Below are 124,170 nucleotides of genomic sequence, written 5' to 3' on the forward strand. Positions count from 1 at the left end.
CTGACTAATGCATCATTTTGTAGAGGTGGGTCAAAATGACTAATTTTGCCTTTGATTTTGGAGCAAAGCTACAGGTGGTTAAAAAAAAAAACTTCCACAGGTGGCAGCCACATTATTTTATTTTTACACAGATATTGGTAAGTCTATAACTAAAATCAGTTGACTTCAGCAATCCTTGTTGCATTATATACCAATGGGGTGAGTCCTAAAAAATGGAAAAAGCACTTTTTTGTGTTTTTCTGAAGTTGGAGTGCATATAACTCCAAAACTATTATATTTATTCTTAATATTCTTTTAGATTCTGGTTCGGAACAAACTTTCCATTTTGTATCTTCACATTTAAGGCCTTAAATGGTTCAATCGCAGAGGTATGGGGCTCTAAATATGGCTCCATCCGTAAATTGTTAATTCTTACCCATTTTCAATAGCCGAAAAACAATTTGGTTGAGGCAACGATGTGTTGAGATCACATAACCTGTAGAATCTTACTCTCTGCATCTCAATAATGCTTTGTAATTGGATGCTTTCCCTTGCAGAATAAATGAATCATCTCTGACTGTATAGCAAATTTCTGGCATAAGAGAATGAGAACTGTCAGCGATCGCACTAAGTGCACCTTTAAAATTAAGACAAAATAATAATTTTGAAATAATTTAAAACCCTTAGCTTGACACAAAGCACAAGTTATAAATTAAATGTAAAGCTCTGCCAGCCCGAACTTAACAGGCTTGGTTGTGTAGCAGAACTCTAATTTGGTCATCAAAGGAAAAGCTTTCTTGCGCTGAGAATTCATGATAACTAGGGTCTTCCTTATTAGTTTTAGACGGTTCTTATTTTCCTTTGTGTAAATCTTGTTTACCACAGCAATAAGAATTTCATCAGCACACCTATGTGCCTTGTGTATTAGTAACATATTGGCTTTTCAGAAGAGGTTTCCATGGCATGGTTTTAAGGACTAAGAAATGTCCAATCAGTTCAGAATGAATACAACCGTGAACACAGGCCAAAAGCGCCACAAAGATGAATAGGAAAGATATAGTTGGCTAGTTAAACGTGGAAACCAAGAGTATCTTGCAAATATACCTTGGAAAATTATTTGTATGTGGCCTGAACAAAAACTACAGTCAGTCATTCAAATTCCAGATCAAAGGGATACATTCATGCCAAATCTGTCATTGTACCCAATATGTAGGCACTAATCAAGATGCATCAATGCAACAAAGCATTGAAATATCTACTTTCAGTTCTCCTCACAAGGACTAAAGTGATGTAAAAAAGAGTGATTGAATGTGAATGAACGAAAGACAATAAAAGAATATGCCACAAGAGACGCCAAATATCTGAAATGCACTTTGATGTATACATCTATTTTTAAATATATACATACTATTTCTCTCTCCTTGGCTGCACTATAATATTCCTGACCAAACAGCAAACAGCAGGTGTTGGACTCTCTAGAGGTCTTCAGCTTCTGAAAAGGCAGCTCTGTCCATTCTTCCCTGTGTCTTTCGGCTTGTTGGTAAAGGTGGAATCTGTTAGTCAAGAATCACTGTACATCCCGACCTACACACCTTCCATTCATATCTAGCCATTGGAAAATGACATATGTTTAAGCATGAAGCTTTAGTGGAAATTGATGCAGGTAAACTCAAAATGAAATGACATTCGCATCTCCTTTTACTTGCTGTAATGGCACAGCATAATCAATGTGAAAAAATTGTCCTTGAATGAACTCACTGTGAATACAGCAACCGAAGGTTTAAAGTTCTGCTGCTGAAATTGGTCTGTGCTTATCGATATTCGAATAACTGGAAGCTGGTCAGGTTGTTGATTGTTCGGGTATATGTGAGCAAGTTTCCTGGTGTAACGTCCGCAGAGTGGCACCAAAAGCGAGTTGTTTTAGTTGTAAATGATTTCACACAGTTGACAGGAACACATATTTTATTAACCATACACCCTTACCCAAACCCTAAACCTAACTGTCATTGAAGAAATAATGTTATCATGCAACTTCTAAAACACACTATCATGGATTATGTAAGCTCGATTCGTTCCAGGTTTACATGAACCAGTCTTTAAAGCAGTTCATGCTACACACTATCAGCAGTGGCACAGGAAATGGTAAACTCACCTGAAATGATGCAAAGGTGTCTGATGGAGGATGGCGGAACTCAGCAGAATGGGGTCGATTTCAGGGTACTGAAGCATTCGGTAGTAACATATCAATTTCCCTTGTGATCAACAGGGGACAACAGTGAAGGACAAATCCCATCCCGAAATACACTTAAGTGGTCTTTGTTCAATCAGTTTGAGGATTCAATTAAGGAATGTTAACTGGCAGGTAAATGAAATACTACCAAAGAATAATTACAGAGATTTATTTTTAATAAATGGAATTGTACAAAAAGACAGGATTACAAAACTATAGTATGTATAAGTTTGTAATGTTTGTTAGCATTCTAGCCAATACTGTAGGACAAAACAATACTGCTAACAAAATAAATGGTTACAATATAAATGCAAGGCAGTGAAAGGATCTTCCCCCAGGGATTTGGTAATAGAAAGCTCCTGACTGGATGACATATAGAAGAGAAAAGAGGGACACCCACCTAATGAGAAGCTATGGACAAGGAGCTGCTAAAAGCCATTGAGAACTGATGTGTTGTTGTAGTCATGGATAAAGATGACACACATTAGCTTAAAGATATTGCTAGCGAAATGTATTATGTTTCTAGAACTGCCTGTTTTTATTCAGAACTTAAACTGGATGACATTTTGCTTGAATTCATTAAAGAACTAGAAAAATCAACATGTCATAATCAATCCAGTTTTTATTGTCAGTCATTGGGTATTTTCCAACAATTAAATACACCAGTGAAAAATGCACTTAATATTAAAAGAGGTATTTAAAGTCATCATTAAAGTAAGGACTATAATAAGGAAAATGGACTAGACCACAAACTTGGGATGGTGAGCATAATCGCTTGAGAAGTCCCTTTTTTGGAAAGATAAATTGTTTGCACCCCAGAGACTTCGCTCTCAAAGCTAGCCACACACAGTATGCAGCCTTTGTTCCACTGAAAGCATTTGTCTTCTACGCAGTGGAAAAAAGAGGGGTTAAAATCCAATTCAATCGATATTACTGGAGACGCACAGATACAAACAGAGGCTAAGGACCCCTCCCTTCTCCTGCTGAAAGTTAAAATAGAATAACATTTTGAAATGCCTTTGAAGTTTCAATACCAAACTCCGAGCAAGTCAATTCTCAGTGTATTGTTACAGAAATCCAGACAGTTTGATGGATCCACTGAAAAAAACCCGCTTCTAATCGCACCTAAATATTCACATTGAGATGTTGAATGAGTGTTGTTTACCTGTATATGATCATGCAGTCCTGAACCTTTAATACATGCTATTTTATATATTATTTCAATAGAGTTAGCATGGGCTTGTTGTAGGAATGTTCTATACTTTTGAAACTGTATTTTAACATTTATGGCCTGGTGCCATTTCCTGCAATTGAAATTGCCTTACTGTAACCAAAGTGGTGTTTAATAAGCCATACCATAGTAAAAACATTTCCCACCATTGAAGCCAAAACCACAGTTCACCTTCCATTCCCAACAACCTCAATTCCCTTACCCTCCCACCCCTCCCGTTCCAGGTTAACCCTGTGCATCCCAGCTAATGAGAAGTTTCCATGACCTGCTGAGTGCCCGGGTTGGGCTGGAGCTTACCCCTGGCGTGGGACCTGGGGAGCGGGACGGTAGAGCACCGGTGTCAGCTGCCGCTTCGATGCACATACATCATGCCGGTCATTAGCGGAGGATCAGGCTGGACCTTTGGTCAGCACGCCACTGGCGGCAGGGAGAAGATGGCCATAAAAAAAATCCCAGGCTCTGTCACACATTGTCACTTAAAGCGAGAATTTATCAGGGCCTCTGTCTGTGCGTGATGAATAATGAATGAGGTTCTGGAGCTTTGCCTTGACGCTCGGGTGCTAATGGGGCTGGAAAGCTGTGGAAGGTCCATCCTTTGTGCCGTGAGGTTGCACTGTCGGACTGGCCTCTATTGGTGGGTGAGCCGGGCAATAATATCAGACAGTAACAGTGAGGTTTGTCCACTCTTCCTCTCTTGACGTGTATGCCCGAAGTTCCATCCATTCAAAGCCTTGAGTAGTCCATTCCGTAACACAAAAGGGTAAGAAAATGTAAAACTAGGGCTATTTTACACCCTATTTAAGCAGCTTAAGAGCCCTCTTTTTTTTCTTTCCAAAGTGTCAGAATATACAAGTACTGCGTGTTGGCATTCCCTTGCGTTATAGGGCACGAGGCTGGAAGAATTTTTTTTATTTTTACATAAAGCTGCAAAGTGTGGCCTTAGGGAAGGTAAAACTCGCCCTTGACTATAAATATGGAAGCTGTTTTGCCTTTAAGATTTGGATTTTGTGAAGAGAAGTTTATCCCTCATGGGCCCTTTAGCATGGACACATAAAGAACAGGGTACTGCATCAGTTGTGAATATTCCCTCTTGAAAGCAAGCTACAAGTGTAGTTATAGGGCAATGTAGTTTGTTCATAGTCAAAGAGCAACGTTTTATTTTGCCAGTTAATTCTCACAATTCAAAGCAGACTCAAAGGAATATGAACATTTCTGACAGCTCGAAAACTTCATATTACCAAAGAGGCAGATAAAGAAATGTAGACACTTCATAATCTAGAATAGATATCTCAACACCTCACTTTGCATGTAAACCAGAGTCAAGGGGAAAAAAATGTTCCAAAATTGTACATCACGATAGTGTATTGATATTCTAAGAATCAACATTTTTAGTAGCATTTATCACATTAATATTTTGGGAAAGTAAAAGATTTACCACGAGTTTGGGAGAAGAGCCCCATTAGGTCAAACAAACACTTCTTATTTCCATTCATCCAAAATTCAGACTCGGAACAAGCCAAGAAAAAAAAGGCACTTTCACCATCAAGGTGAATGGTTACCAACAAGACCCGCTTTCCATCATCAGGCTGAACGGTTCTGAGCACGATACGGAATGGTTACAGTAGCATTTCCACTGAAACACGATTCGGCATGGAATTCTTGGCACGATTAGCTAACCGCACTCAACCGTGCTGGTAGAATTTAGTATGTGGCTAATTGTTTAGTGTATCTTCATGGTTTTATTATGATGGTTAAACTAGTATTTTAGACTACATATATTTTTCTGCATGCTTTTTTCATCGGGGAAATAACTTGCTAATTTAAACAAAAAAAAACATTAATATATTCTCATATACTATTTTCATAAAATACAATATTTTGCCAATAAATATCCTTTTTAGTTAGTCTGGGTACTTTAACCTTTTTCACTGTTTTCTGGGGAAGCCCAACTCACGGCCCAACAACTCCCTGCATCCATCTGCCTGGTGTACAAGGACTTGAAGAAAGCCATACCGCAACAGATTGGCCAAAGCCCAGAACAACATCGGCAAAACTTCTACTTGTGGACGCTTGGTGAGCACGGCCATCCATTCAAATTCGCCAAACAGTTCCGTGACACCTGCTGAAGGTGGCTGCTGGTTGTGAAACGTGACACAGAGGGAGTGCTCGATCTGGTGGTAATGGAGAAGTTCATCGCCCGGCTACTGAAAGGAATGGCGTAGTGGGTCCGGATGAGACGGTCCTCCAGCTGGCTGAGGACCATATGGTGGCATATTTGGGGGCCGGCGAGCCTTCTTCTTTTCTCTCCTCTCCTATCGAGACACCCCGGTCACTTGCGGAGACCACCTCTCACTATCATAGTCCCACGATGGGGGTAGAGACATTGGTCCAGGTCCCCGACATGCCACAGGCCATCGAGCAGGAGTGTACCGGATACCTGTGAGTATTAAGGGGGTTACATAACAAGCCTTGGTGGATTCAGATTGCAATCAAACCTCCATTCACCAAAGCTTGGTTCAATCCAAGGCTTTGGATACAAGCCGGTGGGTGAAGGTAAGGTGTCTACGGGGATATTCAAAATTACCCTGTAGATAAGGTCATTATTCAATTTCGTGTGTGGTGTGCGATTCGCTGACTGGGGAGGCAGAGCCAGGGCCATCGATGTCAGCTCCACATCAGGCTGACGTAAGGGATGGGGAGGATTCCCTGCTGGGGATTTTCCTCTGGAGCAGATGCGAAAATAGACCCTAAGGCATGCCTTTGATCAAATGAAAGTGATTGATGTTCTAATGTCTCCAGCCAGACGTTGCACTCACATATCCGTATTTTCATTATTAAGGATTGGTTGTATCGAGTGACGCAGAATGCTCAAACAAAGGAGGATACATTTTTAGAAGAGTCTAATTGTTAGAAGAGTCTTTGGAATATGATATTACATATGGCTCATTATAATCCGATGACAGGTCACTTAGGGCAGGGAAAAACACAAGACCGTATGATGGACCGTTTCTACTGGCCGGGCATTTGCGGGGATGTTCGCAAGTGGTGTGCGGCATGCCGTGAATATCAGTTGGTGAATCCAGTGGCCACCCCAAAAGCGCTATTAAACCCCCTTCCATTGATCGAGTTCCCCTTAAGAAAGAATTGGCATGGACCTCGTCGGCCCATTAGAGTGGATGGCATACGGGCATTGCTTTGTGTTGGTTCTGGTGGACTACACAATGCAATATCCGGAAGCAGCTCTCAGCATGTAGTGTTAAGGAGGCACTTTTCAGAATAATCTACCGAGTGGGTATTCCAAAAGAAATCCTCATCGATTAGGGCACGGTGTTTATGTCATGTACACTACGTAAACTGCACAAATTACTGGGGATTAAATCTATTCGCGTTTTCCACCCCCAAACGGATGGCATAGTCAAACAATTTAATCAATTTAACCTTGTATTACTCAACACATCGAGCTATAAATTACTCGCCAAGTGGCAAGTGCCCTTTGAGGTCACACTGCGAGTTGGGGAAATGGATTATTAGGTTAAACGAGCGGATAGAGGCGGAGCACGACAGAGTAACCACAACAATCTCCTAAAACCGTGGAGAGAGGCGTCCCTGTGACGTAGGCGACAGTGGTCCTGGAGAGGGAGGAGCTCGGAACGGAGGTGAACTTCAAACCCATCTTACTAAAAAGGGGGCACCAGATCCGGTCCAGTGGACAGAACTGTGTCAGCAGGTTTTCACGCAAGCTTCTGCACTCTGCGGCGGGCCATTATATGCACTCTCCTTACTTCTCTCTTCCTTTTATTTCACAGACAGATGTATCAGAAAGGGGGTTGGGAGCGGTATTGTCCCAGATGGTGGAGGGGGAGGAGCGTCCCCATGCTGTACATTAGTCGCAAGCTCTCGCGCAGAGTGACGAAGTACAGCACCATCGAGAAGGAGTGTTTGGCCATCAAGTGGGGACATGCTTTCACCCTCTGTTCGGACCACGCTCCCCTCAGGTGGCTCCATTGCATGAAGGATACCAATGTGCGAATCACGCGTCGGTATCTAGCCTTCCAGCCTTTTAAGTTCGAGGTGGTCCACAGGCCAGGGGAGCAGATGGCTGTTGCGGATGGCCCCCGGCCTGAGTCGGGCAATAGAGGCATGTAGTGATGGGGGCGTGGCCGAGCAACGTTTGCAGAGAGCGAGGCTGGGAGAACGGTAAGGATTGACACCTGTGGGAAATAATCTCTAAAAGTTTTGTGTTTCCAGTGAGAGTGGAAAGGTGTAAAAAGAGCAATCCAGACACGCCGGAGGGAGAGAGACGCATGCAGCAGTGATTGAGTGCACATTTAATGTTATGCTGAAAAGCAGGTCTTTGTGTGTGCAATAAAGGTTTATGTTGGGCATTTTACCCAGACCTTGCTTTCTCTTTCATAAGAAAGCTAGAGACATATCACATTTATATACTTATTTTGTTTATATACAAATACTTTGTATTTGTTGGAAAGTTTGTTGATATGTTTCACTGGACCAACAAAAGACAATTCAGAGTTCAATTTAAAAACTTTTGATAATATACCCAACCACGAACCTATACGCCCCCGATGACAAAAAAAAAGTGTTTATATTAAGTCTTAGATTCTCTGAGTGAAATAGTGAGTATTTGATTTTTTTCAGAGAAAGATTTTTGGTGAGAAAAAAATAAAGAAACAATAAACAAGCGAGACATTCTGAGCTTCATACAGCACTTTCTTCCTGCCAAGACTTTGAAAACTTTCAGCTAATTACAAGCAAAGCCGCACACCAGAGAACTCACATCCGTTGCTGTCTTAGGATGACAAAAGGCTCAGAGGGGGCAAGAAACAAACAAGCCCCAGATAAGAAAAAGGCTTTCCAGCAAGCTGCATGGGTGACAGCAACATCTAATCAACTGGGGTGTTTTTTTTTCCCAGCAATGGCTTTAGCAGCGCATCCAAGGCTTAGTTTCTCTGATCAGCGAGCGAAGGGGCTCTCCCACTGTGCTGATCTCCCATCCTCTGAACTACGGGTCAGTCCTTGGTGAGAAGCCTCACTCCTTCATCGACTTCATGTTGGTGCATCACAAATTAATTACCATGCAGAGATTCATGCCGGGGGTAACGACACCCCAGGACTGCCTGGAGGGGCCACGCTCTATGCAGCTTCCATCGGGAACTGTTGCGTGGTGAAATGGGAGTGCAGGATGGAAACGCGAGCACATCGAGCAACTCCGTGCCTCAGGGTCAGAGAGGAGGCGACGTGGCATCTCCGCAGAGCAATCATAAACAAGAAGAGGATGTTAGATCTCTTCATCCTATTCACCTGCTTTATTATGCAGATTTTTGCGCAAACTGTAAACTAATCAGGGCAACTTTTTCCCCTTCACGCGTTCTCACAGGGGAAATTGTCAGAAAGGTTAGGCGCTGAGAGTCGATTCTCGTGCTTCGCCTCCAAACTGTGCACTCTGGATCTTTCTGAACAAACACACAGGAAAAGTCCTGAGCTCTGTTGTGGTGAATTCATGCAGCATACTTAATTGGAACAGGGGGCTGATGGACCATTGTGAGAAATATTCACATTTAGTGTGCTCACTGGGACCAAAGTTGTAAATAGTTAATTATGACTCTGTATGCAAATGTTGGCATTTAAATGAATTCAAGGAATAATTTCCATGTTCCATGTATTTGCATAAATGCATATTACATGCATTTCACAATGAACACCTCAAAATGTCATAAAGAGTGATACAAATTATTGTTGAATTTCAATGTGTTCGACTAGTTTTGATGCACCTCATCCAGTAGTGGACCTTTAAGCTTGTCTCAAAACAGAAAACAGATTTGATGTTTGTGTTTACATACACCACTCTCTTTTTCATAGAAAACTCATAAGAACATAATTAAAATATAATTCTTTGACAATAAAATAATAATTCAGTGGGCAGATTGTATAATACACTCAGAATCTTTCCTATTCATATCAAATATGACTTCAATCCTTCAATTACCACTCATTGTTTTACACCTTTATTTTGGGGTATTTAAAGGAATTGTTCATATAAAATAATAATTCAGTCATAACTTAATCACAGTTGGTGAAAGCTGAATTATCTGTGAAGGATGTCTTCTGGACATTCGTCTAATAAAATGCAGTGGTTATGCAGTGTACATTTCCACTGACTGTCAATTTCTTTTTGTTGATCGATTTTAGATTTTTTTGGTAGTTTATTTAGAGCACTTCATTTGTTAAAACACTGCTGTGAAACTTAAAAGGAAAAGATCACACAAAAAATGAAAATTCTGTCATTACTCACACTCAGGGGCAGCACATCCTACAGGCGATACAGGTGGCCACCAAGGGCCCCAACCTGCCTGAGAGGGCATCGCGAATATGGGCAAAGTGAATGAACAAGTCATTAGATTAAGAGACATTGAAGAATTTTATTTAGAAGTCTTTGCATTTCAATGGTTTCTAGAACACACGCATGCAAGACATCACGCACCACGCGTGGACCTGATCATTTAACATACAAACCACAATGACGGTGAAAAATAAAAACATCATATTACATATAAAATGAGCTCTGAATAATCACAAAAAAACACATAACAAAGTTACAACAAATACAATAACAGCTGTGTATCTAAAATTGGCAAGAAGTAAAGCAAAGCAGTACACACCAATCTGCATAATTTATTCATAACGCAAAGCATTGCTGGGAACTGGAGCAGGGCTTCTTTTCACAGTTTTAATAGACAGGAAGGAATTCAGACACTGCTGATATAAAGATGCAAAAAACTCACATAGAGTGAAAATATGAGCAATTCATCTGGAAAAATGTCTGCTTTCTAAGAGTTAAGTGTTTATTCTTTACATTTGTTAACAAATAAATATTTAGAGGTGTTGTGTTTATAGGCCCAATTAAATTTTTTTTATTTTATTTATACATAATTTTACATTGCTGTAGTTACCTTATTTTCCCTGATGTTTTAACTTTTACTTACTTTTGCACACATTCTGGCCAATTGTTTTTTTTTTAATTGATTTTCTTGCTCTTAATAAACATTTACACATAGTTATGTGGGTAGTTGAAATGGAATTTCAGGCATTGTCAGCAGTGTCCTATCCAATTAAATCTATCTAAAATCAGCATTTACTTATTTTGTGTTACTTTAATGTGTAACACTTATGGTTGCATTTGTTAAAATTAACAATGAACCATACTTACCATAGTATTATGAATATACCAGAGTGGTGGTGGCGGCGTAGTGGGCTAAAGCACATAAATGTTAATCAGAAGGTTGCTGGTTCGATCCCCACAGCCACCACCATTGTGTCCTTGAGCAAGACACTTAACTCCAGGTTGCTCCGGGGGGATTGTCCCTGTAATAAGTGCACTGTAAGTCGCTTTGGAGAAACGCATCTGCCAAATGCATAAATGTAAATGTACTTAATAATCTTGGTTAATGTTAATTTCTACATATACTAGTAAAATTTTAACATACATTTTTTTATAAGTTAATATTAATTAATACAATATGAACTAACAATAAACAATTGTATTTTTAGAAATTGACATTAGCCAAGATAAATAAATGCTGGAAATTTGAATTAAACATTGTTAATTATATCTAATGCAAACCTTGTAAAATGTTACCCAGTAACTATCATACTTGCTGTTTCCATGACCTGATATTAATTGAGACCAGGGTTGGACTGGTAATCTGGCATACCGGGCATTTTTCCGGTTTGCCGACACACTTTGGGGCCGATCAGGGGTGGACTGGCCATCGGGAGAACCGAGCAGGCCGGTCGCAAAACGGGCCGAATGGGCCATGATAAGCTGAAATGAGCCGGCGCGTTATGCAGAACGGACCACAAAATGGCGCCGCGATATGCAGAAAAGGACAGCGAACAATTCATTTTAAGCTGCCTTAATTTCTCTTTTTGGAGTTTGGAAGTGATGGACTCCATTGGCATGCATTGAATTGACAAAAACACCTCATATCTCCATCTAAATATCTTAGATTGTGTTTGCAGAAGAAAGTCATAGGAGTTTGAAATTGCATAAAGGTAAGTTTTCAATTATTAAGTTTTACAGCAGTAACAGAAGACAGCCAGAGTAAGTTAACAAGTGAAGTGTTTAAAAAAATACATAAATCTAAAATCGATCGATACAAATGAAAAGGCAGACAGTGAAAATGTGCATTGCATGGTCATGGCATTTCATCAGACAACCAGAAGAGATATTTCAACAAACTCTTCAGTAATCACCAACTGCACTGAAGAACCGACATATTGTTATCCTTATTCCTGGTAGGCTGATCTTAACACAAAGCCTGAGCTCTGGCTGACAAGAACAGGTAAATGGAACGGCATGGAGAGGAGGCGAGGAGGAAGGGAGGGTGGTTAGGATGACTGTGTTAATTGGACTTTACAGTAACAGTGTGACAGGTGTTGTTTAGGGGGAAAAACTCTGTAAACATGCCGAGCCGTTTGTCAGGAAAAAGGCAGCTCTATTCGTCTGCACACCCCTTTCCCTTGCTGTTTTCCCTCTCACACTCCTCAAAATGAATGCTGTCTGCTTGTTTATCAGCTGATAGGAGAAATGAGAGAGAACTTCAGGCCAGCAAACACACACTTTTTTGGCTCTGGCACATGGAGATGTGGTTTAGTGTCATCTTTACGCACTCCCTCTGATATTCACGTCAAGAATGGTCCGACATAATGGCCCCCACCCTTAAGCCAAGTTGCTGTTAGGCTTGCCAAACTTGTCATTTAGAACACAAAACAAGGTGTTTTCACAGATGCAGCAGGTCATGCCACTTTGGTGTTTTTGTTCCTGTCAGAGCGAACTACTTTTAAAACACAGGATGTCTTTTCTTGCGTTAAAGGCTGTCGACAAATAGAGTCAACAACAGCTCGCTCCCAGCATTCTCCAAAAGGATTTGTCCAAAACAGATGTTTCACCTCTAAAAATATATAATTATATCTTCTGTTGCAGTTGCTTTTGTTGGAGTAAAAAAAGTGATAAAAAAAAAAAAAAAAAGTATTTTGTTTTCAGAAATGTCAATACAAACTTCAGCTAAATCTCTAGCTGCGTTGGTGTCAACTCCAAACAGCTTCGAACATAGGTGGAGTGTGTGTAAGGCTGGGGGAGGCTAAGGCTTACCCTGGCCATGGGCATGATGTGTAGTAATGGTGTAACGGCTCAAATTTCTCACGGTCCGGTTTATAATCATGATTCTAGGGTCATGGTTTCGGTCCGGTTGTTATGTTCAGGAAAAATATATTACTGCCAAATCCAAAGTAAATATATCATTATTGGTAAATATAAATCACCATGGCTTAACTTCAGTAGCCATTGTTTAAACATAGATTAAATTTGTAGTAAAAGCATAGTAACCACAAAATTAACTAAGTTACTGTCATGGTTAAAATACTATACTAGTAAGTTTACTATATGGAAGTTACAGTATTACTATTGTAAAACAATGGTTAATTCAATCAAAACCATGATTTCTGCTAAGAAAACAATAGTGACGTCAGTCGTTGTTATTACAGTCATGTTTCTACAATATTACTACAGTTAAATCATGGTTAATTTTTGTAAGGGTCATTAACTATAAAAATGACTTTCTCTAATTACTAACTCAACATATTTACTTAATACATGCATTATTACGCAACATGCATCAACACAAAGTATTGTGTTCAGAATCTGTACATCACTATAGAAGAAATAAACTTGCTATTAAAATGAATACGAGAATGGAGGTCATAACGTGACTCGGGTATTTTAATCATACACGGAAATCCCACATCTACATCAACAGAGTAAGGACAACATAACTTTGGCTATGACATTCCAGGCGCTTTTTGTTCTTATTTCATGTCTGTCCAAACTAGCACTGAGTGCCTGTTTAAAGACGGAAGGGATTGTGTCTGTGCAGATTCGGGCTCATCTGCGGCTCTGCGCGCACCGCACACTATATATCCTCGGGTGACGTCAGTGTAAATAGCTAATAAATATTGATGTATTACCAGTATATGGCACCCGTGTAGAGCAATGTCTGCAAACAGTGCCTGTTTTGTAAATGTTTTTTAACTATCGCTGTTTTAATTGAATGCGTAAAGAAAAAGTTCCCAGACAGGAGACTTAATTGATACTGGGGCTTCTCTCTTGTGGCTTGTTTTCTCCACTTACCATTTTGTCAAATAATGCCTCCTACACACTACACGACTTACAAAGACGTCAGATTGTGGTACGGTTCATATTACACAACTGTCTGTCTTATCATGGAGTCGTAGGGTTTTCAAATTACACGAGGAATCAGCGACATGGGTGAACACATTACAAAACATTTACAAAACACATAACACTATAGACGAATCCCTGCCTGGGCTCCAAATTAAGTTTCACAACAGTGTACACGCGAGAAGTGATACGAGAATTACACAAGATCACGCGTGAGTAGGCGTTCTCGTGCTTGTCCGGGCGGGGTTTCGAAAATGGCGGACCACAAGAAGCATGCGATACACTTTGTGTGCTGATTTACAGCGAAACGTTAAGAGGTAAATAAGAAATGTTGCAATAAATGCAGGTACCTGCCTGCTGGTGTTGTTTAGTTTTTTCTATTTAAATTGTTGAAAAAAATTACATGAATGCAAAGTTATTCAGATAAAAACTCTGTCTAGTTTATTCTCATTGAAACTATTTCATCAGGACTCCTCCCACTGAAACTTCCCGTGCCCCATTTCTTGCTCTCTCATTGGCTGTAAGTCAACGCTGCAGTTGGAATCGCAGACAGGTCCAGATATTTAACATGCAAGAGATATATCGCTGACATTGGCGATGCGTCAGCACTTCTCACAGATCACAACTTTGACAATTCATACATTGCATTCGTCGCTCTAGGGAGCGAGATCTGATCTGCCTATGATTTCAGGCTTTTGTTGGCTATCTCCACAAAACTGTCGGCGAGTAAAAATCGGGCCTAAAATCGTGTAGTCTAAACTCGACATAACGGGTACAGAACTGTGCTGTCATCAGCTGATTTAACAGTTAATAGGACAGATTCTCTCTGTAGAAGTTGACTCAAGTGAAACACAGGCAGAGTGTGTCCATCTTCAGAGCCATACAGGTGCATTAGCTGAGGTTACAACTGCGCGTGTCTATTTGCCACTTTATTTTCCTCACCAAACTGTATGATCCTGATGAGTTATTAAACATCTTTTCATCAAAAAAGATGAGAGATTAACCACCATTTTGAGTATGGTTCTGTCTGTGTAAATAAAAATAAACAATATATTGTTGTGGAGTTTTTTGTATGAAGTGTGTACATTGTACAGGTTGTACCTGCAATTTGTTTGCATAAATGTTTATAAATATGTTCATTATTATTATTATTATCATTAATTATCTCAGGGGGTGGGGGGCTGTCTTTCTTCTCATAATGACCGGAGAACAGTGGTACAGCCTTCGCTGGCAGCCAGTACAGAGGAAAGTGTGGGAATGAGCAGGCAGACGCAGGATTTCACTTCGGCGTGTAGCGAGACAGCGGGTTTATGCAGGAATTTCTGTGGTCGAACGCTAGCCGTGTAAATCAAGGCCCCAAAACAGAGAGCATTTCATTCTGTGAAGTTGGGGAGCAAAGAGGACGCCTGCATCTGGTAGCATTTTTGATTTACTAGGGACCTGCACAACATTATAGCACTGGAAAACGGTGGGAGCCCAAGTCCAAAGGGCTCTAATGCGTAGGCGAACATGCGTCTAAAGGATTTGGTCGTAGCGGCTGGCATCCAGGAGTGCTGTGCCATTCCAGAGGATATGAGACCACGAGCAAATGTACAGGCATAGATTACTTTTTCTGTATGAACCAGCATGAAAAAAATTTACTTTCAAAACAGTCCTTTAAAGAGAGCAAAACTCCATATAATGACTTGGCAGTTAGAGTAATAACAGATCAGATGAAAATCTCACATTATCACATATGACATGTTTATGACATGAAAATGCTAAAACAATAAAATTGACTATTTATACTGCTTTTTTTAAATCATGTTTGTTACTAACAAGCACATCTGGTGATGTCTGAATATATTCAAATACATTCTATTCAAATATTCTATGTTCTTGAATCAAAATCAGCAGAGAGGCTGAAAAGCTGACGTGCAAAATGAAAAAACTTTACCTTTAACAAGGATTTCAGCAGCTTGATAAAGGAAGCAGACAAATGTGATTATCTTACATTGACATTTATGAATAGATAGTATTTTTCACTAAATTAATTGAATATTCAGGGTTCAATAAAAGTTAAGCTCAACCGAATAATGCCATTTGTGGCATAATGTTGATAATCACAAAAAAATAATTAGACTCGTCCCTCCTTTTCTTTACAAAATGCAAAATCTGGGTAATAGTGGGGCACTCACAATTGAAGAATGGGGCCAATTTTTGAAAGTTAAAAAAAAAATCAACGTTTTTAAAAGTATTGCCGCAAGACAAAGGATATGCATGTAAACGAGATTTAATATAATAAAATCACTTTCTAAACTCTTGAGGTGGTAGAGTGGTTTGGCCACTAATCACAGGGTTGGTGGTTCAATTCCCGGCCAACATGACTCCACATGCCGAAGTGTCAGTGGCAAGACATTGAACCCCAATTTTCTCCCAATGGCAGGCTAGCCCCTTGCATGGCAGCTCTGCCATCATTGGTGTGAGTGTGTGTATTGGACACAGTGTAAAGCGCTTTGGTAACCACTGAGGTTAAAAAAGGTGCTATATAAGTGCAGACCATTTACCATTTTTACCATTTTCTGTGCAAAGTTATTCCCAATTTTACAACTTCATTGCCATGACGATGTAATGTCAACAAACATTACATCATCATGTGAAAATGTATCAAATGTAGGCAGACTCTAAAGCCATTCTGAGCACTAATAGAAGCTTGTGCTATTGGGATTTAAAGAGTTTCTCTATGAAACTGCAAAGCTGAATACAAAAATCCAAATAAAATCTTCTACAAAATGTATGTGTGATAAAATCAGGTCTTGCATTGTGGTCTTAATTAGTATAAGAAACAAATTCATATTAGAATGCAGCATTATTTTCAATACACACAGCTTACAAGGTGAACTGTGACTATTCTCTTTTAATTATTTTTTCCCAACGCAGAATGATTTTAATTACTTGCTTTACACTCCAGATTGGAGTCCAAAAGAAAATAATGGCAAACATTCTCTCTTTTCATGCTTACTCAAGCAGGTCTATTTCCTTTTTTTCCCCCATTCGCAGCTTAATGGAGGGAGGCAACAGGATGGGATGTGACATTTTAGTTGGAAAGACTTCAGAATTCAAAGCAGCTGTGGGTAAAACCACCTGTAAAGACGCTCTCAGGATCAGATTTCTTTTGAAACCTCAACCTAGCATTTGTTCCCAATAGTTAGTTTGCGAAAACCCACAAAAGGTTTTAGAGATGCTTCCTTGACTGGCCAAAGTGGGCTAAATATACCAGGAGATGCTATTCAAATCTTTATAGGCCCTTCTCAGAGGGAAGGCTTTTTTAATGCTGTCAAGGTTCACCACAGAAAACCATGTATTTCCCCATGTTTCCTCTGGGAAAAAATTAAATAGTACAGTACATGGACTGCCATGTGCGCACACGCACACGAGTGCATAGTATGCCAGAAAATGTCAGTTCATAGATTACTGGCATGTAAATAAATGGAGGTAATGAAACCAACAAAGAGTGAAATGAAAGTAAAAACAGCAGCATTAACAATACATAAGGTAGAGTTTACTCGCTGTAGCTCTTGTTCCTTAGAAACAACAGTTCTGAGATATTGCCAGGTATAGCATTTTGGAGAAACTTTTCAGATTAAAAAAAAGCAACTGTTTGAATGGTGGATGCTTGGAGATCATCCCTTGATAATTCTTTCCTCCTAACAAACTAATTGGTTTAAAGCTGCCAAGCATGCGCCACAAGCTATTTCAAACCTGCATGATATTGATATTTCATGTTTCTAAGCACAAATTATTTCAATAAAGAAAAATCCTTGAGCTGCGCTATTTTCCTCCATGCATGTCCACTGGGGGTGCAAACAGGGAAAAAAATGGATTATGCTTACTTATTTTTGCCCCTTCTACTCACATGTATCAAAACTTGGAGGAAGTGTGGCTCAAAGAATGCCACTGTTTGCTGACCACACATTCAGTCAATAAAGCAACAGATTCCGGCGACTTAAAGGACTGGGAACATGGCACAACTTGCCTCAAGAGCCAGACCTAAAGAGAAATGGCACGTTTCCTTTGCCGAAATACAGAGAAAGAAAATCTATGAAAATGCTGCCAGCAGCTGAATGTGCTGCCAGTGCAGGAGGGACATGTTACAAGTGCCTGTCCCTCTGGCAACAGACAAATATAGAGAGCTGAACCAAGCACCTGGATCTTCAAGAAAGGGAATATATTTGGCCTTGGAGGAAAAGGTAAAAAAAATAAATAAAACTGACTCAGTTCAGCTTCTGTACTGACATATCTTAGTGCCTGTGCAGTCTGCCGACAAAGTGTAAAATGGATCAGCGGGTAACAACTTGAATTTATTGTTCAGTATCAGTTCTACTCTACTTTAGAGCTGTTTTTTGCAGGTGGCTAGCAAAAATCGAAATTTCTTGAGAATGAATGATGCAACTGTTGAATGTTATAACTAGATAGAGTGATGTATCCATCCATATTTGGCCATTTTGAGATTATTGGAGTATAACTGTGTATTGTATTTTATATATAATTCACAGTTAAGTAATAGCTGTGATCTAACATTGTAAATGAAAAAGTTCTGAAGAGATCCATTCAGGTCTATTACAGTCAGTGCAGTTAGATTGTACTGCCACTAGATGGATACCTGCATCTGCTTTACAATATCAAATGGTCAAATTATATTTCTAAATGCACAGACAACTTTAAAAAAAAGCGGGGAAAAAAGCAGATTGAAACTCTAAACTAAAACCCATTTTGAGAACCAATATCGACGCAGGGTAGATACAGCAGAAACTGCAGAACAAGCCCAATATCAATTGTGATGTTTACTCAAGTTTGTTTTCGTTAATCTGGCAGTTTCAAGGGAGCAATTTCCAGAGAAAAAAATTGAACTGCTCTCCTCAAGGAATTCATTATAATACAAGAAAAAAGTTCCCTTGCCGATCTCGGTCCTAGAGGGAATAAGTCGGACGAAGACCCTGGGGCCCAAGCGTGCCAAACTGCAACATGTCAGCTAATAAAGCAAGAGGTGAAGATGAGGCAGTCAATAAAAGAACACAAATAAACATTAACTAATAGGAGTGGGCGGAGCTTTAACAAATTTATTGGCATATGCAATTAGAAAGACTCCACAAGCATCGGCCAGCTTCAGACATTCTTAAAAATAAAACTACTAATTTACTTTCTAACTTAAGTAAAAGTTAAAAATATTTTGTATTCTCAAAAATACTTACATTCTTACAAATTTATACTCTTTTACTCTAAGAACACCCAGATCCAAAACAGCAAAATGTGTACAGTTTTATACATACACACACACACACATATATATATATATATATACACAAAGAGAGAGAGAGAGAGAGAGAGAGAGAGAGAGAGAGAGAGAGCGAGAGAGAGAGAGGGGAATTAATTTTACGCAAATTTTGCCAAGTATTATATATAGTGCTAAGACGCATATAGAGTCAACTCAATTAAAAATATAAACCAAATGATCACAACACCAGATTAAAATATGTTTAAATCTTATTTCATTTTATTATTTTTATTTCATAATTTCATTTAGCATATAAAGAATTAATGTGCATCTTGAATGTTAAACATGTAAATGTTCAAATAAACCATCATCATAAAAAAAAATTAAAAAAAGGACAAATAAATAAAAGTTGCCTTTCCTTCCTCTCCCAAATAATTTGGGTAAAAGACAGCATCTGATTCATGTGCTTCAGCCTCCTCATCAGTGTTTTCCGAACTTAAGGCTTTACGTGGATCCAAATCTAGATGGGGAGGCACGTGCAGGACGATCTTCATCGCAATTCTTAAGCCTCACTTGCGTTTTCAAGATTAATACATACTATAATCTATGAGACAACAGGCTTAATCTGTAATGTTAAAATAAGACAAAAAGAAAAAACGTTATGTACTGATTATTGCAGAAATACAGTAAAAAGAAAAAGTAAACACTACAAATGCTCTCGACTAAAGTAAAAAAACAAAAACAAATACCATTTTATACTTGGTACTATCACAGCAAATTAGGTATTATATTGTATGCAAAGGGTTCTGCACAATAGCTGCAGTCTATTTAGTATAACTTCATATGCTTGTGTAAATTATATTAGACCGAGTATGCAAATGATCACAAGGCACACTCTGCAAAGCAGTACAAGAGCACGCAGATTACAGTCTGGAAGAGGTCAAAAGGTTTTTGAACATGAGCATAGCAGAACTGTACAAGGCCAAACCAACTTAATGACTAAATCACTAAAAATCCATTTAAATGCAAAAACACAAACTCATTTGTAAACGCACCTCGTTTAGAATAGACCTATTAAATATACTGATAAAGTTATTGCAATGTTAAATGTAAACTAACCCGGACGATGTAACTGTTGCCAATCGCTTACATTTTTAATAAAACAAACAGGCCACTTGAAACACTTCACAAACAGGTTTGCTGTTATTGGGTAGGGCTTGATATCGATAAATATTTATCGATTTGATTCAATTCTGTTGCACGAGCTCTCAAAATCGATTACGATTCCCACGCCATTTAATTCCATTCTGATCTGTTTGGGTATTTTCTGTTATAATGTCCATTTTGCTTACATATGAAACGAGTTCTTTAGGGAACCTTAAATAAAATTATTTAAAACAAATTTACAACAGTGCCCATACTATGCAGTTCAAATTGCCATTTATTTAAAACATATAATAATCAACACAACCAAAACTGAAGTAAACTTTAAATTCAAAATAAAAGGTACATCTTGGGATTTTAATGATAAATCAATATGTATACCAACCCTATTTAGTTTTTTTGCATTGCTCATTGATGTAAATGTGACTTATTTCATGAAATCAAACTATCTGGTTTACAGGAAGAAAGGCATGATTTAGCACTAATATTTATTTTACCTTTCTGTTACAAATTTGCTCTTCAAAGACAAATTCAGAACAAGGCACTCAAGAATCTTAAGGCACATAGGGATATGCGAATATGTATAAGTTACTGCATTACATGCAAGGCCGTTGCATTAATCATTTACTACAGTTCAAGTAGCAACCACAGAGGTGCGGATGTGCTGAAATGGAAAGATTTTTACTTTTAAATCAGACTTCATCCTGAATGCTTTATATGATACCCACTGAATATCACTTTATTAGTCATGATCAACCATACTATCATTTCTTTACAATGCATTTAATGCATTTTGCATAGTGCATTTTAATGCATTAGTGCAATGGCGAGGGTAAAGAAGGTCTGTATTTTGCCTTGAGTATTTCAAGGATTTTTTAAAGAGACACTCCCAGGAAGCATTGCAATAAATGTGTTCAGATATGGGAGGGACAGTAAGAAAATGAAAGGAAAAACAACAACAACAACAACAACAGCATTTATAATAATAAAAATAAAACACTCCTTGAGCATTTGGATGCACGATCTATATTCTGAATACTTTGAGTGAAAGCAGATTTTCTAAGGCATCACATTGGAATGCAATGAACTCTAAAGTCTGCTGAGGTTTAGAGATGGACTAGTTATTTAGCCCATGGAAACTGCAACAAATAACGCTATGATCTCATGCTCTTTTATAGAATGACAAACCTCTGAAATTTCAAATGCTGAAACTTGCTTTTTAAGGGTAATTTTAGTTCTCTTTCTATAGAGTTTTTTTTTTTTTTTTTTTTCTTCAGTCTTCTCATGAAGTTTTGCTATGAAAAAGTTCTAGGAAGGGGTGTTATGGGTTTGTGAAAAAACATATCTGATTTGCATTTTGTGTTAATGTGGTGACAGGAAAAAAACAGAGGTATACTTCCTGCAATCATCGCATTGTACCAACATCGAAAAGAGCTAAATCAAGTCAAACCAGTCTACAACCCTGCTGAGTCCCCCCTTCTTTATAAGAGTGCTATATTCAAAAAAACATTTCTCGCCTTGGTGACCTCATGCATTTGATTTATTTCTGTAGTTGACATACTGTAGTTCTTTTAATGAACTAAAGGCCTTGTATGCTGTCTTGCGCTGTGTTTACGGTATGTCAAATTCTTTTTATACTGAAAAATGCCTCTCACATGTTGATTGCCAAGTTGCAATTTGATGGAGCAAAACAAACATATTAAATGACATTTGTGGAAATGGCTCACAAAAACATGGGCCAGACAAAGGCCTTCAAAAGTAGGAGCAAAAGGAAGTGGACGGCAGACTCAGTTTGCTGACATCGTCAGGGTGTGCATGTGTTTGGCGACGTTGTACACGTAGGTGATGTCAGGCCTTTTCTCAGGGTCGGGGTTGATGCACATATCTACCAGTTTTCGCAGCTTTGGAAAAAAAGATAAAAGATATATTATCACGATTTCCAGTTTTAAGCAAATATTTAATATGAAAATGTACATTCTGCCATAATTCTCAGATGTTTTAAACATCTTTTCTTTATAATGGCAGTAGATTTTGTCTCTCTTTAAAACTTAAAAAAGGACCTACAGAATCATTAAAACAGTCCATAAAAGTAGTTGTTTTAGTGCTAAACAAAGCAAGTTCTCGCCAATGTTCCCTCTAAGCTGCACACAAGTGCAGTCACGCATTTCTAATTTTGCTCCTGAGCAGACCGAAAAAATATAAGTGCAGATGCAGACTAAAAAGTGGGTGGGAAAACCTAGAGATTTCTTGAATCAAAGCTAAATACATTCAATATATAAATACAAATGTCCATTGATTTGTATTATTATTAGTTTGTTGTTATGTTTTTTGCTATGGAGAAGCAGCTGTCATAAATAATGCAAACAAGGTGGAAATATAACTTGTTCGCAATAATTAATGAATGGACACATTACGGCATTTCTCGCGAGGCGCAAGCGGACGCTTTTGGTAAATGTGGTAATACGGCTGCGTGCATGAATGGTCAAACGCATTTTATGGTCATCCTGCTAGGGATTAAGTAATGTCGGTTGAGTCTTATGTGAATTCAAACAGGTGCAACAAAAATCAGGTAGTTAAGAGCTTATTAATCAAACAACATATTACAATGGGGAAAAAATCATACTTTTGAAAACGTATTTCTTCATTTTTTAATGCTATGTTCTTAACTAACTTTACATTTAATATTATGAACGTTTATTTAAAGAAGAAAAACTTAATTGAGAAACACATCAAGGCAACATGCTCTTGCTATTTAATAAAAAATAGACATTTTATTTATTTTAAACATTATCATTATTATTATATTTCTGCTCAGGTGTCCAAAAGGTCCACCCAACTAAAACAGGTTTTGCTCAACAAGATAAAATATTCGAGGGAACTGTGAACAAGCTTCTCTCATAGTGCTCATAAATGTGCAAAGGACAAGGTCAAGATTTTCACTGTAAAATGACTTCAATACTGTGTTAATGTTTGTTCAGAACACTTGGAATATGATGCAGGAGCCACATAGACTACTTTTATGATACTTTTGGGTCCTTTTTAAGCTTTAGAGTGAGGCCCCATCTACTGCAATTGTTTTGAAAAGACGGAACACAATATTCATTAATACATCTTTTGTGTTTCGCAAAAGAAAGCAAGTCAAACAGGATAGAATTTTCAATTATGTCTGAACTATTTCTTGAACAGTTAATTGACAAGAAGCCCTCTGGCCAAGCGAATGTTTGTTAATTCTCCGCAACAAACATGTGACACACACAAACACACACACAAAAAAGTACACACAAACACACAGTCCCCCGTTAGTCACACTGAAGCAGAGCAGAGCAAGGATGGAATTGAGCGAAGTGATGCCTCACTGAGAAATAAACTCAGCCCAGACAACCAGCAGCATCATTAAAAGTGGGGGGAAAGGGAAAAAGAGTAAGGAAGGAAGATGCCCCCGTGTCGGATTGCCATGGCAACCGCCTCTCTCTTGCAGGGGCCTGGCTGCTGTTGCATGGCACGGCATCTCCTAATCAGCCCGGCATGTGAAATGCAAATACAGACAGTTTGAGAATTAGTGGAGAAGAAATGGGGGTGGTGGTGATGGGAGGGCGAGTAAGGATGCAGATATGTAAAATATTCATGCTTTTTCGTGAGAGAAATGTGGGGGGTTATATGGTCGCAGTTATTTCTTTTTTTTAAAGGGGGTGCTGCCTGTCAGATGAGATGTAAGGAGACGGTAAATGACACACCAAAGATGAACGGCTGACACTTTTTTGCCTTTCGCCTTCAGGAGCATTGTTTACATGTAGACAGGAAGGGAGGCAGGCCTGCTAGCGGCAGTGGAAAGCTGAAGGTACTGGGGAATGGAGGATGAGTTGTGCTGGGGTTGTATATAACAATAATGGCAGTTGGGTTGGACGTATCAGATGTGTTGGATTACATCAAGCGTCCTCCTATAGTTGACATCAGCGAGTGATGGCACGTTACAAGGAAAGACAAGTATGCCTTTCTGAAAAAACAAGTTCTCACCAGCGTCACTTTCCACGCTGGAAATTCACGTGCTGTTTATTGCTAGTTTGGTTCAGGTCTGGCTATTGGACCAGTATAGCCATATCACTAAAAGGATAGAATGCGATTTCAGCTAATATTTTGGGTTTTTCTTATCGACTTGGCTTAGAAGAATTGGAATATGGTGCACAAGTCAAATTGACTACTTAAATGGTATTTTAATGGTGCTTTTTTCCTTTTTGAAGATTGACAGTCACTGTCAACTCTCGCTGGAACACATTCAAAACATCACCTTCTGTGCTTCACAGAAGAAGAAAAAATCATACTGGTTTGTAACAAATTGAAATGTTTTTTTCAATAAACAGAATTTCATTTTTTGGCAAACAATTCCTTGAAGGGCAAATATAGAAATGATGCGCTTTCCTGATTTAGAGACTTTTGTTTGTAAGTGTTAGAAGAAGAATTAAATACCCAAGACGATGAAGAGCAAGAAAGCTTTTGGAAATCTTTTGAGCTTGAAACGTACCTCTTCAGAGTAATGGTCAGACGGAAGTGGGGGGTAGTCACACTGCTCAATCTTTTTACACAGAGAGTAGAGGTTCATTTTGTCCCCATAGAACGGACTCTGCAAGGCGGCCATCTATGTGTGAAAGAGAAATGTGAGTCACTTTTAGAGAGCAGAGTATTTGACTGACATCTTATAAGCTTTTAAAATGGGATTCAAGTTCATGTGGGATGGTTTGGCATGGTTCTTATATTGACTGTTTGGAAATTCAATGAATTGTCTCTCAGGCGTGAAAACGATTGTTTAGTCATGACTCCACGTAAAACCCAATTCTTTAGACACTTCAAGTTAAAGATGTGTACACAAGCAAACTGTATGTGAATTTCAGAGAGACTTGCAGAGACTTGCATGCAGTTATGCTTTATTTCTAATACACTTCTAAGAGATCCCTCCTACCACAAACTATACGGCATAAACACCCCGTCCACATCGGACGTGAGCAGCACGTCGTGTTGCTTCAAAAACATTGGAACCCATTATAATCAATGATGCCATCTACACTGGAAGTGTTCATTGCACTAGCTGGCACTACTACTGACAACAACACAAATAAACGTTTAGAACATTCATGTCAGCGCGTACAGAGTAGACAGCCTTAAGCCATTGTGTTGCGTCAACGGACACACCCAGTGTAGACAGGGTGTAAGCTTATTGAGAAATCTTCATGTGAGCATCTTTACATTGGCAATAAATCCATGTCTGCAACTGCAATAAATAGTATAAAGAAAAATAAATAAGGGTGTGAATGCTGCTATGCGTTAAGTGGAAGTGACACATTACCATTGTGGAGTGGACGATAACATTTTCCTCACTCTCTCCAACCCATTCTAGCCTAGTTATTAACCAGATTTAACTGAGACTGCTATTAGTTGCAGTTCCATAGCAACCTAATAAGAAATAAGATATTCATTCTGTTAGGTTCATAATTGCCAGGAAATAAATGATATCTTCAACAGAATGAGTCGTGGAGTCTTAACAAGATTTATAGGTAAGGTACCAAGAAACACAGAACCACTCAAGAAACAAGAGTATCTGACCCAAGCTTCTTTAATAATTGGTTACTTGATTGATTGGTTAGATGACTTATGAAGCTGTCCTGAAAACTCAGGGGTGGTATTAGTGTGCTGGAGAAATGTAACATTTTAGCCCTTAACAGAAACCTTTCCGGTTTAGACTTGTGCTTCTGTGTGCACATTTAGAGGTAGAGCAGTTCTTTCATTCTTATTCAACTACTCACATTTCCCTCTTTATTTAAAGACATGTTTCTGAAGAGCACACTAAATGTTCATTTGGAAGCGGCTGACTGTCTGTGGCTCAGACTATAGTGTCCCGTATCCCAGACAGCATCACACAGCTACCATCTGTTTGGGTAAGACAGGAAGCTAAGAGTCAAGTCTATATATATCTCTGTCACTATCACAGTATCATTCACAAAGTTCTACGGATCCTGTTTCTTTACATGTGCATTTAGTAAATGTTTTGCCAGTTTTATTATGCTTTTAGTACTTCCAACTCCATCGAACGTAGGGCACATATTTTGTCTTTTCAAAAGTAAAAATATCTAAATATCAAAACAAAACAAAAAAAGTCACTTGAGCACCAAAAGGAACAGTTTCAATATCATGTCAATTTGTTTCTTATTTTAAGGATGCTTTGCAGTTTTGTCACATTTCACAGCAATAATATCAGAGTATGAAATTTAAAATGACGTTTCAAGTCAATAATTTAGCTATTCAAAATCTAGAAATTACTTTTCTTTCAGAACTTGAAAAACTGTTTTTCCCCCATATTCTCCAAACAGATCCAGAAAGAATTTAAATGAGCAAACTGTGCCATAAGCCTCCATAAAAGACAATGGTAAACTGTAATGTGGTCAAACATTCACAGTTTTGTGTGAACTCCAACCAAAGGTGGCGGATGAACATGCAAGCATCTTTAACAGAACAAGCATTAAAAAAAGATGTGCTAAGTGTCAGCATCTTGGGGCAAAATGAAAAAATAAAAAACTTGGAAGCATCCATTTATTCAACACATCTGAACTGTGTTCGCCAGCTCATGGCCAATTAGCTTGCAGCCTGATGCATTAGCATGCAAGCGTTAAGTAACGGCAACAAAACGGATTGGATGAAACAGCAAGTGGAAGGTAAACTATGCATGTCCCAAAACAGCACAAGAACAAAAATAAGTAGCAACAATGAAGCTTTAGAAAGGACAATTACATATAAGGATTTCAGAAGATACTTTTGCCAAAAATGGCAAGACATTGCCAAAGCAGAAAAAGATGAACAACAAAGTCAACATCACAGTTTGGGGCATTAATCGTGGTTGTGCGGAAGAGATGGATTCCTGAAAACAAATGGACGCAGCACATCCTGGTTGCCTAAAACTGCAGCTCTGCCTGAGCATTCTCATTCAGTTGGAAGGTGATGCCTTGATGTTGTTATGAGATAATTATGCTGCAAAAGCAGAGTGGCAAAAACGGCCCCAAGAAAATTCACTGACTGTTGGTGAGGACACTTAAAAAAAAAAAAAAACTCTTTCCAGATGCCAACCAAGCGAAGCTACACATTGCTCTCACACTCACACACAACCACTACACCACAGACACACATGGCAAGAACTCAATTAAATTGACATAGAAGTACAGAGAGCAATGGAAAAATGAGTGAAATGGGCGTTGTGGCGGGTGCTGATAGAGCGAGGCGGAATGGCGGTCTGGGCTGTCAGAGGAGGAGCGGAGGAGAATAGTGCAGAGTGGCAAAACTCGTGGAGCAAAGCGGAGCTGCTATCGGTTTCTTCGCCTCTGCGTGGAACGGTAATGGGAGGGTTTGGGGGCTATGGATGAGAGTAATGCTCTAAACACGTCAGTTCTGGAACAGCAAAACTGCCCGCACTGGGATGTTTCTCTAGCTTGCACCATTTTTACAGCAACCAATACGTCATCTATTAACAAGCTTTAAGGCTGACACATAATATGCAAGTATGTGATTGCAGGCGCTTCGTGCGTTGTTGCGCTTCCCTAGTGTGTGAGACCACAATTCATACACAACACAAGTATTTGCTGCATTCTCGATGTTGCCGCAAGGGGCACTAGAGTGGACATATATGGTGTGTTTCTCTTTTAAGTCAACTACTGTCATGGCGGAGCAACAGTTTGAAGAAAATTTTACTGAGCAAGTTAATATATACATAGCAACTTACCTGAATAATAACATCCAGTTTATTGGCACAGACTTTTGAAGGTATCACCCCTTTTAGATTTTATTCTCTCAGTAACGCAAGAACACAAATTAAGCATGTTCAACAGGACAACACATTGGTAATTATTGACCAAGCGCTTGTTTCTATGTATGCGTATTTGTGTAATGTATGCTTTAGGCCTTAAGAGTGGTACTGTGCAAAACTCACCGCCATGATGCTAGGATGTTTGCTATGCGGTAGCTACGGGGCTCTGGGTGTTCTGTTTGGTTGCCAGGTCGTTACTTACAGGCCCATAACAAAAAGGCTTGGGTCCCTCCTTTAAGCCTATAGGAATTTTGCCCATTTTATAGTCTACCAGGTGAAAAGCGTAAAGGGTTAGTTCACCCAAGGCCTGTCGCGATTATTAAATAACCATCTGATCACAGTTATTCTAATCATGTTAATATGAGAACTGTGATTATTGGGCATTTTAATTCCAATCACATTTTAATGCCCAAAAAGGGGAAATTAAAGCTATATAGGGGCGGCTGTGGCTCAGACAATTAACCGTGAAAGCCCAAAAACAGACAATCAATTGTCATAATCACAATGATTTGTTTGACAATTAATCGTCAGCCAAATTTCATAACCGTGACAGCCCTAGTTCACCCATAAAATGAAAATTCTCTTATTCTTTACTCACCCTCATGCCATCCTTCAAAATCATTTGAAGGAAAACGTTAAGTCGTTGCTCTCGCAATTACATCACACGCACATTCTTCTCCCCACGATTTATTGTTAAAAGTACTTAAATATTGATATTTTTGGCACCAATAGCGATCATTTCTCTTTATAAGACATTAATTACACCGCTGGAGTCATGTGGATGATGTTTATGCTGACTGTTAAGCACAAGGCTTAATACTTAGGGTTAAGGGCTTGTTTAAATACCTAAACCCAAGTATGAGCAATAGCATTAGTGATGCTTGCCTTAGCAAACACCACAAATAAGGTTTTAGGTGTTAAACATGGAGAAAGAGTGTGGAAAAACACACTGTGGAAAAACTCTTCTTCAAAAAACAGAGCACCACGATGAGACATTTATGTTTTTCATGCATACACTTGAGATGATATACCTATAGTGTAGTTTCATGGGAACATCTGTCTCTGCAGCATGCCGCTGCTCTTGCAAAGACTTCCTCAGGATAATTGCGACGTGCAGTACCATGGAACACCATTTAGTGAAATGTAAATGTAGCCATGGCTTTGACTGTTTATGTGCAGTGTGTGTACCTGTGGAAGAAAGGGGTAGGTGGGGGGTCTGTCGGGTATATATATATATATATATGTGTATGTGTGGTCACAGTGGGGGGGTCAGGGGCGGGTAGCAGCTGTAGCCAGCAAAGGGTTAAACAAGGACCACCATATTTTCATGCATCTTCTGCTTCTGACAGATGAAAAATGTCAACTGTCCTGTTTTTATTTTGGAGTTTTTGCACTATTCATCTGGTTCATTAGTGCCTGGGTGCTCTTGGCCCTGACAGCTGCTTGCCCCGTGCTCCCGGACCCTGAATTTTTCAGGCTAATTTGATTCGGGGCGCACAGGCGATGGGAAAGATGATTGACTTGCTCCCTGACCCCCGGAGCCCAGCAGTTCTCCTCATTGGTATTCCAGAGGAGTCCAGCCCCGCACCACGCTGGCCTGCTGTCTGTCTGCGGCTGCTGGTGCAATGGTGGCAAAAGACACACACGTTTACTCACTCACATGCACACACACACACACACACACACACACACACACACACACACACACACACACACACACACACACACACACACACACACATACACCAGAGCTCAGAGGAACATACATAAACAGAATCTCAACCAGCAACACATAGTGTGCTAACACACATTCATACCCAATGGACAAAAAGGAGCCACACCTGCTCAGAATCACACACACATACATACATAGACACTCAAAACAAATCAGAATCACTCACGCATACACAACAACGGGCACACAAAACCACTAAGAAAGAGACATAAACCCGTGTGGTCATAAACCCGTATGGTCAAGACAAAAACAGACTCATTCTTTCAAATACCTACCTGAACACAAGACCCTCACAACCCCCAGTGACGGGCTGCTCTTGCTTGCTACAATACAAATGCAGACAGGAATGTTTAGCCAATGTCCTGATAGTGTGTGGTCACGTTGAATGTACTTAATGGTTGTTCTTATGTTACTCTAGTTGTAACAAACCTCAATACTCAAGGGGCGACAGAATTACCTTCAAATCTCTGCAACATTTTATTTGAATGGAGTGGAGACCAAAAAATGCGTAAAAATGTTTTTACGACTTTTTTAAATGAAAGATTCTCATTATCTGATGCACCGCCATGACAGTAATTGACCTGAAAGAGAAACCAGACCACAGACCACTTGCTATAGCAACTCTTGTGACAATGCTGAGAACACAAAACGTTCTGCCATTGCGTAATTAATTGTGCCCTGAAACATTTTGTGATGCAACAACACATGAAATTGAGCTTGGTTAGACAGAAGCATTTGCAATCACATACTTACATTTTTGTTTCTTTAGGGGGTCACATACCAGACATGTCAGGAGGATGGCACACAACATCCTAAAATTCGAATCCATTGAATTTTGTGAATTCAAGCATACCACTGCAGTTGTTTAGCGTACAGCGACAGCTACAAATTCGGGGGCTGCTCAAAAATTCTTCCTTGCCACATGGTTTTTAATTAAATTCCATTAAATTTGACCTAAAGGGACATACACAAATTATTTTAGGATAGGCTAGAGCAGCGGTCACCAAATAGCCGGTCATGGTCCTGGTCTGGATCCGGACCCTGACTTTGTTTCATCTGGACAGCGAGACATAATGACATAACGGTTGCCCCACCTTATCGTTTGTACAGTTTGTGTACAAGTGAGGAGTGCATCAAAACAACGGAACGTCAAATGCATCAAAGCACTCAGGAGCGTAGATAGCACTGATCTTTCGCAATTGTATTCTGTCACCAAACGCGCATCATACCCGCTACTCAGCTATAGTCATGAGGTGCCATATAAAGCCTGATTAACTGTATGAAGAGTTGCAAGCGCACTTATTTTAACAAGAGCAGCAATATAGATAGATAATTTCATGGATGGCAAAGAAAGACAACCAAAACTTTGAAATTACTAGTTAGCCTAGTGAAGTTCTTTGCTAATGAAGTTCCCTGCTTATGAAGAAAACCAGGGAATTAAATTAGCACCCACCACCCAACATACACAGCTGCTTCACACGCATTGGTGGGTGATTTTTGCTCATCTACACACCACTGTGGCAGACAACCTGTAAGACGGCTCGGAGTGACAAATGACAATAAATGCCTTCATTATATTTTGAAGAATAGATGAAAGAAAAGCTGTCTATGCGGGTGTGTGATTTGTCGTGTGTTCAGAGGTTTATTGGTTTTAGAGGTTTATTTATCTCATGGAACACACATATATAAAGAGTTCTCACTATTTCATCTCTGTCAGTCATCTTGGAACAATTTGCAAGAATAGTGTGGTCTATGAGAACGCTGCAAATGATCTCAGACCGTCTCAGGATGCAACGACATTGGGGCTACAGGTGAATTGACAAATGTGTCATAATTCAATACAGCCTCAGAAATAGTTCTTCAACAAGCAGTTTCTTGTCTGTGCTTGTCTACTTTTTAGCCTCCATTTGAATGTTGATAATTTATCATTATGATAATAATAATGGTGTATATATATATAGTTGAAGTCACAAGTTTACATAAAACACAGCCAAATATATTTAAATGGTTTTTCACAATTCCTGACATTTAATCGTAGAAAACGTTCCCAGTCTTAAGTTAGTTAGGATCACTACTTTAATTTTAAGAATGTGAAATGTCAGAATAATAGTAGAGAGAATTATTAATTTCAGCTTTTATATATGTTTAATATGTTAGTATTTGTGAGCATTGCCTTTATATTGTCTAACTTGGGTCAAATGTTTTGGGTAGCCTTCCACAAGCTTCTCACAATAAGTTGCTGGAATTTTGGCCCATTCCTCCAGACCATTGTCCATTTGGAAGACCCAATTGCAATTGAGCTTTAACTTCATGACTGATGTCTTGACTTTGCTTCAATATATCCACATAATTTTCCTTCCTCATGATGCCATCAATTTTGTAAAGTGCACCAGTCCCTCCTGCAGCAAATCACCCCCACAACATGTTGCTGCCACCCACATGATTCACAGATGGGATGGTGTTCTTCGGCTTGCAAGCCTCACCCTTTTTCATCCAAACATAACGATGGTCATTATGGCCAAACAGTTCAATTTTTGTTTCATTCGACCATGCCTCTCATAATTTACACGCGCATTTGTGCAGGGAGATTGAAGCATGCTTTCATGTGAACCACTGCAGCCCGCACCAGCATGCTCCAGAGATTGCCAGAACTCTGGCGAAGTGCAGGGTGAAACTTGCGTAATTCAGACGCGCCTCACTCGATATTGCGGCGGCCAGTGGAAAACAAAACTTATGTGACCCATTTAAATTCTATAGAGAACATTTTATTATAAAACGTTATTTAGAGAAAGTCAAACCACTCTAACCGCTAGACAGCACACACATTACAAACACCACTGTGGAAAAGAGGAGACATACATCATCAGTTTTTAAAATACACATCATCATCATCCTAACTTAAATACTGTATATATATATTTTTTAATGCAGTAACACTAACTTGTAACTTGTATAAATACATTAGGGCGAATCTATTAGACTTTATTTTAGGAATGCATGATATATCGGCGGCCAACATATTATCGGCCAATAATTGGAAAAAATATATCGGGCAGTCTCAAGCGCATCTGTGTTTTAGTTATCTGCTGTAAGTAACAATGGCATTTCCCATATTCTGTTTGTTTCATGAAACGCGACAAAAACAAGTATGTATGTTATATTCTTCACTTATTACTTCATAAAACAAAACCAGAATGTGGGAAATAGCACATCGTTACATACATCATAACATTGTGATTAAAACAAGTCCCAGCACAAATTAAACTGGCACATTTAATAAGTTATAGAGTGGAACAGTCTCAGATGAGCACAGCAGCAAGCATCTGTGACTGAGAGACGCACATTCATAACATACACAAACCACCGCTGCACTCGCAGTCCTCCTTGTATACAGAGATTAGGGTTTGTTTTGTTGTTTAATATTTGTTACATGCAGTTTATCGCCTCGTTTTTGTTTAATGCATTAGTATAGCTGTTAGATGTTCGGGCACCATAATTTATGCAAGTGCACTTTTTTCTTTATTTGTTTATTTATGGTTCATGTTACTGTCAAACTGTAAAAAGCAATCTAAATTCCAAGCTTTTAAATTACAACTATTTTAAAATGAGAAGCTTTTAATGAATTAGCAAACAGTTCAAGGTTGAAGGATGAAAATTAAAACCTGTATTTTTATTAGGCTTCAACTGTGAAAGTATACAGTAGTTAAAGGTTTCTAAATGTGTTTAGGCTTTTAGCTTTTTCATAACAAACACTACAGTTTATTGTTTAGAAAAGACTATCAACATTACCCTAACCACAGTAATGTGAAGCCACACATGGTCTTATCTAAAGACCTTGTCATTACAAATGGCAATGGTAGAACAATGGTAAACTTTGAAGGGGTTGAAACTTCCATAAACTATGGAAAAACTATTGACAATTTTTCCTCCTGTTCTAACTGGCATTTGCCTTTGTATATTTTATAGGTTACTTAAACCATTAGGCATGCTGAAATATAATTCTTGTTTAAATAAAATGTCCAAACAAATGCATGCAGTTACAGTCTCCAGTTACATTTATCACTTTTTGTGAGTTGGGGGACTTTGGCTAGTGATAATGCTGAGTGGCTAGTGACATTGCAAAACTACTAGTCACAGTGGCCGGTGAGCCAAAAAGTTCATTTCAAACCCAGGTTGTTATGTAAACTGCTTGTTTGTTGTTACTAGATTTTGTTACTAGACACTTTTTAATTTAAGTACATTTTTCAGCAAGTTTGTCTTTTTGTGGTTTGACAGCTTCAATAAAGCCTGGGCCAATGGTTCTGAAGCTTTAATAAGTCATACTTAAAACAAACATACAAAATAAGTCATACTTAAAATCTAACTTGATATAAATGCTAAAAATAAATTATCAAAAAAAAAAAAAAAAAAAACGATTTTCAACTGTTTTCATTGAAGAACATCAATTTCTTGAAATTTCAGAAAACGATCCTCCATTTTAATTTTTTTTAATCCAATGGCACTTCCAGTTTCAGTTAGAAACCTATAATTAGAACATTTGAAAAAGGCAACTTTGTCGTTATCGCAGCAGATGTGCGAGAAGAAATATCTTTGTGTGCATGTGGGCTTTGAATATTGCCTTGCACAGTGGGGGGCCTTGGGAGTCAAAAATGTTGTGAACCACTGGCCTAGGCTACATTTAAAGAAATTGCATAATAAATTATGCCATTTCTAATATTTCAGTTTGTGTAGTTTTATTTTCGTACACCAACCTGCAAACTCATCAATGTCACATCGACCACGTTTACATTAATGTCACATCGACCACGTTTACGAAAATTGTTTATTTCAGGGTTTTAGCAGAAAGCGGCGTACTGAAACGTCATGTAAACAAGAACGCTGATTTCCTTACACTGTTTAAGGGATTACGAGAAAGTGTTTTAACACACCTAGGTTTCTCTCGAAGAATGTGGCTTAATGTGCTCATATAAACACATAAGTGGTGTTCTGATGGGTGTTTAAAAAGTGCACATGCGTGGAACAGTCCGGGATAACAAACGTAATAGGATGGAGCCCACCAACAAGTCAACACAGCAGAAAGAACTGAACATTTCTGGGAGTTCAGTGGGGAAAATTTCATACACTATAAACTAAATAAATTTATAAACATGAATGTAAAATATCGACTGTACCTAAAAGTCCACATATGCACTCATACACTGGGGGAATCTGGGAGTTTTATGTAAAACCCCCAATACTGCATCGCAATTCAGCTGCAGGTCACGATGTTAAGTTAAGGAAACAAACACAGCAACAACTCTGGAATATCTGGAAAAAAAGCGAAACAACAGAGTAAAATAGTGAAGCCTTCCTCGGATGCCGTGTGTTATTTACACAATTGTCACTGGAGAATTATGTTGCTGTGGAGAAAGCTGTTACTGACTGAGCCACATGTATATGGGAGTAAAGAGTACGCTGCTTATACAGTGCATGTAAACGGGAACACTGCTTTCTAGCAATAACCTGCTTTCTGGAGTCAATGTAACAATAGTCATTGTTAATTCTCGAAGAAGTGCAAAACCTTTCTGTGTATCTTGCCTGTACGGTGATTGCATTAATTGTTTTGGACTGCCACCTCTTTGCACCACACTGAAACGTCCCATGTGTGATACCTGTGCTTTTGTCTTACCTGTGACGCAACGTTGCACTTCTCGTCCTGTTTAAGGTCTCTACCAAAAGTGGAGGGCTTGCGATTACGTTAATTAATATTGATCTTTCTCTCGTCTCTTTGTCGAACTCTTTGCATGCCAATTAAATTCATAATGAAGGTCTTCCGTAGCTCCATTCTCAGGAGACAGGATAGAGGACGTAGCATATGAAAAGAAGACAGTCGTATTCAAGTGAGAAAACATCATTATTTCATCTCGCTCATCCTTTCTCAACCTTCTTTAATGATATATTAATCAAATGGAGGCACTGGCAAGAAGAGGGAACACAATTAAATATGAATCCATATTCTGCGACTTGAAAAGTCCCTGTCTGATGTCACAAAACAGGCACCGACTTGTACGAACATCTAACGCGCACACAGTTATGTTTAAACTCCCTGGGTTTTCCACTTGAAAAAATGGCCTCTGCTTTTCTTAGTAGTGCTAACACCCCATATTCCGAGAAGAAAAGTTTCAGACACGTGTTATGTTTGTAAATTTGCTGAATGAGTGTGCAGCGGTTCACAGTTTTATGCATCATTAGCAAACATGGGTGAGATAGCTCATCAGAATATTAAGAGTTCTTTGGAGACGGTAGTGTTCTCGTACGTCATTCTCCCAAAGCATCTTTAAAGAACATGAGTATTCCGCAGCCATACACGGCTGGTCCAAATTAATTCACTAAGCTGTCAAATTAAAATCTGAGATCCGTGGTGAGAAGACACTAAGGTATACTGTGTAATCTATATTTGAATAGGATGCAAGGAGGGTTTAATTAGCTCAAACGTCTTGACGGATGTTTACTATTCAGGTGTGGGTTAACGCTTCCAAAAACTAAGCAAAAACTTGTTAAATATATATATATATATATATATATATATATATATATATATATATATATATATATATATATATATATATATATATATGAAGTGCAACACCACATCCTGAAGACCACAGCCTAAGCATGATTTTTTTTAATGACAGAATATCATTAGCAACACATATAAAAAATGCAACACTCTTGCATTGCACTTGCACGTAATGCATGCTAATCTGTTGACATTACTGTGCTTTTATCCGTCACATAGCCAACTCGGTACTCATCTCCGGCATGGCCTGTGTTGTTGGCTATACTTGAAACACATGGTCGTAAACAGAGATTGTGACTTCACAGTTGAGCCCGGCTTTTAATTGTAAAATCTGGAGCAAGAGCATGGCCTCATGTTTTTGTGATGAAGGCAGATGCAACAGTCTCAGCCTCATATTTATGCCAACATAAATCCAAAACACCTTCAAGAACGCTATTAAGAAGAGGTTTATGGGGACTTCAAAAGGCTGAACCAGACCGTGAATGCAGAGATCCACCAATATGAACTCGGTCTGTCTTTAAAAGAGTGCAGACAGCGCAGGGTGGAAATGGCAAGGACACGGAGAACGCATCTGGGTAGCCAGAGAGCACCCTTTCATTTTCAGCATCATAAAACCAAACACCAAAACCAATTCCATGAGTGCTCCAAGAATGTGTTAGGGGATCATAGGCTAATAGAGCCACAGGAAATAGTATCTAAGTGACTGACTCTTGAGAGTCAATGCTGGTATGATAACCACAAAGTTGTAATTGTATCAATGGCCAATATAATGCCAAAATATATGTGAAATGGTTATTGCAATTTAAGTATAGCAATTGAGATGCCCAAACACAGTGCGATGAAATATATAATGCATATAAAAAGCAGTGAAATGCATTAAACATGCAAAAGGAGCTTCAGTTAAGGTTCACATCGACCATAAGAATGGGGAAAAATGTGATCGCAGAGATTTCAACTGTGGCATGATTGACAGATGGGCTGGTTTGAGTATTTCTGTAACTGCTGATCTCTTGGGTTTTTCACGCACAACAGTCTATAGAGTTTACCATCATTTCCAGAAATAAAGTCGCACCTGAATATAAATCGCACTTGGTCAAAATCACATTGTTGGGAGAAAAAAACACAGATAAGTCGCATCTGTACATAAGTTGCACTGACAGAGGTTGCATTAGGCAGGCACTAGGAGCCGGAAGCAGCCGCCTGACCTTCATTCAGCCGTTCAGCAGTCTGTCAGACGTGCTCCGTTGAGATTCTCATAGGATTGACGCACCGTATCACAGTGTTTTCAGGCTTACTTTAATGGAGAGAATCTGCTTAAATAAATCATCTATAACAGTTTTTTTTTTTTCATATAATGTTTGTGTTTCATGGAAAATACGTGACCAATAAGCCACATCTGTTGTAACTATGCTGTGCACAAATAAACATAATTTTGGCTGTGACTAAAACAATATGCCTGTTGTATTCTATTCATTAATTAACATTAGCAGCTGTCTATATGTGAACATTTCTTATATTTGAAACCCTGTTTGCCATGCATTAATTATCCTTTTCAGTGTCTTAATTGTTTTACTATGAGTGTGAGGAAACGTCATTTTGTGTGCATGTGAGGAGTTGTATTTGAGAGTGCAATATTGTCATGATGGGACAGAATAAACCATTTGTAAAGGCAAAATACTCTGAACAGGGAACTTTAAAACAGGACTACTGTCTCAGTGACTGATGTTTCATCTTTTTGTGTGTAAGCTTATGTTTTATTGTGCAGCGTGTTTGACTGGCCGGCATCTGACATTAGTTAATAAACTATGTATAAAAGTTGCTTCCGACTATAAGTCGCAGGACCTTTCAGAAGATGTATTCAGAATGATGCAAACATCTCAAAAGTTCAGCAATAAAAATGTTTACTGTGTTAAAAAATGTACAAAATCAATACAGTGTTTTTTTTTACTTCCTGAAACTTTACCTTAAATTTCCCATCCCTAGGAATTATATATAAAATAATAACATCTGTGGCTTTATACAAGGTTGTATACAAGATTAGAACATTTTGTATTCAACAGGAGTAGAAAGGAACGTTTACAATCCTTTTTGAAGATGGTGCCAATGTCAACTTCTCACCTATTCAGGAGGTTAATAAAGAATAGAAGTTTGAAGGATACTTTTTAGTGAATGCCTGCAAAAACTTGCAGAAGTTTCACAGTAGTTAACCAAGTCTGTTGTCTGCTGAATTTCCAAAATCGTACCCAAACATTCACCCAAACAGACCCTGTCACCCTCAATTCTACCATCCATCACAAAACCACACATTTCCTCTATGTTTCATGGAGCTGTCAATAATTAGATGAAGCATGGAGTACAGTCCAGATCTATTGACAGATGCACCGTGGAGAGCACATGTCCCGTCTGCCTTGAAGGCCATTGGGGAGCCAACCCTAACTCTGGCCTTGTCCCACACCCCTCCTCTACATCTCAGGTCGGGCAGCCATATCAGCTGACCAAATGAGCTCCAACCAAGACTGTCGGCATCAAACGGAATAGCAGATGCACATGGACGAATATAATGCACAGGTATTGATGATTTTCAATCGAGGCCTTGTGACCTCAACAGCTCCAACAACCCCCACCCTCCTTGCCTTAACCCCCACAACAGATCGACTAAAAGATTCATGCTCTCAGAATAAAGGAATTACATGCACACATATAGGCCTTTCACAGAAAATAGATCAATGAAGATCAATGAAAGATGGCACAAGTGAGCAAATTACCAATTCAGAAGTTCAGCAATGCAATAGAGCATTGCAGCCAGCTCTTGATTTACAGTATCTAACAAGACAATGTTTACACATACACACATACAATGAAATAAATTATGAAACTGTGAACGCATACAATCTTTGGATGTACACACACTCACTGACACATCTTTATATCTCGAATATTTGGCTTCAAATATTTTAAAAAATAACTTATTCGAACTAAACTAAAATTAGTCATTACAGTTTTGTAAAAAAACGTGATAACTAAAAAAAACAACACTGTTTAGAAAAAAAAACAACTTTAGGTGATTAATTGCTAGTAAAATTCTTTGTAAATGTTAACTTTACTTGTATATAGGGCTGTCAAAACGATGGCATTAACATATGCGATTAAACATGTTTAATGCCATGTTTTATGTTTGTTAATGGATTCATTCTGCTAACTTCAACTCCAAAACCCCACCATCCAAAAAGTTGTTTTTTTTGTTGTTGTTTACAGTCACGGTGACTTTCCCACAAGACCTATTTCAATGATTTCTGTTGAGTAGTGGGGACAATTTATGTGTGCCATTCCAAAAATAATCACTTAAAGAGGACGTGTTCTTGTGTTCAAATGAAACAAGACGCAGGTGTTTCAAGACACATTTTTAAAAGATGAAACTGTTTTTTTAACTTAATACTACGTATTTGAAACGCAGCTATCATGGTGCAAGATGCTGAAAAAAACTGTACAAAAACAAACTATTTACAACAACAATTAAAAAATAGGGCAGTTGGACACAACACTGTTTGAATAGACCCTTAAGAGCACTGTTGCAAAAGTTGTATACACGCACATATATTCCCACTATGAGTCTCATCCACAGCAAGTGGCAAACCTAATTATTGCACATTATTGTGTTTTCTTTCCTTAAAAACTAACTAGGGCTGTCGATCGAGTAAATATAATAGATAATTAAATCATTACAATAAATTGAATTATTGTGATAATTAAAATACATTACATTTTTGTGGCAGACAAGAAAAGCATTCATTCATCTTGGCATTACATTGGATAAACATCTCAACTTCAATCAGCACACTATGTATTTACAAGTGCTGTCAACAGAGACTTACTGTCTGTTCAGACTAGCGTCGTCGTCTTTATCGAAGTATTATTGAGTCAGTTCTTATGTATGGTGCCATTTGTTTCTTTCATACGCTAACAGTTACAAATAAAATCAAACTCTAAAAGATAACTAATTTAGCAAGAGAAACTATTGGTATTCCTACCCCTAATTTATCGGACTATGTTATTTTATATACGCTCCGGAAGGCACATAAAATTTTAAATGATCCAGACCATCCACTTTATCAGTATTTCATCCTCCTTCCTTCTGGCCGCAGGTATAGACTACCCGTGTGTAGAAAGGCCAGTTATGGTAGGAGTTTTGTTTCTATGGCTATACGAGCTTTAAACACATAGATAATCAGCCATTGTGACGTCATCTTATGCACTGGCATTTGTTGTATGATCTTGTGTTGTTTTCTTTTTTTTATGTTTAATATGTACGGTGTTGTTGTGTTTATGTTTTCTACACACCCACGGTGGAAACAAATTTCCTCTTTGAGGACAATAAATTATCTATCTATCTAATTAGGCAATGCAAAAAGCAGCTTAAGAAGGCAATTAATTGTTTATTTCCATATTATTGAATATAAGACTATCATTGGCCCGCAGTTCACAGCAATCCATTTTGCAATTGAACTCTCAATCTGTCCGAGGTAGGATTAAAAGGCTTTATTAGGCTTTTCTAAGGATGCGTCTATAACCCTATTTGGATGGGATTCGTTTTCTAAACGATGCTTGAATTACAAATATTGGACTAATTGGACATATGTGATGTCATGTACTGATTTGGATGAGACTTAGATCTCTGTGTATATAACAGAGGTGGGAGTGTCTGTTTTATAGATGTGGGCATTAAACACATTGGATTCATTTAGGTGAAAAATAGGTGTTTAAATTTAAAATAACACCACTTTTAAAATACATGTTAATACTGTATAAACGGAATCCTGGGTTACCGGTTTCATGTTTCACACTGTCCATACTTTACCCTGGATTAATAATGAATCATGGGTATTCATGTTCCGATGTTTCATACTGTACATTCGTAACCCCGGGTTATCGTTCTTATTTGAATATATGTGGGGTCGATAACAATGATTGGACGAATACATTCACACAATGATTGTGTGAATGTTTCAGGGGTGGTACAAAGTGCATGAATATTTAATAAGGTAAGTACTAAGGCTTTATTTGACTGGTTGTCTGTTGCTAAACAACTTTCTGAAACATTCTAACACCGCATCATTTCACACTGTATACCTTTGGCACCGCAACACTGGGTTAACCCGAAGCAGGTTTTAATAACCCCGGGTAAGAAGCGGTTCTAACCCCCTTTCAAAATTACAAGTGTGAAACATTGCTTTACCCGGCAACGGTAACCAAGGTTTAAGCGCAGTGTGAAGTTTTTCAGTAACAGCAGCTATTAAACATTAAAAAAATCATAACATAAAACATTAAGAAAGTAACATAATGCAAAATAATTACATTTTTGACTATCTTTACTGTGTTATTAATAGATAGCATTATTCTAATAGATACCATATTATTAGAATGGTATGTTAAATTAATACTGATTTGATACAGTCAAAGCTTGAATGAAAAGCAGACCTGTCATTGAAATGTATTGGGCTTACAGCTACTAAAGTTATCCAGCCGATGATAGTGAGTGCTTTTCTTGATTTCTTGATTAATTTTAACAATATAACAGACAGCAGCAGGTTTATTTAGGGGTGGTCACACTAGGATTTGAATATGCACATTGTTTTCACACAATGCAATGGACCAGGGTATGATGCATAGCATAAGTAAATAAGACATTAAAAATAACAAATAATATTATATTAGAACATTTTAAAATATACTGTCTACTCACTTTCCTGCAACAATAAAACATGCAGCTTTAAAAAAAAAAGTATTCTTTATTTTGAGCCAAGAGGTCAGGGTGTGAAGTTTCAACTTTCTATCAGTCATGCAATCTCTTGTTGTTCATCAAGCTTGAACTTTGGTACATAGCATAGTATGGATTTTTTTCACATGAGCTTGCATTTCTGGTCTCCCATGTTCAGATGCGTTTGAATGTGATTGAATGGAGTGAGAAGTGTAGAGTGACTTCCCGTTAAGGACGATGTGTCAAGGTGAAACTAGTTTGGCGTTACGCTCCGTTCAGCTATGTTTGAACGTAAGAACACATCCTCATCTTGTACTGTGTGCTATCAGTAAAGTGTGTTTTGTTGTCTGTACAGCTGTAGTTGTGCTTACTGACCACTGCTGACTGAGACTCGTAAAAACATGAAAATGATCGATCCTTATTATGGTCCGGGGACATGATTACTTGTTTACATTTTTGGAGTGCATTATTTGTCATATAATTAATGGCACTGAATTAAGACATTAAATCTACAGCCCTATATATATATTAAGCGGTGGCCTTGTGGTCAATGCAAATGCTCCGACACATTGTGCTCAGGTGACACCTGGGTTCGTGTCCGGCCATGGTCATGTTCCCAGTTCCTTCTTTCTCACCCCATGATTTTCTGTCTCTCTACTACTATCTATATAGATAAAAAAAAAATGGCAAAAAAAACAATTGACAGACAAAATATAATAATAATAACTAAAGCACATCATAGCGAAGGGAAAGAAACAGCTTGCCTTGCAAGCATTATTGTAGCATCACACCAACCTGCCGGCGGCTTCGCCTATCATCAGATCTGTCAATCAAACAGATGTCAATTCATCACCTCCCAGGTCACATGACCCACTGGAAGCAAGACAAGATGAAAGTCTTTGTGTACCACAGGGCGACAGCAGCGATCTGTTCAGGGCCGAGCCCAGAGCTGGCTTCAACAGAAGCTTAAGAGATCACAAATGTTCCACGTTTGCCTTCTCCCCGCACTTGGCTGACCCATGGCCACTACCAAGACGGGCAGACTGATCACACTGATGGGCCTGGTGCATTATGGGAGACTAATTAGTGCCAAGAAACACTGCCTCCAAGCAGCAGTGAACTCACATGGTTGTTTTTCAGCCCCAGGCACTTTGGGAGGTGTAGCTTCTGGTAAGCTTCCCCCCAAAAAGAGGCAAAGATGAGGTGGGAAAAAAAAAACACTCAGGGGAATTCATGGGATTGAATGGGTACCGAATTAACAATGTGTATATTTCCACACTGTGAGTGTGAATCTGTGCCTGCTTGTGTGTGTGTGTGTGTGTTTATACAGCAGTTTTTCAGTAGCAAGCACGTCCCGCGGGATCGAGCATTGTGTCGTTTACGGATTGCTACTATCCATTTCAGGTGGCCCCAGTCACCTGGTTAAGAGGAAATAGAGGCCAAAAAGCATGCAGACATACACAAAATGCCCAATTTTGAACCAGGCACAACAGTTTCGCAAGCTCTCTGTTATGTAACAACTCAAACTACCTGAAGGTTAAGGTATTTATGTGTAACACAGTACAAAACTAAAGCCAGTGTATACTGCAATCTTACACCATGTCATAAACAGATGCAATGCGATAAGATTCCAGCAACAAGCAATTTGTCTGTCCACTCTGAATTGCAACAATACTGGTGATGCAGCATAATCACAGCCGATCAGAATATATTTGATTAGAACCCTAAGCCTAACCATGTTTACTGTACTGTTATGAGTGTGAGTGATGCTGCAAACATTTTTAAAGCAAGTGATCGACAAAATGTCCTGTCACTCATCACTTGCTATGGTCAGTTATGATAAAAACTGATTAACATCGAAGACATAACTTTTATCGAGTCATGTCTGGTTAGGACATAGTGCTTCTGGTTAAAACATGTTTCAAAGCAGACAAAAAAAACTCTGCAGCCCTCCTTGCAACTTCATCTTCAATTTGAAATGCGGGCCAAAGCGAAAAATTCTGCCCTGGGTCTAATGGATCTTAGTCCATTGTGTCATCGAGAAGTGTATGCTATAAAGGCTAATCAAAGCAGCCAGTAACATTTCAGAGCAAGAACAGAACATGTTATCTAAACCACATGTAAATGTCATTCAAATTTCCCCATCAGCTTCAGAACGTACTCCAGGTTTCCTATGCTGGTACAGTTTACCTCAGAGTACAAAACCATACAGTAATTTTTACAACAGACAGCATGGTGAGAGTCACGGTGTAGTATTGCGTCTCACAAAAAGAGACGAACAGTGCTGGCAGAAGCTTGGGAAGAGAAAGAGGGTGGGGAATGTATAAACCGAGGGAGGGGATAGGGAATGCTGGGATGGGTATCTATACCTTACCTCATAGAGCAGGCAGCCTAGCGACCAGATGTCAGATTTGAAGTTATATCCGTTTTCGTGTATTCTCTCGGGAGACATGTAATATGGGGTGCCCACTGGAACAGAAAAAAAGAGATAGAGACAGATTGAGAGAGAGGGAGAGGGAGAGGGAGAGGGGGAGAGAGGAAGAGAGAGAGAGAGAGAGAGTTAGTCGGTGTCTGTTTTGGAGTGCATGGAGCTCATCCATGGATGCTTAATTGACAATGCTTTCAGACTGAAGAGTTTTAGATGAGTAAAGTGAGGTTAGTTACGACAAAGAGAGAAAACAACTCAACAATGCATGTGTGCAGTGTGGGGTGAGGGTTAAAATATATTTTAATGGTTCAAATATTGACAGTAAAGAGTGCAATCGAATATCAAACCATTGACAGTAGCAAAATTTCTACAACTGAAAATTTTAAGTGTTCACTTCTGAATCATATGGAACTTAAGGATTCTGGTTCTGATTCCGCTTAACAGTTCTGATTAAAAAAATTATATTAATCAGAATCATTAAGTGGAATCGGAATGGGAAGCAGAATTGTTAAAAAGTTAAATTTTTTACAAATCCCATGCCTTATTAGTAAAGAGTTTGGAAATTAAAATTTCTTAAAGATTCCATTAGTAATTTAAGTACATCTGATTTGATAACTTGTGAGAGTAATTTTAGTTTTTTAGACTGATTCAATAAAAAGAACCAGCTCATAAGGTTCTCCGTTCCCACCCTATTGCTGATAATGTCACAATTTAAACACAACTGATGTTAAAATATTTCAGGAGGTAATCCTCAAAAAGCTTGTTTGATTGCAGTTTCAGAATACAACGTAACCACTTTTGAGCATATTACTGCAAGAAATATAAGTTTTACTACAAATCGGTATCCTGGAACAATGGCACAACATGTAGGCTATTTGAGATGCATGATCTTGCATTAACACTAGTTGGTTACAATAGTTGGGAATTTTAGAAATATATATATAATTTGTAATTTGGGAGCAGTGATAGTTTTTGACATTCTGAATTGTGAGTTGTACAACAGCTTTTACAAATGGAGCTGAGTGCTGTGAATGATCATGAATGCATGTAAGTGGGTGGTTTGGAGAGTTGAGGAGAGTTTCAGGACTGTCTGTGAATGTGAGTATTGGGGAATCAAAATCTCAGCTTACATTAGAGTAGATTGATCATCTCTCATTCACTTCTCATTACAAAATAACCTGAATGATTTACAACAGGAGCCATTCAATACTGCCAGATGAAATTTCAATCAACTCAATAAATGTTTTCCTCCTCCACACACTCAAATTCAATCAAACCAAAAAGGGACAGAAAAAGTTTTCCATTGTCCTTCCATGGCGAGCAATTCTTCCTCGCTAATGCTCCATCGCTAAGGGTTTTCGCCAGAGCTGTAGTAGCACTTTCCAATCAGATGATTGCTCTCTGTTGCGCATGGCTAATGTGTGACGGCTAACCACACATGTATGCTGGTTTGGTTTGGTCTTACGTTACTCGTTGTGTTCAACTTACATGCTGATAATAAGATACATTCAAAATTTGACACGTCATTTTCCTAAAGTCAAAATTACCTAAACTTGTTTTACGTCCATAATGTGACTGACCAAATGAAAAAAAATGCAGGACGAGACCGATTTTATCAATCGGGAAATTATTGGATCTTGAAAAGTGGGTGTTACATAACAGTATGGAGCCAGACCTGAATGTGACTTTATAGTAGATTGAAACACCACCAGCACCCACGTTTGAGTATACTTTATGACAGTAACATGAAGGCATGAAAGTATCCTAATGGTAATGCTTCTTCTATCATTAATTCCCATGACTGCCATTAAATTAACATTAACTGCCATTATATTATTACATTAACTATTTGATTGATTTTAGAAAGGATACCAACAACAATAGCCAAAACAATATAGTGCACAATAAAACCAAGAACATATATTAAGAAAGTACAAAGGGTCCATTTTGATCACAAGTTGTCTTTAAGTGAAGAAACTTGCATGCACAAGGCTATTCTTAAGCAGAAGGTAAATAACATGTTTAAGTACTATGATGTCGCACATGTAGGAAGGCAATGAGACTCGCACCATGACACACGTGAGACTGAGCAGAGTGTCAGGTCACTTAGTCTGTGGCTCTGCACAGAAGTGTGGGTAATTGGCAGTGACTAATAGCCATCAGGCAGAAGAGCGAGACCCAAGAGGCCAGTCAAACTCCCTAAAGCCATGACAAGCTCCTTACTGTTCAGAGACTGTGGCCAACCAGCCAGCCACCGTGAAAGATTGATGATAGAAAGAGGGAGGGGTACCAAAAAAAAAGAATAGAGTAAAATCTAGAGAGAGAAAAACATTCTGACAAATGCTTGCGGTTTACAAAAGTTTAGCCTTGGCACAAACAGCTCAGATCTGACAAAGCGTTAAGAAGTCTCAGGTGGTGAGAACAAGAGCCAAAGCAAACGTCTCGACACCAAACAGCATCAGGATGGCTAGGCAGGTAGCGGGGCTGAGGTTGAAACACTTACTGAGAATAATACAGGCACAAACATGGCCCTTCCCTTCTACAGTCTCGCACTATGCTATGTGTATGTCAAACCGATCAAGAGCCTTTATTTTTATTCGCATAGAGGAAATTCATACAGATGATGCTACAGTGTTTGGGAAATTCCAACTGGCATCAGAGGAATATGATTTGTCACTATTATTGATTTCAAAAGCTTTAAATATATGATTACATCCTTAATGCTCCAGGAAAAAATTTTATGTAGTAATTAACCCCTTTATCGGCTTTATAGCTGGAACAAAATATATATTTTAATTGGTCATCACACTTGCGTCATTTTCATGCGCTCAGGTTAGAATGTAGTGCCTCGACATTCATAAATAGAGACTTGAAAAGATTAGTCTCCTCTTAAGCCCAGCGCTACAGAGCAACTATTCCAGAGCACAACAAATTAAGAGTGCATTACTTATTCATGCAAATAAATTGTACATCATATTGGGATACATTTCCATTATTATGAATTATGACATGATGATGGATTCTTTCAGAAATGGGCTGAGATCATTTTTGGATGCCAAACAAACTGTAAAAAAAGAGATTACTGTAGACTCTCAACGGTACGCTAATTACGTAGACATTAACGAGCATTTTTAATTACAAAAGAAGACCCCACAAATGTAAACTGCTCATCTTTATAGGTGAGAGGGATTAAACAGAAAATCTGTTCATTCCAGTTAACTCCTCAGACCTCTGAATCAAAACGTCATTCTCCGTCACCTTGAACCCCTTGGATGAAACACTAGCATGTAATTAGCACCTTTCTCAGCGTTAATTGCAAAATACAGGGGCTCAGGATTAGCATGCTTTTCCTTTTTATTTTAATGATTTTTTCATTGTTAAGTCTCTCACTTTCTTTTGTTTCTGATTCCATCTTTAAAAGCCTCCTTTTTCAGCTTCCCCCCCTCTTGCCACCTTGCTTAATTTAAAGGCTAGGAAGCCTCTGGCGGCAAATGTAAAGAAGAGCTAGCTTTCCTTTCTTTCTGTCTTTTGCTTTGTTTGTATCTGTGGGCTCCAGAGCCACATGGAGACAGAGTTAAAAGGCTAGGGCTCGGCTTCAGAGGAGAGGAATTGACAGCCATGGAAAAGCACTTCTTGGACCTCCATCCAACGCGCATCCCTGAGTTCTACCGTGGTGGTTTGTCTCGTACAGGCTGAACTGTCAACCCCCAAACCGTACTGAAGCAACCCTGCACCCTCCACCCTAAACCGCCCCCATGCAGGGGGGGGAGAGAGAGAGAGAGAGAGAGAGAGAGAGAAAGAGAGACGATGCAAAGGGGAGGGGAGAGACGGTGCGAATGCGAGGAGGAGCGAGAGAAAGCTTGAGAGAACGCGAGCAGGAGTGGGAGGCTTTGGTCTACCTGCCCAGAGGGAGACACAGATCGAAGGTCTCTTTGCTCATGGGTGAATTTAACCTGCCATGTAGAGAGAGTCATGAATTTCATACCCTGCTATGGCTCAACCTTGAATCTTTGTACGGAGAGCCCAAGCCTGTGGGACAAGTGACAGAGAGCCTGCAGAAGACTTTCACTGTACTAACCCAACACCTCTTTATGATCATTTTACATTCCAACTGTCAATCCTAAAACATCCCAGGAAAAGAATTCTGGTTGCATGAATAAATAAATAATAAAGGTGTGGATGTAGGTAGGTGGGTAGATAACTCTACAAAAGACCACTGGAACTAAGGTGGTATGATGCACTTGGCAAACCTGATGCATTAACTGTTACAAATCACGTTAGGGTCTTAAAAAAGCCTTGCTAGGGATCCCTAACACAGCAGTCTGTAAATGATACCATGAGGCACCGGCCCCGTGAGCAGGTGTAAATGGATGATTTGGTCATACGGATCCAGTGGCTCTAACGAAGATGGTCCAAGCGTTCCCCAGCTGACTCAGACACCATTTTGACATGATTAAGCAGTGCCCTAATTAAGCCCAGAATAGAGAATCCAGACTGACTCTGAGAAAGCCTAGAGTGATGTGTCCTGTAGAGGGTGCTGTGCACTCAGGTTTTTAGGATGCAGACACACTTATTTCCTGACTCAGAATGTTATTTTCCGTTCAGGTGAAAGCAACAAGCTTATAAAAGTAAGATGAACACACACTGTTAGGTTATTTCTAGATACTGTCAAAACACTTTCTTATTTGCACCGGCATCGTACTTATCAACACGTTGATAAAACATAATACCATACTCCTACACACTGTACAATCCACAGTTAGATATTTTGCCTATGTATACATTTATATGCAATTTTTTCTGTTTCAAATAATGTGTACATTGCCAATACAAGACAAACATCATGGCACAATATTCAATGTGCTTTTCATTCTTGCTACATCTTGAGTGAATGTTGTGCATTGTCTTTATATTGTAACTTGTCAGCAACTCACTGAGACAATTGTTTTATAATAAAAATGTGAAATAAACATTACATATCAAATCACAATTACAACCATATTAATTCTGTAACTAGATTTTTCATTATCTGAAGAAAATGTGGGTGGTGCTTGCCTGTGGAAAACTTACCACCTCAATGCTAGGGGGTTGTGTGTGGTTGCTAGGGCATTACAATGAAGATGTTAAGGTGTTCTTGGTGGTTGCAAGGTGGTTCTTATTAAACCAAGTAAAAAGAGCCCATTCCTAAGTCTCTATGGTATCTTGGTCCCTAGATCCAGCTAAAAGAAATTCTTTGGGATTTTCTGCCATTTTTTATTTGGCAGGTGAAAATTGTACAATTGAGGTATTGTTTATGTCCATTGCACAAGTGCCACAGGACAAGTTAAGTGCTGAAGTGTAGTACTTAGGATAAGGGGTTTGTTCAAAATTTGATTTAAGATATTTCTTAATGGAGCTGCATAGCTTCAACAAATATTCAAGTCTGACCTTGATGGTTGGAAATGTACTCTTTTACAGTAATACAAATGCTTATAAAGCAGAACTCAGGCTGTTAACAATTTGTATACTCTTGAAATGAGATTTTAAACAACAGGTCATCTTGAATATAAGATGTGTTAAAACAGCGCGTGGGCCGTGTTTTTCAGCTTAGAGTTCAGCATGTGGCGTAACTCTGCCACCGAAGCATGGCGTCATGACTGACACCTTTTCGGGCAACTTTGCCAAAAAGGGCGACTCTACCAAAAGGTTGCTCTGTCATGAGCAGTACAGGGTGTCTGGACACTGTTGGGTTCATTAGGGATTCAAGATCCTTTCCTCACCCAGACATCAAATGTGTGGAGAGGTGTTGTGGGGTCAAGGCAACAGGAAATCCCAAACTGCAAAATGAAATGGATACAGTCACTGCCTGGCTTTGCTCTCAACTGGCCCCAGGGGCCGGCGGGAAGTCGCTTTTTTATAACAGACACATGGTTTTGCTCGCGGCCAGCCCTAATGAAACACATCCAGGCCCTACTGAGTAATTAAAGGGCTTTTCTGCTGTATTCAATCCTTATTTTCCAGGAGAGACAAACGGAAAGAGACAGACAGAGTAAGGGAGGGTGTGCTTACCTAGGGAATGAGCCGCGGTGGTTTTTGAACTGAAGAAGCGTCCCAAGCCCAGGTCACCCAGTTTCACCACTCCAGTGGCTGTGATGAAGACGTTAGCGGGTTTAATGTCTGTAGCAGGAATAAATGCTGGTTTTAGTGGTGGATCAGATACAAAGGCCAAAGAAAATATTTGAACATTAAGTTAAACTTAAAAAAGCTAATTGTATGGCATAAGATCCAAGTTGCATTAGTAAACAAACATAAAAATGCAAATAAATGACGATGGAGCATTTCTTAGAATTTATTCAGCCTTTTTTGCACAGTTGTCATTCATGACAATAAGTTCACTAACACTTTCCACTAAGCTTGATGTATATAAGGTATTCATATCCTTTTTTGTCTTTATTTCAAACATCTTTTTGTGGAATTTTTTGCTTCAAAAGATTGCTTTAGCCATCTTGCTATAAAATAAACTTTTGATATTTTGTTATATAATGCAATGATATATATATAAAATAACACCACTGTTTTGTTTGGTTAATTTTTTACCCTTTTAAGAGTTAAAATAAATGTTACTTTGTCTTTTAGGTGGTAATTAGGGTTTTGCTAAGTCGTTGCTAGGTGGTTGCTAATGCATTACTTAATGGTTGCTTACTGGCCTAAGTCAAAAGAGACCATCACTATGTCTCTATGGCATCCTGATCACTAGATATGAGTAGGGACCATTTCGATAGAAGTCACATATTGTTTGTGTATTTTTTTGCTCACCAGGAAGACATTTATATTTTATTCAGGAAAAAAAGTTATGTAATTGTTTCAAAAATGTGTTAATATTGTAATCTTCTTTTTTTTAACTTGAAATGTGAGGTTTACTGTATACTGTATCTACTATAAAAGAATAGTACCAAAACTGACATATAGGTGGTGCTCTTACCTGATTAAATGTTATTTTAGAAAGCTTATGTTCAATGTGAAAAACATGTTCATGTTTATAATCAAAAGGGAGGTTCTGAAAATCCACTGTAGTCTATCGGGTCTTTTTTGACCCGGTAAAGCAGAAGGCTTAAGTATGGCTTAAGTGGTAAAATAATTTTCAGGTCCACTGTAGATGCATACTGTAGAAGTAAGGGTGGGAGAGAAACACAACACTCAGACTTAACAAAACAATTCCAATCCAAAAACCAAACAAAAATGCCCTCAATAAATTTCAGGATACTAAAGTTTAATAAAGGTTAACAGAAAGGTTACTATTAGCAATATATTACACATCAGCTGGGGTTAAATCACTTTCTTGTGACAGCAGTGCACCATTCAGAGCCAGAACACAGGATGAGGAGGTGACACTGCTGAAAGCATGTGCTTTTCCGTTTGATGTCAGACACCTCTGAACATGAACTTTTCCAACAATAACACACATGCACACAGGCCAGGCAGATTAGAAGCTAACATTCTAGCTACAGATCAAGATGAGAACTGACTGCCACAGGCGTGAAAAACCACACCGCAGGATTAAATTGCAGCATGCATGGATAGAGCAGGTGTTTTATATAATATATACCCATGGCCTGTTGAAATCTACATCACTATTGCTCAGATGCATACTGGCCATGCACAGATCTCGTATGTTACAATACTTCACCAAGAATTGCATGAATATTGTACATGGGAACCGGGGAAGATAGTCTCAGGTTGCTATGAACAGTTGTGTCATCTTGCTTGTTTTGAAATGGCAAGAAGATGATGCAATACACTCAGCAGTGTGTCTGGTCAAGCTTGTGCATAACAAAGACCATAGACTGTCGTCTGAAAGCTAATCAGAAGCAGCTCAAAATACAAAGAGTTCTGCGTCATATTAAACAGCAGCTCATGCACTGTAACATGCAATATTACAAGAGGCTTATATCAGGGTTCCCACACATTTTGACTAACTTTTTCATGACCTTTCCAGTCGTTTGAGATTACTGGACAAGGATTTTAAAAAATAGTTTAAATTGTGTGACAAATTAAATCTTATTATCACAAATTTTCAGGTTTTCTGCGACCATGGGAACCCTGTTATGATGATTTCTGTAGTGAGGGTTCAGATTTAAATAGCTCATGTGCATCAGTTGCAGACATATAAAGTGCCCAAATCATGGAAAACATGATTTTTCTTGCTCTATGTACTATGTAGACAAACCAGAGTTTCAGACTTTCGCTTTTGGAGTAGGGTAGTGTTGAGTTCATTGAACTGTTTCAAGCCAATAACTTATGAGTCTTTTGACAGAAGCATTAAAACCCAGTGGCAAGACAAATGAAAGATGCATTGTTCATTTATTGACATTGTATAATCTCATCACATTCATACTGCAAATTTGCAAATCAAGGTCAAATATTATTTATTTTGCCAAGGTGCTGTAGATTGAGTAAGGGTGTGTTCACACAGGTTTGATTCGATTAAAATGAACTCTGGTGCGATAGCTCTGTTAGTGCGGTTCATTTGAACCTTGGTACGCACTAAACAAGCGAACTGAGACCACCTGAAAAGTGGGTCTCGGTCCGCTTCCAAACAAACTCTGGTGTGGTTTGATTGATATATGAACGCAACATGGACTAAAGACTTCTAAACGGACCAAAAACAGGAAGTAATTTGCCTAATACTAACCTCAAGCATACCTGGTTCTTCTCATCATAGGAGCTATGTTTCCCATTATAGTTCGGTACTGGCTTCGGAACCACCCGTCAGCCGTCCTTCCAACATATCTTCGTTTGTGTGTACAATTTAGGGATTCCTGCCTTGTTTTGACTCCTTTACACATTTTATTAACTCTTCGTTTGTTCTCAGCTGGTAAAAATACCACCATATATACATATATACATCTAACGAGCGCATTTCGCCCAGCATAGTTTTGGATGTTCGGTAAATTCCGTCAAAAAATGCACGTAATAAAACTGTCCAATCAGGTTGAGACTTTTCCCTGATGCCTTTGGTTTTGTATCATTAGGTTGAGTGTTAAAAATGCCAGTGTGAACGCTAAACGAACCAGGGCTAAATGTATCATTTTCCTTTTTGGTCCAGACCAAGAGGACCAAGAGAACCGAACTACAAGTGTGAACACACCCCAAGAGTGCAATGCCATCTCTGAAAAGCGGTGCAGGAAACATTCAGACATACAAACATTTAAAACAGAAAACTTTCTTCCATGTCCAACCAGACCATTCATTAAAACTAAGCTGCAAATATGGATGATTCTGAAATCATAATGGCATAATTGACATCACAAAAGCAACTTGGCAGGGGTGTTGTGTCTCACTTCACATGTGAAGAGGTTAGCCTATAATAATTAAGGTAAGTCTTGAAGGTAATTATCACAAACAGAAGAAATTATTTTTGACTAACATAAATGGAATAACATTATGAGGACTTCAGAAAACAAAAACAAATAGCAACAAAAGTATAGAGAACTTGTCCCCTTTATAGACTACATGCAAAGGTGTGTGTATGTACCTCTGTGCATGACACGACGGGAGTGCATATGCTCTAGTGCACTACACAGCTGAACAAAGTACTTCCATACTGTCTTCTCAGGAATCAGCCGTCTTTGTTTCTTGAAATGCTGCAGGCGATAAACAAATAAATAAATAAATAAATAAATAATGCAATGCTCAGGCCAAAACAGAATTTGAATGGAACATGCAATCTCTGTTAACGGGAAAAATCAATGTTTTAATTTAGAACATCAACAGTCACCAGCTTTCAGAGTTAACTGTGCAATGACTCTTGATTAGGCAGTTCTTTAAGCAATAAGTCATACCATTACTCACCCAAAATAAGGGTGAGTAAATGATGTAAGAATTTATATTTTTGGGTGAACTATCCCTTTAGGACCAGATTTTAAAAATCCTAACGCATGTCTTAATATGTGAAATGTCCCAATTGCTCAGCATGGTCTTTATCTGGTACAATGAGTACAGCACAACAGGTTTAAAGTAGTGACTACGGATGTGAAGGCCTCTGGGCCTGACGATAATCTAATACAGGCTTTAGATTGAAAATTCTCAATAAACGTTCAATCCCTTTTCATTTGAAGCAACTAAAATGGAAAACATCTGAAGTTTGTGAATACAGCAGGAGCCCTATTGGGGAAAAACATTTGGGGAGACTATCAAATGCACACATGCTTGGGACGATTGAGGTATACAAGCACTGAGGAAAAGTCTCAATGAATGTCACAAAATGTAACTAGATAGGACCGACAAGAACTTAGCAGGCTCCTGGGAAAATATGGTCTAGGAAGTAGAATAAAAGCTGATGAAAATGTGCACTGATACTGTGATTTCATTTTCAAACTTTCTTACTGACCTGCTAAAGAATCATTGAGACCAATTTTAACCAGTTTATTAAAAGGAACCACCTCAAAAGATAGATTCGCTCACAAACCAGACATCACTATGGCTTGCAAGTCATGTTTTACTAAACACAAAAAGTATATTTAGCAGACTAAACATTTTAGATCAGAAATAAACTAAATAAATGCATTAATATTATGTGTTCACTGTAGAATTGTCTATTACTTTTCTGTCTTTTAAGATTTAATTCATTTCCATGACTCTTCAAGGCCAGAAAACAAATTGGTATTTCTAGGTCTTTTTTTACTGTCCATAAGAACCATGTGAACCTGATAACTCTTTTGGAATGTTAACAGATGTTTTCAATATAGGTTGTCTGATAGTGGATTTTGCCAATACTGATAACTAAGGAGGTGATAAAGGCTGATAACCAATTAATCAGCAGATTTTAGTTTTTTTAAATCAATTTATAGAATGTTTCAAAAATGTTTTAGTCTTTCCTAACTACGATGGGATCATACATAGTGTCCACACGAGTCAAAAATGAACTTTAGAGTTTATTGTGCAACCAAAATCCCAATAACAAACAGAAAATGTGGTGCACAATGTACCAATAGACTTTTAACTATAAACAAGCGAGGAATAAACATTTATACACATCTATATTTAAGTATTTACCAAATTAAGCTTATTATAACGTATATTCGCAAGATAAAGTTTTTTTATTTTTATATATATATATTTCACCAAAAATATTGGCAACTATTGGCATTCATTTTTGCAGATAATTGATAGTTCCAAAAAGCAACCATTGGCGCAGTCAATAAACAGCTATATCGGTCAACCTCGTTTTTAGTTTTCTTAACTGCAACATTTTCTCAAGTATGGGGTACTAGTGGGCGTTTTCAAAACATAAAATTTATGGTGGAGAAAATGAAGTTTTGGTGTCAGTGAGAGGTATAAACCAAGCAAAATCTATGTGTTTTTAACCAAAAACACCTGAGAGGATGTGACCTTACCAGAGGAATTAAATTATGTATGTACTTTCCAATCATCTCTAGACATAGTCTGTGAGCATTTGCTTTGGCAATATCTATTAGTCAACTATACGTCTAAAACCGAATGCTTGTCAATTCTATTTATCATCATACACAATTTTGTTAGTGCATGTGGCGCTATAATTTACCTATTTCACATCAAAGTGTAACATTTGTTGTAACAGAAATGTTGCAGTAGGTTATTTATATATTGATGGCAATTCTAGACTGTACTTCACAAATAATCAGTTATTCATTCTTTAAATCTTAAAAAAAGCAAGTGCAATACAGCATCCAATATTCTTTTTTACAGAATTATGCAGTTTTAAAACTTTTAGAACAATGTCATCCAGTACAGTTGGCTTGCTGTGGATGAGGTCTTAGAGAGCACGACCTTGCTTCAAACCAGAAATTAATATGACGTTACATTATTAATTAAGACAGAATTAAACTTGCTTAGCAAAAACAACTCAGAAATTATATGACCTTTTCACATGCAGTCTCAATAATTGAGCCACCAGCAATGAGCTAAACCTCCTTGTCAAGGCACTTAAATGGGGTAGGGAATGGATTAACAAAACAAAAATGGAGATGCAGAGGTTATTTTAGGGCAACTTATTAGTTAATTGTACGAATGCTCACTTTGCCCATTTTGAGCCTTGTCCCACCCGTACCTCTTCATAGAAATTATCAGAACGGCGGTGAGCCTGCAAGTCTTGAGCCCCAGAAACCTTGGCCCACATCCAAACAAAGCCAGTGGATCTATTCTTCCCCTGCCTTTCTATTTGCATATCAGAGGGCTGTTTGATGTCAATGAGGGAGAGCGGCAGCCCCCTCTGTGCCTTTAAAAAGCATACACGGCACATGCAATATTCTGTAAGTGCATGCAAATGAAGAAGCCATTTGATTTCATTTGAATTCCGAGATGGACAGAGAATTGGGGAGGGGGCTGTGAAAATCAAAAAGAATAAAAAATGTAAAATTTATGCATTCGGAGCTTCTGTTTTACATATGGCTCGATGTTCAGTCGTATTCGTTTCACAATGCTGCGGGGATTAGCCCTGATATACACCTTTGGAGTGACATTGTTTAATAAAAAAATAATACTAATTAAAGGGCTACGCGTGGAAAAAAGGAAGGGCACGAGAGAGAAATCTGCCGGAGCAGCGGAGCAGACAGGAGTAGCTGACGGTCAGAATATTTGCTGGCTGAAGACGGGAGAGCATGATAAGATGCCTGTTACAGTCTGTAACTGACTGAAGGCGTCATCATACTAATCCTTCCTGTTCATCATTTACCGACGCAATCCTCTGCAAATACTGGAAAAGCTTTGTCTGGGAAGTTTGTTTGCAGCTAGAATTATTTATGCGGGTGGAGATTTGGCGGACGGGATCTTTACATGCAGGTCATTAAAGTTGGAACATCAGGTTGTAAATGCGAGCTGTAGGGGTTTGTCAGGACTCGTGAAAATGGGATGGGAAGATAAGCGAATCAAAAGTGCTGAATAGAGCTACATGATAGTAATAAATAATGTGATTCTTATAGTGTAACTAAAGGCATTGGATAGTAAAAGCTAGAGAGTATGATTTTGATCATCATATTAGCTACAGATATACATTAGGGATTTGCAATCAATGACATAAAACAGGATTCGCTTTAACTAAAAATAACCTTATACAGTGCATTCAGAAAGTATTCAGACCCCTTAATTTTTTAAGTTATATTGCAGCCTTATAATAAAATGCTTGAAATTATTTTGTTCACATCAATCTACACTCCATATCCCATAATGACAATGCAAAAACCAGATTTTCGATAGCTTTGTACATTTATTAAAAAGAAAAAAAATGAAATATCACATTGACATAAGTATTCAGAACCTTTGCTATGACACTTAAAATTTAGCTCTGGTGCATCCCATTTCTCTGGATCATCTTTGAGATGTTATTACACTTTGATTGAAGTCTACCTGTGGCAAATTCAATTGATTGGACATGATTTGGAAAGGCACACAGGTGAACACAGAGGTGAACAAGAACCCGATGTTTCACTCTGGTTGAGCTCCAGAGATCATGTGTGGAGATGGGAGAAACTTGCAGAGGAATAACCATCACTGCAACACTCTGTTAATGGTCTTCCAATCTGGGCTTTATGGCAGTTGCCAGACAGAGCCTTCTCCTCAGTGCAAGACACATGATAAAGCACCTAAATGACTCTCAGACAAGATTCTCAAGTCTGATGAAACAAAGATTGAACCGTTTGGCCTCAATTCCAAGCATCACGTCTGGAGGAAACTAGGCACCACTCATCACCTGCGCAATACCATCCCAACGGTGAAGCATGGTTGTGGTAGCATCATGCTGTGGGGGTGTTTTTCAGCAGCAGGGACAGGGTGACTGTTCAGGGTTGAAGGAAAGCTGAACACAGCAAAATACTATCAGAAAGCAAGAGACCCGAGAGCAGAGGAAAATTTCACAGGACTTACTGACAATAAATTAGAACACAGCAGGGCTGACGAAGCATGGGGTACCTGGCACCGACTGCAGCAGGAAAGCGGTGAGTGTATTTGTAGATGTGTGTGCATCGTGGTCATGTAGAGAGCAGATCTGTGAGGAATCCTCCATGAAGAGTGTTCATAGGCATGTATGCATTGTGGTAGTAGGGAGCGGATCAGTGAGGAATACTCTGTTGAAGAATGTGTGGGTAGAAGGACAAGTGCAGCAGCAAACTGGAAGGTAACCGCAGTCCAGACACACGGGCAGAGACGGACAACCAATACAGATACATGGGACAGGACCAACTGAAGCAGAGAGCGAGGAGAGTTACTTGAACAAACAAAAACAATCTAGCAAAGATCATGACACAACAAAGGGTTTAAGTAGGCAGAGAATCAACAGAGAACAGGTGCTATCAGAACGCTAATTAGTGGCATGATCAGTGTTCCCACGGAAACACCAATCATACATGCCAGCAGCACCTGAGACACATGAGGGAGAGGAAAAACAACACAAACAGAACAAACTGGCGAATTCACAGAGACCATGACAGAAACTAATAAATGGCCCAATAAACTTGGGACACAGATATCGTGAGGGAAGTCGGAGCGGAATGTCAATGAGGACAACCAGACCTTCTGACCACTTATGTAAGCTGGGGGCTTAGACCGGTGCCGGTCCGTTGACCTATTAACACGAGGCCCAGTCCATATGAGATCTTCTCTGGTGGCTTTCCTGGTGTGATAGCACTTTTAAATAAAGGTGTGAGTGGACAGGACCTGAACGTCAGGCTCAATAGTTACGGCCCGGACATGCCCTCTTCCTCGTCACATGCTGCTTCGGCCCTAACACTTCCGGCGCTAATGGAGATTGGACCAGGTAGAAGGAAAACTGTTCTGAATGATTGCTGGAGACGAAGGTAACTGGCTTGGTGGAATGGGTGACGATGGTCAGGTGCGTGCTGCTGATGGTATAGGCAAACTGGACCACTGGAACTTGCCACTTGGAAGTTATTTCGATGTCCATCAAGTTCCCTTTGGCTCCAGAATCCTTGGGTGAGGTGTCACTGCTTCTCCTTTGGAGAAAGCAAAGTCCTCCCGAACTGCATGGGCTCAGCCTCAGACCGCGATACCAATGACCTGACCAGAACAGTGGATTGGGTATGGCGGTCAGCCGACTTGGCAGGTGGAGAACGGTGATGGTGGCGACGCAGAGTCGGGCTCTGATCCACTCGGATGGCCAGGTCCACCTGGTAGTCGAAGCAAAAAGGCAGGTCGAAGGCATAGATTTCATCCTGGATGTTGTTGGATAGCCATCAAAAGATGCGGAGAGGGTGCAGAACTCGATGGCATAGTCCGCTGCCCACCGGTTTCCCTGAGACAATACAGATAAAAACCCTCACCACCTCATGACCTTGAGCCGACCGATCAAACACTGATGAAGCACAACGCTGTTGTCTCACATAATGGTTCCCCATTCTCCAGTCCTTCCAGTGAGGAGTGGGATGACGCATGCCAACTTCATTGTCCCTGATGGGAAAACAGAGGGCTGCAATGACAAGAACAAGGAACATTGTGAAAGGAAGGTACATCAAGAACCCGCCTCAACTGAAAACGGGGCGGGAGGATTGAGACGAGGCTCAGAGCGTCCAGAAATGTGGGGAACCACAGGAGTCAGTGAGGGCACTTCCTGGGTGGGACCGGTATTGGGAGGCAGGCGGAGTTGTTGGACGACAGAGGTGAGCTCAGCGAGCTTCGAAACCATCATCTCCAGAGCCCGGTTAGAAGCGGAGCTCTGATCCTGCTGACATCCCAGTAAAGCTCCCTGCTGAGAAAAGGCAGAGCGAAGAGTGGATTCCTCTGCTGGGTTCATCCTGGCTAGATTGTTCTGTCGGAATGCAAGAGACCCAAGAGCAGAGGACAATTCACAGGATTTAGAACACAGCAGAGCAGGCAAAGTGGGGGGAATCCGGCACCGACTGCAACAGGCTGGTGGTGAGTGTGTTTGTAGATGTGTGTGCATTGTTGTCATGTAGAGAGCAGATCCGTGAGGAATCCTCCATGAAGAGTGTATTTGTACTGAGGCAGAGAGAGCGAGGCGAGTTACCTGAACACAACAACAATCTAGAAAGGTCATGACACAACGAGGGGTTTAAGTAGGCAGAGAATCAATGGAGAACAGGTGCTGTCAAGCATGCTAATTAGTGGCATGATCAGCGTTCCCATTGAAACAATCAGCGTTCCCTCGGAAACACCGTTCACACACACTGGCAGCACCTGAGACACATAAGGGAGAGAAAAACAAGCCGCCGAATTCACCGGAACCATGACAAATACAGAGATATTTACTTATTTAAAACCTGGTCCAGAGCACTCAGGACCTCAGACTGGGTTGAAGTTTCACCTTCCAATAGTACAATGGCCCAAGCACAAAGCCAAGACAACGCAAGATTGGTTTCAACTCTGTGAATGTCCTTATGTGGCCCAGCCAGAGCCCAGACTTGAACACAATTGAACATCTCTGGAGAGACCTGAAAATAAATGTCCACCGACGGTCCCCATCCAACCACACAGAGCTTGAGAGGATCTGCAGAGAAGAATGTCAGAAAATCCCCAAATCCAGGTGTGCAAAGCTTGTTGCATCATACACAAAAATACTTGAGGCTGTAATCGCTGCCAAAGGTGCTTCAACGACGTACCTAGTTAAGGGTCTGAATATTATGTCAATGTGATATTTCAGTTTTTCAGCAGCAACATAACAAAATGTGAAAAAATGAAGGGGTCTGAATAGTTTCTGAATGCACTGAATGACACCCGATCAAATAATTTTTTCAAAGATGTTCATAAGGTGATCAGCCACATCTGCTGTTGCATCGTGGACATTGTTGGGTGTAATGCATTATTAAGTAATTAATCACTTAAATTACGTAATTAAAGTAATTAAATTACGTTTTTCCTTGAAAAAAGTAAAGGGATTACTCTTCCTTTATAAGTATTTAATTACTGTTACTTCTGATGTAATTGCATTAAATAATGTATAGATTATAGAACAATTCTAAATAAAACAATAGTGAATTTAAAATATTTAACTTCTGATGTTAAACTTTGTTTTTTAATTTAACGCTACCCCCTTAAATTCTTTGGCCAGTTCAAGAATAATTAATGTGATTTGATATGATTTATTTGAAATAATTAAAGGAACAGTTTCATGTCTATCCTTGTATTATTCACCTGGTCAAGTTTGATATGGGTTTTAAAAATAAATTATTAATAAGCAATGCAATTAATTTTTACACAGAGTAATTAGTTCAGTTATCTAATTACACTGTAGAAGATGTAATTAGTAGTTAGTAATTAATTACTTTTTTAGAGTAACTTACCCAACACTGATCATGGTGAGTGTGAGCTTAATAATATACACATTAAAAAGTTTATCAGTAAATATGCCTACATTTTCCTGACTGATTTCTGTAGTAATTGTTACTTCAGTTTTTCAGCACCTACTTGTATGTGCTCCTACTTGCATGTGCATAGGCACGTTACAACTTCTTTTCTTTGTTTTGACACTGTGCCCCAACATTTTTGACTGTGCCCCTAAACATTACTATTTGGGGAGCACAAGTGCTCCTAAACAAAACTGTTAGCCTAGAGCCCTGATCAGGGCCAAATAATGGTTGTTTGTGTTAAAGTTGTTAGAGTCAAAATGGAATCCAAATTTATATTTTCTTTTTGATCACAATACATTCATGTAAATGACTGCATTACTATTCAGATTACATCACCAAGCCCTCTTATTTTTCAACCCCTTCCTTCCAACTATGTCATATAGACAACCCTTTCAATAATCCAATCCATTCCTGATGGATAAAAACAAGTCCCACCCTAAAAAAAAAAAATTTATTTCGAAATACACATTACAGAAGTAAAAAGGTTTACACATGGCATGACTTTAAACATTTGGCTTTTGTGATGAAAATCATCAAGGAATTTCAACTGATAATTCTTTATTAATTCGGTTATTTAGCACCCAGGCTGGAGAGAATTCCCTGTGAGAGAAAAAGGGGAAAAAAATGCTGACAAATCGGCATGTGTCCCTACCTTTATCATTTGTGAAAGATCCCCGGCGTCTGCAAGCTCCAGTACTATATTTAGCTCATTCTCTTCAATGAATGACGCATGGTATTTAATTACATTGGGGTGGTTCAATTGCTGTGGAAAAGAGAGACAGGGGAGAGGAAAAAATATGAACTGTTTAAATATTACCAAGACTCTCTAGGTCAGGAAAGCATTCAAACATGAAGGCAGCAGAAACCAAAACAGATGCTTGTATAAAGGTAAACATGACATTAATGTCTGCTGTCCGAGGTAAACTGGTGTCTTCGAAACCAAACAGTTCAAATGCTATCCTTTTATGACTGTGGTGCTAACAGAAATGACAATTAAAATAGGTAACAATGTAAATGGTTGTTTAAGTAATATGTTAGATTGCCGCATTATCACAAACTATTCTATAAGGCAGGAAGACAAGAAAACATTTAGGAGCTTGAGAAGGTTTGTAATGAGATGGTCTTGATGTAGTAATTCCATCAGAGCATGAGAGTGGAGCTTGCCCCTGCAAAGCTTGCCACCAAGATGCTAGGATATTGTTGGTGGTTTTCAACACATTGCGATGTGGATGTTAAGGCGTTAATAGCCAGTAGGGATGCTATAGTTACCAGTAGGGATGGGAATCTTAAGTAATTTAACAATTCCGGTTCCAGTTCCTCTTAATGATTGTGGTTCCTTTCAATTCCATTCACAATTTTTTTTAATATTTATAAATAAGAAAGGCAAATCCTATTGTACGGATGGCCCTCAACAGTCGGTCAACAAAAAGTCCAAGGATTTTTTATCGTCTACAGGACAAAAATAGTCTCATCATAGCTTAGAAAACATTTAGCCAGAGAGATGTGCTATTACTCTTCTTAGGGTCAGGGGTTTGTTCGAATCCATAACCCTAGGTTTGAGCAATAGTAATAGTGATGCTTCTTTAGAAAATGTCACTAATGAACAGAACAGAACAAAGCAAACAAACATTATCCTCTGGCTGATGTTAACGTACACGGCCAGAAAGCAGCAGTGCACGGCATGATCCTCCCCCCCTGCCTAATCCTTCAGCTTTCTGTTGTTTTCTGTTTGTTGGTCAATGTAGAATGAATTCTACAGTATGAGTTTGGAGTGGTCGCCAAGAAGGCTTGTGAGAGGGGACGGAAAATAAAAGGAAACAAGTGTATCAATGAGAAGCAAGACAGGCAAGGGCCCTCGCAAGTGGGAGGGTTCCGAGCCTCCGCGATGCGCTGTGACATGGTTAAGGGGGTTATTAAAGAAATGTTCATGCCCTGCATTGATATAGGGGTGGACGTGTGCGTCGCTGTCGCCATCCTGTGACTTTCATTAGATGTATTTTTGGATCACACAGCTGTAGTAAGTGCAGCCAGCGGTGTCAGCCCCACTCTTGCTTCCCCTTTCCCAAGCCCCGAGCTGCCACATCCAACGTGGTGAATGTGAAACGTGGCACAACATGCAAAAACACAATGGGAGCACAATGTTTACTTTAATCACATTAAATGCTATAATTTCCCTCTAATTTTCTGTTGAGAACAATATTATGTGCACCCTCTGTTTCACGACAAGGCAGATTTGAGTAACAATTATTTTATGCTAACTCTGATAACACAAAACACCTTGTGGGTTCTGCGAGCGATTTTGTAATTCTGTTTGTTCCCCTTTTGCCTTGAGATGTAAATATATTCGAGGGTAAAGTTACATACAGAGATTACCATATTGATTATGAGAGAAAAGACCTATTAAATCAACCAAAGAGGTTATGAGATATATGGGACAAATAACGAATAACTGTGTCAGCATCTACAGTGATTTCTGTTGTTAAAAAATAAAGAGAGAGCAAAACATTTCTGCATAACAGCATAATTTTGTTAACAGAGAGAGGTTAGATCTGAAATTGACAGAAAAACAAATAGGCCAGTCTCCCTCATTATTTTGATTTGCGACTCATATACTCATTCTTATTTTTGTCCTAGATTTGTCCACTGAGGTGGAAGGCATGATTCTCCATTCAACGCAAAAAGTGTAAAAGCGGCTTGAGATGAGCTGGTTATAATGACTGAATTCATTAGCAGTGGTCTAGAAATTATTGTGTGATGAAGAATAAAAAGGGTGGTAAAATGAGAGACATAAAGAGGAGGAGGAACATGAAAGGAAAACTATAACTTATGCCAGTGTTTGGGCAACTACTGACCCCACTGCAGGAGAGCACTCGCCTGGTAAAGTGTCGCTAAGGAGCGTGACAGAGACCAAAATCCCAGGAGATCAGCAGTTACAGAAATACTCAAACCAGACCGTCTGGCACCAGCAATCATCCATGCGATTATCTAATCAGCCAATCGTGTGGCAGAAGTGCATAAAATCATGCAGATACGGGTCAGGAGCTTCAGTTAATGTTCACATCAACCATCAGAATGGAGGAAAAAAATGTGATCTCCGTGATTTGGACCGTGGCATGATTGTTGTGTCAGACGGGCTGGTTTGAGTATTTCTGTAACTGCTGATCTTCTGGGATTTTCACACACAACAGTCTCTAGAATTTACTCAGAATGGTGCCAAAAACAAAAGACATCCAGTGAGCAGCAGTTCTGTGGACAGAAATGCTTTGTTGATGAGAGAGGTCAACAGAGAATGGCCAGACTGGTTCGAACTGGCAAAGTCTATGATAACTCAGATAACCACTCTGTACAATTGTGGTGAGAAGTACAGCATCTCAGAATGCTATACTTATTGATACTTATTATATAAATTTATATTAAATTACTTTTATTTGGGGGACAACACAAAAATGTATGTATGATATTCATTTGAATTAATTAATCGGCATATAAAGTAATTAATTTGATTTAAACAATTTATTGATTGACAGCCCTAATATTAGATACAAAAGAGGAACTATGTAAAAAAAAAAAAAAAAAAAGAAGTTGAGTATAACAATTAGTCTGTCATAAAGCAGATGCATAAAAAATGGAAATGGAAAGCGAACTGGCTGGGTTTTGGACAGCGATCGGAGTTGCCGCAATTAACATGACAACAGAGAGAAAAATTTGTGTGTTAAGTGAAGTCTTCTCCGACAGAGTATAGAGAAGCCAGACACCTCTGATCAGCAACACATAAACCCTTATTGAAGTTGTCAATAACTTATTAGTTAGTGCTTGTGTTACCTCGAGCCGCGGCCTGTTGAAGTGGTTTGATGAATGCAAAAGATTTATTTAAAAACAACACAAAGGAAAAAGGAGTAAACGAAGAGATGAGAGAGATGTTAAGGAGCATCAAAAGATTCATAAGGGAAAGTGATACATTTCCTTGATGCTGCTGCATTGCAACCCCCCGCCTTCCTATACTAAATATTACTGAGCAAGACAAAAACTATATTTTATGACATTGAAAAAAAAAAAAAGAGTCAATCTTGGCCTGGAGGAACAACACAAAGAGGACTGTGTTCTGCACTAGCCTGACAGAAAAAGAGAGGAGAAAGAGGAATAGAGAGAGAGAGAGAGCTGTAAGTCTGATTCAGATCAATTGTTTTCTGTCTGTGCATCCCTCTCTTTCTCTCTGTTTCTCTGGTATCAGGTCTCGGCAGAGGCACCTTTTCAGAGCCTAATAACGGCACATGGTGTCGGTCTCTCTTTTTTCTGGTTTCTTACCTTCAGGAGATCTATTTCTTTGATGCAATCTTGCCGAGCTTTGGCATCCATCAAGTCGAATATCTATCAAAAGATCAAAAGGGAGTGAGAAAAATAGGAAGGAGAAAGATAGTTATGGCATAAAGAAGGAAAGGGGTTAAAAAAAAAAGTACAAATTGTTAGTGGTACAGGGTGGTAAACCCCAAACCCCATTTTTGCATCAGAAAACATTGCATATATGCTCAATTATCCTAATCACACAAGTCAGCAATGTTGCCCATAATAGGCATCCACCCTGACAGCCGAATATTGAAGATATATAGAGGCTTGTTAACATGATTTCTGTAAATGTTTTCACTCAATGAAAATTAAATTTGCAAAATGCAATGCAAATCATGTTGGCATACAATATTAGGCTGCGTCCTACAGCTCTAAGGGGCCGTTCACGTTATTGTGTGTGTCTGCATGTTTGTTTAAATGTCATCATGCACTAGATGGACGTCTTTGAGTGCGCCTCGCTGTAGATTCAGGGTGTCCTGCAGGAACGGCACTTTTTCAAATGCTGTGTCAAGAAATTAAACTTTTAAAAATATTTTTCACCAAAATATTCATTTGGTGAGCTGTGTAGATTTTTAACACAAGAATGTGTTTGGTCTGATTGGCCCCTAAGTGTGTGTGTCTTTTAACCCGAGAATGCATCAACCAATTATAAACATTTTTTTTTTTTCCAATGACAAAACAAGTAGCTTTATAAGGAATATACATCTAATTCTAACCCAGTTCATTTTTGTCATGCCTATTAATTCAATTATGATACTTGATTTTGATTCTTACTTGATACCTTGAATAGAGAGGATACCAGACAACACCAATTTCCACTAAGAACACAACAAGTGGCAGTTTTCAAATCAAAATGTCACAAACGGATGTGACTGCCACCTAAACGCACCGCATTAAGGTAGAGTTAAAGATGTTAATACTTAGCTGTGTCTGAAATCATTCACTCAATCACTATTTCCTATATAGTGAATAGAAGTGAGTGAATGAAATGAGTGAGTGAATTCGGACACTGACGTATACACAGAGTGTCGGAGCTCTGAGGCTGTAGCAGAAACAATTTATTCTTGTTCTTCTACAATAAATCTTCATTCTGTTTATCATTTTTAATATAGAAACAGATTTGATCAAATGTACATTATTGCATTTATTGGTTATACTTTAGTATCTTTAAACTCCAGTTCAAGCTGGGTAGAATCTCATAACCTACATGTTATAACCAAATATTTAAATCATCCAAAGAATTATCATTTCCACTGTGTGCCGTCTCCTGAGTTCAAATAATATCACCTCAGTGAATGATTTAGTAAATAAAGAATTCTTCAGCTTAGTGGCTAAATTCTGTATAAATATAAATAAAGAGTCCATATTAAAATGTATCTGTATGTTTTGTCTCTCTATATGTTTTTATGTTAATCCAGTAAGGATTTGTCAAAAAGTCATTTAATACATTCAGCAAGAAATAAAACTTTGCAGGAGTGAAGGAAGCAATAAACTCCCAGCTCGTAAGTCTTTCCCACGGTGGATTTTGTGCAATTAACCGCCGTCAAGTGCACCTTGAATGTACATTCAAAGTTAGAGTGCATTGTGGGTAAGAATAAGTGAACAAAAGTAGGGAACGAGTGGCTCACTCAGAATTCAGACACTCGAAATAGTGCACTATATAGTGTATAGGGGCGGTTTCAGTTTTAATGGCACATACAAAAATAACAGCTCTTCTTTGGCTGGTCATTTGTGTTAATAGAGCCATTGGTAGTGATGGGGCAGACCACTGTGCGTGTGTGTGTGCGTGTGTGTGCGTGTGTGTGTATCTCAGAAAAGCAGCAGCTATGGTAACAGTGTGCCGTTCTTTTCAATTAAAGCTTGCCAATTATTTTTTTCAGCACGTCTGCTTTGCACATCCAGAGGAAGCAGTAGTGTTTTTTAAGATGGCTGTGTCTGTGAATATGTGTACATGGCAAGAAAAGAAACAGATTCAATCCTGATTAACACTGTTTCAAGAGCCAGTCAGATGCTTACATCTGTTCATCTGTATATCTTTAATGCAAATTTACTGACAGCTGTAGTCATGTAGCAAATTCCAAACCAACACAATTCAGAGTGATTTTGTGATTTCCTTGTTCAGACTACTTAAAATAGTTTTCATTATAATATTGTTTTTGTTATGCAAGCCATATTAAAGCAAATACATAGTCCTAAATATGATCTCAAATATTGTAAAAATATATATATCATTTCTTTTTTTAAGAATTGTTTTTTTTTGTTCTACAGTGAATTTGTTGAACACTTACTGAAGAACAATATGCGTTTCTCACCTGTACTTTTTTCAGAGCTACTGGGGTATTATCTAGCATGTATGTGGCTCGATAAACTTCACTGAACTGTCCCCTTCCAATCTTCTTTTCAATGTTAAAATTGGCTAAATTATTATAGCCCATGTCCTGTTGGATTTTCTGAAAAAGAGTAAAAGTAAACACAATAAATAACATGAAACCAATATACACATTTTGAAAAACACATTTTAAAAATATACAAAATACACAGACGTTATGATTTGTCTTAAATTCAAAATGAAAAAAAAAAAGTATGTGCCCACAGATCGACCATTGCTGGCTCAATGCCATGTTTGTTTATGTTTATGTGCACAACAGAAGGAGCAAAGCTCTCGGGGGCATTTGTGATAGGTGTCATTAGGGCGATATGTCAGGACAAGAGAGCGTGGGAACGAATCAACATTATGCACAATATGAGCACAATATGAATCTTTGCTTTATACTGTCTTAACTAATCAGGCCAGTGTGACATTCCTAATTTTGAAGTGACTTATGCTGGACCAGTTAGTGACAAACCACCCCGAGTGCTCTTCACAAGAATTTGTGTGGCGCCTTGACACTTGTGCTCTAAAATTAAAAAAATCTTAAACCGCGGAAGTAGTCCCTTGGAGATGGTGTGAGCAAATCAAAAATAAATTAGCCGGTTGACCTTTAGAGGGTGTTCCTGAGTAAACTTTAATCCCACAAACATTCTCGCAACCGAAGGTGACATATAGTAACATGCCTTGTCTACCTGAAGATGGCCATGACAAAGCCTTGAAGGCAAATTACATTGTGAAGAAATGGCAAAGGAAGGGGTAAATGGCACAATCGTGCACTTGTAAAACGTGAAGAATTAGATACACTCAGTTGCTTTGCTTTTTATAGTAAAAGTCAGCCAGAAATTTGACCGGATGCATAGAGTGCAACTCCTATGCATAGCAAAAAGTTCTGTTAGGTTCCTATGAAAATTGCATCAATGCCCTCCGTTTTTATAGTCATGCACAATACCCAAAATGTTCGTCCATTTAGATATTCAGTTATAGCAACTAATGACAGCTCAATCTGAATCGAGCACTGTATAAGCAATAGCAGCATATAAGGACAATCTGTCAAATCCATCAACATTATAGTGTAAAACTGTCTGATATAAATGAGGTTGAATTCAGGAAGAAATTATATGGATGGAATAGAGGTCATCAACCCAACCCGGGCCCGACGGGACCTGAAAACCTGACGGGTTCGGGTCAGATTTTCAAGTAGGATTTTGGGTTCGGGTTTGTAATTAATGAAAATACTCACAGACACGCACGAAAAAGACGAGTCAGGTGCCGTTCACACCGAATGTGTTTTTGCGCAGGTCTGTTCTGTTCTTCCCATTGTTTAAACACATGCTGGATGAATGTCTTTATCATTTGCACTGCGTCTCGCTTTTTCTTCAGCGTCTCGCGCAGGATCGGTATGTTTTAAACACCATGTCAAGTTAAAAAGAACTTCAAATTGTCAAAAACGCATGTTGAGACACATGCACTCGGTTTCATTCTTTATACTGCGTCTAGATTTTTTTCAGCACAGTTGTCACAAAGATTCAACGTTCAGGCTGCATAGATGGGACTGTTGCAGTGATTCATATTTTTGCAGATTGTTCTGCATCAAGTTAAGTTTCAGCAAATAAACGGTAAGGCAATGCTTTTTTCCCCTTCTAGTGTACTGAGGGGCTGCCGTGCCTTGTTAAACCTGTGTATGTTTACTGTTCAGTACTGTTACGAATGTTGCCTATATTCTTACATTTCAACAATACTTGCTAGAAGAAATTAGATAGTATGCAATTTCGGGTTGGGGATGAAATCTCACAGAATCGTTCAGGCCAGAGAAGGTCGGGCCACACAATCTCGTTTTTCATTTTAAGGCCTGTGCAGACCTCTAAGGTGGAAGCACAGTAACTTGCCTAGATTCTGGAGGGCTGGATGTAGATCAACGGGCTACCAATTTAAGAATTTCATTGTTTTCTAACTTGACAGCTTTAAGGGAAAAAAAAGGTGTGAGCCAAAGAATTGCCCCATCCAATTAACACACTGAGCTAGCTTGTTTTTCCATGTGACAACACGCTCTCAGCCCCTTCTTCCAGGGACACATCTGGTGCAACAGCAGAATGTCTCTCTTTCTGCCACTGTAGTGAAGAGAGAAAGCTGGATTAGACCAAATTTAACAATATCAAACTAATATCCAAGATGCCTGGTTTCCCGGCAACATTAGTTCTGTCAAATCTAAAAAGCTCAATTGTAAAAGGTGCATTTGTTTAATTTCAATGCTATATGAATAGCAAGCTGAAATGGAATTCGAGTACACTTCTTTTAACGTCTACAACTACAATGGTATGGTTCTTACTATTAAAAGAAAGGGAAAAAAGCTATATGTAACCACAGAGTGGTATAGATGCATTACATATGGTGAATATATACAAATATGTATACGTACTGTACTGTGTTGGTGTACTAGGTTTGGTCAGTAGTGGATGGTCCACACAGGGGTGAGGCATTACTTTCACTCCCTGCATGGTCACTTGACAAATGTTAGCATGAGCCTCTAAAGCGGCATGACAAACGCATGCTGAGAGCAAAGTCGAGCTAATGTGTTCTGGCATGCGGCTCGCTAATCACACATTTACATATGCAATGACCTACATTTGCATGTCAGCTCGCACACTGTCCAGCCTGATTAACGATGGGCACCTCCCAGCGCTGCGGCGGCCGGCATAGCGGCGGGAGGAGGCCAGAGGGTGGCGGCTTTTTTGGCAGCCGAAGGGACGCACTGCCAGCCAGGATTAGGCATGACGCGGCCTGAGCTCCAGACACTTCATTAGAGGTAATCTGTTTAGCAGTGGGCAGTGTATGTAAACTTCTCAGGCCATTTGCGGCACCTTTCTGCCCTCTGGCCTTGCCTTCAAAGGGCAGCAGGGGCGCCCTGACTGACAGCTTGTCTCATACGTGGCTTTGCGCTGTCACACAATTTAGAGCACTGAGCTGACACAAGATGAACCACAGCAGCCGAGGATCTCGACTACCACCGGGGTCATTCCACAACGTCATGATGCAGTTTGTACAGATTGCAGCTTGCAGGAGGGGTGTGGGCTCGTTCTGGCTCCATGGGAAGCAAAGCAAACAAAAATAACACACAGGAGGTGAGAGGACACAGATGCACTGTAGGAGGCACTAGTTAAGTAGCTACCAAATATCCCTTGAATTGGGCTCAGCAACTATTAGCATTCTTTATAAAGGTTTTCATTCATCTTTGGCAAAATGACTTGATGATATCACAAGCAAAAAAGTGTATCAGTAACAATTCGATTCTAAGAATATATTAGAATTTTGGTTTTGCATTACTTCCTGGCACATGCTAGCGGTAAGCTCATAACTTAAATATCATAATTTTGCTGTGGCGCTGGAGATTTCATAGCAGCAGGGCGATCTGCTGAAAATCGGTGCAGGAAACACTGATAAAAAACTTGATCAAACTTAACTCATGTTGTTGAATTGTTGAAAGAAATCATCATCTTGGGTCAGCCACCAAATATACTTTGAGCAGAGCACAAAAGACAAAATAATTCCCAAAGGGGAGTTGAATCTAAACGATAACTTAAAAACCTTTAAAGACAGAACTAACATGAGCTCTGAGGTTGTCAATCAATTGAATATGCATCTGTAAAAGTCATAAGACCATAGTCTTTTGAATTATTGGTGAAGAACTACATTATGAACCACCCATGATCCTGCAGAGAAAGATCCACAAATCTAAGAATCATGGCCAACAAAGTGCACAAAAAGAGCTCTGCAGCGACCTTCTACTATGACACTGTGCGAATGAATGTCGATATTGTTTTTATTTCGATATTGTTTTACTTTACTACTATTCGTAGCTTTGTCTTTTTGTACAATTTTCAAATACTTTTTCTTCAAATCAAAGGTTGTAATGTTGCAATTCAGCTGGTCAAGCTGGTTGGTTTGGTTCATGGATTAGAAATGTTTTATGAAGGTTTTCATGAAAACCCTATGGACAAAACAAATGGGAAAAGACTTGCGGAACAAAGATGGCTGAAAAAGTGGGTGGACACAGTTGCGCTCTAATGCATGGGCCTTAAAAAGAATTATTAGCAAAATATCATATGCATATCCATCAAATCTCAAGATATGATGTCAGCAGCAAAACTACAAAATAGTCACTGCGAAAATGTTTAAGCCTTAAAAAATTATTGTGTCAGCCACCAGACAAGGCATCCTTTGGGCTGGTTAACTATAAGCATTCATTAAAAAAAGTTTTTATTTATTTATTTGTTATTAATCTTGATGCATGTGACACAAATTATGCATGGCGTTCGCGTTAACAAAATGGCACACAATAGAGGGACAGGTCAGAGTGGATGAAAGAAGCAGCAGTGCATGCTGGGTAATGACTCAAAGGGACAACATATCACAGGACCAACAGCAAAGTATGGAGGGTTGGCCACTAGTGACACAAGTGTAAAAAGAGAAATGTAGACATGCAGCCTGATGACAGCGGACATGAGATAGAAGGAGAGGAGGAGGAGAATGACGGAGGACAGGGCAGCATCAGTGTGGAGACTAGGTGTGAGCTGACAGCACAACACTTCCAGCGGCTACAAGGGAAAGGACAACCGAAGCACTGAAGATGTGGGAGAGTGGTGTTGGTTGGTGGGCGCTGGAGGGGGATTTTCGTGGTGGGGGGGAACAAGGCATGGGATCCTGTTCGCATCCTTTTCATCAATGTCTCTCTCCAGGCCCAGCCCATGCAATATTTATACCTCCTTCACCCTGCAAGTACTTGTGCTTTTCTTCAATCCGTTCCAGTATTTAAAGCTCTCCTTGATTTACACAGGGATTTTGCTCTGTCGAAAAAATCTGCCGTGACGATTAAAACCAGATCTGAATATCTCTCCCTCCCACTAGCTCAGAGAGCAAATGCGCCATCAAATATGCACCCCTTACCAACTCATCCGGCATCTCCTATGCATATCCATCAAACCCTAGGGACTGAAAGATATGGTAACACTGGCGAAACAGCGTTTCCGTGATTACATATACAATTCAAATTCTAAGCATTTTTTGTTGCTTTTTTTCAGAGGGAATAAGAGTCGAACTTGGATACTTGTTGAGAGTAATCCTTCAGCCTTGTAAAAGTCATCCGCTTAAGCTGTCATGGTGTATTCCATTGCTAAACCTACCTTGGGTCTTACGGTCTTACTAACATCAAATGTCTTGTATATTTTATTTATGATAGCAGGTCTGAAGTTCACAGCTGTACCTCCCAGCTGTACACGGAACATTTATAAAACAGGGTTTCCACACTTTTTGACCAAAGAATTTCCATTGTTTGTGATAATGAGTTAAGTTTTTTTAAATCATTCGATTCAAACTGATTAATTGATGCATTATTCAAACCAAGCTGTCAGAGACACATCCCAAAAAATTTTTAATTCAGCCATCATTTACTCAACCTTGTGTTTTTCCAAACCCGTATGGCTTTCTTTCTTTAATGGAACTCATAAGGCAGAATTACACCATTTATCATTATTGTATGGAAAAAAGATGCGATGAAAGTGAATGGTGACTGAGACGTTCTATTTGAAACAAAATGAGGATGAGTAAATTATGGCAGAATTTCCATTTTTGGGTGAGGTAAACCAACTGTCCATCACTGTGGAAACCCTTATAAAACTTTGTAAATCATGACGCGTGCCAATGTTGTACAAAACATTAATATTTAAACATTTTAATGTAACGGTTACCACAAGATTTTTTACAATAATGGAGTCACATGATTGGAGGAAATTAGTTCAGAGGTGTGAAAAATAAGCATGACAAAAGAGCGATTAAGAGAGAGAGAGAGAGGAAGACAGAGCAAAAGACTGCTAAAAGCAGCAGATTTTCAACACCTGTCTCTGGCATTATGGTGGAGAAGCACATGATGGCTCCTGTGAGCAGGAAACGCTGCTTTTGCACAGAGCAGAATCTCATTATCACCTCTCACCCGGCACAGCAGAGAGACAGCCAGAGCAGACCACCGCCTGTCTCTCTGCGGGTGGATTGACAGAAAGGGGCAAATGTGGATGAGGGCGGCAGGCTTGTGATACTTGCTGCTAAGCAAGCAGGAGGTAAGTTAGGGTGGTAGACTGAAAAAACGAATGAAAACTTAAATGACTTTATAATGAAATCACAAAAAAGTTTGGCTAGGCTTTAAAGGCATAGTTCATCCAAAAATCTGTCATCATTTACTTACGTTTGTGTTTAGGTGTGATATAGAATGAAATATAGTGTTAAGGAGGAGAAGAAAAGAGCAGAGGACAGTCTGACAGACGGCTATCTTACCTGTGGCTGAAACACTGGCACTGGTGGCTGCTGGCCTTGTGATTGGGCGTCCATCGTGACAGCAGCTCAGTCCCTTACACCCCTGCCAAATAAACACAATATGACAAAATCAACCATACCCTGTTAAACACAAAAAACAACCACCTCCCTTTTAGTCTAATAATCTCAGTCCTCCAGCTCCAGTGAGGGCAAATGTGTGAATCTGGTAATAGAATTAGGGTCCAGAGCAGTACTTTTTACAATCACATGCTGCTGCGGAAACAGCCAGCTAGCGTCACCTTGACCAAGAAACATGATCCAGTAAGAACATGACACCAATCGTGTTAATGAGACCCATCAAATAGCCATGCACTGGAGACCCTTCAAATTGAAAAGTACAACTCAATTGTTAAAAATGTGATTGCAAGTCGAATAGGCTACAAATGGCTTTATATAGCCAATTTATCTTGTTAAGACTATCCAAACCCAGTGATAAAGAGCAAATATTTGCAAAACTTTGAACAAAATAATAAAGTATTTTTCTTAAATCCTTGTAGCTAAATACGACATGTTAAGAATGCAACAGTACACCCACAATTATGGTTTTAGATGGGATGTGATTGACAGGTCAACCTGTGCCAGCTGTAAGACCAGTTCCACTACCTTAATATTATAATCATTAGCATGTTCTACAATGGCAAGGAGAGATATACTGATGTATCGGCCATGCATTTGGCCGATATTTGGCCATTATGAGACATTGGCATCTGCCAATAACCATTTCTATTCCACCAAAATTCCACCATTTCCAAAACCTACCAACATCCTTGATCATTGATAATGCATATTTTGAATCTACAGCATGAAAATGAATAACTCTTATGAGCCAATTCTTATGAATCTACAGTCCAAAACTCAAAGCACAACCAGTGTAGTCCGATTACTGAATGACTGACTCTTATGGTGAGTTCTTTTTAATCTACAGTGTGAAACATACAGCGTGACCAGTGTAGTCTAAATTCCTGAACGAATAACGTTTATGAGCCAATTCTTTTTCATTTACAGTGCAAAACAAACAGCGTAGCCAGTTTAGTCCAATTGATGAATGACTCTCTTGAGCCGGTTCTTTTGAATCTATAGCGCGAAACACACAGCGCGACCAGTGTACTCAAATTCCCGAACAAATGACTCTCATGAGCCGGTTCTTTTGAATCTACTGAGTGGATTGCAGAGCTCGAGCCAATTAAAATACCTCATGCCGGTGAATGGAGAAATAGAGCTGAAGCTGTCACCATGGCAAAATAAAATCAGCCCGGTTTGGTGAAGGTTAATAACACTAATTAAGCACCAACCCTGGGTCTGGGATTTGAGTGGCAGTGAGCGCAGGACAGGGTTTGTTGCTCTCGAAGATTTGTTCATTCCTTCCCATTAACGTCAAACAATTTGTTGCATTATTACAGGGGTTTAGGAACGTGTGGCAGTGGCAGTGATCCGATACCTGGATTGGTATCAGGTCCGATACTGACGTGATACCACGTCCAAATCCTATGTCCATGTTGTCCAAAACCACATGTTGGTCATTAACGTTACTGTCAAGCTCAAAGAATTACATAAATAACCTTCAAATCACCATTATAGTCCATATAACTTGTGCATTTTATTCAGGCTCTTACAGTCAACCAAAAGCTTTGTGAATTGCAAAAGGCTACGTTTAATAATAAATATAAAGTCAGCATGCACATCTAAGTAGTATCTGGGTGCACACTTTTCTGAACGAGTGCCGCTCTGTCCACACATAAACATATGCAGAGGCTTGTGATGCGCTGCTGAGCACAATATGTGGTCACTCCACACAAACTCCATCGCAGATGTAGATGATCGATAGTTCAGTCTGCCTATAACATTGAGAATGGCACCGGACAAGCATGTTAACAGATGTTGAATGAGGAGCATATTAAACTACTGTGAATTAGCCTACAAACAAACACCAAACACAGACTTCCTGGAGCGCTCAGCGCCGGACTTTCAAAATACAAGTCTTAAAAAATTACAACTGAAATGTATCACCAATGTATAGTAAAATTATTATTATATTATTAGAAATGACAATAAAAACTAAAATTACTATGTGATTGAAAAGTGGATTGATATACTAATAAAACTAAAATGAAATAAATAACAGAGAGAGAGAGGGAGATCTGAAACCATTTAAAAGTCCAGATACAAGTTAAATGTGTTGAGAACTGGCTTCTTTTCTACTGAACACTTTCACTGGAATTACTGTTATTTTTGCTGCTGCTTCCATCAGACTAATTAACAATAAAAGTTTTTTTTCTTCCCTAATTTATAATGAAATAATGTATTGTTAGAGGTGTCACACAGTGAATTATAGATGTTCTAAACACATTAAGAAAAAAAACAACACTGGTATTGGATCAGGAACGGTATTGGCCGATACTGACAGTAAAGGTATCGGAATCGGAAGAGAACGTTTTTTTATCATTCCTTCCCTATGAATAACATCCATACTGTAAAAAGGTGAAAGGTCACAACTGGTTCTTCCCATATGGGTCAAGATTGTTTCATTAAGACAATGAAACAAACTATTTGTTTTTAAGTTATTTCTCTTAATAATATAAAAAAATACATTCTTATTTTTATTTTCTTTGTTTTGATGGTCTTGACATAGTCAAAACTTTTGGTTTTATTACAAAACATGATGCAGTATTTATAATGTATTCTTTACCTGTGCAATAAGAGACAACAGGAGGGTTAAAGATAACAGTTAACAGTTTTTGAGTTTTGTAAATAAAAAAAAGGGGGGCCTGGGTAGCCCAGTGTTAAAGATGCTGGCTACCACCCCTGGAGTTCGCTAGTTCGAATCCCAGGGTGTGCTGAGTGACTCCAGCCAGGTATCCTAAGCAACCAAATTGGCCCAGTTGCTAGGGAGGGTAGAGTCACATTATGGTAACCTCCTTGTGGTCACTATAATGTGGTTAGTTCTCGGTGGGGTGCGTGGTGAGTTGAGCGTGGATGCCACGGAGAATCGTGTTAAGCCTCCACATTTCCACAGCAATGCACTCAACAAGCCACGTGATAAGATGCGTGGGCTGACGGTCACAGACGCGGAGGCAGCTGGGATTCGTCCTCCGCTACCCAGATTGAGGCAAATCACTACGTAACCGCTAGGACTTAAAAGCAAATTGGGAATTGGCCATTCCAAATTGGGAGAAAAAGGAAAAATAAATAAAAATACTAAAATTAATTAAAAAAAAAAAAAAAAAAGGGAATAAATAAAACATGTTAGCACGTTTTATTTATTTATTTATTTTTGCCAAGAATTGTTATTTAACATACTGCAGTAGGACCAATTATTGGATTGCATTTAAGCCTCTAAAAGTCTGTGTAAAAATTGCTTTACATTAATCTCCAATTTGTTATATCTGACCAGTTGAGACATGATATGTTGTTATTATTTGGCAACAACTGTTGGGGGCATTCATTGCGTTTCCTGAAGCTAGTGTTAAAATATATTAAATTAAGCCATTTTGAATTCAGCAGTTATGCATGCATCCTATTTGCTATCATTAAAATGTTTTATATAAATCAGCATCATTTCATCCATGGACCACCCTGTTCTCTAGATATTCTATCAGCAGCGACTATAAAATAACCAATACCAACCAACCATTCATGTCAATTTAATGATTCCTTCATTTCTGTTAAATACAAAAACCATACCTTCAATAACAACTGGCCATGACGCACCTAGTCTCTTTTCGTAGAGTCTACAACCCTTCAACAACATAAAGAGAAATGAATAAGCACAATGAAATGTATATATGATAAAGATATAGTCTGTTGACTTTGCAGAGAAGATGATAAGAATGAATAAATTAGGCCTGAACTCTCGACGGTGACTGAGAGCAAATGCAAAAGATGGCTGCGTGCTTTTCTTTGCAACAAGCACGGAGATGGGTCTGTGTGTGCCGCAGCCATCAAAATTGTTAATAATTGCTCGGTTGTCACATCACTGCAGTGCGCAGCTCGGGGAAGCTCGCAGTGTCCTCGCTGTACTGAAGGAATACGTGCGAGGGTAAAAAAAAAAAAAAAAGAAAAAGAAAACGCCTTTCATAGAAAGGCCATTTACATGTCGCTCACCGCGGTGAGCGTCCGTCTCCACGCGTTGTCAGGGCTGAGTGGATTGCAGAGCTCGAGCCAATTAAAATACCTCATGCCGGTGAATGGAGAAATAGAGCTGAAGCTGTCACCATGGCAAAATAAAATCAGCCCGGTTTGGTGAAGGTTAATAACACTAATTAAGCACCAACCCTGGGTCTGGGATTTGAGTGGCAGTGAGCGCAGGACAGGGTTTGTTGCCCTCGAAGATTTGTTTTTGTCTCATTTTTGCGGTTTAGTTACATTTGTCTAAGCATTCGGAATTGCAAAAATGTATTGCATGACGCATTTTCTCTAGGGAATAAAGTAGTCGTTAGAGCCGCGCATTAATAGAGCTTCTTTTCTAGTTTGTAATTAGTATTAGAAGAGTAAGATTTTAAATGAATGAATAACTTATTTACGAAACATGTTCTTTGTTCCTTTATTACGAAACTTCAACATGGCAACTAAAGCAGAGGTGAATAAATCTCTGCATTAATTAACAGCTTGAGACAGCAGTCAACGCATGGTTGTGAATGCTTCCATTGGCAGTTTACTCACGCCGATTGTTTACACAATTATGAGAGGCACAGTGGCAAATCAAATTGCAGAGACATACACCTCTATGGCTATTTGCAGGAATACAAGGTGTGGATGTTGAGCTTTTAAGTCAACATTCAACAGTGTTCGCAACTCATTTTAGGACCATAAATGACATATTTCCGAGTGAAACCGGATATTCAACAAAAATAATAATAATTAGGATGGGACTTGATTCTATCCATTGGGAATTGACTGAATTGTGAAAAGTGGTCTCTATATGACAGGTGGTTGGAGGGATTAAAAAAATAAAAGGCCAAATATGCTATCGAAATTTCAAATATGAAATTTACGTGCTGTATATCACGTTTGGCTGCAGTTTTCCAGTGAAATGTCCAGCTGGGGGCGCCAAAAGAGAGTAAAATTGTGCCGTATTCAAATGTGGTTTTAAGGTGAATTTTAGATGGATGTTTTTATAACATACCTCGCTAACCTAAAACTTTTGCCTGAACCTAACCAATAGTGTTTTAAAATAGAAATGAGACGTTAAAAAGACATCCTTACCTTATCATTGCGTAAATCTAACCATAAGTTTTTTTAAATGCAGAAATGAAATGAAAAATCACATTTTCTGAAGCAACTACATAATTTCCTGCCGCTTCTATGACTCTAATGTCACGTGTCAGCTTGAGTTAATGGCTGGACTTGAACCGTGGTCCTTCAAATCTAAGTCCAACATCCTATCAGGTGAGCTACAGTGTAAGGTACCCATGTTGAAATAAGTGTAAATATGTAATAAACATGTAGGTGAGTTTGTAATAAAGGCATTAAAATGTATCGTTTTCGATCATAAAAGATGCGTTCTAGAGGAGTAGAAAAGTCATTATCAGCCATTAAAATCATGATTAGAGTGAAAGTGAATAAAACACACAGTTGTTGTAGCGCCTCTAGTGTTGATTTCACTATGAAACTGCAGGGAATTGTACCTGGAGACACGTGTAACAAGTTTTGCAAAAATGTATAGAGTCACGTTTTCACTATAAGACCAGTTTGAGAAGTGCTGGTGAGGCGTTTTGCTGACACTGGGAATGTTCATTTTTCCCGACACTCACGCAGTTTAATACTCATACGTGTAATTCTGCTAAATTATTAGGTTTTATCTGCTAAATAATATGTGTTAAAATGCGTAGTTGACATGAAATTTCGAAAATAGTGACAGCTCGTATTATTTCACATGCTAGTTCATGACAAAGGAAATTACATTTGTCCCCCCACATATTTAAAAGGTTTAAATGTGATTAAAATAGTTGTAAACAAAATGTAAATAAGAATGTAGACCTTCACATGTATATGTGTATATTTATAGTGGCACCCCGTCCCGTTTAACACTCAAAAAATCTGCTCACCTTGACTAAAGGCGTAATGGGTGAATGATATGAGAAGATGGCCAGAGGAGTATTTCAGATATGCTTTTAATGAGTTTGTGTTGTCTCTTGGAGTTTAATGAGCACAGAGGCAGTTCAGTATGTCCACAGCATGAGATCTAGAGGATCTAGTGGATTTATAAATTAATAAATTGTTTTAAAATCTTCACCCTCTACTTCCAGTTTTATGACATCCCTTGAGAACTTTAAAATACTCATGATATCTTTTGTCAATTCCGTAACATGTCAGTTCACTTTGCTAGCTAATTACACTTTCACATCAACACCATAGATATCTAAATAGCAACCTCTAGGCCAGAAGTTCCAAGACAACATTTTTAATATGGCTGCTTACTAGACTTGCAACGGTATCATAATTTTCAAGTTCAACACAGGTATTACTGCTGATTGGACACTAAGTGGTACTATGGGGTAATTTTCATTAAGCAATAGCCTACACATTAACGCAACACAGCTTGATTTCAAACTTAGAACTTCATTATTTTAACAGAAAATTTAAATGAACCTAAAAAAATAAATAAGTGCAATTTTAATTAAATTAAAACATTTTCAAAGATGGCTTTTCAACAGTTGTGAAGCGTAACATCTCTTTGGAAACTAACCTACTTCATCTGTGCATTCTCTGCCGGTAACAATATTTGTCACAATTAGTTCACAATATTTAATAAATAATAATAATAGTAATAATTATATATATATATATATATATATATATATATATATATATATATATATATATATATATACACACACACACACACACACACAGACGGTCAAAAGTTTGGAATAATTGCTATTATGGAAAGAAACTGGTATTTTCATTTCACCAAAGTGGCATAAATTGTATATCATAATGTATAGTCAGGACATTAATAACGTGAGAAATTACTATTACAATTTGAAAAAATACAGAAATTAAACTATTTCAAAGATTGCTCATCAAAAATCCACATACAGCAATAACAGCTTTGCAGATACTTGGTATTCTAGCTGTCAGCTGGTCCAGATACTCAAGTGACATTTCACCCCACACTTCCTGTAGCACAGAAGTCTTGTCAGACACTTCTCACGCACCTTACAGTCTATCTGATCCCACAAAAGCTCAATGGGGTTAAGATCCGTAACACTCTTTTCCAATGATCTGTTGTCCAATGTCTGTTTCTTTGCCCACTCTAACCTTTTCTTTTGATTCAACCCCTGAGTCTTCTCTTTACTCATGAAACTGGTGTTGAGCGGGTGGAATTAAATGAAGCTGTCAGCTGAGGACATGTGAGGTGTCTATTTCTCAAACTAGAGACTCTGATGTACTTATCCTCTTGTTTAGTTGTACATCTGATCTTCCACATCTCTTTCTGTCCTTGTTAGAGCCAGTTGTCCTTTTGTCTTTTGAAGACTGTAGTCTACACCTTTGGAAGAAATCTTAGTTTTTTGGCATTGTATAACCTTCATTCCTCAAAACAATGATTGACTGATGAGTTTCTAGAGAAAGCTGTTTCTTTTTATGCCATTTTTGACCTAATATTGACCTTATATAATGCAAGTCTATTGCATACTGTGGCAACTCAAAAACAAACACAAGACAATGTTAAGCTTCATTTAATGAATCAAATAGCTTTCAGCTGTGTTTGATATAATGGCAAGTGATTTTCTAGAACCAAATGATTAATTTAGCATGATACTCAAGGATAAGGTGATGGAGTGATGGCTGCTGGAAATGGGGTCTGTCTAGATTTCATCAAAATGACTTTTTTCAAATAGTGATGATGCTGTTTATTACATCAGTAATGTCCTGACTATACTTTGTGATCAGTTAAAAGTGAAGTTAAAGTACCAATTTATTTCTAAAACAGCTGAGATCTGTAAATATTTCAAAACATTTGGCCGCCAGTATATATCACAATATCTAATTTCATCGGCAACCCCGGGCTGAGGGATCTCTGAATATTATTGCTTTAGTGATTTTACATTGAAAATGTAATATATTTAACAAAACTTAAACCAAAAAGGCATTTCTGAATTACAATTGCACTTTAAATGAAACAAAAAAGCAATTAAAATAACGAAGTGGTAAAAAAACATATATAACCATCTTTCATATACAAATATCTGTCTGTGACAATGGTGGAAAATTACTAAATCATATTAAGATCTAAAAACAATTATAAATGTAAACATACTAATAATAATAATGATAAAAATCACTGCAATATAAATCATGGTATAAATATAAATTTTTGCATTATTTTATGTTTTAATCACAGATGTATATAGGCTGCGGAGTTGTGGTCACACTGAACTCCTCTGTGGAAAAACAGTGAACTGAACTCAAAGCAGCTCCTGAACAGAGATGGTCTGAGGTCATTTGCAGCACTCATAGACGATAATGTTCTTGCAAAAAAAATTCAGAAGACTGAAACAAAGAAAGAGTGAGAACCCTTTACAAACGAGTATTCCATGAGACTGCATGTCTCGAACAAACAGCATGACATACATGCGATAGATGGCATTTCTGTCATCTGTTCTTAAAAATATAATAAAGTGTGTTTCTTCTGTGTCTAACAGCATTTCTTGTGTCATTACTGAATCCGAGATATATTACAGTTACGCACCATGCACATTATATTCAGCTATCTGCAATTAAACGTCTTCTGTCAGTGTGCATACTTTGCTGCCTGTGTTTTTTTATCATTATTATCATTTATCATGGGTCGCAAACTCTTCATTTGGCAGCTATTTTTATTTAAGGGTATTCTATTCATTAAGGCTATTGTATCAACACTGGAAGTTCCAGGGGGGCCGGGGTATCTCAGCGACTATTGACGCTGACTGACACCCTTTGAGTCATGAGTTCGAATCCAGGGTATGCTGAGTGACATGTGGTAGCCTCCCCGTTGTTGCGATTAGGGGTTCTCGCTCTCAATGGGGCACGTGGTAAATTGTACTTGGATTGCGGAGAGTAGCATGAGCCTCCACATGCTGTAAGTCTCCACGGTGTCATGCACACGGAGACACGGAGACAGACCAAAGGGGGCACAAGGGACACGGAGACAGACCAGGGGGCACCAGGGACATGGAGACAGACCAAGGGGGAACAAGGGGAAATTAGGCAGTCCATGGCGGCTCAAGGGCAAGGAGGCAGTCCAAGGGGCAGGGACAGGTCCAGGAGGCCTGGGAGGTGGCCACAGGACAGGGACAGGTTTAGGAGGCCTAGGAGGCGGAGCCGAGGGAGGCTCGGGAGACGGAGCTGAGGAAGGCTCAGGAGGCGGAGCTGCGGGCGGTGGCGCCGTAGGAGGCTTTAGGGGCGGAGACCTGGAAGGCTCTGGAGGTGGAACCGAGGGAGGCTCAGGAGATGGAGCTGAGGAAGGCTCAGGAGGCGGAGCTGAGGGCGGTGGCGCCGTAGGAGGCTTTAGGGGCGGAGACCTGGAAGGCTCTGGAGGCGGAGCCGAGGGAGGCTCGGGAGGCGGAGCTGTAGGAGGCTCGGGAGTCTCAGGTGGCAGAGCCGTAGGAGGCTCGGGAGTCTCGTGTGGCAGAGCCGTAGGAGGCTCGGGAGGCGGAGCCGCAGGGGGCTCGGGAGGCGGAGCCATGGATGCTCGGGAGGCGGAGCTCTAGAAGGTCTCTGGGAGCAGAGCCGAAGGAGGCTCGGGAGGCGGAGCCGCAGAAGGCTCGGGAGGCGGAGCCGTAGGATGCTCGGGAGGTGGATCTCTAGTAGGTTCTGGATTCTCTGGGAGCAGAGCCGTAGGAGGCTTGTGAGGCGGAGCCGTAGGAGGCTCTGGAGGCGGAGCCGTAGGAGGCTCTGGAGGCGGAGTCGTAGGAGGCTCGGGGAGAAGAGCCCTAAGAGGCTCGGGGAGAAGAGCCCTAGGAGGCTCGGGGAGAAGAGCCCTAGGAGGCTCGGGGAGAAGAGCCCTAGGAGGCTCGGGAGGTGGAGCCATAGGAGGCTCGGGAGGTGGAGCCATAGGAGGCTCTGGAGGCTCGAGAGGCTTGAGGGGCGGAGCCCTGGAAGGCTCGAGAGGCTTGAGGGGCGGAGCCCTGGAAGGCTCGAGAGGCTTGAGAGGCGGAGCCCTGGAAGGCTCGAGAAGCTTGAGGGGGCGGAGCCCTGGAAGGCTCAAGAGGCTGGAGGGGCGGAGCCCTGGAAGGTTCGAGAGGCGGAGCCCTGGAATGCTCGTGAGGATTGAAAGGCGGAGCCCTGGAATGCTCGTGAGGATTGAAAGATGGAGCCCTGGAAGGCTCGAGAGGCGGAGCCCTGAAGGGCTTGAGAAGCTTGAGGGGCGGAGCCCTGGAAGGCTCGAGAGGCGGAGCCCTGGAAGGCTCGGGAGGAGGAGCCCTGGAAGACTCGAGGGACTTGAGAGGCTCGGGAGGAGGAGCTCTGGAAAGCTCGGGAGGCAGAGCTCTGGAAAGCTCAGAAGGCGGAGCTATGGAAAGCTCGGAAGGCGGAGCTCTGGAAAGCTCGGAAGGCGGAGCTCTGGTAGGCTCGGGAGGCGGAGCTCTAGGAAGCTCGGAAGGCGGAGCTCTGGAAAGCTCGGGAGGTGGAGCTCTGGAAAGCTCGGGAGGCGTTGGCTCTTGGACGGTCATGGCTGCTGGCGCCGGCTCTTGGACGGTCATGGCTGCTGGCGCTGGCTCTGGGATGGTCGAGGCTACAGGCGCTGGCTCTGGGACAGTAGAGGCTACAGGCACTGGCTCTGGGACGGTAGAGGCTACAGGCGCTGGCTCAGGGACAGCTGAGGTGACAGGCGCTGGCTCACCGCTGGCGGTGGCGACAGTCGCTGGCTCACTACTGGCGGTGGCGACAGTTGCTGGCTCACTGACATCGGGGAATAGTGGCTCTGGCTGGTTGACCATGGCTGACGAGGGCTCAGGCTCGCTGACCGTGGCTGACGAGGGCTCAGGCTCGCTGACCGTGTCTGACGTGGGCACAGGCTCGCTCACAGTGACAGGCGTGGGCTCTGGCTCGCAGACCGGGGCAGGCGTGGGCTCAGGCTCGCAGACCGGGGCAGGCGCTGGCCGGGAGGCGAAAGCCCGTCTTCTCTTCCTCCTCGGGCAGATGAAGTGGACCGGCTGGCTCGTGGAAAGCGACTGGCAAGGGGTGAGCTCGCTTACAGATGGAGCTGGCGTGACAAGAAGCGCCATGGGCGACTGGAGAGTCACCACTGAGGAAGGAGAGGTAGGGTCCTCCTCAGCATCGCCCACGGTTAACGGCAATCCGCCGACCCGCAAAGTCACCTCTATGAAGCTGCAGAGAGTCCACTCGGCGTTGCCGGTGGCAACCGCTCCCTCAGTGAGGCGTTCAGATTGCCCCTGAAGAAGCTCACCAGGATTGAGTCCGGAAAGTCAGAGACGCTTGCCAGGTCAAGGAAGTCCTGTATGTGGTCTCCAACCGGTCGGTCCCCTTGCTTTAAGCAAAGCAGCCGATAGTTGGCCTGTTGGACCGCTGGATGCATTTTTTTTTTTTTTTTTTGGTCGATCGTTCTGTAATGCCTGGTGTGGAAGCAGGACAAGACAGACGAGAGGTGCGGATCCAAAAGCGGTTTTATTTAATATCAACACAAAAGTAACAAAAAGGTAAACACAAAGAAAAGTCCACGATGGGAAAACAGGAAACTCAAACACGATGAAACAGACTTAAGACACGATGAAATAAAACTGAGAACTCGGGCAGGGAACACATACCAGGCATGAAAACATTCACAAACGAACAACGATCGACAGTGACTAAAAGAACCAGGGTTTAAATACACGGACAAAGTGGAGACTGAACGAGACACAGGTGAAAACAATGATGAGTGCAGGCAGTGAGGGAGGCCGGAATTGTGGGAAATGTAGTTTAGACAAGGACAGTGAAACACGGGCGAACAACAAGGAAAACACGACATGGAGCGTGAACGGTGACGGGTGAAACGGAAAACACGGAGCAGACAAGGAAACATGACATAAACGTGATAGTGCGACAGAGAACACAGGGCAGACAACAGGGAATCGTGACAATTACATTTACAATTTGAGAATTATTTTGATTATTATATACTGAATTATCATTACAGTACTTGAGGGCTTTTCTCAGCAAATATTAAAATAAAATCGAGTAGAATGCAGAAGGATGTACAGTAGGGCTGTCAACGAATATTCTAAATTCGAATATATATTCGAATAGTTTTAAAAAACAGAAATTCGAAGGTGAAAATTAATATTCGAATGTGGAAAAAAACGCGCCCGCTGTAGCAGATGTGCGGCTGTCTGCTTTGCGAGTGGGCGTGCTGCCTGAGGGGTCTTTGTTGTCACATTTCTCGAATTGTGTGCCTCATTTTATTTAACGTTAAACAGAAACATGACTAAAATGTAAGGCTACTGTACTGACTGAATAGATGTTGCATGAATAAGGTAGGTTAGATACAGCAGTTTCATGCACTGCAGGCTTCCACTGGTTTGATTATTTACCGTTTCATGTCAAGGAAAAGTTCCATGTTTACCACAGCACAGCTCGCTCGGAGCGTTCAATGTCGGTTCTATATACTGTAAAACTTCAATTAATGTTAATAATTTGTTTTAATCACTGAATGAAGCCTGCTATATTTGGGACAAGAGTCGCGACCTTATATTGCTTGCACAAAACTCTTGATCAGCACTCAACATTTGTTTATTGTTGTTGTTCTTTTAAACCGTTATGCGTAGAGAGCGTGAGGGCTGAGAGAGAGAGAAAGAGTGCCTGCGTGCGATGCGAGAGTGAGGTCTTGGCCATTAGTTGATTTACTTGTTTTTGTGTAGGTAATACGTTGTCAAATATGTTTAAACTTAAATAAACTACCTATACAAATAGTTATGTCTCTTTGTATTAATTTGTCCTGTTATTGACGTAATGCGCGTCATTGACCAAATGCGCAACCAGATATTCGAATAGTTCGAATATATGTGTTTTTTTTAGAGGGAATATTCGAATGTCATTTTTGAGCAATTTTGACAGCCCTAATGTACAGAGACATTGGACAATGGTGTCATGGGTTGGCTTGCCCTCATTTGCGGTTAGTTCCACTTCAGTTTTAAGCAATTCAGATTGAGGCTGGCATCAAAGCTTCCTCGACTGACCTATTCAGTGTCAAAATGACTTTAGGGCATTTACACTTCCCATCCACAGCTCACCCAACCCTTTCTCAACACCCTCATTAACAGAATCAATTAAAGAGACGCCACATGACATCAGCACACCAGCACCAAACAACAGGGTAGAATCATTATAAGAGCTGCAGCCTCTTGAGACTAAACACAGAGACGACTATATACACACACGCCCAGACCACACTCCACCATCAACTACACCCAACAGTCTAGAGAAACATTCATCTGTGCTGTTTCCACCGGCTATTTACAGCATCTACGAGTAACATTTGGTTCTTCAGCTGCGTCGTTTGTAAAAATTTTACATACTGAAAAGGGGCAGCAGCAAACTAATGTAGCTATACATAGCTTTGCATGACAAAAGGGCCAATACGTGCAATGATGACAGTAGGCAACCAATTTGAAATAGAGGCCCAGGAGCTGACTAACAATGTAAGATGAAGTTTTGCTGCATAGTCATAAGAGTCTTGAAACCATGTTCTGGACTGCATTATACATGTAGAGGCATATATGCAATTCAATAATTGATCCTAATCTTATACGAAATAAAAAATACAATTTCAGTGATAACAACAAAACTCTGTTTTAACTTGACATTGTCATATGAACAACCAGTCAGCAAATACACTTCCTTTGTATTGAAGTCTCACAGCATTCCCTAATACAGTAACAGTTACTTATTTGATTTTGAGTTGGACATGAAAAAAGAGAAATACTTGCAAATTACTAAAACTCATAAGAGTCATTTGTTCGGGAACCACACTACACTGGTCCAGAAACTATTTAGCCACTTCTATTTTAATGAATGGGAGATGGGCGTGACGAATTCGGCGGCAAACGCTTCATCCCCGCCAGTGAGACGCACCTATAGCCGACAGCTTGGGGACGGCGGCAAAACGAAGCCGTGCGGACATTTTTTGCTATCTGGGATATTGTAAAACCCAACAGTCAATGGATTTAGAAAGGAAGTCCTGCCTTACAGTTAAATTAGCCTTTTAGATACAGACATTGCCTGTCAATCAACTTGCTAACGTGCATTAGCTATACAAGCTGGAAAATTGTGTGTTTTAGCGTAACCTGAGGTAAAGAAGCACAATTTATGATTCCAATATTATTGCTGATGTTCTATGATCGTAATCTTGACCAACCGGTTTTGAGATTTCAGTCTTTCCCCATTTAAGTAGACAGGAGCTGCACTGTCATGACTGGACTTAATAAAAACATTTTGACTGGTCACTCTGGTTTTAATTCACTTAAAAGAAATGGCTCTTAAGAGTAAATTCTTTAGGAATCCAGCTACACTTGTTTCAGGCTGTAGATTCAAAATAACCAACTCACTGAGTCATTCATTCTGGAAATCACACTACACTGGTAACTCTTTTTGTATCATGCTGTCAGTTTAAAAGAATTGACTCGTGACACACAGTCTTTCACAAACTTGGTTGCGCTGTATGTTTTGTGCTGTAGATTCAAAAGAACAGGCTCATTAGAGTCATATATTTAGGAACTGTAATACACTGGTCGTGTTATATGTTTTGCACAGTAGAGTCAAAAGATCCGACTTTTAAGAGTAATACGTTCAGGGAACCGTACTACACTAGTCAGGCTGTATGTTATGCGCTATAGATTAAAATTAATTAATTAATTAATTAATAATCATTAGAGTCCTTCATTCAGGAATCAGACTACACTGGTAGCTCTTTATGTTTATCAATGTTTTATTAAAATAACCTGCTCATTACTAGGGCAGGGTATTGATAGAGATTTCCTTATTTGATTTGACACCGATTCAAAAGCTCTTGCTAATTCAAATTCAATGCTAATTTTGATTTGATATTGATTCATAAGGGTATATATATCTTTTGTTTACATATGAATTCTCTCCCAGCTAATGCTGTTAATTATACTGGGGACGTTCTAAATAGGTACATTACGAAAATATTAATTTGACTAATTGTGTATTTTATTAGCTTTTCCTCATTTTGGTCACATTTTAGCTTTTTAAAAAAATGAATAAATCCATATATTCTATAAAAAAAACAATTATGATATATTACATATATAATTTGTAAAATACTATTTATAAGTATATCATATTTACAAGTATTTACATTGATTTGTTGAGCATATGCTAAAAAAACGGAACTGTCTCTTTAAGAAAACCAGCTGTTATGTAAAGAGAGTCTAAGTAAACTTGTTAACGAAAGAGGACTCAAATGGCTTTATCTCATCTGTGCTATGCATGATTAGGATTAAATGTAAATTTTTTTGCTGTTTTTGATCAACGAGAACAGTAAGGGTATTAAAATAGACTTTATTCAATGACAAATGTGTTATGTGGATCTCGTCTTAAAACCAATTTTTAATCTCAACACACAGTGGAAGGATCTCGCTGCAGAACATTTGACCATATTACACAATCACTGTGAGTGAAATCTAAACAGTTACATGCTTGCTGCCAAATATATAAAGTTTGAATCGCATAGCACGAAATCTGGTTGCAAATGCAAGTGATTTTACTCTCATTGTAGGGTTGCACATAGAGTAAAAGATATATCTTGGGATTTAAGAATCAATATCGAAATTGTTCAAAAGAAGATCGCAATACATCGGAATATCTATATTATTACCCACCCCTACTCATTGTAATTTGTTCAGAAATTGGACTACACAGGTTGCACTGTTTGTTTCACGCAGTAGTTTCAAAAGAACAGGCTCATTACGGTCATTCATTCGAGAATTTGGAATACACTGGTCATGTTATTTTTTTCAAGCTGTAAGTTCAGTGGCATCCAGTGCTGATGTTGAACTTTGTTGCCGAAAACACTGTCAGAGTATTGGTGTTTGGTCTGGAAACGGAAATCAAAAATATCATACAGTATGTTTAACAAAATAGAACCGGTTCTGAACAAGAGCTGATTCTCATTTCCCAACCCAAAAAACTTTGACAAAGTACCTCTTATTTCCAACATAAGATGGACAAATTTGGGCCATAGGCTGGTGGCCAGCGCACAAGTGGATCCTTAGTGTTAATGTGGCCAATGCAATTTCAAATCAACATTTTCCAATCCCATTCTTCCCATAATTTCCTGTCCAATATGTACATTTCTATAAATTAATTTGACAAAAAAGCCAGACATAAAATATGAGGGATTCCCCTGACATTCGCAAGGCTCTGAAACAATGAAAAGGCAAAAAAAAAATGGTTAACTTCATTTTACCTATTTAAATTTCTCATCTTTACAATATGAGATTTAACTCATATTAACTGCATCTCTGGGGCTAAACGGTTACTAAACTCATTACTTTCCTATCCCTGACCTTAACAGTGCTGCTGTATGATTCTTTGTGTGTGAGCATCCATCATAAGTCAATAACATAGCTTTGGATATGCAGAAATGATGAGTAATTTGTAATTTTGCAATGCATGTCAAATTGCAAATACACCAATACGTCAAATCCTGGATGCTGCAGTGATTTGTACAGAAAGCCACAACCACAGCACATATGAATATTTTAATCTACATATGCTGCATACAGTACGTGCTGCATTGTCAAAAAGCAGAAAACTGTCTTCTGCTTATGAAAGAATAGATGCACCCTGTGCTCCCATATCCAGAATGACAAAAGTAGACCTAACCAAAACCAAACTTCCTATTGGTACCCTGGGTACCCCCACAGTGCAATTTAAATGGTCGCAGGCTGCTCTATAAGTCCTTAATTAGCATATATAGTAGCATCCTTTTTCATTTTTGAGAAATGGAAAGATTTAACAAGAAGGGGAGGAGGGTTTTTTGGTGGATCAAGGAGTGTGGATGTTAACTAGCTCTGGACTTAAAATTAGCCTTTGCTCACAGGTGTTCAAGTGGACCAGAATCATATGCAGATGAATCAAAGTCTGGATCAAGGAAACAGAGAAAGCCAACAGTAGACAAGTGTGGTATGAACTGCACATCAAAGGCTGCTTTGAGCCTCTGAATACAGTAAAAGTAGTGGCCATGATTATAAGAAACGAAGAACCCTCTCTTTTTTTACCATGACAGCAAAGTGTGGACCATCTGATCATTGTGGTCTTTGAAAAGAATCAAATTAATGATTGAACAGTCCAATTAAAAAGGACCAAGATTTGCACAGTTATTTTAATCACTGCTGAAAAGAAATGTAGGTATAGAAGTTCGTCAACATGAATAAACTCAGGACATGTCTGAAGATTCAGGACATGATCCTGTGAATTCTGAAGCTATCAGTGCCTTTGTATAAATGCATACATGACAAGAAATGCTCATTTATATTTTCATATGAAAATGCATAATTGTTTTGCTTGAATATTAATCTCAATGAACTTTCGCAAAGTGGTATGTAACGTAACTAACAAAGCCTAATTGAAAAATATTCTGCAAACAAATAAAAATTCTGCAGCCACTACTTCATCTAAGGGGCTGTTTTCTTCTAGTCTGCAACGATTTCATTTCCATAAGGAACCTGAGGGGAATAAAGTCTTGCAGTCTTGAGGGAGTCTCGACCGGCCATCCATATTCCTGCTCAGCACCTATTTATAGGCCTCCTTTACATTTTTCACTTTCACACTTTATAGGGTAATGATTATTTCTCAGCGGAAGTAAATAGCACAGCACAAATGGCCTCTGCATGTGAGGGCCAGCTTTGATTTATAGACACACACAAAGTAGTGCACAGGCCTTTGCCTTTAATACCTGACTCTCTTTTACGGTTAGTCTCAAAGGACCCTGAACCCTCTTTTGAAAACGCTATAGATGTCCAATCTTTCTGGTGTGGTGGTCTTTTTGGATGGGTCAGGATGTCAAACAATCGCCTTTTCTAGATTTGATTTTTTTTTTATTAGCTTTAATAATAATTACGTAGGATCTCTAAATTAATTTCCTTTAAATTACTGCCACAATAGCAAAATGACAATTTTCAACTATTATTTTGGTGCAAAACATTTGTTTTTCCAAAGTTGAAGGGCCTATAACTTAAGAAGAAAGGAAGATATATTAATATACAGTACTGTGCAAACGTTTTAGACACTTGTGAAACATGGTGCATAGTGAGGATGTCTTCAAAAATAATGACATGAATAGTTTTCATTTATGACTTAATGTCATACAAAGTCCAGAAAACATAAAAAATGCTAAATCAATATTCGATGTGACCACATTTGCCTTTAAAACAGCCCCAATTCTCCTAAGTACACCTGGACACAGTTTTTCTTGGTTGTTGGCAGATAAGATTTTCCAGCTTCTTGGAGAATTCACCAATGTTCTTCTATTTAGTCTGTCTCGATTGCTTCTGTCTCTTTATGGAAACTCAGACTGATACGATGTTAAGTGGGGGGCTCTGTGGGGGCAATACCATCTGTTTGAGAGTCTAACATTTATATTTCCTATTGACACACTAAAGCCGAAGATATAAATAACCATCTTAAGACAAATGTTAGTGTGAAACATCTTATATGCCTAAAACTTTTGCACAGTACTGTACTTTTAGATTCTGGTTCAGAATAAAACTTTACTTTCAGTATCTTCATATATTAGGCCCTATATATTTAAATCCCAAAGATATGGGCCTCTCAGTGGCTCCATGAGTAAATTGATAAATTTATCCCATCTTCAATGGTCGAAAACCACATGTGGGGCACATGGTATGAAGCTAGTTTTATTCAATCACACAAAAGTCTAAAGTACAAATAATGTTGAAAATAAAAATGTACCTTTATTTATTCACAAATAAGGAATAAGCATCACATGTTGATCTACCAGCAATAACTAGTTATAGTTTTGTGATTTCAGAAATGTACATCTGTACAGCTCTTGAACTATATGAAATAAACCATCTAGACTAGATGATTAGTGGTTCAGACGACCCACCAGAAAGTCACTTTAAAAATATGTAGTTTTGGACATCTCTACTTGGGCTGGGCGACAGGAACAACATTATCGGATATCAACGATATCTTACAAAGATCCCGATGCCAATTGGGTAGTTCTGTGTGTTATGGCAAAAAAATTAAATCTCGATGTTCTTTTTTTTCAATCTAAAGGACAATTTGCGATTTTCTATTACATTTTCCTACATTTAAAGGTATTTTTCAAAAAAGTAACTAACGATTCAAATAAGATGTTCCTTATTAGAATGCAAGTTTTTTTAATTCTACATTTTTCATTATAGAAAACAAAGGTGTGTGACAGGAAACACACAGAAAGTTGTCAACAGCATAAAAGTAAAATAATTAAAATCTTATTTATTTAAAATAACACTGATGTTCAAAAATAATAGTATAAAATAAGAAAACTACAAAATATCTCAAAGCAATTTAGGTTTGTATGTATAACCATAAACACCTGCATAAAGAGAACATATATAAGAACAATTTCAGTGCAAGAAGCAAAACCGTCTTTAGCGGTAAACTCTGAGCAGAGCAGCAAAATTAAATAATATCGCTGTTTGTCAAAATGATCGGATCACTTCCTAAATGTTTTCAATATACGCAGTACATTTGAAACATGTCAGATAACTAGGCAATAATTAGCGATCTATCTGAATCAACATGGTAAATGGAGATGTGGATGACTCTCCCATTTATAGACTTTCCATTATATGATTTTATTTGAAGCACCCATAACTGCCACGTATGTTCTAACACTTTATTGTAAACGCATACATTTCTGTTGACGTCTCAGAAAATGTAACTTAGTGCTTCATGATTTACACAACTTACACAGAACATAGTTATTGTTTAAACCGGTGTAAACATGCATGATGGACAAATTCTACCTACAAAGACACTGTACAATCGTACTGGAAATATTACCGGTTTTTATATCGGTCTCCGTGTTGTTAACCAATGTTACATTAGAGCGAGCAGCCGCACATATTTCCACACATGTTCAGCTTATCAGATTGAGGGCGGCATCAAGCTAAGTGCTGTAAACATGAGTTTTTCTGTTTTATATTCAGCCATTGGTGGATTGACAGTGTATCCAACAACAGCATCTGCTAATATTTTATGCAAAACCTCGATACAACGATTTAAAAAAAAACCGTAAATTTGAATTGATCCAAAAACTGAAATCACCCAGTTCTATGATTGCGACACTCAATTGGCAGACAATGATCAACAATATCAGGAAATGGCAAAATCATGGATCTGGGAAGGCAGCTTTATATGACAGTAAACCAGGGTATGGAACTAGCACCCGCCATCTGAAAAACACGACGAGGCTGATTTCAGTTCACAAGCTCCTTGCCTAAATGTATTTCATGCTACTCTCCGCAATCCACACACAACTTACCACATGCCCCATGACCACGAGGAGGTTACCCCATTTGACTCCACCCTCTCTAGCAACTGAGCCAATTTGGTTGCTTAGGAGACCTGGCTGTAGTCACTCAGCACACCCTGGATTCGAACTCGCAACTCCAGAGGTGGTAGTCAGCGTCAATACTCACTGAGCTACCCAGGCCCCCGAAACACACTTTATTATATTTTTTAGAACAGACAAATTAAAAAGCCATCAATGCTCCTGTCTGATTCGCTGTTTGTTTAGAGACGTGCAGCATGAGCCTGTCATGGAACAAATGCATGTAAAAAGTTTTCACTCTTTTTTTTCTCTGTTTCATTGGTCTAAAAACTGTTTGCAAGAATAATGTCATCTATGAGAATGCTGCAAATGATCTCCGATCATCTCAGGAGGAGCTGGGAGTTTAGTTCGCAGTTAAAATGCATTGTGAATGCAACTCTGCAGGTTCAGTAATATATAACTTTGTATTAAAGTAACAAAGACGAAAGTGAATAAATCATAAAGTAATGCAAGACACGTTCACCTTGAACCTGGAATTGAGTTCTATTTTCTTTTCTTTAGGTAGCATTAACTATTACCAAAAATGCAATACAAACAGAACACACATTTGGCAGAATTATTTTGGGAATTCATTAGGCCTTATTATAATTATCTTTACATTTATAATGGTCTTTAGTTCTTAATCTGTAGGCTATTACTAATTTTCCACCTGTTGTCGTTGACAAATACTTGCGTGATGGCAAATGGAGCCGTTGGAGATGGTAAATGTTTAAATAAGGTGGTTAAATAAGATTTTTGGATTACTATGTCATTTTATTGGATTTTTCATTTAGTATAAAGTGCAATTGAAATTTAGAAACTTCTTTTTTCAATTTTTTCATGTTTCAATAAATGAATTACATTTTTAAGGCAAAATAAATAAAGCAAAAATATTTACTGACCCTCGGCAAGGGGGTTGACGATATAATTGTATATCACAATATTTTTTAAGGCAATTATCGATAAAATATTTTGTATATATCGCCCAGCACCTAATCTCCACCAAACACCAGCAACGTCTTCTAAAATGTAGCAGTGTGCATATATGTGTGTATTATCCAAGTTGGTCTCTCTCAATTAGCACACATATAGAACATTAGGCATGCGTAGGAGGCTGGAGTGTGTGCAGGTGTAATGGTCCACTTTATGTATCCTTGAGTCAAAAGGACGAGGCTCAGAGGAGCTGGCAGGGCAGCAATAGACCCGAGCCACGTCGCCCGGCTGCCAGTTGTGTGTCTTCTCTCGAGGGCCAGTTTGATGAATCAGTTCTGGGCTCGAGCTTTTGTGAGCGTGCTGTCAAGCCTGCAGGTGCCTTACAGTGGAGGGTCTGAGAGGGAACAGTTAATTACCCTGCAGGGGCACACATCCCCCGAACGCCGTTTGATGTGCAGAGCTCTAGCACAGAGAAGAGAGACCTAAAGTGATGCAAATAATCCATTAGAGGTAACTTGACTAGCCTGTATATCTGCGCTAAAATGACCGATTTGAATAACACGAGATGCAGAAAAAACATTTCATCTGCAGCATTGAAAACATTTAGGCCTCTTATAATTAGTGAGAGGTGTTTCTATTTGCTTATATCTGTATAGCCTTTGTACAAACTTTGCCAAAAGCACTATTCAGATAAAAGTAGTTTTCCCTGAGGAGGTTAGGTAAATGTGTTTTTTCACAGACAGAATACAAAATGTCTGCATTTTCCTCACTCAACCTCTGAAAATAACCTACTGTTTATCATTCTCTGAGAAATCAAATTACTGTATTTTCCAGAAAACCCTAATCCCATTAAAATCAATACTATATCAAATGAATATAGCATATGTTGTGTAACTTGTGTAAGTATAACTTTTGCAAACTAATCCCGTGAGAGTAATGTTAATGTCATAGAAAACAAGGTAACTCTGCTTAACACAAGGACAAAACAGCACTGTGTCTTTGCAGACATAACTGGCATGTAAAAACTATTCCACTGTGTAAACATGACAATTACCTTCACACACTGTGGCCATTGTGCCAGACCATCCTTTACAACTATTGCGCAAAATGAGTTTACACAACTTCTACCAGTGGAAAAAGTGAGGAAACCCACCCTGATCATAAATATATATAAATAGCCTTGAGGTTTTACGCTGAAAAGACAACGTTTGAGACCCACAGACGTTAGGTTTCTTTTCTAAATGCAGGTAACTGCAGCTGCCACGGGAAATTCTAAGGGCTTTTAAGAGAAAACTATAAGAGAGTAAGCCTAAAATGAGCATGGATTATGAATGAACACATTGTCAATACAGTAGTCACAGAAGAAACAGAGAATAGGCTAGATTAAATATAGCACTTCTTAACACAGAGTATACAACAAATATTCTGTTTCACTCTACAATTAACAACAATAACCAACTTTAAAACGATGACTCCATTATCACATTGTTTACTGTCGACTTTACCTTGTATCTGGTCGAGCAGGTTTATGTCTAGATCTAATTATTCCAAAGTCAAGAAAGACCCTTAGAGAAACTCTTCATACACCGATTACAAAAACCATTTAATGCTGCTGCCTCTAATAGAACGACCTCACCGATCTTCTCCGAGTCTCAGTCAATAAACTGTGAATCAATGTTACTTCCTGATTGAATTCCAAAGAACAGCATGAAAGACATTCTTCTGAAAGATCTCAGCTAGATTGTACGCACCTGCAGGCACCCATTTGACAGTGTCATGTAAAAGAAAAAAACTGCTGTCAAGGATAGGATCTAGGCAAAATCTATTTTTACAGAAACACAATAGCTCTGTTCCAAAACCTAGTGAGCTGCCTACCAAGACAGCTGTCTAGACTTACAAATATAAGAAAAATTTGTATTATATTTCAATGCACCGAAAGTAGGGTTGGAACCAAGAACCGATTCTTTTGAATCTACAGTGCCACTAGTGTAGCCCGGTTCCTGAATGAATGACTCCTATAAAACACAATACTATGAAACTACAATGCTAAAACTAATAGCATGGCCACTGTCTTTTTGAGCCAGTTATATACTAGAGTCCAATACTAGAACAAATAACTCTTATGAGCGAATCCTTTGAATCCACGACTCAAAACATATAGTGCAACAAATGTACTCTGATTTCCAAACAAATTAATAAACACAAAAGCAAAACACAAAGTGCTGCTTCCCGAAATAAGAACTCTTCAATCGGTTATTTTTAGTCAATGAAAAACAGCAAATGATTCATTCCATCATGTCTGACTCTAAATGAAGTAAAGGTTGTTAAGTGTAGGGATGTAATGGTGTCACGGTTTCACGAAATACTATGGTTTTATAAAATCCAAGTAAAGCAATGATAGTTTCCATTGTAAATATCTGTTCATTTAAGAGAGAATCGGCATCAGCATCATATAAACTTGCTAAAATAAATCCCTAAATTGGGATGTACGTCTTCTGTTTCACTGAACCGTAACTTCAATTTAAAAGACACACTCGTTCGTCCTTTTCTTTAAAAAAAAGCAAAAATCGAGGTTCCAGTGAGGCACTTACAATGTAAGTGAATGGGGGCAATTTTGGAGGGTTTAAACTAGAGCTGCAACAACTAATTGATAAAATCGATAATTATCGGTATTGAAAATCATTGACAACGAATTTCATTATCGATTAGTTCATCGAGCAAACGAGGGTGCACATCCGTGTCAATCAAACGATCACAATGGAGAAAGGGAGTGCAATAATGTTGATTAAACTCGTGCAACATCCCACCGCGCTTTCAGTTTCAATGTAATCAGTCACGCAGCATTCGTGGATGTCATGGTCATGTGTGCCAGCTTTTGTTTTAGACTGTTTCTCATCATGTAACCGTATTTAATACAATGATCACCGGGATGTGACTTTTCAGTACAAGAGTGAATCTGCACAGCATTGTACTACACGGATGACTGTAATATATTAAACTACATAAAAATGAATATAATGTATAATAATGCTAAGGGTCCTGATATTTGATAATCCTGATAGTGCCAAATGTAATGTCTGATTTCACCAGTAAATTTATTCTGTGGCAAATATTATTTTACTGGATAAGCATGCACTACCCTTAAAAAAATATTTTTGAAAAGAATAATTTACAAACATGTAATCAGTGACAACAAGGTTTTAAAACTTACAATATTGAAAATACCTGAAAATACTTAACATGTATGTAATCAGTGACGGTGTGCAAGCATGTGTATCTAACGTAATGATGTATTTTTCAGCTGGGCAGAATTATTAATATTACTATTCTGGTGTCACCAATGCCCTCAACCACCTGATTTTTTGTCCATCTCTGATGAATAACTTTTATCTTTAATAAACTGTACTTCTTAAGTTTCACAAGTAAAGGAAATGAACTGTTTTGCATATGTCCTGAAAGTAATAATATTAATAAACATAACTATTCAGGCTTTGCTTAAAGTTTTATGAGAGTATAGAATCGTTCAGTACAGTAAACCAAAGGGCCTATATCATTTCTGTTTCTTAAAAAATACAATTTTATTAAAATACAGAAAATGTCATTATTTAGCTGATTAATCGATTAATTGAAAAAATAATGAAAGATTAATCGATTGTCAAAATAATCTAAATATAATATAATAATCTAAAAATAAAAGTTGCAGCCCTAGTTTAAACATGTGAAACTTGTACGTACATTAATTCTTCTGTTAAAACTCATGTATTATTTGAGCTGTAACGTTTTTTAATTATTTTTACAATAATTTTGGGGTTTTAGGGTTTGTTGACATTACATCATCATGGCTTTAACTTTACACAGAAAATGTTAGTAAGTGATTTTATCACAATAAAATCATGTTTACATATTGTTTATGTCTTGTGGCTATACGTTTGAAAAAGTGAGTATTATAACGTTAAAAAATTTCCTCCATTCACTTCCATTGTAAGTGCCTCACAGGAACCAAGATTTTTACTTTTTTAAAGAAAAGGAGGGAAGTGTCGAAATTAATTTTTGTGGTAATCATCACTATGCCACAAACGCTGTCAATTGAGTTTGACTTGTATTGAACCCGGAACATTCCTTTAACGTTTTCAGAAACTTGCCAGTCAGTCACAAGTGGATTTGCTTGACCAACAGATAGAAATTATGTTTTAATCGCAAATGTAAATCTGTTTACTGTGTGAAAATATGCAAAGAGCACGGAGATGTGTAATGTTGGAGTAACGAGGCAGACGAGGAGTTACGGATCCAAACGCAGCTGAGGCTTTATTTGAATAAACAGAAGATAAACACAAACAAACAACCCACGATGGGGAAATAAAGCATAAAACAGTTAACTAAAACACGAAGGATCAAACGGAGAACTTGGGCAGGGAACACATACCGGGTTTACACCAAACAACGATCGACAAAGACAGAACAAAGACACGGGGTATAAATACACAAACGTGGGAAAGGTGGCCAATGAAAGGACAGAACTCAAACAAGGTAACAAGGTGATAAACAGAAACCAAAGGCAAATTAACCAGGGCAGGTGTAAACAATGAACAGTGAATACGAACGCTAACAGAGGGTTGTGGAATCAAATAAAGGACTAAAGTGACAACAAGATGGAAAACGAGAGGGCAACAGTGGAACGAGACAGGGTGGACTATGGAATTAAATAAGGGACTAAAGTGAAAACTTAAGAAGTGAAAAGTGACAAGATGGAAAACAAGGGGGCAACAGAGAGACAAGACAGGGTAATCATTACAAGATGTAGGCGCAAAATAGTAGATAAACAATTGTTTTTAATGTTATCATATAGGGAGAGAACAAGATGACAAGATTTCCTGTCTTACCATTATTCAAATATTTCAAAACCGCATAAAAATAAAAAACTTAAGCATAATTTTTATTCATTTCACATGGCATTGTTTTTTGTTCATTCACAAGATGCACCTAATGGGAAATACCTGGGGGGAAAAAATTCATATTTTAATATAGTCGTATGTATTATAATTTATAATGTTGCCTGCTTTTCAAAAATCAGTTAGGGATGGCATCAACAAACTATAAATATTTCAAATGTATTCATTTATTCATCCAAAAAAAAGCCACAACATCACATCCTGGGCCATCATCCAGTCAGACGACTTGTTGCTGTATTTTTCTAATAATTTTAGCAAGGCACCTTAATACCATGATACCGCAATAGTATTTTTTGTGAAGGTTATCGTACCATGAACATTTAATTCCTTTATACCCCTATTACAGTGTTATGAAAACTTGTGAGAACACATTATTAGATTTGTTGTAATTAGTGTTATTTTATAATAAATAAAAGAAGGAGGGGGCCTGGGTAGATCAGAGAGTATTGACGCTGACTACCACCCCTGGAGTCATGAGTTTGAATCCAGGGAGTGCTAAATGGCCCCAGCCAGGTCTCCTAAGCAACCACATTGGCCCTCTTGCTAGGTAAAGTCACATGGGATAACCTCCTCGTGGTCTCATTTAGGGGTTCTTATTCTCAATGGGGGTGCATGGTAAATTGTGCGGGGATCGCAGAGAGTGTCATGCACATCGAGCCATGTGATAAAATGTGCGGATTGACGTTCACAGAAGCGGAGGCAACTGAGACTTGTCCTCCGCCACCCGAATTGAGGTGACCTAAGAAGTGGAAATTGGGCATTCTCCAAAGAGGATAAAAATAAAAAATAAAATAAAAGAAGGAATTTAAAAAAAAATGTCTTAGTCTGTAGAAAATGTTCTGTTAATATATTATATATAATCTCATCATTTTGTAGCAGGCTGCTATAGGTCAGAAAATCCGATATTAATTGCATTTAATCCAAATAGTCCTTCCTCAAAAGTACTAAAACTGTTAAGGTATCGAGATCAGAATCATTATACGATTCCCACCCCTAACCAAAAGGCAATCAAAATTATTTTAAAAAATTATATTTTTTTGTAGCTTAACAACTGCTAGCATTTCAATGAGAGACCAAATGTTTCCCTGCATGATACTGCTTGTTATTTGTGGCCTGAAGACCTCTGGCTGTACCCGTGGCCCTATGTGCTGAGACTCCATCCAATGTGGTCTAATGAGGATCAAGCCATGTCACTGAACACAAATTTCTCCAGCTAACCTCTGACCACAATGGGATGTGACAACTTCCACTACAGGGCTAAATTCTTTTTGCCACAGCCAGAGGTCAAGCCCACCGGCTGCAATCACGCTAATAGAAGCCTACAGTCCTAAACATCCCTCCATCTATACCTCCTGGGCCCTTTCTCCTCAGCGTTTGAAGCAACTAAAAGTTTGGCAACGATTTCAGTGGCGTTTCTCCAATCACTGAATGCACAATAAATGGTTTATTACCATTATGCTCCGTATCACTCAGAACCAAAACAACAGATGTTGATCATGCTTCATTTCTCTGGAATATTCACGATGCAATAATTGGAGGCATTTCAGGATACGATTTCTTCTACGGCCTTTGACAGTTCATCAACGTTGCAAATTAAGTCGGAGGAAAGAAACACTGGGTGTTTTTCTGCACAGGTATGTTTAAATGATATGGACCAGTTAACAATTCAGTTTCAATTCCTTGAGATGCAGCATCTCAGCATTGTAATTAAAGTTAAATAAATGAAAGACACTGAATGCAAATGTGCCATTTCAGAAATCGTGTCAGAGCCATGGTCGAGTGGATCGACACACGGAGCTGCGGTGGTACTTTTGCCTGTGATGTGTTTTAATTTGGTGATCTTGCTTCTGTTCCCCCACATCACAAAGATTTTATTCCCTACAACAAGGTTCAGCCATAGTGAACTGAACTGTGAAAAACTAAAGTTACCAACAAGTATTTACTGAGCGGGCCATTTATTTATGTAGGGCCCCTCCATGAGTTCATAGAGACCCTGAGAGGTCTGTTCTCCACACCTGCCATTAGTGTCTTCCCTTCTTTAAACCTCTAATGCACAGTTTCATCAAACTCCCCTTGTCTTTTTCATGTAAATACATCTGTAAAACACAAACCACCATCACCCCTTCCTATTTTCTCAGAACACTGAGTACAACAGTCTTTGGTAAATCTTTAATGTGGCACAGAGGTCTATCCTTATCGTGAGAAAGGAGGGATGTGGGAGAAACATAGCTATATAAACATTGCAGGTCTGTTTGTCTCTTTATGTGAAACCTTAGGTCCAAAATATAATCTACGAAAGTACATTAACACAAAATACTTCTATCTGGGCAAGCTTTATAACATGTGTTACTGCATTTGAAAATGTGTCAGAACGCAGTTTATAATGTAACACAAGTATGGTGTGGCAACAAGGGGCACTACAGCAGTCTTCTTCTAAAATCAGTTTTCTCTTTCAGGTCAACTACTATCATGGCGGAGCAACAGATTTAAAAGAAACTTGCTCATAGCAGCTGTTCCTATTGAACACAATTTATCAGTGCATCCGAGATACTGGAAAGGTCAAGATCTGTCCGTCTATGAATCTAGCTCTAAAAACATCCATAATATATTTCATCATTCAAATCATATATTTAATACTAAATGAATGATTACGGTGTAATTTATAGCCTAGCCTAACAAATAAAGTTCTCTGCAAACAAATATATTATGGCAAACATATTTAATAGGGTTGGGTATTGATTGGTGGTCTACCGATATATCGCTGAGGCTAAGATTCTGACTTTTTCAATAATTGGCATTGGCTGATAAATGTTCCTGTTTGGCCCATTTTATTTCTTGAAGTGACCTGCTTGCATGTAAATCGACTTAGACATGTAAATGACCAGTCACAGTTTGTTTTGTTGTTACGTGTCATCGTGTTAATACAATAATAGACCGGTGTGCAACACAGTGTCATAACAGACCGCATATCAAAGCCGCGGCAGACGCTTTTGAGCTCCTAATGTTAAAGTGCTCGTCTGTACCATTCTCCCTCTCTCTCCTCAACAGTTCCCTGTAAATTTTAACTGTCTTATCTTATGATAAAAAGGCAAATATTAAAAAACTAATATCATGTATCTAATATCTCCTCTTAAGCGCATATTCTATCAGCCAGAATCACAACTTTAGGATCAGGATCAAACGTTCCTCTGAATCACAAATCATGATGGTCAGTGGTCACAATCCAAGCAGGGGATTCAGGAGATTGCTAATGCTCGCTGGATCTGCATGAGCGTGTGAGTGCAACCAAAGTCTTTCTATCAAGTCAGTTCATTGTTGGCCATATTTGGAACGCTCTCGGGAGGCTCTTTCCAGTCATGACAGCGCAGCTCCTGTATACTTGAAAGGAGAAAGACCAAAATCTCCAAAACGGTTGGTCAAGATTACGATCAAAAAACATATTTCAAATCAGCAATAAAATCTGACAACTCTGGTATCATAAATTGTGCTTCTTTACCTCAGATTATACAAAACTAAATTACATTTTCCCAGTTTTTTTAGCTAATGCACATTCACGTTCTCGAGTTGATTGACAGGCGATGTCTGTTTCTGAAAGGTGATTGGCTCTTATTTTATTAGTTTATCATTTTTATCACATTTTAGCTTCAAATTAGCAGCTTCAAATTCTAGTTTCTGTTCATTTATTTAAATTAACTTTAAAATAAAATGACCTGGAGAAATAACAGACAACTGGTGAATGTCAAAGGGTTTTATTGTAGTTTACAAATTTACAATCTAAAATAGATTTTCATGCTCTCCTAGAACCGAAGACTGCACAAATATATGCAGGTAGGAGAAAACTATCTGAACTAATACTGTAACAAAAACACCTGAAACAGTTTGCTTTTATAAATGAAACTATACATGCAAAAGATCTTTTCAACTTAGCAAGACATTGCCATCGTCAAGATGCAACACCATTTACTGTATGACCTCAAAAAAATAAAGACAAAGTGTCATCTTATTTGGGTAGCTGATGAGAAAGGCATAAAGTAGCCCAAAAAGTCAGTGCACTGACTTAAGATTTGACAAATGTCTCCAGCTTATTTTCAAGGACAACCAATACATCCAGTGGGTTGAAAGGCAACTTTTGCTCTTCCTGCTCCAAAGCACTGATGGCATCTGCTCATTTCTGAGCTTGGTCAAGCTCCTCTTCCTAAATGCAAAGAAATAATCTGCCAAATGTATATTAACAGTTTCCATTGTATTTATTTGCTAAATTAAATATCTTCAAAATCAATAATTACAGAGTAAAAAGAAAAGTGATGCTTAAAGTGATAGTTCACTCAAAAATAAAAATTATTTCATTTACTCACCACCATGACATCCCAGATGTGTAGGACTTTCTTCTGTAGAACACAAACAAAGATTTTTAGAAGAATATTTCAGCTCTGTTGGTACATTCAATGCAAGTGAATGGTGGTCAAAAAGGACATTAAGGTGGCATAAAATAATCCATATGACTCCAGTGGTTAAATCCATGTCTTCAGAAGTGATATGATAAGTGTGGTTGAGAAACAAATCAATATTTAAAAACATTTTTTACTATCAATCTCCACTTTCACTTTCATTTTTGTCTTCTCTTGTTTTTGGGGATTCACAGTCTTTGTGCATTTGACCACCTACTGGGCAGGGAGCAAAATTCATATTAAAAATGACTTAAATATTGAGCTGTTTCTCACCCACACCTTTAATTTTGCTTCTGAAGACATGGATTAAACCACTGGAGTTGTATTCATATCTTTAATGCTACCTTTATGTGCTTTTTGTACTTTCAAAGTTCTGGTCACCATTCACTTGCATTGTGAGGACCTACAGAACTGAAATATTCTTCTAAAAATCTTAATTTGTGTTCAGCAGAAGAAAGAAAGTCATACACATCTGGGATGGCAGTAAGCGATGATAGATGATACATTTCATTTGAAGCACACAGCATTTCAACAACTGTACCAAATGCATACATTTATATGAATGTCAGCGGATATGTTAAAATGGTCATCCAAATGTGTTTCCTAACATTTTTTGGCTTGAAAACCTCTGATGACTCTTCTTTGAGTTATAGCTGTAAATCTGCCATGACTATAATTTAAATGACCCTATCCTGTTAGACAAAATAAATAAATAAATAAATAAATAAATAAATTGTATAATTGTAACTGACAAGAAGCATGTATAGCTAGTTTACATTTAAGATTCATGACGAGACAATTTTCAACCACTGCAAATCCTGATACATATTGCAACAGTATTATACATATAATGTGGCTCTTTTTTTATACACCAAACATCTTACACATGTTGATATCAGGGTGTCTCCTTGAGGAAAACCAAAAATGATCATTCTCTAATCATTTATGCAGTCTTATGCCATGACAAACTCATTTCACTTTCTTCAGGGGAACAAAAACAAATATTTTTGATGGATATATGATGTGTGTTTGTCCATACAATGGAAGTCAGTGAGGTTAAAAACTTTCAAGATCCATAAAGGCAGCATCAATGTAATCCATATGGCTTGAGTGGAAATTTTGGTTTGTGATTCACAGAAGACAGAATGTCATACGAGCTTGAGAAGGCATGAGGGATGAGTGGGACAAATGACAAGAGAAATATAATTTTTGGTGAACTACTAAAATCATTTGATTAAACTGAAAAGTGAACATAAACCAACAGTCAGCTATTGAAAGCTGGTTTCCCTTTAAGACGAAGGGGTTCAATGAGACATTTGCATTGAAACATGTAGAAAAGTGATTTACTTGTTGGAATTACCTGTTGCCTGCTGAGTTTGTGCCGTGTGAGTGACACCTGAGCAGCGGTTGAAGATGAACTGTCTCTCCGGTGAATAATCCACGGGAATTCTTCGCCACTGCCCAACAATGAGAAAGCACAGTATTTTCCCATGAAAAAAGTATGGTGTAAGCGCCACATACAGAATATGAATTATTGTCATTAACAACCTCAATGTCATTTAAGGCACGCGGCAACCACAACAGTGAAAATCATTACAGAGACAGAATGCTTCAAATTATATTGATGTATTTATTTATTCATGTCATCTCAAACACTAACTGAACACTAAAAATGTAGATACAATTGATGAAGCTGAATATAAACCAACACTCAGAAAATGTTAGCTGGTTTCAAGATGTACCATTGGTAGTTTGCATTAAACATTTTATATTGGTGTAGAAATGTGATTAATTTACTGGAATTACCTGTTGTTTGAGGAGTTGTAGGTGAAGGCCCTGAGCAGCGGTTGAAGATGAAGAGTATCTGCTGGTGAAAAAATGTGCGGGCTCCTTTGTGTTTGTTCGACTGTGAAAATGTACACATCTAATTAGCTTCATGCAAACAAATGTATAATATACTGTAGATTTGCAAACGAAACGTAATGTAAGTTAACAACTTCTTTAAGCGAATCAAAACTTGAACACACAGACAATTGATAGCAACAACAAAAAACCTCTACTAATTTCACACTATGTAAGTTCCAGACATTCTGCAAGCATCAACATGACAAGTTGATTACTGATCAGAATGGCAATATCTGCTGTATCATTTCAAACGTTAAGCGGTGTTTTCTTTGTAAATCGAGATGCACAAACTGGCAGCTTAAAAGAATGTTCACTTTCTGCCAAAATGACAGATGTCATAAAAGTTCACTTCTCCATATTTAGGCTCGATAATAAAATACATAAAATAAACCTTATATAATGTATGAATGACTCACATGTGTCATCCTAAAATAGAGTATACTTTCCAGTAAATGCAGCACACATGTTCTTGTGTTCTTGAAGCCGCAGTCTCACCATGCAAAAATGTCTTCACATTCAAACATTTGGATACGTTTGAATTAGGGATGGACTCGAGTACTTGGAAGTGACAGCAATGATCAATAATGGAAATACGTGATGTGGTTTTTCACTCAGTTCAAAATTCCTTGACAAATAAACACAAACGCGTCAAAGAGGGGCCTTATTTTTAAGGGGATATTTAGAGATTGATAGCATTGATATTTTCAGCGGTATCTTGTTGGGGTGTAATGATCCATCGATTTGGATCGATGCATCAATCAATTAACCATCGATGCAATGCCAATGATAAAACACAAAGATCAATGTATATATATTTTTTTTAACATTCTCTCATTCTCTAAACCTTCTGACATGTTTGTATGATGAATGGAAAAGAATGCTGGGTCTATAAAACTATTTTCAACTTATGGTGTATTAAAAATGTGATGATATGATGTCTCCGGTCAAGCCAATACCATTAAACCATCACACGGTGAAGCCAGCCATGCTGAACAGTGGTGTACGCTTAAGATAATTATGGTAACCTGAAGGAAAAGCAGAGACGCGCTCTCTGAGCATTGTATTATTAAGTTGGCCAATCACATAATGACAAAATATGATGCATTATCTTTTGATTGTCATCTTTTGTACTTATTTTCACAGATTACATTATAACAGCCTATAATAATAAATAGGCAAGACATTTGGAACAATTTCCTTGTATTCCCAAAATAATGCTGCAAAACGTGTTCTTTATTTAAATTTTAGCTTCAAAGTGAACGTGTCTTGTATTATTTTATGATTTAATCACTTTCATCTTTGTTTCTTTAATACAAATATTTCAGAACCTAGACATTAATCTTGCAAACAGTTTTTAGACGAATTAAACAAAGGGAGAGAGGAAAAAAAAGTGAAAACCCTTTACATGCGCTTGTCCCATGACAGGCTCATGCTGCACGCCTCTGAACAAACAGCGAATCAGACACGAGCATTGACGGCTTTTTTTTGGTCTGTTCTAAAAAAAAATAATAAAGTGTGTTTCTTCAAGTGTGTGTCTTTGTGACTTGCAGCATTTCTTGTCATGTGCCACTCTGAGACGTCTGGCAGGTCGCCCTCCTGTTGCGGGTAGATGAGATAAATTACTGATGCATGAAATACATTTGGAAGAGGAGATTGCAAACTGGATTCAGCCTTGTTGCCTTTGGCTGGCCCTTGTTTCCCACCCTTGGCTACTGTTTAATATATTTGCTGCCTTCCCAGATTCATGGATTTGCCATTTCCTGATATTGTCGATCAACTTCTGTCAATTGAGTGTTTGCAAACAGCATCGGGAATTTTATAAGTTATCACTGATATCCAATAACATTGTCCTTTTGCCCAGCCCTATACTTGAGTAATTACTTTAACTACTCGACTAGACAAAATTACAAAAATTCCCATCCCATGTTGAATTGGAGTTAATGGAGCACAATGTGCAGTGTGGCACCAGTTTGACTGTGTTCCTACAGGCCTATTGCTGTTACAATTCTAGTGGTCAAAGTCGAAGTATGGTCATGATAAATGACACTGTTAAAAACACACTTTGAAGATCAGAAAATATCTTAACCATGCATTAAATAAACAATAAATCCAGAAAACCATTTGGCCTGTTAACAACCGCAGAAAATGCTTGCAACAACAAACGATATTCATGAGATTCCCTGGGATATTTTTGGCCGTGAAAAAGCATGACTTTCAGAGGCTCCGCACACGGTTTGACCCGAAGACCCTAATGTGACAGACTCCTTGTTCAAAGACTCTGGCCTGCTTTCATCTCCAGCTTTTTTCCAAGCCACACTGGCCCAAGCCATCTGCTTTATTCTAATATAGGGCTTAAAGATGCTGTTTATTTTTCCAAGGCTTCCCAAGCACGATAAACAGCCTTTATGTAGCTCACCCCTGTTTACAGCATGCTGTATGCTGCGTTGTAAAATATTCACTGTTAAACTGTCAACGAAGCTGGCCACTCGCCCAGCTTGCACAAGCCCTCGGTTTGTGCCCCTACCAATGGCTGCTCACAGCAAGGCCCAGGAACCAGCCCTCTTCTCGAGACCTTCCAGAGAAGTTCAAACCCCTCTAACTTCCAGGACTGGCTTCAGACATCTGTAAAGTTTCTCTTTTTTTATTCACTGCCCCGGAAAGGCACCGGCCTCCAAGTTCCAACTTGGCATGACTTCTGAACAACAACAAAAAACGCCACAGCTTCTTCTTGCAGGCTGTTTGTTTCCCTGACTGATTGAGTGCAGAGAGCAGGGTCCTGTCGTGAAAGATCCCAGAATGAGCAGATCTCGACCGCCCCTGGGCCGAGCAAACCCAGCAAAAATCTGATGAGTGTAAGCATGCCAGGCTGGCGTGCCCAGCTATTTTCAACACATGGGATGTTGCGTATTGAGAGAGACAGCCTTTCAAAACACAGAGGCTCTACCCCTCTTTCCGTGTCATCCTGCGTGAAACATTAAGAGTTGTTTGCAGTGAGGACATAACAAAAGCCAATAGCCTCCTGTACAAGATTGTTTGTTTTGGATCACACCATATTAACTGGGATTTTACCACATTTTATGACAAATGCAGATAATCAGTGTCTCTGTTACTGTGTTTTCAGTGTCATAAGCATTGTGTAATTATGCTGAGAAAGTGGGTTTGTTTTCTGGGGAAATCTTGAAATCGAAAGCAAGGAGAGGCAAAAAAATGACTTTTTTGGAAACAAGTTGTGCAAAACATATATCTGCCTTTGTACGTGATGACAGCAGAACTCAAATTCTGCCAGCTCAGCCTAAAATACAAGTCAGCAATTACATGCCAAAAGACATTCAAAATCATAAGAATATTTGAAAGGCAAAATATGAGTGTGCATGATCATATGCATAACTAATCAAAAGATGTGAGACGTTTCAATTAATAAATATAGAATAAGGATCTAATTGCTTTTACTTGTAGAAACTTCGATATAAAACTGATCTTCGGATCAGATCATGATAGATATTTTCGATTGATCAAAACAATCTTTTATTTTAAAGTTTACTACAGTTTTGGTTGTACTGTACTACATGTCTGTTAAATATACTGCAATTGAGCTGCGTAGTTTGGGCCCAGCTGTCAATTTTTTTCATTAACTAATATTTTTGTAATGTTTTAAGTTTCCCTGCATAATTTACAGCATTAGCTGGGAGAGAATTTCTTTCAAATGTAGCAAACTGAAAATTATAACAGAAATATACCTAAATAAATCACAATCAAATCTGTATCGATTCGATACCAGCCCTGTTAAATCTACAGGTATTTCTTAACAAAACCTTTTCAATGAATTCAAATCTCATTAACTGCTACATTAATGATTGAGACTTCTGGTAAATCTATTCTCAAAAAATAAGATTTAGTATCTTCTTAGGTAAATATATTTATGCTAATCCAAACTTCTAGAATAAAATATTTAGCTGTAAATTGTGCACTATTAAAAAGTTACAGTCTGCAAATATCCTACAGCGTTTAGTAGGGCTGCGCGATATTGGAAAAAACTGACATTGCGATATTTTGTTTTTCTGCAATATATATTGCGATATGAAAAAAATACAGGATGACTTCGCCAGATGACTTGAATAGCTCTATTTGAGAAGAATTAATTATTCTAGAATGATTGGGGTGATTTTGTAGGGAACTGCATCATCATGGAAAATTTTAATTAAAAAAAGAAACTGAAAATTACTTTTTACTTATTTTGGGTAGATTATTTTATTATAATAATTAATACACTGTTAAATTCACCATGGTTCCATTGTATTCATGTAATACTCCTCTATCAATTCACCCTAAAGTCAATGATCTAACATGTTATGATATTAATAATGCATGTTGCTTACCCTAAAATAAAGGGGCTCATTTGTGAATGAAGTGTCTAGAAGGGATCCAGGAGATTACAGGAGGCTTTATCTCTGTACTCCAACCAGGTTAAAACAGAGCATTACACTAAGGAAGTTTCATTAACACAATAGGGCATTAATGTGAATGACAAAATAAGTAATTTAAAATTTTATTACATTACAAATTAGATTACAAAGAAATTGTAAACTTTTTAAGAAATGTAAACAATAAATATATTTTAATTTAAACCCTTTGGGGGGAAAAGTGCAGCTATACACCAACCCTGAGTGGTTTACAAAAATACAACATAAAATAAAAGGTTTATAAAATAAACAATGTAAAAATTACAAACGTACCGCTTGTCAAGCGACCGGATCATGTTTTTAAAACCCTCTTTGGTAAACGTGTTAATTGGTACCATGTCTTTCGCAAGGTGAAATGTTACTAAATCTGTGATTTTTCTCTGCCATTTGGAAACTTTCTTGTATGGTGTAACACTGGCATCTGAAATTGTTTTTTTGCTTTGGACGGCATTTAGATCTGGCTTTGCACTCGACATACAAATTTTGTGGTGCTGACTTGAATGATTAAACAAATTGGTCGTGTTTCCTCATGTTGTGGCAACAATTGCAAGACACTCTCGACAAAGTACCTGTTTTGGTCAACATCATCCTGTCTGTAGACAAAATATTTCCATATAACTGACAATGCATTTCATTTTGCAACCAAATCCTCAATTTCTTTTTGCCTGTTCCTTGCTCATCATTTCATAAACCGCAACTTGCATGGTTTTTATTAAATATGACCCAAATCATTATCAAGGGACAAATTTACTCTAGCCATCACTAGATGATATATTGTGTTTCTGTATCTGTTATAAATCCTACACAACATATTTTCAGTTACAAATATGTCTTTTATTGGTTTGACAACTGGAATGAAACCATTTCAAGGCCACATACAGAGAAACTGCATCATAAATGTCGGCATTTCAAATAATTTTGTTTGTGCAGGAATACCAGTTTCATACACTAACCTGCAAACTCATCAACGTCACTTTGTTTATGCTTAAAGTACAAAACCCTTCGTAACTTTTATGTGTATGGTGAATAGATTAACAACTTTGGACTGCCACCTGCACCACATCAACACGTCATGAGTGTGAGACCTGTGCCTTATCCTACCCCTGATGTGGCGCTTCTCGTCCACTGTGTGACCGGCTTTAGTGAATGTTAGCCTATATCACCCCCTTGTGGGCTCCCAAAGATATTATATCAGAATACATAAAACGGAAGGTCAACTGACAGAGAAATTGGAAAACACACAAATTAGAATTCTAATTTAAATGCTGGCTAATTTTAATATATCGATGCCTCAAAAAGATATTGAGAGAATAACCTACTGATTGATACCATGCATCAATATTTTATGACATTCCTTGTAGCTGTCAACCGATATTCATTTTTCAATGAGTGCATTTACACGTTCACCAATGTTAATACTGTAACTACCTTTCTGCTTTTGAAGTCAAAACATAAAGAGGCATGCGTACATTGGATAAGAAGGTAACGACGGCATTAAAGGTGTTCCATTCAACGCGACATCAGGGTAATGGGCAAAAATCTGGATGTGCCGATCTTTTTTGTTTTTGCTTAAACCAAGATCAAAGAAAACTTTTGAAGCCATTTGCATGTCTTAGACCCTGTTTTTTACCTGGTATTAAGATTTTTGGTGATTGGATCGCATGTGGTCAGCGCTAAATACAGTTCTAAAATGATTTGTGATCGGATCACAAAAACAACATACGTATGTGGTCAAAACGCATCAGAGCGTGCCTGGGTAGCTTAGAGAGTAAAAATGCAGCCTACCACACCTGGAGTCAAGAGTTCGAATTCAGGGTGTGCTGAGTGACTCCAGCCAGGTCTCCTATGCAACCAAATTGGCCCGGTTGCTAGAGAGGGTAGAGTCACATTGGGTAACCTCCTCGTGGTCGCTATAATGTGGTTCTCGCTCTCGGTGGGTCGCGTGGCGAGTTGTTCGTGTGAACCCTCCACACGCGCAATGTCTCCATGGTATGCGCTCAACAAGCCACGTGATAAGATGCGCGACTTGACATCTCAGACGTGGAAGCAACTGAGATTTGTCCTCCACCACCCAGATTGAGGCAAGTCACTAAGACACCATGACGATTTAGAGCGCATTGGGAATTGGGCATTCCAAATTGAGAGAAAAGGGGAAAAAAAAAAAATGAATCTGAACGCATCACATTAGATGTGTAAATGCTAAAGGCCAAAGTATATTTTACACATCCACAGTGCGGATCACACATAGAAGACGTGAGGTAAATTTCGTCATAATCCAGTCAGCGCGGCCTGAATGTGCACCGGACAGATTTTCTCGACTTGTGGATGCAGTCATCCTCTGTTGCAGTTGGGATGCGTCAAACTCATTCATCTTTGCTCGCGGTCAGGAGAGTATCCTCAAAAAACAATGTGGTCGACCAGGCGCAAGCCTATCCATTACATGCAAAAACTATATATCCCTGGGCCTTAATCCATCCTCTATGCACCCAAGCAGCAGCGAAGCTCCACCACGCCAATGTCAAACAACCCCTGCGCTAAAACAAGAGTTTAAACTTTGCCCTTTACCACCGATCTTAAAAGGAAATTATCATCCAATTAGAAAAATAAAAAAACGGATATACACACAAGCATGAGAACTTCACTGATCGTCTTCAGTGTGTCTGATATAAACAAGCAGGGACACTTATGAGAAGCATGAATATCTCCGGCTCAGGTTTATACAACTAAGCCACTAAAATAAGGGACAATTCTCCACGAAATATTGCATTTGTGCTCAGATTACATTTCAGCTGCATCAGGAAGAAATAGTGTGCCATTGGTTGTTGTTATTTTTTTTTTTCACTTTCTTTGTCTTTTTTTACTTTGTTGCTGTTTATTATCATGCAGGAACACACTGACATAGTAATTGATGTATGTCACCATGAAACAGAGACCCTCCCCTTCGAATCCAACCCAAATGGTCACAGAAGACACATTTAAATGACCAGGTGTAAGCAGCATTGTCTCACCTGACCACATGTGATCAGATAACCAGAGACACATCTTAATACCCAGTGGAAACTGGGTCTTACATGTTGGCAACTAATAATTGGTGAAAATGATTAAAGTCCATTGGCTGACACAGATATTTAGAGGATGAAACATCTGATGGCGAAAATGCAGATATATTACAAATGATTCAATTTTATGATAGCAAATAAAAAATAACACAATTCATTTACACAATATTTACTTCAAGTTCACCAATACATTTGAAAACAGAAAATGCTTGTATTGTACAATGCCCACTGACAAGGCTGTTAGTTGATTTTTTTATCTGATACAAGGGGGATGTAACATTTCTAGGCATGGTTTTACCTTATTGCTGGTGAGTTCACACAACTTAATGTTATTATCAGGCAGTAAATATGTTGCAGATTCTGCTGCCTGATAACATTAAGTTGTGCGAACTCACCAGCAATAAGGTTATCAGGCAGTAAATATGTTGCAGATTCTGCAGATTCATTTTACAATGCATGCATGACAACCCCTGAAAACACAACTGCTACTCAGTGAGTGCTGCAGGATTTCACAAATGAGCTTGAATTGCCTCTGATTTGGACTTCTAATTTCCCACGCCAATGAAAATGAACTCATTACAAGCTTGGCCCTAGACTTACTTATGTCACTGTGAACAATATGGACAGGGTTCATCGTGATCACAAAGCATGTCTAAACTTGTACTGTAATTTGCCTACACCAGCTAGAAAATTTTGCCAAACTTACATAGAGTTTCCTCCAACTCTCTAAAAACTGCCTGTTCCTGCCATTTCTAGAGTGCAGTTGTAAATACCTTTGGTATCTGGGTTTAAAGTTATTCGGGCAATGTCAGAGTAATTGTGAGTGAATTTATCCTCGCATATCTGCTGCATGTGTCACAGTGACAGACTTTAGCTTAGCCGCAGTGCTCTAAACGACGCATGTCACTGTTATAAACACACTCGACACTCTTCAGAACAGTATACGACTGTATACATTAGTTCCTGAAATAATTGTGATTTAAAAATAAATAAGACTGTTGTATGTTTCTCTCGATTTTCTGAACTGAGGCTAAAGCAGCGTTAGCCTAGCGCGCTAACTCAAATTAGGGCAAAACTTACGTCAACTTTTTCCCAGCCGTTTCCGTTTGTATAGCTGTTGTAAGGATCCTAATACATACTTGTTGCATGCACGGTGTTCATCTGACTCAAAATGCCACTGTACTGTTTCAAAACGTAAAGTGAGATAAAAGGATGTTTAGAAGTTGACAGTAGGGAATGAGACTAGACTCTTACCAGGAAGTGCCAGCCGAGCTTCGCAAGAGCTTCTGATGAGGATGATGAGGATAATGATGATAATGAAGATGATGATGGTATCTCAGTCTGTCAGCTCAAGGTCGAACTCCTGTTGCGTTTCTGCGCTACGCCGCAACACACACATACGAGGTGTGTGCGCACAGTGTGTTCGCAAGTATGTGTGTTTGATTGTGTGCGTGCGTGCGTGCGTGCGCGTCCTAACACGCCATTCCTGACCTGTGTGTGAATCTCACACACACACACACACACACACACACACACACACACACACACACACACACACACACACACACGAATCACATCATGGAATGCTCACAAACAGGCGGAGTACTAGCAACAACTTTAAAATTAATGGAGAAAGAGTTCAAATTAACGGGAAGACAGATACATAAGTCTACCAAGATCTTTTCTATTCTATTTTTTATTATTTTTTATTTACTTCACTTTTGTTCCATAACATGTAAGTTTCACTTATATTTACTATTCTATTCTATTTAATTTTGTTCTATTCTGATCTGTTCTAGTTTTATTTCACTTCTGTTCTATTATATTCTGTAAGTTGAACTTCCATTCTATTCAGTTGTATTTTGTTCTATTCTATTATATTCTGTTGTATTCTGTTCTGTTGTATTTCGTTTTTTCTATTATGTTCTGTTCTGTTCTGTTGTATTCTATTGTATTCTGTTGTATTCTGTTCTGTTTTATTTTGTTTTGTTGTATTTTGTTTCGTTGTATTCTGTTCTGTTCTATTCTGTTGTGTTCCATTCCATTGTGTTTTGTTTCGTTCTGTTCTGTTCTGTTCCGTTGTATTCAGTTCTGTTGTGCTTTGTTTTGTTCTATTCTGTTCTGTTCTGTTGAATTCTGTTCTGTTGTATTTTGTTTTGTTCTATTCTGTTCTGTTGTACTTTGTTTTGTTCTATTCTATTCTGCTTTGTTCTGTTATATTTTGTTTTGTTCTATTCTGTTCTGTTCTGTTCTGTTCTATTTTGTTTTGTTCTATTCTGTTCTTTTCTGTTGTACTTTTTTTGTTCTATTCTGTTCTGTTCTGTTGAATTCTGTTCTGTTGTATTTTGTTTTGTTCTATTCTGTTCTTGTTCTGTTCTGTTCTGTTGTATTTTGTTTTGTTCTATTCTGTTCTTTTCTGTTGTACTTTGTTTTGTTCTGTTCTGTTCTGTTCTGTTGTATTTTGTTTAGTTCTATTCTGTTCTGTTGTATTTTGATTTGTTTTATTCTGTTCAGTTCTGTTGTATTCTGTTCTCTTGTATTCTGTTATATTATATTCTGTTCTGTTGTATTTTGTTTTATTCTGTTCTGTTGTATTTTGATTTGTTTTATTCTGTTCTGTTCTGTTGTACTTTGTTTTGTTCTGTTCTCTTGTATTCTGTTATATTATATTCTGTTCTGTTGTATTTTGTTTTGTTCTATTCTGTTCTGTTCTGTTGTACTTTGTTTTGTTCTGTTCTGTTGTATTCTGTTCTCTTGTATTCTGTTATATTATCTTCTGTTCTGTTGTATTTTGTTTTGTTCTATTCTGTTCTGTTCTGTTGTACTTTGTTTTGTTCTGTTCTGTTGTATTCTGGTCTATTCTCTTCTGTTCTGTTGTATTTTGATTTATTTTATTCTGGTCTGTTCTGTTTTGTTGTTTTCTATTCTATTGCAAGTTTTACTTCACTTTCATTCCATAATGTGTAAGTTTCACATTATTTACTATTATATTCTACTCTAGTCTATTTTATTTTGTTCTAATCTGTTCTGTTCTCAAAGTTTTACTTAAATTCTGTTCTATAATATTATGCATGTATCACTTTTATTTCCTATTCTATTCTGTTTTGCTCTGTTCTATTATATTATATTATATTATATTATATTATACTCTGCTTTGTTCTGTTCTGTTATCAAAGACTTACTTAACTTCTGTTCTATTATATTCTGTAAGTTTCTCTTGTATTCCCTATTCTATTCTATTCTGTTCTATTCTATTCTATTGTCAGTTTTACCTCACTTTCGTTCTGTATTCTGTAAGTTTCAATCATATTCATTATTCTATTCTGTTCTATTTTATCCTATTGTCAGTTTTACTTAACTTTTGTTCTACATTCTGTATGTTTCAATCATATTAATTGCTCTATTCTATTCTATTGTCAGTTTTACTTTACTTTCACTCCATATTCTGTATGTTTCAATCATATTAATTGCTCTATTCTATTCTATTGTCAGTTTTACTTTACTTTCACTCCATATTCTGTATGTTTCAATCATATTCACTTTTCTATTCTGTTCTGTTCTGTTCTATCCTATTATCAGTTTGACTTAAATTGTGTTCCATAATATGTATGTATGTTTCACTCATATTTACTGTTCTACAGTATTCTATTCTAGTCTATTCTAATCTTTATGTACTATTCTATTCCGTTCTATTCTGTTCTGTTCTCAAAGTGTCATTTCAATTCTGTTCTATAATATTCTGTAAGTTTCACTTTTACAGCTATACTTTTTCGAGTCTCAAAAGAAACAAATTGAGCGCATTTGGGTGCAGTCTTGGGTAGAATGACTGCAACGAGAGTTGAAAGTGAGTGGTATTAAATTCGCCATCTCCATTTAATCTGTAAATTCAGTAATCTGATTACAATTTTAGGGACAAAAATTTTAGTGTGCAGCAGAGCACCTTTAGAAACATACTGCTCTTTTGAGTTGTCCCTGTGCAGTTATTGTACAAATACAAAAATTCAAGCTTGGAGCCACCACAATTGACAAAAATATACCTGCTATGTTATAATACCACATAAATATTTCTATATTTACATTTGAATATTTTGTTTATACGGGTGCAAATGTCTGAGACCACATAATCAATTAGGGATCTTATTTTTAATTTCAATACATTTTTGGATTTTGAAAGTGAGTAATCAAAAAGCAAATTTGTGACACTGACCGTGCTCAAGCCTGTATACAAAATGTCATATCTTCCTACCATTGAAGCACACAAAATGCTCTTTGGAACATTCTCAGAGAATGCTGGTTAACACGATCATCAGGTTTAGTACAAACTTGTGGAGTTCATGCAGCTAGAGAGCAAGCTATCATTTAAGTAAAAGATGGACATGCCAAAACATTAAGAAATTCTAATTCATGTAAATTTTTCATTAAACGTTGCTATGCTTATGTCATTTATTATGAAAAGTTTTTTATTGTATTGCATTAAAAGAATGCAAAAGCATTTCAGTGGTTTCAGACTTTGGACTGTGTGCAGTGTATTCTTCATTTTATTTTGTGCTTTTTTTATTTATTTCATTTTATTTATTTAAAACTGTTTGTCCTAATATCCCACTTGTTCTCACAGCTACTACACCTGTGAGTCGATGAACCCAGGTTGATCTTTTCTATCATGTCTTATCACATCTTATCAGGAAAGGTTTTTTTTTGTGAAGTAAACATAACAGAAAATATTACATATTTTCTACATTGAATAAGTTTAAGTGTGAACTTGAAAATATTAATATTTGCTTATTCCAACATTTAAAAAAGGAATGCTCTAAAGAGCTAAAGCTCCTGCATTTATGTAAATATTATTTATGATTGGTTGTTATTTTTACAATGCTAAAGTAGAAAACCTTGTCATATTTATTTGTTTATTTGATCAAATTTCACTGGTAAATAAAAGTAATACATTTGACTTGAATTTGAATTAGCACCGGGTTTGAATCATTAATGAGCTTGCATTGTTTCACTGTTTGCAAGTTTGTTTCCACAATTGTTATTGTTGATTTTTTATTGTTAATTTTCTACTTAAAACTACCCATTCATTATAAAATAAATGGGCCTGGGTAGCTCAATGGTAAAGATGCTGACTACCACCCCTGGAGTCGCTAGTTCGAATTCCAGGGTGTGCTGAGTGACTCCAGCCAGGTCTCCTAAGTAACCAAATTAGCTCGGTTGCTAGGTAGGGTAGAGTCACATGGGGTAACCTCCTTGTGGTTGCTACAATGTGGTTCGTTTATGGTGGGGTGCATGGTTGCCGCGGAGAATAGAGTGAAGCCTCCACACCCGCTATGTCTCCGTGGCAACACACTCAACAAGCCACGCGATAAGATGCACGGGTTTACGGTCTAAGACGCGGTGGCAGCTGGGATTCATCCTCCGCCACCCGGATAGAAGTGAATCACTACGCCACCACGAGGACTTAAAAGCACATTGGGAATTGGGCATTCCAAATTGGGAGAAAATGGGAAAAATAAATAAATTAAAGTTAAATATATTCACTCACTTCAATCAATAATATTTATGAATTTGACTGGATTTTACTTAATTGTATAATATTAAAATATACAATGGAAAAACTGTGAAAAAACTTCATAATTTGTTAGTGCACTTAGTCTGTTGTGAATTTCTCATTTGTCTGCAATGTTCACCATTTATTGCAATGTTGTATGCAATAAAGTTTTGCAATTGTTTTTTTTTATGTGGATGCCCAATGGGCTGTGTTACGTATGACTGTCAGTTCAAAGATAGCAAGAAAAGCATGCTGAAGAGAACAGGAAAAGAATGAAAACATTTTGTTTTTGTTAACAACAGATTTCATCATATTCATCACTTTTATTATTGTATTACATCATTACATATTATTCATCCCATCCTATTAACACCTTAGAGGAAACAATCTCAGATTGTATCTATATACCCAATATTGTGTTTTGTCAGCAGGGAAACTGGTCCATTGTTTTGCAGTTGAACTGGGATGAAATCCTATACAGTATTATTACATTCAATCAGAGCATTTTAGGGGATCATTTTTTGTTCTGTATAAGGAAAGTAACAATGTTTTCTCCTGCATTTTGACAGTTAATAATCAACAAGTGTTGTATGCTGCTTTCCCTTTTTTTTTGGTCTTGACACATCAATAGCAGTTCTGCTAACCTCCTCACAAATACCACATAAGAAAGGTAAAGCACACACTGTGTGTTTTCCCCTCTTCTTGAACAAGCGTTGAAGATGAAAAGAAATGTCTGTTGAGAATCTGTCAATTCTGTTGGTTGAATAACGCCAAGCTGGGATTTAATGGCATGAGTTATATTGGGCTCGCTCAACACCCACATTTTGCTCTCAATGAGATCAATGCTGCCTCATGACAGATAGGGACTGTCTTTAGTATCTTCAAATTTCTGGTTTCTGAGGGAATAATTAGATAGATGGATAAGAGGCAGCTCTTGTGACTGCGCACAGGAACTCTGGTTCAACACTCCATTCTGTTGTCTTGAAATCTGTGTAATAATCGCATTGAGTCGTTTGTTCTAAAAGTAAAATGGCGGCAGTTCTGTAATATGAATTTGTTCTTTTTTTAGATATTTGTTTTGCCAAAATCCTTGTTTGATTCCACATTTTTCTAGAATTTAGATTAGCTTCCTTGCGTCTTTTTTAAGGTCTTGTTTGTCTTTACCTGGAGACAATTAACTTTTTAGGACGAGTGAGACAGGATCGCATTGTAGTAGCTTGATTTTATTTATTATTGCAGCCGTCTATAACAAAAGTTACTTAAATCAACTCTTCATGTCTGTGTGCATGAGTGTAAACACACACACACACACACACACACACACACACACACACACACACACACACACATATATGCCTTTGTCGGCCTGTTTTATGCATGTGTGTTTGCAATCGTGGAATTCTACAGTTCTCTGTTCTTTGACATTTTCGTGAATTCGCACATACAGGAAATTTATTTATTTGTTTTTCTGTACATGCTATCTTCAAAAAAATATTTTTACAACAGTCATTAATCTTATACATAGAAATACATATCAGTATAAAATACAGTTGTTCATTTTTAGTTTATGTTAGTCCATAATGCATTAACTCGTGTTAACATATGCGACTTTCAATGTTAAAAATGTTTTAGTATGGATATGTTGAGATTAAGATTAATCCACATTAATAAATGATGTATATTATATACTGTATATTGGTTATTGTTTATTTATGTTAGCTAATGTTGTTAACTAATGATAACAAATACAACCTTAATGCAAAGTGTAGTGGAAATGATCAATCGTAAGATTAAGTAAAGTGCAATCAATCATCAAACTTGAACATTAATACTCATGCTTAATAGAATTAAGGATGTGACGTCCAAATGAAAATGAGACTGAAAATATGGAATAAATATTAACCAAAATTTCTGTATGATTGTTATTTTAATATTGTTGAAAATAATCACATTCATAGAAGTTTTGCCACTCATTAACAGTGTTGCCACCAACAAGCAGGTCACTGCATGCTCAAGCGGTGTGATTTCAGAAATATTGCATTATAAGTGGTTTAGTATGGGTAGCTACGCCTGCTGTTTAATTTAGAAAGATATGAGGTTAAAATTATAAGACTGTTCTATAAAAGATTGCAATGTCAAATGCATTCTGAAGTGCACTCTTATCAGCTTCATTCATTAGTTTTGAAGGAACATTTCAAGTTTGTTTGATTTCAAGCACTGTAAAGAGTGAAAATGTTCAGTTGTTACTTTTATTTCCAATGTAACAAGTGAGGATGAATTAATAATTATAAACAGCATATTTTTAAACAAAACCTGTTAATATTGCAAGGTAAGTTAAAAGCCAATTTTGTAACTTCACAAATGTTTGTATTTTTTTTTTTACCTCCAATCCTTTGCATTTCATTGGTCAGTCGTCTCTATCTATCTATCTATCTATCTATCTATCTATCTATCTATCTATCTATCTGTCTGTCTGTCTGTCTGTCTGTCTGTCTGTCTGTCTGTCTGTCTGTCTGTCTGTCTATCTATCTATCTATCTATCTATCTATCTATCTATCTGTCTGTCTGTCTGTCTGTCTGTCTGTCTGTCTGTCTATCTATCTATCTGTTTGTCTGTCTGTCTGTCTGTCTATCTATCTGTCTGTCTGTCTGTCTATCTATCTATCCGTCTGTCTGTCTATCTGTCTGTCTGTCTATCGATCTATCTATCTATCTATCTATCTATCTATCTATCTATCTATCTATCTATCTATCTATCTATCTATCTATCTATCTATCTGTCTGTCTGTCTGTCTGTCTGTCTGTCTGTCTGTCTGTCTATCTATCTATCTATCTATCTGTTTGTCTGTCTGTCTGTCTGTCTGTCTGTCTATCTATCTGTCTGTCTGTCTGTCTGTCTATCTATCTATCCGTCTGTCTGTCTATCTATCTGTCTGTCTATCTATCTATCTATCTATCTATCTATCTATCTATCTATCTATCTATCTGTCTGTCTGTCTGTCTGTCTGTGCTATCTATCTATCTATCTATCTATCTATCTATCTATCTATCTATCTATCTATCTATCTGTCTGTCTGTCTGTCTGTCTGTCTGTCTGTCTGTCTATCTATCTATCTATCTGTTTGTCTGTCTGTCTGTCTGTCTGTCTATCTATCTGTCTGTCTGTCTGTCTATCTATCTATCCGTCTGTCTGTCTATCTATCTGTCTGTCTGTCTGTCTGTCTGTCTGTCTATCTATCTATCTATCTATCTATCTATCTATCTATCTGTCTGTCTGTCTGTCTGTCTGTCTATCTATCTATCTATCTGTTTGTCTGTCTGTCTGTCTGTCTATCTATCTGTCTGTCTGTCTGTCTGTCTGTCTATCTATCTATCCGTCTGTCTGTCTATCTGTCTGTCTGTCTATCGATCTATCTATCTATCTATCTATCTATCTATCTATCTATCTATCTATCTATCTATCTATCTGTCTGTCTGTCTGTCTG

General features: G+C 38.5%; 1 protein-coding gene across 5 annotated transcripts; it reads right to left on the minus strand.

The window, feature by feature from the left end:
* Positions 1 to 19,193: 19,193 nt before the first annotated feature.
* LOC127639823 (serine/threonine-protein kinase Nek7) lies at positions 19,194 to 116,613 on the minus strand. 5 transcript variants are annotated; one of them, XM_052122075.1, is made up of 12 exons: positions 116,395 to 116,613; positions 107,523 to 107,622; positions 107,077 to 107,173; positions 74,803 to 74,884; positions 68,423 to 68,560; positions 66,072 to 66,134; positions 62,419 to 62,529; positions 53,948 to 54,056; positions 50,482 to 50,589; positions 44,380 to 44,474; positions 24,633 to 24,746; positions 19,194 to 22,014 (listed from the first exon to the last, which is right to left on the minus strand). In XM_052122075.1, exons 4-12 carry the CDS (start codon positions 74,854 to 74,856, stop codon positions 21,901 to 21,903), a joined length of 906 nt encoding a protein of 301 aa, XP_051978035.1. In that variant the 5' UTR covers positions 74,857 to 74,884; positions 107,077 to 107,173; positions 107,523 to 107,622; positions 116,395 to 116,613; the 3' UTR covers positions 19,194 to 21,900. The 5 variants fall into 5 exon arrangements, with proteins under 5 accessions (XP_051978035.1, XP_051978037.1, XP_051978036.1 ...); XM_052122077.1 differs by lacking the exon at positions 116,395 to 116,613 and adding an exon at positions 116,221 to 116,381; XM_052122076.1 differs by lacking the exons at positions 107,077 to 107,173; positions 107,523 to 107,622.
* Positions 116,614 to 124,170: the final 7,557 nt, after the last annotated feature.

The sequence above is a fragment of the Xyrauchen texanus genome, chromosome 48, assembly GCF_025860055.1.
Source record: "Xyrauchen texanus isolate HMW12.3.18 chromosome 48, RBS_HiC_50CHRs, whole genome shotgun sequence".
NCBI lineage: Eukaryota > Metazoa > Chordata > Actinopteri > Cypriniformes > Catostomidae > Xyrauchen > Xyrauchen texanus.

What these genes read in the sequence shown, in the direction of transcription:
- LOC127639823 (XM_052122076.1), bottom strand. Translation starts at nt 74,856, where the DNA reads ATGGACGCCCAATCACAAGGCCAGCAGCCACCAGTGCCAGTGTTTCAG. An exon ending in TAGCTCTGAAAAAAGTACAG is followed by an intron (nt 66,135 to 68,422) that starts GTGAGAAACGCA and finishes ATCTTTTGATAG; the next exon opens with ATATTCGACTTGATGGATGC. An exon ending in AAGAAATAGATCTCCTGAAG is followed by an intron (nt 62,530 to 66,071) that starts GTAAGAAACCAG and finishes TCTTTTCCACAG; the next exon opens with CAATTGAACCACCCCAATGT.